Source organism: Plecotus auritus (assembly GCF_963455305.1).
Source record: "Plecotus auritus genome assembly, chromosome: 15".
Lineage (NCBI taxonomy): Eukaryota > Metazoa > Chordata > Mammalia > Chiroptera > Vespertilionidae > Plecotus > Plecotus auritus.
In genome coordinates this window covers 12,588,497-12,712,674 of record NC_137781.1, presented here as the reverse complement: position 1 = coordinate 12,712,674, position 124,178 = coordinate 12,588,497, and the positions used below count along the sequence as shown (strand labels likewise).

Below are 124,178 nucleotides of genomic sequence, written 5' to 3'. Positions count from 1 at the left end.
TGAACCTGGGACCCTTTGGTCCGCAGGCCGACGCTCTATCCACTGAGCCAAACTGGCTAGGGCAGATGTGTTGTTTTTAAATTACACATTTTATAATTTACACATGAATATGTGCTGGAAATAGTAAAAAAAAAAATCTAAGCAGAAATATATAAAGTGAGCAGAAGCAAAGGAAAGTTTCTCTTCCTTCCCCACTCCCTTCCTTTTGTGGAAGTAAACTATAGTTTGGACCATATGCTTCCAGACCTATTTCTATGTTAAACATATCACACACACACACACACTATTGCAATATCACAAACAGGCCTGCAGTCAACATCCTTGATTATACCTTTTTCTATAGGGTAGACTCCTAAAAGTTGAACTGCTTTGTCTAAAGGTATGTACTCCCCCACCCCTCCTCCCCCTCCCCCACCCCTGCTCCAGGAGGGGTGGGAGGAAATGAAAGAAAGCATAGAGAGCCTGGCTGAGGGGCTGAGACAAACGCCCTGGGCACCCCTCTGCCCCTGGATGAGGGGGACCTAACCAGCCGCAGATGCAAAGCCTCTGTTGATCATCTCCATATTCATGGGCCTCCTTATCTTTTTTTTTTTTTTTCCAGTTTTTAGTTTTTAGAAAAGGGATAAGTCTGCTGCTTGCAAACTTATTAGTCTTTCAACATTTTTAAAAATATATTTGTATCGCTTTCAGAGAGGAAGGAAGAGGGAGCAATAGAAACATCAATGAGAGAGAATCATCCATCAGCTGCCTCCTGCACACCCCCTGCTGGGGATTTCGCCTGCAACCCGGGCATGTGCCCTTGACCGGAATCGAACCCTGGACCCTTCAGTCCGCAGGCTGATGCTCTATCCACTGAGCCAAACTGGCTAGGGATCAACATTTTTAAAAATATATATTTTTAATTGATTTCAGAGAGAAAGGGGGAGGGTTAGGGATTTCACCCGCAACCCCGGCATGTGCCCTTGATCGGAATCGAACCCTCGACCCTTCAGTCCGCAGGCTGATGCTCTATCCACTGAGCCAAACTGGCTAGAGATGGACCTCCTTATCTTTATTTCTCTTGGTGCTCACAAGCCTTTAGCGAAGTGTGTTTGAATGTCCCCATCTTTCTCAGATACCGAGGGACTGGGTGATCCCCCTTAGGCCAGAACTGTAAGGAGAGAGCAGCGCCCCCTAGAGGCCAGAACGGCGGCGGAGTAAGCAAGCCCCTGCGACCGCGACCAGAATTCAGGTGTGCCCTGCTTTTCTCTCCTCTCTTTGGCTCCAGACCTTGGTACTGTGGTTCACCTAGAGCCTGGGATTGACAACCCGTGCGGACTCCCTTCCTCAAAACCACCGTATTAACACCTGTAACCTCAGGCTCCTCCCCTTCCCACCAAGCGCTGAGATCACCTCGCTGGATGGGGCAGGGCCAGCACCCCGAGGCCCTCCAGCTCTTGGCCCTTCCCTCGGGCCTCATCGCAACCTATCTGCCCTCCGGACCGCTCAGCCTGTGGCTTTCAGCCAAAGGCCACCAGAAAAGAGCATCTGGCGTCTGGGGGGGCAGGGTCACTGCCGGTCACCCCTCCTTGAGCAGGGGAACAGGGAGCAACACGGGGTCTCCTGGTCTGGAGGACGACAGCAGTGTGTCAAGATGGCTCGGGGGTGGCAGCGATGACACCGGCCAGCCTGACTGTTGGGGTCTCTGCCACACACTTCATGTGTGTGAGCTCACTTGGTCCCCATAACAGTCCCTGAAGTGGGTCCTGTTATCCTCCATTCCTCCACTCCATTTTGCAGCTGAAGACACTGAGGTGTTTTGGAACCAGGGTTGATGCAGGGCTTTAATAAAACCCAATACCCATCCCTTATAAAGACTCGTTTAGAAACGGAAGGGTGCTTCGCCCTGCCGGCATGGCTCAGTGGTTGAGGGTCGACCTATGAACCAGGAGGTCAGGGTTTGATTCCCAGTCAGGGCACATGCCCAACATGCTGGCTTGATCCCCAGTGTGGGGCGTGCAGGAGGCAGCAATCAATGATCCTCTCTCATCATTGATGTTTCTAGCCCTCTCGCCCTCTCCCTTCCTCTCTGAAATCAATTTTTAAAAAATCTTTAAAAAAAAAAGAGCCCTAGCGTGTTTGGCTCAGTGGATAGAGCGTCGGCCTGCGGACTGAAGGGTCCCAGGTTCGATTCCGGTCAAGGGCATGTACCTTGGTTGCAGGCACATCCCCAGTGGGGAGTGTGCAGGAGGCAGCTGATCAATGTTTCTCTCTCATCGATGTTTCTAACTCTCTATTCCTCTCCCTTCCTCTCTGCAAGAAATCAATAAAATATGTTTTTTTAAAAAAAGAAAAATGTAAACAAAATAGAAAACAAACAAGAAATATTAAAAAAAATAGAAGGGCGCTTCTTTAATACAAGGAAGCATGTTTGTTTCCAGCTAAGAGCTTCCTAGAAATGTAATGGGGAAGCACTGGAACACAACCCAGGCCTGGGACCAAGCAGGGCCACTTCTAAGGAGTTCCCCACGACCAAGAGCACTTGACGGAGCATAACTCACGGAACCAGAGGTAAGACGTGGGGCAGCCCCGTCCCTGCTATTCCAGCGTTGTCTAGAGCAGCGGTTCCCAACCTTTTCCTGGCCGTGCCCCACCTGAGCATCTCTAACATCCTGATACCCGCCTCCACGGACACCTTTGAGTTTGACATGCTTGCCCTACACATCCTTCATCACACACACACACACACACACACACACACACACACACACGATATCTACATTGTCTCCAGGCCCCGAAGCCACACTGTTTGTACCCTATGTCTTACGTGGTTAATATCTGGGCAAGGAGTCCTTCCAGCCTCTGTACATAGCCTTTCTCTTGGGGACTCCGACTCACGCCCACCTCTGGGCAGAACTGAGAGAGTACACAGCCCTGCGGCTTCCCCATGCTCCTCCCCCACACAATGCACTCGTCTCTTCCGACTCCTTCCAAAGTTTAGGTGAAACGTGGAGCTCCCGCTACACAGAAACGTCCCCTTCTGACTCCTAAAGCCCTGTGAGGTTGGCATTATTACCCCCACTTTACTGGAGAGGAAGTGGAGGCTCAGAGAGGTTAAGCAACTTGCCCGACATCACACAGAAAGCAGAACCAGGTTGCAAACTGTGCCCTATCTCACAGCAAAGCCCAACTCATCTCTACTGTGCAAATGAGCGTTGGCAATGATGAGTTACATACGGAGTCAGGGAGGCCTGGGTGTCCTTACTCTATGACCTTGGGCCAGTCACCTTTGTCAAATAGGGGTGATGACTCACCTATCTCGGAGTATTGTTGTGAAGGCTCAAAAGAAAATTGTTAGAAAAGCTTTTGTCAGAAATAAATGAAAAGAAGCTTTCACGTGAAAAGAAGCTTTGGTGATAATGAGTTACATACGGGAAACCAAGGAGCCAAACTCCACTAGGGCTTGAGAAGCAGCAAGCGAAACATGATACACACCAGCGCCACTGAGGGCTGCTTCATTCCCAGGACCAATGTGGTGCCAAATGCAAAGTGGCACCCTGCTTACCGAAAGCATGCAGGGCTTTTTAAATGCCGGCTGCAGTGGTCATGAATCACTCCTCTTAAAGGGCTTAATCCAAAATCTTGCCCGCCCCGCCCGCCCCCCCCCCCCCCCCCCCAGTCATCACATCATCTCTGCCCAAAATTCTGGGTCGCAGGCCGCCCCTGGGAAAATTATCGCTCTTGTTCTCATTCTCTTCTCTGGGGAGTGTGTCCTGTGTAAGTGTCCCCAAGCCTGCTTGCCGGGGAAAAAGACGTTCAAGGAGGGAGGGGGGCGGGTAAATTCTGACCTAAGTGGCTGTGCAGCTGGAAAAGTCAGGGTCGCAGGCTGGGCCAGGTCATAACCAGGGCCCCAGAGTCATCCCTTCACGTCAGACTCTATTGAGTGGCTAGTATGTGTAGGCGCTGGGCTGGGCCCTGATGATGACAAAATTAGCCCCTGGAGCTCAGAACGTGGGGCGGGAGAGGCGTATAATTACAGGCTGATGAGTGCCGTGACGTACAAGGAGCGCCGAGCGTGTCAGTAGGAAATGACTTCATCTTGGACACAAGAGGGTGAGCACCAGGCGGTTGGGTCCTGACCTAAAACATGCGCCACAGCTGTTCGTCATGCCCAGCACCCGTTCACCCTTCTTATAACCACACCAGCCCTCCTCTGGGGAACCACAGACACCCCTCGCATCAGCTCCGATGATCTGGGCAGAACTGTACCCCTTCCCTGTTTAACAGACATTGATTGAGGGATGTGCACATGAACCAGCCCAGAGTTAATGAGTGGTTTTTTAAAAATATATTTTTATTGATTTCAGAGAGGAAGGGAGAGGGAGAGGGAAAGAGAGATAGAAATATCAATGATGAGAGAGAATCATGGATCGGCTGCCTCCTTCACGCCCCCTACTAGGGATTGAGCCCTCAACCTGGGTGTGTGCCCTGACTTGGAATCAAAACGTGACCTCCTGGTTCATAGGTTGACACTCAGCCACTGAGCCATGCCGGTGGAGTTAATGAGTGTTGATGGCACTGGCTGAGCCCGGATCAAGCCACACCTGAAGTAAGACTACGCTTGAACTCTTCAGCTTTAATAACAAATAACTTACTTTTGCTTAAGCCTCTTTGGTTCTAGTTTTCGGTTTCTTGCAACCAAAACTGTCCTGGCTGAACTGGGAGAATGAGTCAGAAGCAATGAGATGAGAAATATGGGACAGAACATTCATGCAGATGGAAGAGAAAGTGCAGAGAGCAAAGGCCCTGGAGTGACAGGATGGAGAATGGATGTGCAGGAATGGAGTCCTTTCTAAGCTGCTGGCCACTGTGCTAAAAGCTCTTTATAATAATTCTCTTTTTTAAAAAAGATTTTTTAGCCGAAACCGGTTTGGCTCAGTGGATAGAGCGTCGGCCTATGGACTGAAGGGTCCCAGGTTCGATTCCGGTTGAGGGCATGTACCTTGGTTGCGGGCACATCCCCAGTGGGGGGTGTGCAGGAGGCAGCTGATCGATGTTTCTCTCTCATCGATGTTTCTAGCTCTCTATCCCTCTCCCTTCCTCTCTGTAAAATATCAATAAAAAAATATATTTAAAAAAGATTTTTTATTTATTTTTAGAGAGGAAGGGAGATGGAGAGAGAGAGAGAGAGAGAGAGAGAGAGAGAGAGAGAGAGAGAGAGAGAGAGAGGAGAGAGAGAAACATTGCTGTAAGTGTGAAACATCAATTGCCTGCCTCCTGCACACCTCCCACCGGGGTTGAGCCGGAAACCTGGGCATGTACCCTGACCGGGAATTGAACCAACAACCTTCCAGGGCTCGGGACGATGCCCAACCAATGGAACCACACCAGCCAGGGCTATCTAATAATTTTCTTTTGAGCCTTCACAACAATACTCCGAGATAGGTGGGTTATCACTCCTGTTTTACAGATGCGGTAACTAAATCTCACACAAAGGTGACTGGCCCAAGGTCAGAGAGTAAGGACATAAACCCAGGCCTCTCTGATTCTGAAATCCGTGCTGTGAATCTTCATCTTGTGAGTTCTGTTCCACACAAGTCCTATTGGGGCCTCAGTCCCCCCCTTCCACCCGCTGCTCTAACCAGCTGGTTCCTAGAGCAGTGGTTCTCAACCTTCCTAATGCCGCGACCCTTTAATACAGTTCCTCATGTTGTGGTGACCCCCAACCATAACATTATTTTCGTTGCTGCTTCAGAACTGTAATTTTGCTACTGTTATAAATCGTAATGTAAATATCTGTGTTTTCCGATGGTCTTAGGTGACCCTGCTAGCGGTTCTCAACCCGTGGGTCGTGACCTGAGAACCGTTGCTGTAGAGCCTAAGACCATCGGAAAACACAGATATTTACATTACGATTCAGAACAGTAGCAAAATTACAGTTCTGAAGCAGCAACGAAAATAATGTTATGGTTGGGGGTCACCACAACATGAGGAACTGTATTAAAGGGTCGCGGCATTAGGAAGGTTGAGAACCACTGTCCTAGAGGGTCAGACGGGGAGGCACCTTAGAGACTAGAGGCTGGAGGAAGGGAAATGCCATTATGGCTCTGGCAGCATCCCTGGGGGCTATTGGCAGCAGTTTCACGGGTTGGGCATGGAAGGCAGCACCTCCAGCAGCTCAGCAATGAGGCACGTGGGCTCCTGGAGTGTACACGGCAGCGTCCTAATCGCTGGGTAACACAGGCGTACCTCGGGGGTGTTGTATGTTCAGGTCCAGACCACCACAAGAGGTGACGGTGCACAGCGGGAAGACGAACCCACACCACTGTTGTAATCACAGAACTGCTGAATTAACCCACTCCGGGACCACCCAATAGCTGAACTCCTTGTTATGTGGCGAATAAATTTCTGTTGTTTAAGCTCTTTTTATTTTTTTAAATATATTTCTTTTTATTTCAGAGAGGAAGGGAGAGGGAGAGAGAGAAACATCAATGATGAGAGAGAATCATTGATCAGCTGCCTCCTGCACGCCCCGCACTAGGGATCGAGCCCGCAACCCAGGCATGTGCCCTGACCGGGAATCAAACCATGACCTCCTGGTCCATAGGTTGATGCTCAATCACTGAGCCATGCTGGCCAGGCTAAGCTCTGTTTAGTTCGATCTTCTGTTATCTGCAGCCAAGAGCATTCTACCTTACATATGAAGCCACCTGCCCTTTACAGCTCTAATATTTTGTGACTCAACGTCTCTTTTCATAGAAGAAAACTGACGCTGGGCCGGAGAGGAATTGTCCAAGGTCACGCCATAGATGTGTGGCAGAGCCAGGCCCCCCACTCTGCTGTTGTCTTCTCTCCCTCTACACAAGGAAGGAGATCGGTGCTGAATGGCTCCCGTTTCTGATAAATGATGCATTGCTGCCCTAGCCAGTTTGGCTCAGTGGATAGAGCGTCGGCCTGTGGACCAAGAGGTCCTGGGTTCGATTCTGGTCATGGGCACATTCCTTGGTTGCAGGCTCCTCCCCGGCCCAGGCCCTGGTTGGGGAGCGTGCAGGAGGCAACCAATCAATGTATTTCTCTCACATCGATATTTCTCTCCGTTTTTCCCTCTCTCTTCCACTCTCTCTAAAAATCAATGGGAAAATATCCTCCGGGGAGGACTAAAAAAGAAGGAAGTGATTTCAGTGTTCCACTTACCTACACTTCTCCGGGTTGAAGGGGAGTCCGGGATTGGACGAAGGTGACCCTAGACCACTCCCCACCCTGCAGCCTGCCCCTCTGCATGTGTGCCCTTGGGGCCCAGCAGAATACAGAAGTCTGGGTGGGGGCAGGGCTCTTCCCTAGCACATAATTAGCATGCTGGGCTTGGGGCTGTGCCAGCTCCTGTGGGCACCCAGCTGCTGTGCTCCCAGCTACAGCTGAGCCAGAAGATCAGAAGGGGTGAGTTCAAAGGCTCCTCGTCCTTCTGAAATGTGAGAGGCCGCCAGTGCCCACATGAAGGCAGCAGAGCTCAGTGAGTCTGGGCTTCCTGGCCTACCTTTTTGTAAATAATATTTTTATTGATTTCAGAGAGGAAGGGAGAGGGAGAGAGATAGAAAATCGATGATGAGAGAGAATCACTGATTGTCTGCCTCTTGCACACCCACACTGGGGACCGAGTCCACAACACGGGCATGTGCCCTGACCGGGAATCCAACGGTGACCTCCTGGTTCATAAGATGATGCTCAGCCACTGAGCCACACTGGCTGGGCTGGCCTACCTTTGGGAGGAGAACAGTCTCATGTAAATTCAGTGTTGTCCCGGGCCCGGTGGAAACCTCAGAGATTCTCCTGGTTGTGGGCCATCCAAGGGACAGAGCCTGGGAATTTCTGCTGGAAAGAGTCCAATCCCAAAGCTCAGCAGGAAGTCTAGTCAGGAGAGAAAGAAGAAGAAGGGTTCAGTTCCTCCACGGAGAGTCGGCCACAGAGCTCGCTGGAGACACAGACAGAGCCAGTCATGTCATTACAGCAAGCCTTTCTCTTCCTCTGTTTTTATTTTTAACTCACCAGGCCTGCTGACGCTGGGTTCTCTCTCCTCTCCTGGGGCTTGCTCTCAGATCCTGGAAGGCCGGGTCAGACCCGGGCGGCTCAGAGTGACAGCCCAAGAGCCCACCCTCCCCTCTTCCCTAAACAAGGCCGACAGCCGAGGCCTACTCTGTGTATCAGCCAAGGGTTCCGGTTGTCAGTCAGAGAATCAACCCTGCCTACCTTAAGCCAAAAAGGAACTTGGGCCCTAGCTGGTTTGGCTCAGTGGATAGAGCATCGACTTGTAGACTCAAAGGTCCTGGTCAAGGGCACATGCCCAGGTTGTAGGCTTGATCCCCAGTAGGGGGCATGCAGGAGGCAGCTGATCAATGATTCTCTCTTATCACTGATGTTTCTATCTCATTCTCCCTCTCCCTTCCACTCTTAAATATATATATATATATTTTTTTTTTAAAAAAAAAGGAACTTGGGGGAAGAATTAAGGATGCTTTGGACTACAAATAATGCAATAGCAATAGGTAACACAATCCTATCTAATAAAAGGGCAATATGCAAATTAACCATCACTCCACCACAAAGATGGTGGGTGGTGCCCATAGCCACAAGATGGTGGCACCCAGTCCTCTCAGCCCCGCGGGGGTGGGGAGGACGTCTGTGCCCGGCCACGGAGAGCCTCTGGGCAGCGGGAGCAGAACGGTCAGGCTCCACAGAGAGCTACTGGCGCACGGATTCATGCGCAGGGTTACTAGTTATTATATAAGTCAGGTGACAGGTGTGGCAGGATTGGTTCACAGCTCAATGAAGTCATTTTGGTGCCAGCCTTGAAGATGGCCCCAAAGATCCCCACCTCCCGGTACTCATGCCCTGGGTCAGTCTCTCCATCAATAAGGGTGGCCTGGCCCTAGCCAGTTTGGCTCAGTGGATAAGAGTGTCAGCCTGTGGACTGAAGGGTCCCAGGTTTGATTCAGGTCAAAGGCACATGCCCGGGTTGTGGGCCCAATCCCCAGTAGGGGACCTGCAGGAGTCAGCTGATCCATGATTCTCTCTCATCACTGATGTTTCTATCTCTCTCTCCCTCTCCCTTCCTCTCTGAAATCAAATATATATATTCTTTTTAAAAATAGGGCTGGTCTGTATAATTATTAGGAAACTGCAGGAATGACCGTGTGTGACTTCGAGGCTAATCATAAAAGCCACCATGGCTTCCCCTGGCTCTCTCCCTGGGATCACTCACTCTGGACGGAGCAGCTGCCATGTGGGGAAGGCACGCACATAGCCCATAGCAGAGGCACTGAGGCCTCCTGCCCCCGCCTGTGGGTGTGCCATCCTGCAAGTGAATCCTCCAGCCCCACCAGGCCTTCCAAGGACTGCAGCCTTGACCGGCAGCTGGACCGCAACCTCATGGGCAAACTGGGCCGGAACCACCAGGGCGGACACACCAAAGGAGGCGTCGGACTGAGTGTACGCCACCCCCCCCACCCCCGCCAACACCTGTGAAGTCAGCTTTATTATTTCTCTATGCTATGGAACAGGAAGTGGCTGAGATGAGATACAACAAAGCCCTCTCTTTGAGGGTTGGGCTGGGAGACCTGGCCCAGCTCTGCTTACCTGTGTGTCCTTCAGAAACCCCCTATTCTAGGCCCGGCCAGTGTGGCTCAGTGGTTGAGCATCGACCGATGACTCAGAAGGTCACGGTTCAATTCCTGTTTGGGGCACATGCCCAGGTTGCAGGCTTGATCCCCCAGTGTGGGGCGTGCAGGAGGCAGCCGATCAATGATTCTCATCATTGAGGTTTCTATCTCTCTATCTCTTTCTCCCTCTCCTCTCTGAAATCACTAAAATATATATTAGAAAAAAAAAAAAGAAAGAAACCCCCTATTCTATGCCATTTGCCCTTGGTGCCTTGGCCCTGATATTCCTGTACAGGCCTCTGCTGCCACCTCCAAACCACCCAATAGTGGGCCAGAGGGAAACTGTGTCCGTACATCAAGCATGTCAAACTCGCAGTCCGCGGGCCGCATGCAGCCCACAAGGAATATTTTTGCGGCCCAGCCAATGTAACGGTATGTAAGAAATGTTTCTTTAGTTTTAAAAAATATTTTTATTGATTTCAGAGAGGAAAGGAGAGGAATAGACAGATAGAAATATCAATGATGACAGAGAATCATTGATCGGTTGCCTCCTGCACACCCCACACTGGGGATTGAGCCAGCAACCCAGGCATGTGCACTTGGCCGGAATTAAACCTGGGACCCTTCAGTCTGCAGGCCAACGCTCTATCCACTGAGTCAACCAGCTAGGGCTGTAAGAAACATTTTAATAAAAATTTTGTAACAATTTTTACAATATCCTGTTATACATAATTATTAATAACAAAGTACACTGTTCACTAATGACTGATTACTATAATCGTGTTGCATTCATTTCCCTTACACACCTTACGCGCAGGCACACCATTTCCCTCCACTAACACCAGCAGCGAATATATTAGCAGCCAATGGCCACGTCATTAGTCTTGGACTGACTTGTTTGGTGTGCGCAACAGGAAATATTTCGCCTTCGGAGAACAAGAAAAATAGGTTTATTTGCATTACGCTTATTAATTTGTGCAGTGATTCAGTGTCTGGTAAGTTAATGTTAAAAAATTAATTTTATCAAAATGTTCTATGATTTTATATTAACGATGACTCATTTATTTCAGCCCTTTGCATTCAGCATGTCTCTATCGAAATAAACCTATGTTTCTATGAAAATGGAAGCTTTTGTTTTCTTGCGGCCCACGTACACTTAAACCTTGTTTATTTGGCCCGTGTTAGCCTTTGAGCTTGACATGTTTGCTGTACATAAACCTGCCTGACAACCCACCCTCAGTCTAACTCACAAACCCAGACAGTTCCTGGGTTGCGCAGGTGTGGCTGAGGCCAGTATTTCCAGGAACAGCAATGCTTTGTTAGAAACAAGGCCAGTGGGGCCTGATGCAACACCCCTGGGAGTAGGTTTCCTTCCCACAGTGGCCCCTGGGGTGGGACCTGTGGCAGCAAGTCCCCCAGGACTGCTTGCCTGCGACACCGGCTGGTGCTAGCTCTCTCCTGAGGGCTTAGGCTTATGCAACTTTTAAAAATATACATATTTTTTATTTAAGAGAGGAAGGAAGAAGGAAAGAGAGATAGAAACATCAATGATGAGAGGGAATCATTGATCGGCTGCCTCCTGCACGCCCCACACTGGGGATCGAGCCTGCTACCCGGGCATGTGCCCTTGACTGGAACTGAACCCAGGACCCTTCAGTCTGCAAGCTGATGCTCTATTCACTGAGCCAAACCGGCTAGGGCTGCAACTTTTCCTAAGATTTAATCTTTTTCTTTGTGGCCTCCATGTTCATTAGCCGGTCTCTGTCTGGCTGGATTCTATGCAGTCCATAGGTGAGAGGGTGAGAAGTGGCTAAACAGCAGGGAAGGGAGGATCAGAGTAGGACAGCGGGTCAGGCTGTCACGGTTCCTTTAAGAAGCAGGGGCTTTCAAACTGCATCACTCGCAGCTTAATAAATGTCTAACCACTGAGCTGTACACCGGAAACTAATATACTATTAAATCCCAATTGTAATTGAAAAATAAAAGAGCCCTAGCTGGTTTGGCTTAGTGGATAGAGCGTCGGCCTGCAGACTGAAGGGTCCGGGGTTCAATTCTGGTCAAGGGCACATGCCAGGGTTGGGGGTTCGATCCCTAGTAGGGGGTGTGCAGGAGGCAGCCGATCGGTGATTCTCATCATTGATGTTTCTGTCTCTCTCTCCCTCTCATTTCCTTTCTGAAGTCAATAAAAATATATTTTAAAAAAATAATACTAAAATAAACCAGGAGAGTCTCAGGCAAACAAGGGCTTTCCCTCAGAAGAAGGACATGCAGCCTCCCCTAAGGACGCTCTTTGGAAGTCATGCAGGCTTTTCACTCAGCTTGACCTTTCCTTTCTGCTGGGGTTGTGGGGGAGGGGTGTGAGCTCTGTGTCTGGGAGCCCCCCCCCCCCTTGGGTATACCTGCAGCCACTCCACCCAAAGCCTTGTCACCTCCTGGACACTGCCTGGGGGCAGGGCCTGGGACCTTCCCACTCTTCCTGCCTCATTACTCTCCACCCCTTTGCCTCTGGAGTAGAGGTCTCTCCTTCCTCTTGCTGCTCTCCAAGATCCACCCTGTCCTCCTTCTCCCTCTAGACCAGTGGTCAGCAAACTCATTAGTCAACAGAGCCAAATATCAACAGTACAACAATTGAAATTTCTTTTGAGAGCCAAAAACCGACTTCTGTGCACGGGCCACAAAGTTTCAATCACACTTTACGTGCGCACCCGCACGTGGTATTTTGTGGAAGAGCCACACTCAAGGGGCCAAAGAGCCGCATGTGGCTCGTGAGCCGCAGTTTGCCAACCACTGCTCTAGACTGAAGGGGCTCCCATCATGGGGCGCGCAGAAGGATGCAGATCCCTGTCAGAATTTCCTTTTCAGGTCCTACCTTCCTTCAAGGCTGTGGCCTCCTCTGACCTCTTGGGGCTCTGCTCTCTGCAGCCTCGGAGCCAAGTGGAGCCGGGATCCAGCTGGGGCACCAGAGTCCCGCTCCCACCGGCTGAGGGGAACTGCGCAGACACAGCGGCCAGTGCATCCACCCCACCTGGTGGAGGAAGAGAGATTGCAGCCTGACGCTGTGTGTACTTTTTGCAATAGCTTCCCTGCTGGGAAGAATCACTACTTTTTGTGGGCCTGCGGACTGAAGAGTCCCAGGTTCTATTCAGGTAAAGGGCACATGCCCAGGTTTCAGGCTCGATCCCCAGTAGGGGGCGTGCAGGAGGCAGCTGATCAATGATTCTCTCTCATCATTGATGTTTCTATCTCCCTCTCCCTCTCCCTTTGTTCCTGAAATCAATACAAATATATATATTTTTAAAAAAGAATCACTACTTTTGCTACTTTATTGATATAAGACAATCTTCAGTCTCATCTCTCTCTTCTCCCAAGCGCTCCATGACCTGACATTTTTGGTGCCTACTCTGGAACTGTTCCAGGTATCAGATCCGGTGTAATAGTCCACCCCAAACCCAGTTGCATCAAACCACCACCAGATGGGCTGGGGTACCCGTGGGATGGCTTCTCTGTTCCGCGATGTCGGAGGCCTCAGCCGGGAAGACTAGCATGGCTGGGGCTGGAGCCCTCTGCAAGCTGCTTCACTCATACCTGGCATTTCGGCGGATGCCTTGGAGGCTGGTCTCAGCTGGGACTGTTGACCCAGTGCCTACCTGTTACCTTCCGTGGGGCTTAGGTTTCTTCACAACATGGCAGCCTCGGGGTGGTGAGATCTCGTACATTGCAGGTCAGGGTGCCAAGGGTGGGCATGCCGGTGAACGTGGCCACATTTGTCTGACCTTTTAAGCCCAGTGCTGTGGACTGAGTGCATGTGTCTCCCCAAAATCCATGTGTTGAAATCCTAATCTCCAATGAGATGATATTTGGAGGTGGGTCCTTTGGAAGGTAGTTGGGTTTGGATGAGGTCATGAGGTGAAGCCCCCGTGATGGAATTAGTACCCTTATAAGAAGAGAGACTAGGCCCAGCTGGTGTGGCTCAGTGGTTGAGCATCATCCCATGTACCAGCTCGACCTTTCCTGGTCACTGGTTCTATTCCTGGTCAGGGCACATGCCTGGGTTGCCAGCTCAATCCCCAGTAGGAGGCATGCAGGAGGCAGCCGAGATGTTTTTATCTCCCTCTCCCTTCCTCTCCCTGGAATCAATAAAAACATTAAAAAAAATATAGAAGAGAGCTCGCTCTCTCCCTGCCACATGAGGTGTCTCGCTGAAAACACGGAGGAGTGCCCTCACAGACACTGAGCCAGCTAGCACTTTGATCTTGGCCTTGTTGTTTTAGCAACCGAGTCCATGGTATTGTGTGACTCAGCCTCAAAAGTCACACGGCATCATTCCCACCAGACTCAATTGGTCAAAGTGGTCACAAGCCCACCCAGGCCAGAGGATGGGGACACAGACTGGCCTCTTGAAGTGCAGCCGTCTTTTATTTTATTTTATTTATTATCTTATTTATTTTAAACATTTTTCTTTTTTAATAGATTATTTTTTAAATTCTCACCCGAGGATATTTTTCCATTGACTTTTAGAGACAGTGGAAGAGAGAGGGAAAGACAGAGAGAAACATCAATGTGAGAAAAACACATCGATTGGTTGCCTCCTGCATGCAACCTGACCAGGGCCTGGACCAGGGAGGAGCCTGCAACCGAGGGATGTGCCCATGACCAGAATCGAACCCAGGACCTCTTGGTCCACAGGCCGATGCTCTATCCACTGAGCCAAACCAGCTAGGGCTTTATTTATTTATTTATTTAAATAATTCTTTATTGTTTAAAATATTACATTTTACATATGTCCCTTTTCCCCCCAGTCCCTCCTCCTCCCGCCCCTTGCCTTCATCACCCCATGTCTGTGTCCATGGGTTATGCATTATGCATACAAGGCTTGGCGGGTGGCAGTTGCTGGTTGAGGAGTGGGAAGTGTTCTTTAGTGCCACCTTCCTGCTCATGAGGATCTGATTGGTCTGAGTGCACGTTGTGGGCGGGGCCACTATAACAGGTTATGCATAGCCGATCAGCCTCTTCTCTATTTCCTGCTTCTGTGAGCTTGAGGCATGGAGCTGATAGGATAGGACCCTTCTTTCTTGCTCTCTCTGGTGTTCTCCTGTTGTTACCAGGAACCCCACCCCCACCCCCACACCCCCACCGCTGGACTCCGGCTGCCTGTCGCTGTGTCCAATAACGAATCATATAAGGCGTTTATTGAGAAGGCCAGCCAACCAAGAAGACAGGGCGCTTACAAGCATCCAAATCCTGTCTTACAGCAAGGTGCAGGGGACAGGACTATAAAGGGGAAGGGGCTAGGGTGAGGCTGGGAATGGAGTGCAGCTATGCGCAGCCCTGGGGGTCCGCAGATGGCAGCCATCAGGCGATGAGATGATGTTGATGGGATGATGCTTTGACTCCTGGTTGGGTCAGTCTGACCCTGCTTACTAGATCCGCTTGCTGGATTCACAGCTGAGTCACCTCCTTAACCACTTCGCCCAGGCCTTGAAAAAGAAACTTAAGAAAAACTTAACCCCCTATTCACATATAAGAAACTTAACTCCCTAGTCACATAAGTATGTGTGTTCTAAGATTTAAAATAACATGATTATTTTTTCAGATTAAGTCAGGTGCTCTGTTGGATTATAAGTCCCCCTATCACTGTCATGAAGCTAAATTGGAAACCTTTGCAGTTTGGCCCCCTGGCTCTCTCTCTCCTTGTCTCTTTACATGTGTATCAGGACTCCCCTCTCTTAGGTCTTGGTGGCCAGCGGGCGGTATGTTTTAGATGTGGACTTTGTCACATTTTAGGAGTGGCCCAGAGAGTCTCAGGGATGCCAGAGAGCCAGGTGATGGGCCCCTAACACCTCTTTTCCCATTTGTTCATCCGGAACCCCACAGGGAAGGGGTCAAGACTGGCTGTCTTGCTTTCCCTGTCCACCGGCAGGGTGTGTGCACCAGAGATCCCAAATCGGGTCATAAACAAGATCGACGTTGTTCCTCTCACACGAGGTCTGCCCTCTCATGGCAGCCTTGCTCCTTCTAACTTATGGCTGCCCCCTCCCCAGGGCGTTACCTTTGTCTTCATGGTCCAAGTGGGCTCACCTCCTCATTTGTATTCCAACTGGCATTGAGCAGAACTGTGAAATGGACCTGGGACATGGAGGGTGAGCCCCTTTGCCTGACTGCAGCCTGTGGGCTGGACACCTGTTTTTACAAACTAGTTTTATTGGAGCATAGCCACTCTCATTTGCTTAAGTATTGTGTGAGTAGTTGCAACAGAGATAACATAATATGGTTAACAAAAACCTAAAATATTTACTTCCTGGCCCTTTAAGAAAAAGTTTGCTGACACCTTCATTAAAGGCAAGATCCAGAGGCTGTTTACTTGATTTCTGCTCACACTCCATTGACTAGACCTTAGTCACATGGGCACACCTAGCTGCAAGGCAGGCTGGGAAGTGTAGTGTTTATGCTAGGTGGCCAGTGGCTCATCTATTCTATATGATCAGATATTTCTAAAAGGGGAAAAGGGAGAATGACTTTTTCAGGACAACCAGTTATCTTCCCTATGCTGGATCATATGTCCTTTGGCCAGACTTTGGTGCCTGTTATTTTATTTTTTTTTATTTATTTTTTATTGATTTCTTACAGAGAGGAAGGGAGAGGGATAGACAATTAGAAACATTGATGAGAGAGAAACATCGATCAGCCGCCTCCTGCACACCTCCTACTGGGGATGTGCCCACAACCAAGGTACATGCCCCTGGCCGGAATCGAACCTGGGACCTTTCAGTCTGAAGTGCGACACTCCATCCACTGAGCCAAACCGGTTAGGGCATGTTATTTTATTTTTTTAAATATATTTTGATTGATTTCAGAGAGGAAGGGAGAGGGAGAGAGAGATAGAAACATTAATGATGAGAGAGAATCATTGATTGGCTGCTTCCTGCAAGTCCCCTCCTGGGGATTGAGCCCGCAATCCGGACATGTGCCCTTGACCAGAATCGAACCCGGGACCCTTCAATCCACAAACCAACACTTGCAGCCACTGAGCCAAACCAGCTAGGGCAGTGCCTGTTATTTTAAAATTCTGAGCTTATAAATCAGGTTCCTATGTTCATTTACAGCATGTTGATTTCTTTTGTCACCTGCGCTTTCCTTTCCTCCTTGGGATATTTTGCCACATCAAAACCAGAGTTCCTCTCAAGAGCTGACTGACCCTCAGAGTCTCCTTCCTGAATGCCTTTGTCCGCAAGTGCAGAACAAGTGCCTGGCTGTGCCAGCCGCCCCGTCACTCCCAGGCACAGCCTCTGATGGTGTGATTACTCCGCTCCACGTCCCACATCTCTGTCTGGCCAGGGTCCAAAGCAGAAATCCCCTTCACCTCTGAGAATGGGAAGCAGCTCCCAGGCAAGTTAGGCACTTGTTGGCTCTGCATGGTGGGTAAGCAGGAGTCCGAGCACAAGTCCCAAAAGGTAAGGTCCCACCCACCCCTCTCGTGCCATATCCTACCTCTGGTCACCTTTGTGATCCGGGCCGGGACTTTCTCTCATTCTCTCCCTCAGTGACAATTCTTCCTCATGGTTCACCCTTAACATACAAGCCCTCAGCTCTGAGGCCTCCTGAAGCAGGCACGCAGCTTCTTAACACTCCTCCTTCCTCGTTGGTCTGCCTCTTTCAAATACCCTCCCGTGGCTATATTCAGTCTTCAGTCTCATCACAGCATCTCGGTTTACACACATGAGATCATACTCACCTCCCTGTGTTCTGGCTGAGTGCAGAACAACTGAGAATCAGATCTGGGGCAAAATTTGGAATTACTGTGGAATGTGTGAGAAACGAGAAAGGAACTGAGGGTTCCCAGCTCAGAGAGAAGCTGGATGGTCACCGTTCTTCAAACCTTGGAAGGGCTGTCATGTGGGAAAGGGATTAGAACACCTGGCAAGGTTTCGGTAAGATTTAAAAAAAAAAATATATATATATATATATATATATATATATATATATATATACACACACACACATATATATATATATATTTTAAAAGAGTTAAAAAAATATATTAAATATATTTTTATTGATTTCAGAGAGGAAGAGAGAGATAGAAACATCAATGATGAGAGAGAATCATTGGTTGGCTGGTTCCTGCATGCTCCCTACTGGGGATCAAGCACACAACCCGGCCATGTGCCCTTGACCGGAATCAACCCTGGGACCCTTCAGTCCGCAGGCTGAAGCTCTATCCACTGAGCCAAATCAGCTAGGGCTAAAATAAATTTTTATTGATTTCAGAGAGGAAGGGAGAGGAGAGAGAGAGAGAGAGAGAGAGAGAGAGAGAGAGAGAGAGAGAGAGAGAGAGAGAGAGAGAAACATTAATGATGAGAGAGAACCACTGATCGGCTGCTTCCTGCAGGCCCTCTACTTGGGATCAAGCTCGCAACGCAGGCATGTGCCCTTGACCGGAATCAAACCCAGACCCTTCCGTCTGCAGGTGGATGTTCTATCCACTGAGCCACACCAGCGAGGGTGGTTTCTGTAAGATTTGACTTTTTAAAAACTATAAGCAAGTATTACTTTGATAAATAAAAAATAGAACAATAAAGATAGACACACAAGATGGGACTTGTTCTGAAGGGCCCAGAATGGCAAAGCTGGGATGAAAAGGAACACTTCTTGATGCAAAATCAGAAAGAACCATCTAAGAAGCGGAGCTGTCCCATCTGAAATGGGTTGCGTGGCAAAGTGAGAGTCTTGTTTCCATGGTATTCAAGCAAAGGGTGAATGACCACAACCAGCTGACCCCAAGCGGATGGGAAGTTTGACAGAGTGGCTCTCCTAGCCCGTGTCCTTTCGGTTACAAAGTAAGAGTGAGCTTCTCACGGCAGCTCAGGTTAGGTGGGATTTCTGGAGAGAAGTCAGCTCTCACTGGACCCAAGGAAAACCCGAGCAACTTGGCTGCGGGAGGAGGGGGATGAGATCAGCTACAGGCCAGCCCCACTGTGGTGACTCAGCTCTCGGCTCTGATTCTGGTTTTTTAGTTCATATTCTTTCCCGAGAATCTGGAAGGCCATTGGCAAGACTTTGGATTTGGCTTCCTGAGTCAGGCGCTTGGTCCTGGTTCCGTCAGTGGTGGTCATGGGGGTGGAGTCTCGTGATTCAGACATAAGAGCATGGTGTCAGAGACAGCCATGCTGTGGGGGTGAAATTCTCAGAAAAGTTGGGAGGGCAGACACCGTCAAAATGATGGTCCTGTCCAAACTCATTCTGAGTCAAAAATAATTCCATGCAGATGATGTCCTTCATGGGGTTGTAAAGAGGTCAGGACTAATTCCTATTCAGCTGAAGGCGTCCGCTTGAATTAAAGTGAGGGGATGGGAGCCCCAGCTGGGTTGCTCAGTGGATAGAGCATTGGCCTGCGGACCAAAGGGTCCCGGGTTCCATTCTGGTCAAGGGCATGTACCTCGGTTGCAGGCTCCTCCCCAGCCCAGGTCCTGGTCAGGGCTTGTGCAGGAGGCAACCAATGGATGTGATTCCCTCTCATCAATGTTTATCTCTGTCTTTCCCTCTCTCTTCCACTCTCTCTAAAAATCAATGGAGAAATATCCTTGGATGAGGATTAAAAACAAATGAAGTGGGGGGACAGGAGAGGTGAGGGCAAGGCCGTGGGAAGAAATGGTGAGAAGGGAGCAGACGTAGCCCGCTGGGCAGCTCACAGGCCTTGGCAGGTTGCCTGCTGAGACACAGCGTCTGGGACAGAACCACCCCCTGGCTGGAATGCAAGTTACACTCCACCTGTGTCAGGGCAGATGTTTTCCGTGCGGTTTTAAAATTAACTTTTACATTTTAGAATAGTTTTACATTTACAATAGGCTGTGCAAATAATACAGTTTCTATGTAGCCCACACCCAGTTTCCCCGGTTGTTCATTCCTACATGACTACGGTATACTCTCACAACTAACAAACCAATATCAATATGTTATTAACTAAATGCCATACTTTATTTGGATTTCATCAGTTTTCCACTGATGTCAATGTTTTCCATTTCAGGATCCCATTCAAAGTACCCATATAAGTTTCCCGGGGCTGCCAGAACAAATTACCACAAACGTGGTGGCTTAAAACAATCAAGATTTATTCTCTCACAGTTCTGGAGGCCGGAAGCCCAAAACCTGTAGGGCGTCTCCATCTGAATCCTTCCACATCTCCTCCAGCTTCTGGTGGCTCCTGGCGTCCCACGTGCAGCTATGCCTCAGAGCTGATGACCACCGTCTCCGCTTCCATCTCTTCATGGCCTTCATTGTACGTCTCGGTGCCTGTCTCAAATCGCCCTCTCCCTTCTCTTAGAGATCGTTCCATTTAGGGCTCACCCTACATTCAGGATAATCTCATCCTGCAATACTTAGCTTAACTGCGCCTGGAAGACCCTATTTCCAGATGAGTTCACATTCACAGGTACCGAGGTTAGGACTTGGACATATTTTTGGGGGGACACAATTCGACCCCCTGTAACACCACATTACACTCCCTCTCCTACGATGGTGCATACGCTGATGGCTCTGAGAGAAGGTGCGATTCAATTCCACGAGCATTTACGCAGCACATTTCCTGGGCCCAGCACTGGGCTGGGTGCTGTGAGAGGTACTGGGTACCGGGTACTGAGTCCTCTCTTCCCGGGGCTTACAGTCTTCTGGGAATGACACCAGCCATGTACTGAGTGAGCAGGGAGTCCAGGGAAGGAGGGCAGGGGGCCCTTAGGCAGCTCATGACCCCACAGTCATGCAGGAAAGGGACCAGGGTCCAATGCTGGGAGACAGCTGTGCAATCCACATCAGCAGGATGTCCTGTGACAGCCTGACGGGAGTTGGGGATGGATGGGACAAAGTGGGGGACTGCAGAGAGCAAGGCAAGGATCTGGCCATGGGGTATGAGAAACAGGCCAAGACTCCACTATACAGAGCTAAGCAGAAGCACTTAGACCCTAAGGTCAGGGACCCCAAGCTAGCCTGTGGGGCTTGCAAGGAGCAAAGCCAGTGTTGTCCAGAAAACACCGACACTGAGGGAGCAGAAGCAGCACCTGGCTGACTGGGACTGAGCAGGTGAGTGCTGACCAGGCTCCAGGCCAGCACTGGCCACAACCGGGGACCCCAACCTGACAGAGCGGTGAGGAAACAGGGCTCAGTGACCACTGGGACAGGTCATCGCAAGTCACTATAGCCACAGCTACTGGGGAACTGAGAATTGAGATGGAGCAGCAGAGACAAAGGGGAGAAGGAGGGGACTGGTGCATGATGGGACTCCAGAGATAAAAGCTCAGGGCAGGGAAAACACATCAGAAGCCTGTCCAGAGGGGCAGAGTGGAGAGAAGAGGTGGGGTAAAAAGGTGAGGGCAGCCCTAGCTGGCTTGGCTCAGTGAATAGAGCGTTGGTTTGTGGACCGAAGGGTCCCAGGTTCGATTCCATCCAAGGGCACATGCCTAGGTTGTGGGCTTGATCCCTAGTAGGGGGCTTGCAGGAGGCAGCTACTCAGTGATTCTCTCTCATCATTGATGTTTCTATCTCTATCTCCCTCTCCCTTCCTCTCTGAAATCAATAAAAATATATTTTAAAAAAAGAAGGTGAGGGCAAGTATACAACAGAGTTCCTTGATTCCTAGCAGCCCAGCAAAGACATTAAATGTCACAGCTTGTGGAATGGGGTGGCCTGGGTTCAAATCCTGCCTCTTCCTCTCCCCAGCTGTGCCACTTGGGGCAAGTTACTTAACCTCTCTGGGCCTCACCTGGGGGTAATAACTGTCCCTGCCTTCCCAGGGTTGTTGTAAGGATTGCCTTAGAATGTATGAAGCACTGAGAGCAGGACCTGGCACATGGTGCTATGTAAACATTTGTGAGTAGTACACTTAGGTAATTTGCACATTAATCAATATTTCCCAAATTGTGTTCCATGGAATCCTCCACTAAGAAGTGTTTTTTCCATCAAAAAGATTCTTACAGTTAAATAAATTTGGAAAATGTCTTCTATCACATCCACAACAAGCTCTGACATGTCTGGAGTTAAAAAAAAAAAAAAGGCCCTGATCAGTTTTCTCAGTGGTTAGAGCATCGGCCCACCATGAATCAAAGGGTTCTGGGTTCGATTCACAGTCAAGGGCATGTATCTGTACCTCAGTTGCAGGTTCCCCAGCCCCAGTAGGGGTGTGTGCAGGAGGCAACCAATTGATGTATCTCTCTCACGTCAATGTTTTTTTTTTCTCTCTCTCTCTCTCTCCGCCCCCCACCTACTCTCTTCCTTCCACTCTCTAGAAATCAATGGAAAAAAATATCCTCGGGTGAGGATTAAAATAATAATAATAATAATAATAATAATAATAATAATAAATAAAAGTGTGTTTTTTTTAAAGAAAGAAAGAAAAAAAAACCCCACACCAAACCTGTCTAACTTTATTTAGCCTAGTGTTTCCCAAACGTAGTGGACCATGGACGCTCTGGACACCTTGTGGGAGTGTTCCACGGGACCACAGTTTGGGAAGTGCAATGCAGGAAGGCAGTGGGGAGTCTCTGGAAGAAGGGGAAGGGGCCTCCAGGAGAAACCATGGGCAGGGGTAAGCCACCGTAAGCCCCAAGTGCCAGAGAAGAGGGAAGGAGGGGGCCTAGATGCCAGGGGCTAGGGGCCATAAGAGAAGGAAAGGGTGCACGGGAGAGGCCCATGGTGGGAAGGGGACTGAAAAGACCAGGGTGCTGTTGGACGTGGAGGGGAGAACAGAGGAGGCTGATGTGATCCTGGGAATTCACATTTGGGAGGCGGGAAGTGAGGAGTGGGGAGCATCATCCACTTACACACCCTCTCAGCCTCCGCCCACTCACGCTACGGCTCCCTCCCAGTGGGCTCCCTGAGGACAGGCCTGGAGCGGGAAAGGTGGGGTCAGCTGCCTTCTGGGGAAGAACAGCCCCCGGAAGGCACATAGGCATGCTGCCCCACTATGCACAGATCGTGTGGTTGTAAAATCGACAGCAGTTGTCCAGGGCCTCTGGGCTGAACTCCGGGCTGGAGCTGAAAGTAAGCAAAGGCTGCAGTCTGACCTCCAGGACTGGCTCTGCTGGCCCCTAAAGGCTGTGCAACCCTGGGAAAGTTGCCCCATGTCTCTGGTCCATCTTTCCTCCCCAAGTTTGGTTCTCAAGCCCCACTTCCTCCTCCCCTGGCCACATCAACCACGGCCATGACCTTTCTATCCCTTGCCCAGGTGCCCACGCATCCCCTGGCCCTCACCTCTGGAAGGCCTTGCGGCAGCACTGGTACACCTCAAAGCTGCTGCTGCTGAGGGTCGTGTTCAGGAGGCTCGTACAGTTGACCTCGGCCCCCCAGGGCACATAGAGGATCCCTATGCAGGGAAAGCAGTTGGTGAGCAGGTCTATCCCCTCACTTCCCACCCGCAGGGACTTCCGAAGAGTCCAGAGCCCCAGAGCCCAGCCCAGCGCGAAATCAGGGCTCTGCCAGGCAGGGACTCACCTGCCACACAGGCGTTCACCAGGGATACACAGGCCCCTGTGCAGAGTGCCCGCAGCACAATCTGGGAGAAGTCGCTCTTCCGTTGGGGGGCCATGGAGGCTGCAAGGGGACAGGAATGCTCAGGGCCAGGACGCCGTGGGCCTCTCTGTGTATGCTCTGCACCGCTGGCTGCAGCTTCTGACTCTCCTTCCTCTTCTAGGTGGCCAGGGGATGGACACTGTCCTCCTGACACTGGCTGAGTTTGGGAGTCCTTGGCCTGACTTGGGCCACTAGGTAGCACCCCACACCTCTCCACACACATCACCAGAGGCAGATAGATGTAGGAAGAGAACCTGAGTCTGGAGCCAGGAAGACCTGGGATTAAATACAGGCCTAGCCATTGGCTAGCTGTGTGACTTAGGCCATCACTTCACTTCTCCATGAATCAGTGTCCTCTCTGTAAAATGGGGTGGTTACAAGCCCAGGCAGGGGACTGCGAAGAGTGGAAGTGGTTTCTGCAGAGAGCGGAGAGCTGGGCCGAGCCGCCTCCCTGGGTGCCCCAGGCCTGCTGGTCCACTGGGAGTGGGACATGGCAAGCCAGGGTCTCGGGAGAGACCAGCACTGTGCTTCCGGTCCCTCCCCAGATCCCAGAGCCAGGCTCGGCCTGGGCCGCTCCCAGAAGCCAGGAAATCATGGAATTCCCGGGCTGGGAGGAACCTCCATGGCCATCTCGCCCAGGCCTCGCCTTAGACAAAGCGGGGAGCTGAGGCCTACAGGTCCCCAGGAAGTTGTTTCATAGCCAGGACTAGAGCCCAGGTCCCCGACAGTCCAGGACGCCCGGGATGCCCCCGCAAGACTCACTCAGGCCTCCCAGCATGATGCCAATGGAGCTGAGGTTGGCAAATCCACAGAGGGCGTATGTCGTGAGGATTTCTGCTCGGACCTGGAATTACAGAGGATGAGTGAGGAGGGGCTCCCTCAGATGGGACGGGAGCACCCTACACCACCCGGCTCCCTGGCCTTCACATCACCCACTAGCTCTGTGTGTTTTTTTAAAATATATTTTTATTGGTTTCAAAGAGGAAGGGAGACGGGGAGATATAAACATCAATGGTGAGAGAGAATCATTGATCGGCTGCCTCCTGCACACCCTACACTGGGGATCGAGCCCATAACCCTGGCATGTGCCCCTACCAGGAATGGAACCTTGACCTCCTAGTTCCGTGGTCGGCAAACTGCGGCTTGCGAGCCACATGCGGCTCTTTGGCCTCTTGAGTGTGGCTCTTCCACAAAATACCATGGCCTGGGCGAGTCTATTTTGAAGAAGTGGTGTTAGAAGAAGTTTAAGTTTAACAAATTTGGCTCTCAAAAGAAATTTCAATCGTTGTACTGTTGATATTTGGCTCTGTTGACTAATGAGTTTGCCGACCACTGGCTTAGCTTAATCACCAGCCCTTCTGGGTGTGATTCAGGCTGGCTCAGTCCTACCAAGCTCTGCACCCAGGGGGCACTTGGGTGACTGGCCCCTTCCCAACACTCTACAGTCTTGCACTCCTGTCTCCTATGGACTCTCCACTGAGAGCTCTGAGGGTGGAGGGATTGTGGCCTAGTGCAGAGAGTGAGGGACATGGAACCCAACAAACTGGGGTTCCAGGCCTGTCCCCAGGTATGATCAGGTTGAGCAAGTCAATAGCCTCTTTATGTTTTTTTTTTTTTTTTTTTTTTTTTTAAATATGTTTTATTGATATTTTACAGAGAGGAAGGGAGAGGGATAGAGAGCTAGAAACACCCATCAGCTGCCTCCTGCACACCTCCCACTGGGGATGTGCCCGCAACCAAGGTACATGCCCTTGACCGGAACCGAACCCTGGACCCTTCAGTCCGCAGGCCGACGCTCTATCCACTGAGCCAAACCGGTTTCGGCCTCTTTATGTTTTTGTTTCTCCATCTGGAACGTGGGGAAGACAGTACCAGCCTGGAAGGGCTATTGCAAGGATCGTCCCATGTATGGGAAATACCAGGCACATAGTACAAGTTTAAGCAAAGTAATTCTTCTTCTCTTTTGCTCTGCACGGTTACCCAATTTTCTGGAAAGATGTGTTTCGAGCTAAAATGCAACAATTTGAGACGAGGGGGGTGAGGGATTGGCTTAGATCCATATTTCATATCATATAAAAAAATCAATTCTAGATCATTGAAGCAGATAAATATTGATATTTTAAACAGCAAATAATACAAAATATAGGATAATTATTATAGTTACAATGTAGTGTTATCACTCCCATTTTGGAGAGGGGAAAGCTGAGGCTCAGAGTGGTTAGGTAACTGAGGAAGTTCACACAGCAAGAATGCGGCTGTGTCAGATTTTGAACTCAGTTCTGCCTTCAAAGCTCATGCTTTTAACAACACCATAATGTTCCAGAAATGTAACACTTAGCAGATTTCTGGAATGGAGATAACTGTCTAAGTTTAGAAATACTAGAAGAAATCCCAAAGGAAAAGATTTGGTGTAAAATGTGTGGTAAAAGAAAAATAACTGGGAGAAATCAAGATGGCAGCATAGGTAAATACCTAAACTGCTGCCTCGCACAACAATATCAAAACTACAACTAAAAGACAAAATGGACACCATCGAGAACCACAGGAAAGCTGGCTGAGTGGAAATTCTACAATTAGAAGGAAAGAGAAAGCACACTGAGACTCGGGAGCTGCAGAAGGCAGAGGTCCGGAGGTGCGCACACAGAGAGGACTGACTGCTGAATGCATGGGAGGCTGAGTGCGCGGCTGGCTTTCTAAAGCAGGAGGGAGACAGAAGCTCCCGACTGCACTGAACTCCAGTTCCAGGCAAGTTTCTGGGAACCCCGACTCATTTGGGGAGAAACTGGACTGTTTGGCAGTGGGTGAAACTCGAGGGCAGCTTTCTCTCAGAGGTGCTTGCAGTGATTACCGAGGGACACTGAGACCCAGGGGCCTCATAGGGCAGGGCTGACAGGAAACCAAGGCTGTCTGCTCCGCCCTGAAACTCCGCCCCATCCAAGCTGAGCACAGAGGCTTTTGCAATTTTGCAAGTCTTGTCTCAGCACAGAAGTGTTCCCAGCGTAGACACAGCTGATCCTCACAGCCAATTGGCTGGAGGTCAATTCCTCCCAGTGATATAAACAACAATCAATACTTAACTACAACAAGGCTGAGCACACAGTCCACAAAGGGGTGCACCAAGAGTGTCCACCTCAGGTAACTGGGGAGGCTGAGCCACTGGGGCCTAGAGGACACCTACCACACAAAGCTACTCTACCAACTCAGGGAAGCAGCAAAAAATGCAGAGACAAAGAAACAGATCACAAACGAAAGAAATGGAGGAAAGTAAATGACTAGATATAGAGTTCAAAACCACGGTTATAAGGTTTTTCAAGAATTTCCTAGAAAAGGCCGATAAATTTAGTGAGACCCTCGAGGATATGAAAAAAGGACCAACTAGAAATTAAACATACACTGACTGAAATAAAAAATATTATACAGAGACCTAACAGCAGACTAGAGGACCGCAAGAATCAAGTCAAAGAGTTGAAATACAAAGAAGCAAAAAACACTCAGCTGGAAAAGCAAAAAGTAAAAAGAATCCAAAAATTTGAAGATAGTGTAAGGAGCCTCTGGGACAACCTCAAGCGTACCAACATCAAAATTATGGGGGTGCCAGAAGAAGAGAGAGAGCAAGATACTGAAAACCTATTTGAAGAAATAATGACAGAAAACTTCCCCCATCTGGTGAAAGAAATAGACTTACAAGTCCAGGAAGCACACAGAACCCCAAACAAAAGGAATCCAAAGAGGACCACACCAAGACACATCATAATTAAAATGCCAAGAGCAAAAGACCAAGAGAGAATATTAAAAGCAGCAAGAGAAAAACAGTTAATTACCTACAAGGGAGCACCCATATGATTGTCAGCTGATTTCTCAGCAGAAACTATGCAGGCCAGAAGAGAGTGGCAAGAAATATTCAAAGTGATGAATAGCAAGAAACTATAACCCAGATTACTCTACCCAGAAAAGCTATCATTCAGAATTGAAGGTCAGGTAAAGAGCTTCACAGATAAGAAAAAGCTAAAGGAGTTCATCACCCCCAAACCAGTATTATATGAAATGCTGAAAGGTATTCTTTAAGAAGAGGAAGAAGAAGAAAAAGGTAAAGATAAAAATTATGAACAACAAATACATGTCTATCAACAAGTGAATCTAAAAATCAAGTGAATAAAAAATCTGATGAACAGAATAAACTGGTGAATATAATAGAATCAGGGGCATAGAAAGGGAGTGGACTGACAATTCTCGGGGGGAAAGGGGTGTGGGAGGTGCGGGAAGAGACTGGACAAAAATTGTACACCTATGGATGAGGACAGTGGCAGGGGGGTAAGGGCAGAGGGTGGCGTGGGAACCGGGTGGAGGGGAGCTATGGGGGTGGGGGGAAGAAGAACAATTGTAATAATCTGAACAATAAAGATTAAATTAAAAAAAAAAGAAAGAAAAATAACTGAATACAAAATAAAGGGAAAAATAAAAGACCAGAAAAATATATGTAGACAATGTAACAGAAAACGGTTAATGTTTTTATACAATAAAGAGTATATTAAAATTGATATAAAAAATGTAGCCCTAGTTGTTTGACTCAGTGGATAGAGTGTCGGCCTGCAGACTGAAAGGTTTGATTCCCGTCAAGGGCACATGCCCAGGTTGCAGGCTCGATCCCCAGTAGGGGGCGTGCAGGAGGCAGCTGATCAATGATTTTCTTTCATCATTGATGTTTCTATCTCTCTCTCCCTCTCTGAAATAAATAAATATATATATTCACATATATATTTTTTAAAACAGACTTAAAAAATAATAAATATTAACTATAGTCACCCTCCATATAGCAGCCCAAGTAATCTTAAAATGTAAAATGTCAAATCTTCAGTAATATCCTACAGCTCCTTGGCCTGTGCCACCGTCTTTTATGATTACCACCTTCTCTACCTGCACTCTCTCCTCTCAGTTCTCTAAACAAGTGCTTTTCAACATCAGGGCCTTTGCACATACCTCTTTGCCTAGAATGCTCTGCCCATCTTCTCCTGGCTCCTTCTCCTCCCTCCAAGTCTTGGTCTAAATGCCATACTGCAGAGAGTCCTTTCCTAGCAGCCCAGCCAATAAAGACATCCCCCCTCCCCCATTTCTTCCCGGTGTCTCCTTCATAAAACCACGAATTGTAGTCATTTTATTTTTTATTCCTTTGCTTTCTTTTGTTTTACCTATGTCCTTCACTAGATCTAAGTTCCATGACACCGGGATCTGTCTAATTCCCTTTTCTATTCCTGGTACCTCACAGAATGCATGGCACCTCAGAAGTCTCAACAAATACTTGCTGAAGTAATGAAGTTCATTAAAAAAGACCCTGCTCTGGCTGGGTGGCTTAGTTGGTTGGAGCATCGTCCTATACACCAAAAGGTTGTTTGATTCCCGATCAGGGTACATACCTAGGTTGCAGGTTCGATCCCTGGTCAGGGAGAGTATAGGGAGGGTAACAGATCAATGTTTCTCTCTCACATTGATGTTTCTCTCCCTCCCTTTCTCTCTATAAAAATCAATAAACATATCCTCGGGTAAGGATTTTAAAAAATGGTCCTGTACCATCCACTATCTCTAGAGAAGAGGCAGAGAGGAGCTGAGGATGAGGAGTGAGGGGGAATCTGTGCTTTTTACTCCATATAAACCTTTTTTTTTAAAGAGTACATTCCTTTACAATTAAAAGACAAAAAGACTATTTCATGTTAAAAGTTCCTAGTTACCCAAGAAACATAAATGAACACAATGCGCCATTATTTGCCCATTCAACTAGCACAACTTCTTTTTTTAAGAGGCTACTCAGTGCTGTCCAGTGTGTGGTGAAGTCACTGCTCACAGGCACAGCTGGGGGTGATTTCAGTTGCTACAACCCTTTGGGAAAGTTACTGGCAGCAACCACAGGAGGACTCGCCCTGCGATTGAGTCATCCCACATCTGGGAAAGCTCCTGAGGAAATGATCCGAGAGCAGGAAAAAGTTCTGTAAACAAACCTATCCCCTTCTGCATTGTATATAATCACCAAATAACGGAATTAACCTGAATTGATGATAAATCAATATAATTTTTGATATATGTAATGTGTGAGGCTAGAGATATCAAAAATGAGGCTTAGCCCTAGCTGGTTTGGCTCAGTGGATAGAGCGTCAACCTGTGAACTGAAGGGTCCCTGGCTCAGTTCCAGTCAAGGGCACATGCCCAGTTTGCAGGCTAGATCACCAGTGGGGGGTGTGCAGGAGGCAGCTACTCAGTGATTCTCTCTCATCATTGATGTTTCTATTTCTCTCTCCCTCTCCCTTCCTCTCTGAAATCAATAAAAAAATAAATGAAGCTTAGCCTAGTCGGTGTGGCTCAGTGGTTGAGTGTCAACCTATGAACCAGGAGGTCATGGTTCGATTCCTGGTCAGGGCACATGCCCAGGTTGTAGGCTCAATCCCCAGTAGGGGGCGTGCAGGAGGCAGCCAATCAATGATTCTCTCTCATCATTGATGTTTCTATCTCTCTCTCTCTCCCTTCCTCTCTGAAATCAATATATATATATTGATTTGGTACTGTAGCCCCAAGCACATATATATATATATATGCTTTTTAAATGATGCTTATGTCATAATAGTAGGTGAGAAAAGCTGGCTACAATAGTTTGAATACCAAAATGAAAACTATACAAATTCTCTTTAAAAGAATAGAAGAAAATGTATACAACAATAGCTATTATTTTAGGATGGTGAGATTGGTAACTTTTTCACTCCTGATGATGTTACATAGAGCTTGAATTCTTTTACAAAGGTTCATTTTATAGCTTTTATAGTTTTTAAAATAAATTTTAACAGAAAGAGCCCACCCCTGAACTGAATGCATTGTACTGACAGTGACTATAGTGGTGAGGTCTCCCTGCTTCGCCCTCGGGGCTCACTGGAGGCTCACACCTATTCCTTCGGGGTAGATTAGCAGGTGTTACAGCAGTTTTTCTAGAGAGGCAAGGAGCAGTGGCTGGCCCAAGGCCACACAGGATGGTAGCCCCTCTACAGCCAGATCCCCCACATCTCCAACAGGCTCCTTCCCACACCTCAGCCTCCTGAGGTCCCAAGGTGATGGCTGTGCAGCCCAAAGGCATCTTGGGCCCAGGCCAGTAGGATGTGGGAGGTGGAACGCAGGGCCCAGGGAGCAGGAAGAGCAGCTGGGTCATGCTCCTGCCTCAGGGAGGGGACCGCACACTCACGGAGATCCACTGCTTCTTGGCACCGATCCACTCCTCAACCCCAGCAAGGCGGCGCTGCTTGTACTGGGAGAGCTCCTGATAGGCCACAAACTCGTTCAGAAACAGCTTGATCCCCAGCAGCTCGGCCACCACCGGGCAGTCCTCCCAGGCAACGCCCATCAAGAAAGCCACTGGCCGCAGGATGTAGGAGCAGATGAGCTGAGTGAGATACAAGGCAAGGGGAGCTGCTGGGACCTGGGCTGGCCTGGGCTCTGCTGGCTGTCCACCACCACCCAGGCCCGGGACCGCCCCCTCCACAGGCCGGGCGGGCCGGCTGGAGCTGTACCTGGAAGCTGAGCCCCTGGATGTCCACCATGTCCCCCAGCCAGGAGAAGGCAGCGTTGATGAAGGCCAGCACGGCCAGGAAGGCGATCAGGTTGGCTGCGATGTTGGCAACGACCTTCACGGAGACGGCGGCCCCGTTGCTAGCGGCTTCTAAGATATTCTGAGCACCTCTGTTGTTGGGATCAAGAGCCATCTTACTGCCCTGTCCCCACAAACAGCAGGGCCTCTCCTCCTACGGGGTCAGAGAAGAACCCTGGACAATGTAGTTCAGAGCCGAAGGTCCTTGTCTTCCCTTTGACACCCAGAGAGAAGGGCTAGTCCCAGCGCTGGGACGAGACCCAGGACTTCCAGGGCAGAGCTGCCCACGACAGGAGCCACGAGCCACATGTGGCTTCGGAGCACTTGAAAGGAGACTGCTCAGAACTGAGGTATGTTGTAAGTAGAAATCACACACCAGTTTTAAAGATTTAGTACCAAAAAAATCAATATAAAAACAAATCATTGTATATAAATGTTGAGAAGATAATATTTTGGATATACTGGGTTAATAAAGTATTTTATTAAAATTTCCTGCTTCTTTTTTTTTTTAAATATATTTTATTGATATTTTACAGAGAGGAAGGGAGAGGGATAGAGAGTTAGAAACATCGATGAGAGAGAAACATCAATCAGCTGCCTCCTGCACACCCCCAACTGGGGATGTGCCCGCAACCAAGGTACATGCCCTTGACCGGAATCGAACCTGGGACCCTTGAGTCCCCAGGCCGACGCTCTATCCACTGAGCCAAACCGGTTAGGGCAAAATTTCCTGCTTCTTTTTATTTTTTTAAAGACAGCGACTAGAAAATTTTAAATCATATTTCTATAGGGCAGCGCTGCTCTGGACCTTCAGGGGGTTGTGAGGTTGGGGCTGGGTACTATAGCCCCAAGCACATTTGTCAAAAGTGATATCTTTTCAAGATTTTTATTTCTTTTTTTTTTAATATATTTTATTGATTTTTTACAGAGAGGAAGAGAGAGGGATAGAAAGTTAGAAACATCGATGAGAGAGAGACATTGATCAGCTGCCTCCTGCACGCCCCCTACTGGGGATGTGCCCGCAACCCAGGTACATGCCCTTGACCGGAATCGAACCTGGGACCCTTTAGTCCGCAGGCCGACGCTCTATCCACTGAGCCAAACCAGCCAGGGCAAGATTTTTATTTCTTTTTAAAATATATTTTTGTTGATTTCAAAGAAGAAGGGAGAGGGAGAGAGAGATGTAAACATCAATGATGAGAGAGAATCATTGATTGGCTGCCTCCTGCATGCCCCCCACTGGGGATCGAGCCCACAACCCGGGCATGTGTCCTTGACTGGAATAGAACTCAGGACCCTTCAGTCTGCAGGCTGACATTCTATCCACTGTGCCAAACTGGCTAGGACCCTTTTCAACATTTTTAAAGGATAGATGTTACTCGGGGGCTGTTAAGACCATGATGAAGAGATGTTAGGAGGTGAGTGAGATCCGGGACAGCGCTCAATAAGTGAATATATGACTGACACACTGGTGATCAGAGCTCAAGGTTTGTGGAGAAGGTGGTAAGACCCTCCTCACCACACAAGACCCAGGCCACTCTCCCATGCCTTGACCAGCTCATTGTTTCCTGCTGGTCCAAGATGGACATTAAGATGCAAGAACTGGAGTTCGTGTTTTTCTAAGCGTAGCCACAAAGAGGGCAGTTTAAGGCAAGAGGTGAGCCTGGGCTTGGTGGAAGGGCAGAGAACATGGGACCCACTGCTGTCCCCTGCCTGTGTCCCCACCTCCCCACCAGCATGAGTCCTGCTGTGCTCACCCGGAGCTCAGCTTCACTGCTTCCTCGCTCCTGAACTTGGACTCCTCCACCTCTGGGTAGACCAGCTTGGAGAGGGCCAGCGCGCAAGGGGCAGCCATCACAGAGGCGGCAATCAAAGAGGCGGCGTCGATCTGCAAGAGTGAGATGGGGTTACAGGAGGACGTGGGGGCCGAGCAGTGCAGCCCAGGGCAGCAGGGGCCACGGCACTCAGCCCCACTGGGATGTCATTATTGTCAGAACTGCTGCCACCGTTGTCAATTATAATTCCTTGTATGTGCAGCGGGTCCCAGGCTATAGAACAGAGCTCATATTTCCCCCAGTACGTCTGTAAGTCAGGCGGATGGGTACAGTTGGCCCTTGAGAAAGCAGGGGTCAGGGACACCGAACACCAGCATGGTCAAAAATCTGCATATAACTTTTGGCTCCTCCAAAAGTAAACTACTAATAACTTGCTGTTGACCAGAAGCCTTACCAATACCAGACAATTAATACATATTTTGTATGTTGTATCCTTATAATAGAGAAAAGAAAATCATAAAAAAGGGAAAATACAGTACTTATGAATAATATCCCTGTAAAAGTGGGTCCAGACAGTTCAAACTCATGCTGTTCAAGGGAAAACTGTAGTATTACCTCATTTTATGGAGAAGGAAACTGAGTCCCCAAAGGATTAAGTCTGACTTGCCCAATATAGAGGAAGAATAAGAATTAGAACCCACCATGTCTTTTGGCTCAAAGTTCAAAGTTCATCCTTCTCTTCTGGGCTGTCTCCCTTTGACCATTAATACAAGGGCTCGTTGGCCACTGGTGGAGGGGGTTTGTGATGGTTTCAGACAAAGTTCACAGAACTTGAGAGTTGAAATGGATCCAAGAGGTGACCTAATTCAACCTCGGACTGTAGGAATGTCCCTCCTATATAAGATCGCTTCTTAATATATTTTTATTGATTTCAGAGAGGAAAGGAGAGGGAGAGAGAGATACGTAGAAACATCAATGATGAGAGAGAATCATTGATTGGCTGCCTCCTGCACGTCCCCTACTGGGGATTGAGCCCAAAACCTGGGCATGTACCTTTGACCGGAATCGAACCTGGGACCCTTCAGTCTGCTCTATCCACTGAGCCAAACTGGCTAAGGCAAGATCACTTCTTGAATACTCACCTCTTCAAGGCAGCACATCACACCCACTCCTGGGTTGGAAAGCTCTTCTCAGGAAATCTACCTCCCATCACAGCCACCCTTTGGCCCTGGGTCCTGATGTCCCCAGGAGCCATGCTTAGAAACCCTTCCCAGCAAGATGGCAGAGCCACCTGAGCCCCAGGAATGTCCCTTCCTGGATTTCTCTCCTCACGGTGGCCCCAACCCCTCTGCTTCCCGGTTCTCTTCCACTGTGTTCTTTACCAAATGGGGAAATTAGAGCCAAGCCAAACACATAACCATGGGGAGTGGCCAAGCGTTGTCAAGCTGCCATGGAAAACAATGGTTACCAAAGCTTCACAATCACAGGGGAAACGACCACAAAATTGCATATAGAGCGTAACCACATGATGGGGGGAGGTAAACTCCGAAGCTATGCATACGACGAAGACCAGAAGGAAATACACCACAATGTCAACCAGTTTTCGTCTGTCCCTGGAAAGTCAGGGTGATTTTCTTTCTGCTTTTTTGTGTATTTTGAAATGTTCACAAGGATATATATTGCTTTTATAAACAGAAAAGTAAAATAAGACTTCTTTTTAAATTTTATAGTAAGTCAACTGCAGTTCTTAAATTGTATTTTATTTTATTGTTTTTTTTTAGAGAGTGGAAGGAAGGGGGAGAGACAGAGAGAGGGAAACAGCGACATGAAAGAGACACATCAGTTGGTTGCCTAACACCGGAACCTGCAGCCGAGGTACGTGCCCTTAATCGGAATCGAACCTGGGACCCTTAAGTCGGCAGGCGATGCTCTATCTGCTGAGCCAAACCGGCTAGGGCTGCAGTTCTTACATTTTAAATAAAACGGACAAGAAGGAGGGGAGGTAAATTTAAACCACAATGCTGTGAGGCAGTCGTGGCCACAGCCTCAAATGCCCCAGCTGGACATGTCCTGCTCATCGTGAAAAGGGGTGAGTCCTGTGCAGGCCAGGCTCCCTGGGCCATGGGGTCAGCCCATACACGCCCCCCACCCCCAGGCCAGCTGCTCCTCAGGGCCATGACATCCCAGATACCTGGTCAGGAATGCCTTCTGTTCCAGCCCCCCAAGGCCCAGGTTAGAGAGGGATACAGGGCATGAGTTCTCCATTTGAATTTTCAAAAAGATCTTTACTGAGGCCCTGGCTCAGTGACATCAGCCGGGGAACTGAAGGGTCCCGGGTTCAATTCCGGCCAAGGGCACATGCCCGGGTTGCAGGCTTGACCCTCAGTAGGGGGTGTGCAGGAGGCAGCCAATAAATGATTCTCTCTCATCATCGATGTTTCTATCTCTCTCTCCCTCCCCCTTCCTCTCTGGAATCAATAATTTTTTTTTTTTTTTTTAAGAAAAATCTTTACTGCCCTAACCGGTTTGGCTCAGTGGATAGAGCGTCGGCCTGCGGACTAAAGGGTTCCGGGTTCGATTCCGGTCAAGGGCATGTACCTTGGTTGCGGGCACATCCCCAGTGGGGGGTGTGCAGGAGGCAGCCGATCGATGTCTCTCTCTCATCGATGTTTCTAACTGTCTATCCCTCTCCCTTCCTCTCTGTAAAAAAATCAATAAAATATATTTTTTTTAAAAAGAAAAATCTTTACTGAGAAAGAAAATACATCCAGACAACTACAGAGCATGAAACGGGCCTGTTTCAGGAGGAGGGATTTCTGACCCTAATATGTCAGAGGAATAACTACCACGTCTTCAATACCATGCAAAGTGCTTCCTGTCCGTCATTGCATTTAATTCTTCAGCTACGGTGCGGTGGGCAGTGATCTCGCCCAGTTTGCAGATGCTGAAACTAAGTAGTGGATGTTCAGTTGGCCTCACTCAGGACCGCTGACCTGTGCCAGGGGCCCCCCTCTTGCACAACTGACTAAGGAGCATCAGTGGCACTGCCCGCTCCTCAGTGTCACCCTGCCTGGCCGTGTCCACAGCTCCAGGCACACATCTTAATCTCCTCTCACGGTGGCTCCTGAACCAGAGGGGTGGGTAGAGAGACCAGTTTCCAGGATTAGCGAAGACAGCGGGTGCCTGCGTTAGAGCTTTTGGGAAATATGGTGAAGAGGGAGATGTATGTGCAGGCCACCATGAAAGAATTCAGTCAAGTGACCCTGGGGTCTCAGACCAGAGAGAAGGTCTAGATCAGCATTGTCCAAGGCAAATACAATGAGAACCACATCTTTGATTTTAAAGTTTCTAGTAGCCAATTAAAAGAAAAGGTAAAATTAATTTTAATAATACATTTTATTTAACCCAATCTATGCCAAATATTATCTTTCCACCCATGTCCTCAATACTAAACTTATTAATAAGACATATGGAGTTTTTCCATTCTAAGTCTCATAGCAGATCTCATTTCAGACCAGCCCCACTTCAAGTGCTCCACAGCCAGCATGTGTGGCTTCGTGGCTACTGGGTTGGACAACGCGGGTCTAGAAATAACCAGATATTAAGCAATAGGAGGGTGCAGGGCAAAGGGAGCCAGAAGCTGAGCAACAATGAGAAAGGAGGAGAGAATAAGAGGGATCTTCATGTAAGTCGGAGGCTGGGGGCTGAGCCAGGATACAGTGAGGAAGTGCCTTGAGGAGGGACTGAAAGGAGAGGGTTTCGGGTGGGAAGAAGGCAGGGCTGTGGGAGAAGGTCCGAGGCTGCTGCAGTGGCGGCCAAGAGCCAGGTGGGGGCAGAAGAGAGCTTCTCTGATACCAGACTTCCCTAGTAGGTGCTTTTCACCTGGGCCAGCTGGGCGGTAGCCTGGGGGCTGCCAGATACAGGCTGTGAATGGAGACCCTGGTCATTGGCTGGTCCTGGCAGCCTCTGCACATTCTGTAGAGCTACAGGGAAGTGGGCACCCAGGCCCCTACTGCCTGGGGCTGCCCTGGACTTCTGCCCGAGAAGGGGAAGGAGAGCAGGATGAGTTGTAAGGCAGGTTGTGAAAAAGGGACAGAGTTCTTCCAGGGTTTTAGTCTGAAGTAACGGCAGCCAACTCATACAGCAGAAAGAAGACCATTTTTTAACTGGCTGTGAGCCCTAGAACCAGGTTAAGACAGTCAAAGGCCCTAAGTCCGGAAAATATTATGGCATTCCCTCTCCTAATACACCACCATGAAAAAAAGCTTCGCGAACAGTTTTGAGTTTCCAGTTTTTAAATACCAGACACCTTCCTAAATCAACTGGAGGCGGAGTGGGCGGCGGGTGCACCAGCTCCGATGGGCCTTTCCTAAGCCTCAGTGTGAAGCAGGTGACCTCGAAAATTCTAGATGGGAGGGCGCCAGGCCGGAAGACAAAGACAAGAGAACTTGCTGAAGTCACAGAGCCGCTCTCTGCCCAGGCAGCTCATGGGGTGTGGAGCTGCGCTGACTAGTGCAGCCCCATGTCCTGAGGGAGGAAGTGCTGAGGGGCAGCCTGGCTTGTCCTCAAGCCTACCCCTCGGCCACCTCCAAGGACAGAGGTGAGAGGTGGAATTTGGGAGCACAGAAGAGGACAGTGGGGGTCATTCTGTCATCCCCCGACCCATACACACACAGCATCGGGGACAGTGAAAGGCAGACCGCGGCCCACCTCACTCCAGGGGCTTAGCAGCACGGCATCGCATGGATAAATTTACCCAACTCAGCCCCTCACTGCTTGACATTTAGGTCGTTCCTTGCTTTGTTTTGTTCTTCTATTGCAAATAATAATGGAATTTTGCATATTTGACCACTTGTGGAAATATTTCTGTATCCCAATATTCCTAAGCGGATCAAAGGAAAGTCTTTTAAAACTGACTGATAGATGTTCTCCGGAAGGTTTACAGCAAATTACACTCCCAGCAGGAGTGTGTTCATACCCCAAAGGAGATGTAGGCGCCCAGCAGGGAGCCGGCAATGGTGGCATACCCTCCGGTCATGACAACGTGGATTTCAGAGAGCGTCATGTCCCCCAAGTAGGGCCGGATCAGCAGAGGGGCCTCAGTCTGCAAGCAGAAAAGATGTCAAACAGAACTGGCCGGGCCAGCACAGGTGCCGGGGCGTCCCCTCCCCACCGGAGTGGGCAGCTCCCAGTGAGTGCTGGGGTCCCAGGGGAAGAGACAGCAGGTGGGTGGAGACTGTGGCCTGTACTTGACTGAACCGCTCTGAGCATCAGCGTCAGCCTGGCTCTGTACAAGGACCCCAGCCCTGCCACTTGGCCTGATAATGCTCCTGTGACAAGCAACTGCCACGCCCAAGCACCTCACAGTTATTACTCACAACCTTCTGAGAAAGAAGACATCATGCCCATTTTCCAGGAGAGCAAATAGAGGATAAGAGAGGTTCAAAGAATGACCTCTTTTCATGCAATGGGCCAGGAGCAGAGGTAACTCGGGCCTGGATTTTTTGTTTTTTTAAAATATATTTTTATTGATTTCAGAGAGAAAGGGAGAGGGAGAGAGGGAGAGAGAGAGAGAGAAAGAAACATCAATGATGAGAGAGTATCATTGACCAGCTGCCTCTTGCACGTCCCACACTGGGGTTTGAGCCCATAACCTGGGCATGTGCCCTGACTGGGAATTGAAATGTGACCTCCTGGTTCATAGGTCGATGCTTAAACCACTGAGCCATGCCAACCAGGCCTGAGCTTTTAATGAAGACTGGGGGTTGCCAGAAAGGCAAGTGTGTCTTTTGGTGACAGATGGGCCTGGATCCTGGAATGGTCTGCAGAGACTCACCCTCAGGAGGGTCAGGCCTTCTGAAAGGGACTCAGGACTAACAGTGCCTTCAGAGTCACACTTACTATGAAAATACATTTTCAGAAAGAGGAAGGGGAAAAGAAAGACAAAATGATGTAGTAGAAAGAACCCCAGTCAGGAACTAAAAAAATGGGATTCTAAGTCCTGGCTTATCTTGTTGGATCTTAGCCAGTCATTCCTACCCTTGAGCCTCGGTTTCCTCGTGTACAAAAGGAGAAAGTTCGATTCCATCTCTAGGATTTGTGGGTCTCTAAGCTGATGAAGGCAGCCTAGGCCCAGAGCAGTAGGAGGTGCCAGATACCACCCTCCCTAGCATAACCCAGATGTGCATCCCTGGGGCAGCCGCCTTTGGTGACCCTGGAAAAGGTTCAATGGCTCTTCTACTGACTAAACCAGAGCTCGAGGGACGCAGGGCAGCTGGTCTCCATGGGGAGGCTGCTGACGGGCATGAGGGCAGGAGGCTGCAGGACCCACCTGGCTCACAAAGATGTTTCCGGCCACACTCAGGGTCTCAGTGGCGGTGGTGCCCATGGTGACCTGCATCAGCCAGGCAATCTGGAAGCAAGCAGGGCTGGCATCAGCAAGTCCCAGAGGCAGAGAGAGTCAGGAATTACCTCACAAGGCTTCCTTCCAACTCCCAACCCATGCAGGAGCCCCCTCACCCACATTTCCTCCAAAAGGTCCATTCATCTTCCCCTTCAACCTCCGCTGATGGGGACTTACCATCCATGAAGAAAGGATTCCTTGGTCAAATATATTTGAGAATTACTGTACACACACACACACACACACACACACACACACACACACAACCCTTGGAGATAACTACTACATATTAGTTCATCAAAGGCTCTGAGAAGTCCCGCACAAGACTTGTTTAAATTTGTTAGCATCAAAAAACCACTTGACTGTGGGATCCCTTTACCAAGTAGCATTTATTAAGCTGCTATGGAACCAGAGTTTCATGAAAAAGGTTTTGGAAACGCTATGTTAGAAAGCTCTTCCTTTCAATCAGGATGAAATCTGTTTCCCTAGAATTTCTCCTCACTGTGGGTACCGCCTAGGCTGCCCCTTCCCTACATGTTTGGAGACAGCTATCCTATCCATAACCTCCTCCACCCTGGCCTTCCCTTTCCCATGCCCGTCATCCCTACCCCCTCCAGCCAGTCTGTGGAGTGTATGTTCGGCCCCGCACTCTCCCCCTGATGGTTCAGTTTGTCATAGTCCCTTGGTTAAACACGTTCTCCAGATTGAGGCGTCTTTGCCTCCCTCATGCCACACTCTGTGAACTCTTAACCTCAGGCAGTTTCTGCATTCCCGGCAGTCACCTGATGGTATGGATTTATTCTGAGCTCAATCAGCTAAAAACTCAAAACCTTTTGCCCGGTGCAATGCTGTCTCCTGCATCCTGGTTTTCTGTGGCAGATTTTATGATAATAAGCACAGGATTTGGCATTTACACCAGCTAAATCTGGCCAATGTGGCCCCCTGCTCCAGTCTCGCAAGATTTTTTGGTATGAATTATTTTTTCCTCTAACATTTCTTCTCAATGCACCCTCAGTTCTACAAACTTCCCTCCCACAAAGATTACCCTGGATTGTAGTGCCATTTCTACCTAGTATCATGACAACAGACTTGTGAAAAGATGTTTGGTTAGCAGTAGATTTGAGAAAGCGTAGGGGGTTGGGGAAGGGTTTGAGCCATGGGAGCAAGGCATTCTGGGAGAGGGTGAGCCCCAGGGTCAGGTGTCTCTGGCCCAGGCCACGGCATTGGGACTCACCTTCAGGATCAGCCACTGCATGAGGCCCACGTGGTAGAGAATCGACATGACACAGCTGAAGAAGACAATGATGGGCAGAACCTGCAGGAAGAGCAGAGGCCCCGGTGAGAGGCAGGCAGGTGGCAGGGGCCAGGCAGGGCCTCAGAGATACCAGGCAGCCTCTCCATCCAGGCCTTGCCACTCAAGGCCTGACAGGGTCAGGGAAGCAGCTCTGAATTCAGTGCATGGGATCGCATAGGTGGCCTCTCCAGGGGGCACGTCTGTCCCCTCTAAATGTTGACCATCTACCCAGCCATCCCACTTCCTCCCCTCACCACAGACGAGGCCTGTAAAATGGGGATAAGATGTCTTTCTCTCGCTCTTTTTTTTTTTTTTAATCCTCACCTGAGGATATTTTTTCCATTGATTTTCAGAGAGAATGGAAGGGAGAGTGAAAGGCAGAGAGAAATACTGATGTGAGAGAAACACATCGATGGGTTGCCTCCCGCACGAGCCCTGACCAGGGACTGGGCCGGGGAAGAGCCTGCAACCGAGGTACATGCCCTTGACCGGAATCACACCCAGGACCCTTCGGTCCGCAGGGCAACGCTCTATCCACTGAGCCAAACCAGCTAGTGCTCCTTCTCTCTCTTTGCACACTGTCTGTCCTTGGCTGTGAGCTCACTCCCTGGCCCATGACTCTGGCCTCAACCTCCTTCCTGTGCTTTGGGCCTGAGTTAGGGGCCCCTCATCTGGCTCACAATGAGACTCCCCATGGACCTGCAGCCAGCGTTTCCTCCTATCACCTTGTTCCCTATTACATAGCTTACCACTTCTCTTCTCTCACTCCGAGCCTCAACAATTCTTCCTTCAAAATTTCTCTCCCTCCATTGCCCCGTCTCCTGGCCAGGGCCCCACCCCAGGGCTGCCTCACCGCAGGCTGATTTCCAATCACCAGGACAGGCAACAATGCAAATGTGTCTCAGGGGAGGGTGGGTTTAACAACCTGGTGTACGGCCACACAGTGGAGCACTAAGGTTGGGAAGCAAGAACGAGGCAGCTCTCCCAGGAATGATTTCCAAGATAGTCGTTAAATACGAAAGGGAAGGTGTCGAAGAGGGTGCTGTTCTAAGTGTAGAAAAGGGTGGGTGGCATTGTGTGTGCTCCTGTGTGGGCACGCAATATCACTAGAAGGATCTGCGAGTGCCTGGGATGGCAGCTGCCTTGGAGAGGGAACTGGGTGACTTGGGGGCAGGGGGAGGGGTGGGAGGGAGACCCACTTTTTACTATATCCCCTTTTGTTCTGTTGGAATGTGTGATCTGTTCCAAACAGGTTTAAAATAATAAGTCGGGCAGAGTTGGTAACAACATGGGAGCATTCTTATGCTAAATGCTAAGTGGGAGAGTTGGGATATCACCACCATTGAAAGAGCATTAACACCAGTTCACCAGAACAGGTGGAGGAGCAGCTTCTGTGTGCTGGGACTGTGGGCGTTCTGTTTTCTTCTTTATCTATGTCCAATTTCTCATCTGCTCCTCCAATTTTCTTTCTTTCTTTGTTAATCCTCACCTGAGGATATTTTTCCACTGATTTTTTTCTTTTTCTTTTTTTTAATATATTTTTATTGATATTTTACAGAGAGGAAGGGAGAGGGATAGAGAGTTAGAAACATCGATGAGAGAGAAACATCGATCAGCTGCCTCCTGCACACCTCCCACTGGGGATGTGCCCGCAACCAAGGTACATGTCCTTGACCGGAATCGAACCCGGGACCCTTCAGTCCGCAAGCCGACGCTCTATCCACTGAGCCAAACCGGTTTCGGCTCCACTGAGTTTTTAGAGAGAGTGAAAGGGACCGGGAGAGACAGAGAGAAACATCAGTGTGAGAGACACACATGGATTGGTTGCCTCCTGCGCGTGCCCGATCAGGGCCTGGGCCGGGGAGGAGTCTGCAACTGAGGTATATGCCCTTGACCGGAATGGAACCCAGACCCTTTCGTCTACAGGTCGACGCTCTGCCCACTGAGTCAAACCGGCCAGGGCTACTCCTCCGGTTTTCTATACCAGGTGGACATTCTCAGGGGAGGGAGCATGGGCAGAGGAGAGGTCTGGGGAAAGCTCATCAGTTCAGGTTTGAATGCTGGGTTTGAGATGCCTACAGAACATCCAAGTGGGATAAGAGGTCAGCAGAGGTCTGAGCCAGGCCTCGATGTGGGTGAGGCTCGCCTGCACAGAAATACAGGGGGGCCTAGGGGCAGATGTAATTCAGAGGAAACTGCCCTGAGTGAGAAGAGATGGGACTAAGGCCAGGGCCCTGGGGTCATCGTCATGAAAGGGTGACAGGGTAAGGAGTGGTGCATGGAGGAGACAGAAGAAATAGAGACGTTGGAGGAAGTCCAGGAGGTAAGGACAGCTTTTCCAGAAGGCACGGGCCGTCAGCTGTGCCAGACGCACCAGAGAACTCTAGGAAAATAAGGACTGAGATGGGCCCTTGGCACAGCGATTCAGTGGTCCCTGGTGCCTAGGTGAGAGAGTGTCAGACCAGGGGCGGGGACAGAGGCCAGACATCAGGGAACCACGGAGCAGCGGGACAGGAAGAAGTAGAAACAGCTCTAGCCGGTTTGGCTCAGTGGATAGAGCGTCAGCCTGCGGACTGAAGGGTCCCGGGTTTGATTCTGATCAAGGGCGCGTACCTCAGTTGCAGGCTCCTCCCCGGCCCAATTTAATGTGTTTCTCTCACGTCGCTATTTCTGTCTTTCCCTCTCTTTTCCATTCTCTCTGAAAATCAATGGAAAATATCCTCGGGTGAGGATTAAAAAAAAAAAAGAAGAAGTAGAAACAGCAAGGGTAAAAGCTCTGTGGAGAAGCTTGCTATGTGGGAAGGAAGAGGGGCTGGAGTAGAGAGGGTGGAGGAGGGGTTGTTGTTGTTTTTCAGAAGAGAGAATCTTGAGCAATCAGAATTAGGCTCTAGTGCAAAATGCATGGGGGTGACAGAATGGCCCTGTGAGAACAGAGACTGCCCCCGGCAGCTCCCACGGAGCCGAGACCAGATGAGAGGGGTTTTCCTTGGCTTTCCTTCCCAAGGAGGCTGTGGGATTTATCTGGACCTGCTCCACTTGGCATCTGTCACCCATGTCACTGCCGTGGGGGATGTCGCCTGACAGGGAACACGGGCACTGTCTGGATAAACCCTTTCCTGTCCCGTGACTCCTTGTGACTGCCTGGTGCTGGACACACCCCCAGCACGAGGGGTGCTGACATCACTCTGCTGTACCCTTGGAGGAAAACGCACAGAGGATCACGTACTGTCTAGACAGCTTGTCCAATTTATCATGCGAGGCGACTGCTCTGCAGGTTGGCAGGGCTGCGGAGAAGGCTGGAGCCAGGAAGGACGGTGCCCCGGGCGCTGGACCCAACTGCAGAATGACTTGCTCGGGGCAGCAACCAGAGACATTTTCTCTCTGTGAGATGGGGATCGATGGTGGGAGGGAGGCTGTGCTTTGGATTAAATGGTGACTGTCTAGGGAGGGAAGATGCATGGGAGAGAAGAGAGATGGACCTGATCTTTCTAAGGTGGGACATTTAATCCTAAACAAGGTCCCTGAGGCCAATAGGACCTCCCAGCCAGGAAACTTCACTCCACAAGTGGGGACACTGAGGCTGTGAGATGCGGGGTACCTGCCCAAGGTCACACACCTGCCAAGAAACAGAGTACCCCCTGCTCACCAAGCAGCTTGCCAAGACCCTGCGTGACCCTGAGGAGCTCTGCTCGCTGCCAGCCCAGGGGCCTCGTTTCTCTGTTTCAGGGCAGCACCCATCCCCTCCACGGGTGGCCTGAGCCCAGGGAGTAGCTGCCCAGTAAGTCCTGACCACCGCTTTGTGGATACTCAGAGCGGGATGTGCCTGCTAGTACCAATGTTCACCCATAACTCAAGGTCTAATTAGCATATTACGCTTTTATTATTATAGATGGGACCAGTGAGTTGATTCTATGTTGTACGAGGCTGTTACTGTTACTCGGCAAGTGGTTCTCAAAGTGTGGTCCCTGGGCCAGCAGCACCACCTGAGAATTCATTAGAAATGCAATTTCTGAGGATCCTCCCCTCACCCCGGTCCGAGGGGGGCCTCTGCAGACACTGCTGGTGCTGTTGATCTGGACACCGCCCTCTGAGAACCACACCTCTGAGCAGATGTCCTGTCCTCACCAGGAAGCAGATTCCAAAGGCAGGACTAAACCCATTTGGACAGAGCCCTGCTGCTTCCTCTCCTTGGAGGGAGCTGAGCAAACCTTACACCCCTAGCCCCAAGGCCCAAGCACTGCAGCCCCAGGCAACAAGGAACCACAATGACCCAAAGTGAGAAGATGCCTCCGACTGATTGCTGCAACACCACCAACTCACAGGAAAGCGGATAAACTGGACATGCCTCCTGACTTCCTGCTGCCCTCACCACCCACTCCTACGCCTGTCCCTGCCTGTCCGAGTCCGCTCCAGAGGCCTCTGCAGATGCCACACTCTCACAGAGCTCTCCTGGCTCAGATGTCCCAACTCCCTCCTTTGCATCCCAACTTGGTCTCCATTTATTTCCCAGTCCCTCCCCTGAAAATGGCAATTACTAAATCCAATGGTACTTTTTTAAAAAACATGCTTTTAAAAATTTACTTTAGAGAGAGAGAGGAAGGAAGAGGCATAGAGAGATAGAATCATCAACAAGAGAGAAACATCATCAATCAGCTGCCTCTTGCATGCCCCCTACTGGGATAGACCCCACAACCTGGGTACCTGCCCTAACAGGGAATTGAACATGACTTCTTGGTTCCTAGTTTGACGCTCAACCACTGAGCCACAGCGGTCAGGCAATGCAATGGTACCTTTCAGTCCTTATTTTATTTGGGGTGTTTTGTCCTTGTCTTACTTACAATATATATATATATATATATATATATATATATATATATATATATTCAAAATGTGGCACTGTTGACCATTGGGGGTTGCAGAGGCTGCCTGAGGCAGACACCCTGAAACCCCTGGGAGGTGAGAACACTTCCTTCTCCCTAGGGCTTCCTCAGAAAGACCATGTGAGCAGCAGCTGAGCAAGCGGGTGCACGGTCCAGAGGCCGGAGTGTTAGCGAAGGGATGAGCAAACGTGTGCTCCAGCTCAGCCAGACCCAGGAAGGATGCAGGAGCCTGGGGGAGGCCATCATGTGGGTGGAAAGTTACCAGAAGGGAGATAGAGCCAAGGTGGAATGACTAATCAAAATGATCCAGCCAGGCTGCCACCTCAACTGTGCTGGACTCCAGGCCAGGGGCGGTGGGGACTGAAGGAGCCTCCCGCAGGGGCTCACTTCCTGGAGGAGTGATGGGCTGGACTGTGGCCCAGCTGGAAGCAGCTCTGATTCTGAAAATCTGAACGAGCCCAGAGAAGACTTCCCCGGGCTGGCATGGGCCAAGGGCCTTGGACTAGGTCCACATGATTCATGGAAAGAACCAGAAGAAAGCTTCTGAGTCTTCTATTCGACTCAGCAACAAAGCCACTCCTACACTGAGGATAAGTCCCAAGCCTGGCAAGTGTGTGTGTGTGTGTGTGTGTGTGTGTGTGTGTGTGTGTGTGTGTGTGCGCGCGTGCGCGTGTGCATGTATGCATGTGTGTGTTTATGTGGACGTGTGCATAATGCAGGGAGGAGGGAAATTTGTGACTCATAAATATTGTAAGAGAGGGAATTCTGTGGCCAGGGAGCATTTGTCTGAAGTCCTCCCTCGCCTGACCCATCTTTGCTCAGAAAGCCCTGGCCAATCCACTGACAGTCTGTCCACAGGACAGGGCCTCGCAGTGGCCAGGAAACAGTTAGTGTTTGACAGGGAAATGCTGAGGCTGGTTAATGATAAGCCTCTCTCCCTCCCTTGTTTTTTCTCTCTTTACAGAACATCCAATCTCAAAATCTTTAGTAACCATTAATATGATTTAAATGTATTACTACTGCGATTAGACATGCTCTTTGGAAGGGAGGCATGACGTCACTGACTTCTACTTAGCGCAGGAGGAGGAAACATCACTTGACTGGAAGTCCAACGACCCAGCTCTCGGCCTGGCTCTGCCCTAACTCGCTGGGCCGCTGTGGCCAGGTCACTGCTCCTCTCGGTGTGACCCCCTGTAACATAAAGGGAGGCCCAAGATCGCTGAGCATCCTCGTAGCCTGACGGGCTATGAATTCATGGTCTGAAGGGTGCTTGGGGGGAGATGCAAGTTGCAGGTGTGTGCACATTCTTCCAGAAAGGGAGAAAAGATGAAGGATGCAGCTAATAGAACTGAAAGCAAACCGCTAAGCCAGGGGTGGGCAAACTTTTTGACTCGAGGGCCACAATGGGTTCTTTAACTGGACCGGAGGGCCAGAACAAAAGCATGGATGGAGTGTTTGTGTGAACTAATATAAATTCAAAGTAAAGGAGCGGAGGGGAGAGCAAGAGAACCCTCCGCTCTTTTGGCTCCGCGGGCCGGATAGTACAGCCGAACGGGCCGGATCCGGCCCGCGGGCTATAGTTTGCCCACGGCTGCGCTAAGCCAAGCCATCCCCCTGCCAGGACCCCTCCCAGGACCCAAGGCTTAACTCCAATAGCTTCTAGAACCCCCGCCCAGGCCTGGCCCACACAGCTGGCTCGGGCTCCCCACTAGCTGGAGGTGCCTGGAAGAAGCTGCTAAAGGCCTTGTGGGCCAACACTCAGCTGACCTGAAAGGCAAAGACATCCTTGACCAGAGCTTCCCCAAACACGAAGCTGGAGCCGGCCTCGGTGTAGCTCAGGAAGATCTGAAAGGAGAAAACAAAACAAAATGAAATCCAGAGTGAGCCCATGAAGGAGGGAGGGAGGAAGGGAACAGGGCAGGCTGGTCCAAGGAGGCCTTGGCCTTGCAGGGGCTGGGCACCACGTGGCAGTGTGCGTCGTTAAAGCCACGTTCATGGCCACTCTCTCCAGAAGATACACCTTTTCAGTAAATTTTAAAGCAATGTTCTGAGATGAGAGTTATTTAGAAAATAAAAACAACAACAAAGGGAGCCAGACAGTGAGAGGTGAGACGGCTGTCAAGGGCTGCCTCACGTGCCTGCCTGCTCCCCGCTCCCTCCTGACCAAGGGCGCAGCCCCCATCTGTCCCTGTCCCAGGCTCGTGGCTTTGGTGTTTGAATCTGGTCACACTTCCACAGAAGACCGGATTTAGGTCCAGAACTTGCCCTGTGGCTGCAGGGACAAGTCACTTCTATCCGGGCCTCAGCGTCCCCATCTACAAAATGGGGGACATGGCTGGAGTAGCAGCTCTGTCTCCTCCGCTCCACACCCACACGGAGCCGGAGCCCAGGCACGCAGGGCTTTCTCCTCCAGGGCACGTGGAAATGCGTGTGTCAGGGCTGAGGACAGGATTAACCTTTTGTCTTCCGTAATTCATATTTTACCAAGTAAGTCATGATGATTGCACAACAATGTGAATAAACTCATGACATTTAAAAATGCTTAAAATGGGCCCTAGTTGGTTTGGCTCAGTGTATAGAGCAGCTGTGGGCAAACTACGGCCCGTGGGCCGGATCAGGCTGTTCTATCCGGTTCTCTTGGTCTCCCCTCCGCTCCTTTACTTTGAATTTATATTAGTTCACACAAACACTCCATCCATGCTTTTGTTCCGGCCCTCCGGTCCAGTTTAAGAACCCATGGTGGCCCTCGAGTCAAAAAGTTTGCCCATCCCTGGAGAGCGTCAGCCTGTAGACTGAAGGGTCCCAGGTTCAATTCCGGTCAAGGCACATGCCCAGGTGCGGGCTCAGTCCTCAGTAGGAGGCAGCCAATTAATGATTCTCTCTCATCATTGATGTTTCTATCTCTCTTTCCCTCTTCCTTCATTTCTGAAGTAAATAAAAAATATTTAAAAATAAAAATGGTTAAATTGGTAACTTAGGTTATGTGTATTTACTACAATAAAAAAATGAAATTTAAAAAGTATAACTTCAATAAACTAAACATTGTCTTTAAACACACGCATACACAAAGTAAATCATTTGCAATTTTTTAAGCACTCCCATTATAAATTCCACATCACTGATGACTGCCAAGGACCGCATGCCTCTCTCCCGTATCAGACCCAGCCTGAGTCTGTCTGGGGCACCAGGACTGAGGGGAGTACCAGCTGCACAGCCTAGCCCCCAGCTGCCCGCTTGGTCTGGGGCCCACTACACACCAACCATCCTGGTCCCAATCCCTCTCTGAGGCCTCACCTCCCACTGTCCCCAACAGAATGGCGTCTCCTCCATTCCCTGGCACCCAAGATGCCCCGGGAAGCTGGGCTCCACGTACACACCTGGATCTGGTTGCCCAGCCACTGGAACGCAATAAATCCAGGTTCTGTTCTGATGACAAGGAGGCCAAGTACAAACTGTAGCCCAAGACCCCAGGACACGGCCCGCCAAGACACCTGCCGTCGATACAGAAAGGACCTGATGAGCTCAGCTCCCCGGGGGCGATCCACTGGGGACAGGGTGGGGTGAGAGCAGAGGCCAGGGGCTGCTCTGAGGGGCTTTGGCCTGCCTGTAGGACAGGGCTGGACCTAGCCAGAGGTTGGACCTATTGCCAGTGGTCACATCCTCCCTGGAGTTCACAACAGGCCACACCCTTGGCGGCAGTGAGACTAGGGCAGCAGGCAGGAGTGGGCAGGTCTAACCGAGGACCCATGTAAGCCTTGACCAGCATTGGGCATGCCATGGCACTTGGTCCCGGGTCATCGTTGGGTGGGTGGAGTTGTGGCCTCGGAGTCTGGCCTCAGTGTAACCTCCGTCTGCCTGGACCCTCCCCCCACTCCTCCTCCATAGGCAGGGCCCCTGCTACCCTAATCCCCCTCTGTCAAAGCCCTCACTCCAGCAGCAGGGAGCTGGATGCCTCTCAGCATTTAATGATTCCTTAGTGGTGACCCCCAAACCCAGGTGTGCATCAGGATCTCTGGGAGGCTTGGCTGGGGCCGGGGGTGGGAGTGGGGGGTCGGGAGGAGGTGAGGTGTTAGCCACACTGTGAAACCAGGAGGGGTCCTGATATTGGGGTGGTTGCATCGCCAAGGAGGCAGAGGGAGGGAAAGGGCTGAGCCCCACTCACGCCTGACAACTAAGCACTCACTGCGCGGTGATGCTTTGAGCAGGCAAAGAGGATGCCGATGAACACACAGATTCCTGCAAAGGACACCAGCTGCTCAGGCCGCCGGGAGGTGTCCAGAGCCAGCCACAGGACCAGGCCCAGGAAAGCAGCGAGGGCTAGACCCCTGCAGGGGAAAGGCAGAAAGACATCACCCTCAGCATCTTCCCCAACCCCACACAGTAGACCACCTGGGCTCCACAGAAAGCACACTCAGGGCTGGTGGGAGGAGAGAGAGCTGTGTGACTTCAGGAAAACCACCTAGCCTCTTTGAGTCTAATTTCCTCGCTGGGAAAAGGAGGCCAAAGGCTCCCCATTTCTCAGGGTTGGGAGAGGACTAAATACTAAATACAGTGAAATCAGATCCCACCATTATATACTCTGTATGTGTTGTTAGGCCCAGCCAGCGTGGCTCAGTGGTTGAGTGCTGACCTATGAACCAGGAGGTCAGGGTTTGATTCCTGGTCAGGGCACATGCCCAGATTGCGAGCCCAATCCCCAGTAGAGGGCGTGCAGGAGGCAGGTGGTCAATGATTCTCATCATTGATGTTTCTCTCTCCCTCTCCCTTCCTCTCTGAAATCAATAAAAATATACTTTAAAAAAATTCCCTGTTGCCCTAACCAGTTTTTCTCAGTGGATAGAGCATCAGCCTGCGGACTGAAGGGTCCCAGGTTCGATTCTGGTCAAGGGCATGTACCTTGGTTGCGGGCACATCCCCAGTAGGGGGTGTACAGGAGGCAGTTGATTGATGTGTCTCTCTCATTGATGTTTCTAACTCTCTATCCCTCTCTTCCCCTCTATAAAAAACCAATAAAAATATTTTTTAAAAAAATTCCCTGTTGCCCTGGCCGGTGTGGCTCATGAGTTAGAGCATCGGCCTGTGGACTGAAGGGTCTCAGGTTCAATTCATAATCAAGGGCACCTACATGGGTTGCAGGTTTGATCCCTGGTCCCAGTCAGGAGGCAACCAATCAGTGTGTCTCTCTCACATCGATGTCTCTTTCTCTCTCTTTCCCTTTCCTTTGCCCTCTCCCTTTCCCTCCTTTCCTCCCTTCTAGTTTCTGAAAATCAATGGGAAAAATATCTTTGGGTGAGGATTAACAACAACAACGACAACAAAATCCCCTGGGGGCTACCTAACAGTAATGACACCTGGACCCTAGCCCAGCCTGCTGATTCAGACTCCAGAGTGGTCACCCCGCAGCTACATGTCTCACACATGTCCCCGGTGATCTGAGAGGAGGCAATGATATGGGCCCGCCCTGCCGGCATGAGCTGGGATATCTTACTTTAGGAAACTGTTGAGTCCTGTTCTCTGCTGTCAGTCAGCTGTTGTAACTGGGGCAGAGAACCAGCCAGGAACTGGCAAATCTCCACCAAGATTGCTGCCACCTTTGAAGCCACCCAGCAACGCTTGCCCTGGGGCTTCCAAAAGGCAAGCAGGGTGGAGTACACTCCCCATGGCACAGGAACTGGCTGGTGGGATGGACCGAGGCCCTGCTCACCCAGCCCTGGCTGTGCCCCCAGAGCTGACTCAGAGGCCCTCAGCCTATGTGCCCCACTCCTTCTCACCCCGCCCCACCTGGGGGCTGTGAGCTCACTCACCTCTTAAACCAGAGGCTCAGACGGGAATGCCCCAGAGGCGTGGCACACCTCAGCAGTTTTGGTCCCAGCAGCCTCTTCAACAGGCCGTGGGCCAAGAAGGCCAGGACCACACAGGTGAGGACAAACAGGGCCAGGGCCCTCTGGAAATTCAGGAGGCAAGCAATCAGCAGGAAGGCCGCAAACGCTGGGAGTGGGAGGGGAAAGTACGAGAAGGGGGTCAATGATGACATGGGTCCCTGCAGGTCCCTAAAGGTCTGCCCTCTGGCTCCAACTACCCCATCCAGAACCTGGAAGGCAGGAATTTCACCCAACCCCTCTGAGCCTCAGTTCCTCACCTGGAAGTGAGAACCATCATCCCTCCTGGGTTGAGGATTGTTAGAGTTAACTGACAGAGTGTGTATAAGGGCTCTGCAAGCTGTAAAGTGCTGACCCAACGTGAGCGAGGAGATGTGTTTGGAAGAAGCTAGACAGCATGGCTTATTCTGGCATCAAAAGAGTGCCTGCTATGCTCCAGAGCTCACTGGGTTCCACAGAGGACAGAGGTAAATAAGTCAGGTATTCCAGGAAGGACCCCAGTCTGAAGTATTAATCAGTGACATTTTCTTCCTGGAATCTCTTTTTCCCCTTTTGCCCTCCTCCCCCTTGAGGAGCTAAACCAGTTTGTGCTATGCCTCCAGAAAGGAATATGAGCCCGGCCGGTGTGGTTCAGTGGTTGAGCGTCGACCTGTGAAACAGGAGGTCACAGTTTGATTCCTAGTCAGGACACACGCCTGGGTTGTGGGCTCGATCCCCAGTGGGGTACGTGCAGGAGGCAGCCGATCCATGATTCTCTCTCATCATTGATGTTTCTATCTTTCTCTTCCTCTCCCTTCCTCTATGAAATCAATAAAAAATTTGTTTAAAGAAAGGAAAAGATAGTAGATAGCAGAGGGGAAATACCTCTCCCTGGCTTCTGAGTTTCCAAAGCCAGGGCTCTTGAAGAATGAGGAGCTACGCGCAGCCTTTCCGTTGGATAGAAGATGTGGGGTGAAGCACTGGAAGTGTAAGCTCTACCCCACCCCTCTGCTGCCAGACCAGTTGGAGGGTATTAGCTGTAGGGTCTGCACTTGGCTTTCTCCCACGTTTAGGTAATCGTCCTTTCGTTCCCTCCTTAATCTCAAGTGCATAAAAGAAACTGCAAACTGATAGTCTCAGAAGTATTTTTCTGTCTGTTGAGATCTTGCTTGCAGGCATATCCTCTGTTTGGCTCAAATAAAGTATCATAAAAACTCTCTACAGGTTTGGATGTTCTTACATCAACACAATATCAGCCCTTTCTCATCTGTCCAGTCTCATCCTCTGGCTCCTTGTCCAGAACATTACCCTCTAGCCACGCTAGACTGTTGATCAGCTCCCTGTCCACACCCTGTCCCTTTTCACTTTTGCTCCTGGGGTTCCTCTGCATGGAGTGCCTCTCACTCCTTATTGTCCTTCCCCTCCACCTGGCCAACTCCTGCTCAACCTGTGAGAGTCAGATGCCACCTCCTCCTGGAAGTCCTCCCCGATCACCCCCATCCTTCCTTGGTGCTCCCAGATGGCACGCTGCACTGTGTGGACATAGTTGTTGCCCTCTCCCTTACTGATCAGAGTGCCTTGGGAACAAGATCTGGTCTGCCTTAATTCTGCTGACCCTGCTTCCGGCATGGGAGCGGGCCCTGAGCTGGCGCTCAACAAAGCTCTGTTGAATTATTGGGTAAGTGAACGACCCTGCCCTGAGACATGGATGGCTGGGGTGCAGAGGGCTGAAATGGGTGGTCGGGGTGGGAGGGGCTGGGCCCAGGCTCACCAGTACAGAGCAGGCCTGTGCAGATCCATCGAAACAGTTGTGTGTGCTCCCTGCAGAAGCGCCTCACTCTCAGGGCTGGCTGCAGGCTCCTCCTAGGGAGAAGACCAGAGCGTCCACAAGTGGCCCCCAGACTCCCGTCCCCGTGGGGATCCTCAACACCTCCAGGTGGAAGCCGCTCCAATGAAAGGGTGACATGGGGTGAGCCAGGCACTGGCCCGGACATCCCACAGAGCCGAAGAGCAACCCCAGCCCAGAGCAAACCGAGGAAAGGCTCCGGGTACCCGGCACCACCCCAGTGATAACCCTGCCTGCAGGGCTGGAGGGGAATTACCTGCCAATTCTTTGCAGGAAGAACTTACCAGCAAACAGCTACCAAACAACATGCACAGATCATGCCGGCTGCCTCCCTCCCGTCCCATGGAGCAAGGTGGAGAGGCTCCCACCTCTGCTTTTACTCCCTAGGGACCCGGGACACTCCCCGCTGAGTCAGCAGCTCCCCTCGGAGATATGGGAACAGCCCACTTTATGCCAGCAGCTGTGGCCCCACTGCCTCCCGGGCCCAGTGCAATGCCAGTTCTTTCCTGGTCATTTGGTCACTGGCCTATCCCTGCAGTAGAGGCTGGAATCGGAATAGCCTCTGGGGTCTCACAGGCTGCACACTCAGACCTCGTTAGGCATCAGCTGCTGCTTTAAGGACCCTCTCTTCCCTCTCTCTGTCCCATCTCCCACCTCCTCGGTGCATCTTCCCCAATCCTGCTCTAAGACAGACAGACGGAACCCCCGCCTCCTGTTCTCCTCAACTCGGGACTGGCCGGTGAGGACCCCAGTGGGCCTAGGTATTGGGGGGCCTAGTTCTAGGCTCCTACCTGCCGCCTGTGAGACCTGGGCCCATCCCTCTCCTTCTCTGGGCTTCAGCCTTCCCGTGTGGAAAGAGGGGCCTGGCCAAGTCCAGGGCTTTTCAAACTAAGCCTCGAGGTCCCCCAAGGTGCCCAGAGACTGGATAATTAAGAGGGGGGCCAGTCTGGTTTGCGGGTCCCATCCAAGTTAACCCATATGTTGGGGTTTCCAATGGGATTTCACTCTGGCTGCTTCAAAGCAGGTTGGGAGCCTCGGGCCTGAGGCAGAGGCCAGCAGAGCACATTCATTGGCTAAATCGTGTTTTCTCCTTCCTTCAACAAAGATACAGGGAGTTGCCTTTCTGCCTGGCAGAGAGCACGCTCCCACCCCTGCTCCCCGTGGTGGCTTCCTCCCCTATCCAGCCCGCGTCCCCTCCTGGAGACCACCTACCTTCCTGAGAAGGGCTCCTGGCTGGTTTTGCTCGAACTGTTCCTGCCCTCTGCAGGGCTCAAGTCGCTGCCCGGGGTCTGGCCTTCCTCCTAAAGCCACCAGAGAGTGACCACAGTGTCTCCGACACCCCAAGTGAGAATTAGAGCTGGGGTCCAGAATGGGAGAGGCCCTGGCTGCCACCAGTGTGCCCACAGGCACCTCGGGAGTGGGCCGGGGTGGGGGCTGGGCTTTTGCACAGGAAGTAATTGGAGGGCAACTTAAATTCTGCAGAGCATGCATTGAGCACCTACTGTGTGCTGGGCTCTGTGCTAGGGAGGGACACTCAGCTGTGCCTGAGCTGTGGCTGGTGGGGAGTCCCAGGCAGGGCCACCTGGTCGCGCAGCCCCAAGACACCAATAACCTCACAGTCTGTGGAGTTGGGTTCTGACATGTAGGGGGGTTACTCTTGCAAATTACAATGTGAAAGGTGCACCCTGAGTTGTACCGTGCGGTGAAGGGGAGGGGAATTGGGGAGGGAAGAGGGTGTCATTTTAGGCTCCAGAGTTCTGGGTGGTGGGGCCCGACCTGGCCATTCCAGAGCAAGGACAAGCCTGCCAGCTCCTCAAAGGCTGAGACTTCCTCAGGGACCTCCACCCCCACGCCACCCCGACCCCCACGTGCTTTCTCCTTCTCATCCTTTAAATCGCAGCCCGATGGCTCCTCCTTGGTGAGACCTTCCTGACCTTTCGGACTAGGGCAGGCCCTCCTGGCACATGGTGGGCACACAGTGTTTAAGAAGTGAAATAAGGGGCTGCTCTGCGCTGAGGAGGCCAGCACCCTGGGGGTGGGGAAGGAAGATGGTGAACAAAGGCCCTTCCCACCAGGGGACCAAGATGGGGCTGGGGAAGGGGACAGACCAGGCTTTCCACGAGCTCAGCCCCCATGTTGTCCAGACCGTTGGCCACGGATGCGAGAGAGAGGGACTCTTTGGGTCTCGGTGTGTTGTTCTCCATGTGCCAGACCTTCCAGCTGAAAAACAGAGGGACGGCCCAAAGCTGAAAGGGGACGGCCAGGGAGGGGCCTGAGGGAGGAAGGTGGATGGGAAGGGAGAGGGCTGGCAGGGGGGACCAGACACCTAGCACAGCTCCTACCATCCCAGAACTCAACCCTCATCATGGCTGGGGGCATGGCCATGACTCCCCAGGGACAGAGGAAGGCATCCCTTCCTGTGCTCACTTCTGAACCAGTGAGAGGCAAGTTCTCAGAAACCCACGAGGCCAGGCAGAGACAGGGAAAGTCTGCCCACTGCACAGGGAGGAGAAGGAAGGAATTCTGTGTAACACGTATGTGTACTTGATGTAGGTATTTTTGTGAAGAGAGGCCCTAGCTTTCAACGCTCCCCACAATATGTTAAAACCATTGCCATTGTGTGGTTCAGTGGTTGAGCATCGACCTGTGAACAAGAAGGTCGCAGTTCGATTCCCGGTCAGGGCACATGCCCAGGTTGTGGGCTCAGTCCCCAGTGTGGGAAGTGCAGGAGGCAGCCAGTCAATGATTCTCTCTCATCATTGATATTTCCATCTCTCTCTCTCCCTCTCCTTCTCCCTTCCTCTCTGAAATCAATAAAAAATACATTATATAAAAAAAAACCACTCACCATTGCCATTAAGTGATATTTTCATTGTATTGTACTGTCCCACCTCTGAAAGGTGGAGACACAATGTCCTGAAGACTTCATTCTAGTCCCTGTACCCAATTGTACCTGAAATCAGCCCCACCCCTGGACTTTTCAACTACAAGAGCCAATACAGTCCTCTTTCTTTCTCTCCTTTTTTTTTTTAACTGAAGCTCAGTTCATAGACTTAAACTCACCTGTAACTAGAGCCCTGAGACCCCATGTCTCCCCACTTCTGTTCTCTCTCTTTTTCTTTCCCTTGGGTGGCCACCTACACTATCCAAATAGCAGCCGGGTTAAGCTCACAGACCCAGAGGGGTGCCCACAAGAGCAGGAACAGCTGTGGAAGTGCACCCACAGGTGGAGCCTGGGAAAGCCCACCTACCCATGCACACACACACACAGACACACACACACACACACACACACACACAGCCGCACAGAGGGAGGCAGGGCCCTCTTCCTACTCACATATTTGTGGTGAACAAGCCACTCTCGGGGACAGGCGGCAGCGTGTATTTCTGTGAGGACAGGCCGGGTGCAACCTGCTTGAACCTTGGCCTGTGTTCTCATTTTAGTGGGAATTCTTGGGCAGAGTTCAGATTTGGCGTAGGTTGGACTTCCCACCCAGCTCTGCCACAGCAAAGGCAGGGACCCCAACCTCTTTCAGGGAAAAGGGGAACAGGGCAAGTGGGCCCCACACTAGGCCTGACCCACTGAGTTCTGCCCTCTTACTTAATTTGTCTTCCTCCTCTGAGATGCCCTCCTCTCCACTCTTCTCTGCTCCCAAACACTCCCACCTCTTCCAGGAAGCCCACCCTGATTATTCTCATCCTTCCCACGGCCCCTCCTGTGGCCTCCTTGTCCCCCTGCCCTCAGGGCTACTCAGTTTCTCAGACCATGCACCTTACCTTTCATTTTACCTCTTCTCCAGTCTCCCTTCCTCACTCAATCAGTAATTATAACAGCAATCTGTGTTCCCGAGCTTGAAGAGAACCGACCGCAGTGTAGCTGTCACAGACAGTGAAAGTGTTTCAGGTCTAAACATCCTACACACAAAACAAAATCACACAATTTGCCCTTTTGTTCCATTTTTCTCTTTGACACCTAAGCAACCATGTGCAAAGTCAAGGGACAAACCCTTCAGTGTTTCAGTCCTCAAACTAAACATTAAACTTACCTGGCAGGATTTACATCTCTTTAATAATTAAACACACACACTCAGGACAAAATCTTTTATGATGCGGAAACACTACCTAGTAGCACGGAGTGCAGCTCCTGCACATGCTGGTTGTTCTGAAAAAAACTGGAGATTGATGGAAGGAGGGCAGGGTGCCTCCTCTTTTTAAAAACTTTTTGTTGCCTGGCCGGCATGGCTCAGAGGTTGAACATCAACCTATGAACCAGGAGTTCACAGTTCGATTCCTAGTCAGGGCACATGCCCAGTGTGGGGCATGCAGAAAGCAGCTGATCAGTGATTCCCTGTCATCATTGATGTTTCTATCTCCTTCTCTCTCTTCCTTCCTCTCTGAAATCAATTTATATATATATTTAAAGAAAAAAGAAAAAAAACTTTGTCTGTCATTCTGATTACCAAAACATTACATGAGCATTGTTAAACATTTAACCGTTATAGAAATATACAAAACAAAGGAAGTTAAAATTCCTCTAATGTGAAACCTCCAGAGATGACCACCACAGAGTTTGTGGCATTTTTGGCCAGACTTTTTTCTTAAGTGAATACTATTAAATGTTATTCATTTTACAAAAGGGGCTCAGACTATACCAGCTTTTTTGCAACTTGCTTTCCTGGGCAGAAAGCCACATTTTGTCCTACCCGCTCTGCGGGGGAGCCAATGTGCTGCCTGATTCTGTAAAAAGTAATAAACAGAAACCTCATTGAAAATGAAGTTGGGAGGCCAGAAGGGAGAGCTCTAAGGTGTTTGGTCCCTTAGCCCAGCAGGAAGAAGTCTTTGTTTATCTTAGCTTTCCGGAATTCCTCTTCTACAAAAGAATTTCCTCTCTTTTGTCGGAACTTCGAATGGTTTGCTATTAGGCTGCCTGTCCTGAATTGCAATTCTTTGTTGTTTCCAAATAAACCCATTTTGCTGGAGAAATATCTGGCTATTTATTTTAGGTCAACAATTGTAAACTCAGTGCCCATGACGTCATCTGGTGTATCCTGAGCAGGACACCTGCCTCTGTGTGCAGCCTCCACAAGGGTGGGCGGAGCTGCCCTCACAGGGGGCCTCATCAAGTCAGTCAGTCAAGGCAGAGGGGACTGAACCTGCTTCTCTGCCTTGGTCCCCTTCTAACCTCTCCCTGCTTCTAACCTCTCCCCCTTCCCCCCCTTCCTCCCTGCCCTCTCCCCTCCTCTCTCAGTGTCCAGACAGACGAAAGCCTGGAAGCACAACACATCCAGAAGCAGCCAAGCTTGTTTCAAAGCATTCCCTATATTGCAGCTTACGACCTTGATCTCTTTTTTAAAAGTATTTTTTTACTGATTTTAGAGAGGAAGAGAGAGGGAGAGAGAGATAGAAACATCAATGATGAGAGAGAATAATTGATCCACTGCCTCCTGCACATCCCACCCTGGGGATCCAGCCCACAACCCAAAAACGTGCCCTGGCCTGGAATCAAACTATGATTTCCTGGTTCATAGGTTGATGCTCAACCACTTAGCCACACCTGCCAGGCATCTTGACCTCTTCATGTGCCCTAATCTCCAAAGCAAGGACTTAATAGGCTGTGTGTCGTGAGATAAAACCCTGAGCTTGGAGCTTAAAGGCCTGGATTCATTCCTGTCTCTCCAAGTCAGCCTGTTTCCTCATCTGTAACACAGTGGGGGTGGGTAATAGTACCTGCCTCTTAAATATTCATGAGGATTAAGTAAGCTAATTCTGGTGGGTGTTTGGCAGACAGCCTGGCACCCTCAGGCGGGCAGGTGTCATCACTGCCACAGTCCCATCTCAGAGATGTCTTGGCATATTCTCCTCCCCCAGGCCAGGAGACCCTGTGCTTCTCCTCTGCTGCCCCCACTCAAGGAGGAGTGACCAGTAGTGACCCTGGCCTCCAGAAGCCAGGTGCTTTTTTATATTTTTTTAAACATATTTTTATTGATTTCAGAAAGGGAGAGGGAGAGATAGAAACATCAATGATGAGAGAGAATCATTGATCAGCTGCCTTCTGCACGGCCCCTACTAGGGATTGAGGCCGCAACCCTGGCATGTGCCCTGACCAGGAATTGAACTGTGACCTCCTGGTTCATAGGTTGACGCTCAACCACTGAGCCACACTGGCCAGGCGCCAGATCTCTTTTCAGGTGGTATTCGGCTGAAAGCCACAGGCTGGGCAGTCAGGAGGCTGGGTGGGTTGAGTTGAGGACACCAGGGAAAGACCAAGAGCTGGAGGACCGCAGGGGTCCTGGCTCTGCCCCATCCAGCTATGTGACCTCAGCACTCAGTGCATCACTTGACCCCCTGTGGCCTGTTTCCTGAGGAGGCTTTTCCTGAGATGTTTAGCTCTGAGGCCTATCCCACCCACCAGATGGTAGAGTGAGGCCTGGGTCTGAGCCAGGCAGAGGAAGACAAGGAATAAATATACATATCCACTGAGTGGCCAGATTATTATGATCTCTGAACGTATAATAATCTGGCCACTCAGTTGGTGTTTGTGTGTGTGTGTGTGTGTGTGTGTGTGTGTGTGTGTGTGTATTAGAGGCCTGGTGCATGAATTTGTGCATGGGTGGGGTCCAGCCAGCCTGGCCAGGGGGAGGGGACATGGGCAGTTGGCTGGCCTGCCTGCTGGTCAAACTCCTGGTCGAGGGAACAATTTGCATATTAGCCTTTTATTATATAGGATATACACTGAGTGGCCAGATGATTATGCGTTCAGAGATCATAATAATCTGGCCCCTCAGTGTATATTTCCTTTCCAATCAAAACAAAATAGCACTTGGATTAACAATGAAGAGGCTGCTCCACCTCTCCCATGCCTGTCCCACCTCTCCTATGCCTGTCCCACTCTTTAGAGGCAACCACTTACCTGTTTCTGGGTTTAGTTCTTTGGGGCCACCTCCTGTTTCCGGGGAATTCTTGGCCAAGGCCTGGGAAAGAAACCCTTCTCCTTGCCAGGCTTTGATACAATAAAGAGGATATTTTTATAAGTGGTGAGGGAAACATTCAGGGCTCTAAGAGGCATCGGAAGGGTGTTCAACAATCTATTTTCTTCTGCCCTGACCGGTTTGGCTCAGTGGATAGAGCGTCGGCCTGCGGACTGAGGGGTCCCGGGTTCGATTCCGGTCAAGGGCATGTGCCTTGGTTGCGGGCACATCCCCAGTAGGAGGTGTGCAGGAGGCGGCTGATGGATGTTTCTCTCTCATCCATGTTTCTAGCTCTCTATCCCTCTCCCTTCCTCTCTGTAAAAAATCAATAAAATATATTTAAAAAAAAAAAAAACCAATCTATTTTCTTCTCACAATCTTGCCCGCACTCATGTCTTGGCTCTTCACAGGTGAGGTCTCTTTCATTGCATTGATTCATGTGTCCAAGCACTGGACAAAAAGTTGCAGGAATATGACCTTGTCATTCTCTCCAATACCCAAAAGGTCGAACACCCCTGCAATGGCTGCTTGGCATGACTATCCAAGTGTCCCCTGATATAGTCCCACCCCTTGACTCTGTTCACGGAGAACAGATGGGCACAAATGGCCATTATCTAACACAAAATGAAAGAATGGGTCTGGGGCTCATCTCGATCTCAGCCAACAAGAAAGGGCTGGTGCCCAGCCAGCATGACTCAGTGGTTGAGCGTTGACCTATGAACCAGGAGTCATGGTTTGATTCCTGGTCAGGGCATATGCCCAGATGTGGGCTTAATCCCAGTGTGGGGCATGCAGGAGGCAGTCAATCAATGAGTCTCTCTTATCATTGATGTTTCTATCTCTCTCTTCCTCTCCATTGTGAAAGAAAGAAAGAAAGAAAGAAAGAAAGAAAGAAAAGAAAGAAAGAAAGAAAGAAAGAAAAAAGAAAGAAAGAAAAGAAGGAAGGAAGGAAGGAAGGAAGGGGGAGGGAAGGAAGGAAGGAAGGAAGGGAGGGAGGGGGAGGGAAGGAAGGAAGGAAGGAAGGAAGGAGGGGGGAGGGAAGGAAGGAAGGAAGGAAGGGAGGGGGAGGGAAGGAAGGAAGGAAAGAAGCAAGCAAGCAAGGAAGGAAGGAAGAAAGGAAGGGAGGGGGAGGGAAGGAAGGAAGGAGGGAAGGGAGGGGAGGGAAGGAAGGAAGGAGGAAGGAAGGAAGGAAGGAAGGAAAGGAGGGGGAGGGAAGGAAGGAAGGAAGAAGGGAGGGGGAGGGAAGGGAAGGAAGGAAGGGAGGGGGGAGGGGAAGGAAGGAGGAAGGAAGGAAGGGAGGGGGAGGGAAGAAAGGACGGAAGGAAGAAAGGAAGGAAGGAAAGAAAGGAGGGGGAGGGAAGGAAGGAAGGAGGGAGGGAAAGGGAAGGAGGAGGGAAGGAGGAAGGAAGGAAGTAAGGGAGGGGGAGGGAAGGAAGGAAGGAAGGAAGGAAGGAAGGAAGGTAGGGGAGGGAGGAAGGAAGGAAGGAAGGAAGGGAGGGAGGGAGGGGGAGGAAAGGAAGGAAGGAAGGAAGGGGGAGGGAAGAAGGAAGGAAGGAAGGAAGGGAGGGGGAAGGAAGGAAGGAAGGGAGGGGGGAGGAAGGAAGAGGAAGGAAGGAAGGAAGGAAGGAAGGAAGGAAGGAAGGGAGGGGGAGGGAAGGAAGGAAGGAAGGATGGAAGGGAGGGAGGGAGGGGGAGGGAAGGAAGGAGGGAGGAAGGGGGAGGGAAGGAAGGAAGGAAGGAAGGAAGGAAGGAAGGAAGGGAGGGGGAAGGAAGGAAGGAAGGAGGGGGAGGGAAGGAAAGAAAGAAAAGAAAGGGCTGGTGACATAAGGACACCTGGTCCCACATCCAAGAGGGCCCAAGGCCACCGGGCAGGGGGAGTTTTCCCAAGCAGGTAGGAGATCACCGTTTCAAAATATTTAACCATTTTGTGAAGAATATTCCCTTTGTTATTTCACTTTCTATCCTTCTTTCTTCTCCATTTCATTAGCTTTTGATATAATGAGAGATTGAGATGTTTCATTTTCAGTTGGATCCAGGTTAGGATGTTCTACAAACAAAGTAGTTCTTAATGCACATCATCCCTTTGGGTTCAAATATATCATTTATGGCTTTTGAGCCATATCCCCCATCTGAGGTGCACCATTTTCCTCCAGCTTCTGGGAAGGGTTGTAGGGCTATTAATTTGGATTTCCATTGCTTTGTTGGCTCAGAGCCTGACATTGAGTCCCAGCTGATAAGCTGGTTATTTATACAGGCAAAAATAATTCCTTGATTGCTCCGTCTTCTCTCCCTGTCAGAGAAGTGGTCTGGTGTGGCACCCACTGAGCCTTACAGCAAAGCCAGAAATTTTTTACCAAAGTTTGCATGAAGAGGACGTAAGGCCTCCCTGGGAGGAGCTGGTAAAATAAATCTACCACAGACCAGAAGTGTCCATAAGGAAGGTGCTGACAAGTGAGGCATCACAAATTAAACACAATTGTTAGGAAGAATAAAAACGGACACCTCCGAGCGTCACATCTAGACATTGAAACTTTCCAGGCATATCTTGGCTCCCTCCACACAGGTGGAATTCCACTGATAACACTGTGCCAAAGACCGAAAGGCCTGGCCTCATCGCTGACTAGTGCCAAGTGTCTCTCCTGTGTGGACCTGGAAATCATACACCATGACTCATTCGGAACCACTCCTTTCCATTGAACCACTCCTTTCCATTGAACCACTCCTTTCCATTTCGCTATGCCTGTAGAAGCCAGTGTCACTATTCCAAAGGTTGTATCCAATTCCCTTCAGCTCCATGACAGAGGCGGTTCGTGGAGAACATGACCCAGCACGGGAGCTAAACACTGCCTAGCGTGTGGGCCAGGAGGCAGTGCTATTTCCCACAGGATGAGACCATTGCCAGGGATGAAGTAGAGATGCCGGTTAGCCACCTCATCTGAGCGAAGGCACAAGCCCCAGGATGTCCCCGCTTGGAAGAGCAGTGTGTGAGTGGGCCCAGAGATGGAGCCTGTGGTTCCAGAAGATGGTGACAACTACGGCACCAGGGGACAGCTTCACGCCTGAGAGCTTGGTATGTGCCAGGCTGTGCTAAGAGCTTTCGCCCTATCTGGTTTGGCTCAGTGGATAGAGCGTTGGTCTGTGGACTGAAGGGTCCCAGGTTCGATTCCCGGTCAAGGGCATGTACCTTGGTTGCGGGCACATCCCCAGTAGGAAGTGTGCAGGAGGCAGCTGATAGATGTTTCTAACGCTCTCTCTCCCTTCCTCTCTGTAAAAACAAACAAACAAACAACTCAATAAAATATATATATTTTTAAAAAAGAGCTTTTTTTCTGCAGTATCTCAATTAACCCTCATAACAATCAGTGAGGTAGGTACTGGTCACCATGTCCCCCACCTGTCCTCCATGGAGGTGTGTAAGGGGGAGCCAGCATCATAAATGGAGGAACTATTGAGAAGTTGAACAGGCTGAGGTAGACTGTAGGCGACTGTCACCTGATGTGTCCACCCCGTGTTTCCACTTCACCTGCTGCTTGGCAAACAGGATAGATTCTGAGCCCACACTTAGACCCGGTGGCTGTGAATTGTGTTCTCTGGTCAGACTCCATGACATCATGGATACAAGGTCCCTAAGTTACTTCCTGAGTAAGACCCAGCACAAATTCTGCAGGGGCTGATTTACTGGGCAATCAGCCACAAAACCTAATTTGTCCAAGAACATCCATTCTGCCCTGATAAAAGAAGAGACCCTGTGAAATTTCTGCCCAGTGACAGTCTCCACAGCAGGGTGCCTGATGCATCTTAGGCAGATTCCTTAGTCAGAGATGAGGATTTTTGTTCAAGTGATTTACTTGAGAACCCATCGGGCACTGTCCTGTGACCTCAGAACTGACGTGGCTCAGAGATGGCTCTTTCCTATTATTTCCAAAGGGCAGTGAGGGGAGAAGGGAAGCAGCATAGGATGGGGGTAAGAAGTGAGAGCATTGTCTTAGGAAGAGCGTAGCTTCAGTCTGGAACACAAACTCTTGTACAGATTAGTCCCTCCCCGAGGCGAGGCCAGGCCAGGTCAGTCAGTCGTGAGCCAAGGACTAGGGAAGGGACTGGGAGGGGGCGTTGCCTCCCAGGTAAAGTGGCTTCCATTCAACTCAGGACAATTCTTCAGACAAGGTGCGCAGTGCCCTAACTAACACAGCACCTGGGAGATGGGTGCCCGTGGTAAAGGGAATCTGCAGGGCGCCAGCAGCATCCACTACAGGTGAAAACTGATTGTTCTGTTGGCACCCCTCACTCCCAGGCTGCTGGGGGTTCCCCCAGGCAGGAGCCAGGCCAAAGCATCTCCTTCCCATAGGCACTCTGCCTATCTCAGGGGAGTCTGAGAGAGAACCCTGGGTTTGTCCACGGCCTTGTTCCCATGAGAATTCTCATGGAGGTTTGGTGAAACCAAAGAGGCTTAATGTGAAACCGGGTGTTTAATTTGATCAGAAATGTCAGTCGGGGATGCATAGGTGGCTGGGGTACTAGGGCCTTTTGTTTGGAGCAGCTGAGGGGCAGAGGCCCCCTCCCCCCACTGGGCCAGATGTGAAGGCCAGCAGCCTTCCCCAGCTTGGCGTGGCCCTGGCTACTCCTTTGGGGGTTGTAGGGCCACCCCCTGGGCCAGCCTCGCCTCAGGCACCACTGCCCCACCCTAGGCCCATCCTCCTCCTCCTCAAAGGGCCCAACCACCCCTGGAGTCACCACACCCTCTGTGCACTGAACCCCAGGCTGCCCCTTGTCCCTCGGGCCTTGCCATGAAGATCAAAGATGTAAAAAACAAAAACAAAAAACCCTTTCCCATGGTTTTGCATGGACATTGGGGGAACTCTAATAAAGCTCTCATATTTTGAACCTATTGATATCCCAGCAGAGGAAGAACAAGAAGCTGAGAGCTTGGAAAGTATCCGGAAACATTGGACTTCTAATGTAGCACATGGATCCACTGGTATTCAGGATGTACAGCTTAAACTGAAGGATTTAACACTTTTTGCCCAGAAGGGAGCCTGCACTTTATCTATTCCCTAACCAGGAGCTGTCTACTTTTATCCAAATTGGAGGGGGAGAGGGGACTTCTCAACATTACACCTGGTGCAATGTGCTGCAGGAGGTGGTGATCATGCCTGCACAGACTGGATGAACTTGACTGTCTTGTAAAGGGCCTGCTGTGTACGGATTCTGTTAGAAGTGCCATACACAATAATATTGCAGGCACTGTACAGATAGCAGCAGAGTGCTCTTACTGTGCTAATGCCTCCGAACCTGAGCGATGCCAAAAGGTGCCTTAGTGGACACTGGCTCAGTGTTTTAGCAGTCCATTCCAAAGACAACTATAAACGAGGCACTGGGACACGCCTTGGAGGGGGTACCTTTCTGGGCTTATGCGGTTTATTGGCTGGCTGAGAACGCTTTAAAGAGGCTCGTGAAAGGGCATCCAAAGGTGACAGCACCCAAGCTGACAGCTGACAAGCTGAGATATGCAGGAGACTGTGGAAGATTTGGCCTGCCGGGCTGGGCTGTAGCATCTAGTTTTGGCAATATGATTGGCAATATGATTTATAAGGGGAAGCAAGGATCTGTTAGTAAAGATCTAGCAAGAGCTACTTTAGTTACTATCACCAGTGACATTTGTTGTGTGGCAGGAATGTGTGCTGTTAATGAGAAAATAGAGCTGTCACTGTTGGAAACTTTTTATGAGTCAATACTCTCTCGATGAAACCTGGCATATCCACTGGATCACTGGTCAGAAGGTCAGCTGAAAGCATTGTTTCTAGCGCGTGGGGTGCTTTGGAGCAGTTGTGTACCTTCTTGAGCTGCCAAATTCCAGCTAAAGCATCAGGTTTCTCTCTGCTCATAAACGTCATTCAAGAGGAACCAAAAACCACAGGCCTTGTTATTGCGTTATTTGTCACTGGGAACCGAAGGGTAGAGAGTAGCACTATGCCTGCTGATTTTTAAATGTCAAAATAGTAAGATGCTAAATGTTGCTATATTAACAGCAAGAACTTGGTAACAGGTGAAATATTTCTAACTGAAATGCTGTCCCTTTTGTATACAGCCAGTGTTAAATCCTTAAATGCAAAACAGCCTCTGATTGCTGAGCTTTCTCACACACACAAAAAGGAAAAAGAAATGTCAGCTTTAATCCACAGGGACATGTCCCATATTGGGCCTGGATGTGCTATTCAAATAATCAAAAACCAGTGGCCAGCCCCAGCTGTTTTGGCTCAGTGGATAGAGCATTGGCCTGCGGACTGAAGGGTCCCAGGTTCAATTCTGGTCAAGGGCACATGCCTGGGGTTGTGGGCTCAATCCCCATTAGGGGGCATGCAGGAGGCAGCTGATCAATGATTCTCTCTCATCATTGGTGTTTCTCTCTCTCCCTTTCCCTTTCTCTCTGAAATCAATTTAAAAAGAAAAAGTGGCCAAAGGAGTTGACGACCATTTCCTCAGCCCAGGAATCCATATAACCATGTCCTGTTATAACTCTACCATCCAGGTATGTGCTGCAAGTGCCAGGGTCATCCTCGTGAGTGGTGTGTCCCCTGAGGCTGAATGTCTGGTAGCTTCTGTCCCTTGAAGCCCTTTGGAAATAACAGGAAGGAGCCATCTCTGAACCACATCAGTTCTGAGGTCAGAGGACAGTGCCTCCTGGGTTCTAGGACCTTTGGGTGTCAGTAGGTGCCCCCTACCCAGGCAAGCTCCATCCATATAAACACCACCTCCTGATGACAGACACTCCTGTCTAGTTGAGTTCCATCAATATTGTATTTGCCTTTGCAATTTAACAATGAAGCTCAAATTTGCCTGAATAGCATACAATCCAATCTCTGACAGGAGTTTCTGAAGCCAAAGGAGGTGGGTCTCTCTGGAGCACTTTGTTTCAAGTAAAATCCAAATGAGTGACCGGCAATGGAAGCTCATCGCTGGGCAGTCTCTGGAGTACCAGAGAGGAGAAAGCCAGAGACCAGTCCCATCTCCCTAACCCCCACCCCAGACAACTACAAACAAGCTGTTCTTGTTTTTCATTTCTGGTAGTAAGCTCTATAAATAAATAGATGAAAGATAGATAGATAGATAGATAGATAGATAGATAGATAGATAGATAGATAGATGATAGGGTAGATGGATGGATGGATGGACAAACAGACAGCTGATACATAAATATAAATATAGATACTATTTTTATTTATCTATAGACATTATCTGTTGACTCTATACAAATGAAAATTTAGTTGTCTGATGTTTGACAACTATATCATTATTTTAGTTCTTCTACTCATGACGTTGCACTTGGGATCAATCATTTCTCTTGCTTAGTTGACGGGAGAGAGCAGAGAGGAGCCTTGGTCCCAAAGACATTCTACAGCCGCTATGCCCACCCCAGATGGATCATGTCCAGTTCTCCTGTTGCCTACAGACTTCTTTCTACAGAAGAAACAACTTTCTCTTGCTTAAGATCACTGTCATTTGAGGGCTTCTCTATTATTTCCACTTGTAGCTGATCCTAACTGATGCATCCCCGCTCTTAGGGATCAATGAAAATTGAGCCTGGCCCTGCCCCTCTCTGACTGAACCTCCCACTGCAATACCACAGTCCTCTTGTTTACCACACACTATCCACCCAAGCTTCCATTCTGTCCTGTACTATTGTACAGATCGTTTCCTCTATCCTTAGAGGAGCTTCTAAGAGCCCCAGTCTAATGCAGGTCCAACCCTCTGCTGGTATTCTCTCCCATTTTTCCTCTTTGTAGCACTTAATACTGTATTTGCCATTTTACAAGTATTGGTGTGTTTGTTTCACCTAGACTGTAAGCTCCATGAAGGAGGAGCATATGTCTGTTTTGTTCCTATTATGTACCCAGGAATACTAATTCCAATTCCAACTTGTCTGAGAACATACAGAACATAGGATAGATTGTATTAGTGAAATGATATTTTTAAAATGAGGGCCTGGCTCAGAGGTTGAGCATCGACCCAAGAACCAGGGGGTCACGGTTCGATTCCCGGTCAGGGCACATGCCTGGATTGCAAACTTGATGCCCAGTAGGAGACATGCAGGAGGCAGCCGATCAATGATTCTCTCTCATCATTGATGTTTCCATCTCCCCTTCTCCCTTCTTCTTTCTGAAATCAATTTAAATATATATATATATATATATATATATATATATATATATATATATTTTTTTTTTTTTAAAGAGGCATCTCCATGGCCCATGGCCACAGACAATGGGGCGATAAAGGACTGGGGTGGGGGTGGGAAGGGCTAGAGAGGGTCAATGGGGGGAAGGGGGGGCATATTTAATACTTTCAATAAAGAATTATTTAAAAAAATAAATAAAAAAGAGGCATCTCGGTTCAGAGAGGTTAAGCAACAAGTTCAAGTTCACATGGCTAGTAAAGCTGGATTTGAACTGAGGTTTGTCTGATTTGTTCTAAGCTCATCAAACAACTTTCGCATAATGCGGCTTCCCTTAAACTTTCCCTCTCAGAAGAAGGGAAGAATTTACTTGTCAGGTAAACACTAGTGTCAGCTTCCTGGATGGTTAAAATTTCTCATTAAAAATTAGCAAGGTGGTGGGTTTTGGGTGTACAATTTCCATTTTCTTGTACGTTAGTCAATGAGACAGCCTCCCTGAGTTTGATCAGCTCAGGGGTACCTACAGCATGAGTTGCAAAATGGAGACCTGCCCCACGCTATACTGTTGATCTGCTAGTAACCAGAATCCACACTCAACATAGCCCAGGGGATGTGAGGCAGAATTAGAGCAGGAAAAGAAGAGTTAGACCCAGAAGAAACTGTACGAACTAGATACATTGTCAGATAATAAAGGAAAACTTTATGGGAACTCCTTTAAGGCTATTTGACCAAGATAGCAGAACATAATTTTGGTGCAGGTTATATTTTGTATTTGTTTATATGTTCACTCACCAGAGATTCTACATTCAAAGCAGAAGCTCAGTCAGTCAGGTATATTGCTTACCAGATTTTTTGGGGTGGTGGGGGTAGTTAAATACTACAAATCTGAACCAAATGTTGACCATGCAAAATTAAATGAAAAGACCAAAAATCCAAGAAAGGCAGGAACTCACAGATTTCAGGAGACAAGAATGCTTTATTGGGTCCTTGGCATGCATCCAGTCCTTCCCCCTCTCACTAGCCTCTGGCAGGACCCGCGGTCTCGCTCCTTGCCATGAGAAATTAACTGGCGAGGCTCTGCTGGCTTTCCTCTCCAGGCCTGGGAGCTGCTGTGAAAATGAGCTCCCTGGTCTCAGCAGCAGAGACAGGGAGAAGGAACAAAGTAGGGAGTCATCATAAGGCACACAGGCATGAAAAGCAGACCTCTGGCTGTGGCTAATCAATCACTGGGTCCCAGGAATGAAAAAGACCAGGCATCCCCTAAGATAATACCTACTTATTGCCATGACTGAGAACTTCTGAGTGGGAAACAAGGTAAAGTCAAAATCTTCTATTTAATTCCCAGACCTTCAATGGAGAGGAAGTCAAGTATCTTTGAAGAGAAATCTTATTTCAGCACTTAGGTAAATATTGTAAACCTTCCTTGTAGCCTTCCCAAAGGGATCTGTTTGGGCATTTATCTGGGGACTATAGAAGGAAAGGGCAAACACCCAAACCTGGGGAGAGGGGTGTCCTCTGTAGGACACTGGCTCCAAGCTAAGTCCAGTTTCTGGGAACAATAGAAAAGCATGTGGTCTGCCAATCAATGAGGATCATTCATAGATCAAATTTTATGCTATAGTGAAATCCCAAAGCCACCCAGGGGTTGAGTGTATAGTTGAAATGGATGTACCAGTATTATAGGTATAAACCTCACAATGGCTCTCTGGTTTGTGGGGTAAGAGTTTCTATAGTAGGACAAGAGCAAGCCATTAGAATTTGCCCTCTCTAGCAAAAGGTAAATCAAAAGTAATACCATATTCCTGGGGAAACTGTAAACAGTAGTGTTACTACCGAAGTCTTGAAAGTGAAGTCACAGTGATTCCTACCACAGTTCAGCTTCGCCAGTGTTAGACACCAGGAGGTCTTTGGACTGCTATAAACTTTCAAAAGCGATGACTCCAATTGCAGATGTTGTTTCAGAGTGGTCTTGCTAAAGCAAATCCATCCAGCTCCTGGCATTCGGTATAAATCCTCTGATCTAGTGAATTCATTTTTTTTCTCTATTCTGAACAGAGAACATCAGAAGCATGCCATCTTCATCTGGCAGGGAAGCAGTACTCTGTTGCTGTCCTGGCTTCGACATATAGAATGTCTTAGCTGTCTAGCACTGTGCCACCACCTGGCTCACAGGGACCTTGACCCCATCACTACTAAGTTCCATCACACTGACAGCATCTCCAGTTTCCCTAAATGCCTTGTAAGGCATTTGTGAGTCTGAGGTGGGAGATAAACCAGATTAAAATGCAAAGGCCTAACCCCCTGATAAGTCCCTGGGGGCCAAGGTCAGAATATTCTTCCATAATGTGGAACAAATTATTTTACTTTGAATACCTTACCACTGAGACCCAATTCTAGTAAAAAAAAAAAAAAAAGTCACTCTGGGGCATCTTGCTCCAACCCGCTTACTGATTGATCTAGAAAGGCTACCAGCTTTGGGTTGGGCCTAGAGCAAATGAAGGCTCTCCAGCTGGGAAAGCCGTTAGTAGAAAGGGTTCTGCCCCCAGTGGCAGATTCCATGATGTATGAGGTGTGTCTGAAGCATGCTGGGGAGCCACTTAGAGCCTGAGACAGAGCAGAATGCTATATGAAGCTTGTGGCAAGTATTGACTAGAAAAATATAGCAGAGGAACCCAGGGTTTGGAACCAAGTGGTGCTCTAACCAAAAATGATCACCTTTTTGAGACATGGCCCTCTGGTTTGCCACTGGGAGAGCCTAAATGCTTGGCTACAGCATCCAGGTGGCTAGGCTACCCCTGTGAATTGGGGTCATCTGATTCACCCAGCCAGAATGAGGCATGGCTAGCTAGCAGCACCACATCATAGGGTGGGCACTCCAAAATAGGTCTCTGAAGGCACTGGATAGCCATGCATATGGATTGCTCACTCCATCTCCCACAATGCCTCCTCCTGCCCTATTGTTGAGCTCCCCTCAATCTACACCCAATGGCTTTAAGAGGGTAGGAATTTTTTTTTTGCCTGTGATGGACCCTTCTGAGTTTAGATTTGCTTTCCTTACCCATCACGCCTCTTCCACCATCAATATCCAGGGAATTATGAAATGCTGTAAACATCACCAGAGAATGCACTTTGCAACACAACTAAAGTACAGTAATGGGTTGATGCCTATGGCAGTTACTCATCTTGTCAGGATCCCCATAGTCCAGAAGCAATTGGCTTGATAGTATAATGAAATGGTTTATTGAAAACGCAGCTATAGCCCCAGCTGAGAAACAATGCCTTGCAAGATTGGGTCAGGCCTGCAGCTTATAGCATAAGCTCTGAACTGGCAACCAATTCATGATGCTATTTCTTCTACAGGCTACAAAGTTGAGAGGAGAGGGGTCTGTTATCACTACATCTCAATACTTTTTTCAGATGTGAGGTTTGGGACCAGGCTGGTGTAGAGGTTTTAGTCCCCAAGGAAATATCTCCTCAAAAAGTAATGATTTTAGTGAATTGGAAGCTGAGGTATCTGGCCACTTTGGGCTCCTATACCTCTGAGCAACACACAACAGGTTGTGGTAGTAGCTAGTATGATTAACTCTATTAAGGGAAAGTATGCTTGCTACTACGAAAAAGGGGCACAGATGGACATGGGGATTCCTAGAGCCTTCCTAGTACTGCCACATCCAGTGGTTAATGCCTGCGACCCGGCGGGACCACTAAGGTGCTGGATTTCAGAGCTGAAGACCTGGATCACTCCGACAGGCAAAAATCCCTAGTCACGAACACTAGTTCCCATGACCCGGTAGAGAAATGGATGGTAGCCTTTACCCATACTTAGTTTCTTGCTAGGTTATATTATTTTGGTTGAAAATGGTTAATTTTACCAGTTAATCCACAGGTTGCAGGATTTCAAAATGGGATTGAGATAAAAGACGGTGGAGTAGTATTAGTGACACTGGACTTTGGAGAATGGTAGCTTAGTCATTACCCGTGGATTCAGTCATTGGATGTGACCCTGAATGGTCTCCCTAAGCAGGGAGAAATCTGCGTTTGGTTGTATGTGGAAGAGTCGTAATCAGATGGGAAGAACAGTGTGTGTGCGTTGGGGTATCATTTGTCGTCGCCCACCAAGCCTTTTCTACCCTCCCACTCTCCACCATTCTTCTGGTGAGAATCCCCATCCTTTGGAAACTGCACTCCTCCCATTCCATGAGCCCCACGCTAGGAATGTGAACCTTGGAGGGAGACCCACTGGCACCAATGGCTGGGTGGTGTCCACCTGACAACAGCAATAGCTCCTGGGAGGCAAGCTCTGGAGCTACCTGGCTCCCCCCTTCTCAAGGCTAATTGTCCAGCTATTCCTCTGTGAGCTACCCCAACACTCTTCTCATGAACCCTTTCTTCTTTAAGTTGGTGCAAGTCCATTTCTGTTGCTCAAAAGCCCAAGAAACCTAATGGAAAGGGTCTCTTTTGAGACTACATCATGCATCTTTGATCCCCAACAACTGTTAATTCAGAGTCTGGCATAAAGTAGGGAGGTGCTCACTATATGTCTGCTGAATGAATGAATAAATAAATGAATGGAAAATATTCCAGCTCTAGTTCACCAGGGCAATCTGGATAGGCAGGTGGGAGAGTTGGGGCACAATGGGGCAAGTGGGGAAAGTCACAAGAGGAGAGAGAATTCAGAAATATCAGCATGGAGAGGGCAAACTTCAGGCAAGGAAAATCCCAGACCACAGAGGGAAGGGGATGGGTTGGGAATGAGAAGACTTCCTGCTGCTTGCGAGGCAGGAAGTGGTCCGTGAGTGGCTGGGAGGCAGACACTGGCTGTCCCGAGCTGGTCTGGCTGCAGTGGAAGAAGCCAGAGACGGTGTGTTTCCGCAGAGCCCCCAGCTCTGCTTCACCCTCTTGGGTTCCTTCTTCGTGTTCCTCTCCCAAGTGAATAAGCAATTCCAATCTGCCCCCAAGTTCATAGACACCCTGCTAAGGGGCACAAGCCACCAGCCCACTTGTATAAGAAGCATGGACTGTCTAGCTGTGGCCACAGAAGGCTGAGACTAAATGTCAATCCAAGAGCTAAAACATGGATTCATTTCCCCAGTCGGCCCAGGGAGAACCTGCCTGGGGAGAGGGGACCCTGAGCCCATACACCTACAACCACACCGGATGAGGGAGAGCAGGAAACAGCGTTGCTGCTTTTATTGCATTCCAAGGGGAGCAGGCCAGCTCCAGACCCGCCCCATCGGGGGTTTCCAGGTTAGGCGCTCAGGAAGGACACAGGGTGCTGGGCTGAGCACAGCAATTCCTTGGGAGCCCATAAATGAGGTCCAGGAGCTGAAGCTTCAGGATTAAGAGCTAATGGTTGGGGATAGGGGTCCTAAGTCCCAGGCTCAGAGACAGCCCTCACAGCAGGTAGATGGTTTATATCCTTCCTAAAACTCCCATGCCATTTCCCCATGGAGAAGAGTCCCAGCTCTCCATCCCCTGCCAAGAGGGGATGTGAAATTCACATCTCCTTCAATATGGAGCACAAGGCCCTCAAAGTCCACTTTCCCTCTGGCCACAGCTGCTGACAAAACCCTTGTACCAGGTTCTTACCTCATAGGCAGAGGGCCTGGGGAAAGTAGGGGAGGAGTAGACTGGGGTATATCAGAGGCCAGAGGGTCTGCTCACTACCTGGGTCCTGGTGGGTAGGGGGGTAGGTCAGGCTAGAAAAGCCATCAGGCAAGAGGACAAGCAGAGTCAGTGAAGCGCAGGCAGCAGGCTGCAACTGCGCTCAAAGCCAGGTATGGCGGATGGGATGCAAGAAAGCAAGGGAAGCAGGCAAGTGAGTGCCTGAGTGAAGGGGGAAAAAGCAAGAACACGTGCCACCAAAGACGACCGTAGAAGGACTGAACAGGCCCAAGATGGGGCACAGGAACAGGTTAGTTGCAGGGTAAGCTGGGATGAATGAGGCAAAGTAGTCTGAAAGAGAAGACACCCTGAGAGTCACACAGCAGAGAAAGCCCAGAGCCCTGAGGTCAGGGAGAGATCAGGGTCGAGCAAAGGGCAGAGGATAAGTGCTGGCCTGCATGGCAGGGTCTGGCTGGGGTAAGGGGTCAGGGTGCAGAACTCATGCAGACGACTCAGGGAGCCTCCAGCAGTGGCCAGTGTAAACTTCAAGGAGGGCCTCAGCCCCTGGGAAACATGGAGGTGGGGCCTGGGAGCCCTGGTGACATGGCACCAGGAGAGGCCACTGGGCTGTGTGCCATGCACCAAAGCCGTCTGATGCGGAGCTGACTGAGGAGAGGCTGCGCAGAGAGGCCCCCACGTGGTGCCTGCTCAGTGCACCTTCTCCGCTTTGTCTGTATTGGGAAAGTCTCCATCGGTTCAAGCTGCTTCCTTGTTGGTCTGCTGCTGGGTGGAGGCCCCCAGCCTCCTGTAGGGCTACCGCGTGCCCTGGGCCTTGGAGCCCCCCTCTTGGATGGGAGGCTGTCCCAATAACTGAGTGGCGACTGCCCCTGAGGCCTGAGAAGTGGCTTTGGAGCTTGGGGTGCTCTTCCGGGAGCCCTGGGGACTGGGGAGGCCTTTCTTCTGGGGCTGAGGACTCAGTTGGGGGCCCTTCCTGCCGGCAGATGGACTCTTGGAGCCTTTGGCCTTGGCTTGGGAGTGGGCAGCCTCGGGGACCTTGAGGGGTTTCAGCCCCAGCATCTCACAGAAGGTGTTGCACTGGTGGGAGGAAGCAAACTGGTCCAGCAGGGCAGGGAAACAGCTCTCCTTGAGGCCTTGGTATCTGTAGCCAAACAGTAAGAGCTGAGTGCGAGTCCCACCCAGACGGAGGGTCCTTGAGGGGCTGGCTTTGGGCTGGCCATGGCCAGGGTATTGTGGCCAGTACTGGGGAGTCTACCTGGTACTACCTCAGGTGGCAGGATCTAAAACCTCAACTCTAAACTGAGATCTCATTATGCCCTGGCATGGAATTCATCATGTGGGACACTAAATGGTGTGAAGACGATCTGCCTTTTTAATATAAATTAGAGCAGTCTCCAGGGCATCACTCTGCTCATGGGCCCTTGCTTATCTGTGTCGTGATGAGCTTTCTCAAGTGAGAAGGAAGAGGAGCAGGTACAGTCAGAGGCCAGAATTGCAGGTGACCCTGTGTGTGGGCGTCACTAGCTGCTGGTCCTGATCTGGGGCAGGGGCACAGCATGTGGGGACCAGTAACCCCTGGGGTGTTACTACATGGCCATGGGTGCAACTAGGACCATGTGGCCATAGGCCTAGCACCTCAGGGATGAAGAACCAGGAGAACTTTGACATGTTAGACTCTAAGAAGACTCTCAGAAGGCTTCTGTCCTTGAGAAGTACTCACCCTCGCAGCTTGGTGGCAATCTGCACATCAGTCATCTTCCAGTCAACCCCTGAAAAGAAAGTTGGGAGCTGAGTTGATGGCAGCCAGGGCTGGTTCTAGGCCCCCATGTCTCCAAGATGGAAACTTGCCAGGTTTCAGGGCATATCTTTAGGCATCCTGTCAGTAGGTCATCACCACTGGCCTATCTCAATGGGTATTTCTGTATTAGTAGTAGTAATAACATTCCCATTTTTACAGGTGAGGAGCTAGGCTCAGAGTTAAGTGACTCAAGCAAAGTCTCATTCATTCATTCATTCATTCAGTAATGGAGCATCTTCAAACAGTCTGACAGTATTCTTCTTGAAACCTGCCTCTCACTAACAAGGCTGAGTACCATAGTCAGTATAAATGTGGGCTTGAGAGTCAAGACGGACCTGGATTTACATTTCAGCTCTGTCATTTGAGTTGTTTGAATGTGGCAAGTCACTCACTATTTCCATGTAGATAGGGTAATACTGCCTAATTCTGTGATGTCTCTTTCAGCATTTACCACATTCCATTTTGCATTACAATAATGATGCTCCCTTACACCTGCACAGAATTTTAGTTTGCAGGCTTTCACAAATATGGTCTCAGTTAATTATAACAAATCTTAGAGCCAGGCAGGGACAATATTATTATTCCTAGAGAGAGAAAGGAAACTGCAGCTCAGAGAGATTAAAGACCAAACTTGTCTGAGCTTCAGTTCTCTTCTCTGTAAAACATAGACCCAGCTAGAAAACAATGAGGTCTAGACTTAAATCTATTTCTTTAACTCTCAAGTCTTTCTACTATATCATGTTACTCATTATAGAAATTGTTATACTGATCACAGCTTCTTAAGGACAATGGCCATTCCTAATTCACCTTTTACCTTTCCAATACTTGGTAAAGTTAAATGGATGGATGGATGGAAGGAAAGAAGGAAGGATCAATTCCGAATTTACAAATACAGTGAATGACAATGGCTAAATGTGTTACTAGCCTCCCCTCCCCTAAATATATGGAGTTATAAAAACAATATTTATTATACAGTTTAACCTCCCTGAAAAGCACATTTGAGCCAGTTTTCTCTCTGGCCTTTAGTTTCCTCACTTATTTACACCAGGGGCTATATGTAATAATGTGTGATATTCCCAGCATTCCTCTCCAACCACTGCAGAGAGAGTTTTATCTTTTCCTATTTCCTGCCCAGTTGTGTAAAGAGAGCAGGCCTGGAGAGGATGGTCAGAGAAGGAGGGAGGTTTCATGCTTGCTGGCCTTCCTTTGCTGGGGAAGAATCTGAGTAATGGGAGAAACAGGAAGAAGCCAGATAGATTATGTTGGTTACACTAAAAAAAAAGCTAACAAGGATGGAGGAGGAGGAAAGGGAAGCAGGGGACAGTAAAGCTCCGCAGCTGGGGTGGAAGAGAGTTTGGGTAGTATGGAGAGTGAAAGTCCAGAGCAAAGCTGCAGGGAAGGGAGGAAGGGAGATTTTGAAAAGATGGTTGTGGGTTTTGAATTAGATCCCATGTAATGTTTTTTAAACAAATTCCTTTAAAATTTTAAGTGGAGCTTGGAGTGCATGCCTTTAAATACAACCGTGATTACAGACGAGGCTACAGGAGGCCCTGGTATGTATTAGGCTTGCATACAAAACGGTGCCTGTCCAATTTACTTCACAAGGTTATTGCCAACAGCAAAGGAAAGTGAGAAAGTGGGTTGTAGACTAGTACACAAGCACCCTCCTCTGACCCTGGGCCTGCTCTCACACACGTGCACTTGTACCTTCGCACCCTCATACCTGCCAGATCTGTGACCAGGAAGCTGCCATTCGTCCACAGATACAGCCAGTGCTGGAAGGCCTGGCATTTCTGTACGGCCTCCGAGCTGCCTGATGCTGGTGCAGCAGCACAGCCCCATTCCCGGGAACAGTAAGGCTCCAGGGGCTTGCCCAGGTCCTCCTCCAGCGTAGCATATGGGATACTGTTTGCAGGCCGGTAGATCAGATACAGTGGAATGATCCTAAACACAATTTCACCCTGCAGTGAGCAGAAGTAGGGTGGCAGAAAGCTCCCACTTCCATCTCAACTGGATCTAAAAGGAGGACCCTTCCAAGAAAGAAGTCCCAGCTCTGAACCTGGAGGTCAACAAGGGAGGGGAGCTCTGTCCTGAGTTCAGAAAAGGAAATGGAGGCACTGACTTCAGAATCCTGTCTATTCTCTGAGGTCAGAGGGAGTAGAATTGGACCACGCTATGGCCACAGGACTCTGTGCGTAAGGGAGGAACTGAGACGAGCATGTGTCAAACAAAAAGGAACCCCTCTAGAAAAGATTCAACCAGACTGTGGCTCAATGTCAGCTAGACCCCAATATTTAAGAGTAGGCGTTCAGGTGTCAAAGTGAAAATGATTACTTTTTAGAGCTGACTCCTACAAACCCACACAACTCTGCTGGCTACCAAAGAAGAGTCCTGACCAGTGTGCCTACCACTTTCAGAGAGGCCCAGAACCTGCTGGGTTCAAATTCTGCAATTAGCAGAAACTGGACGACAGGATAGGGAATTGAGGTGGCTAAGAGAAGACTGAAACAGGCAGGGAATCCTGGGGTCTTTGTTTCTAGATTTTGTAGGACCATCAAGCTGAGCACAGGGTTGGTTGTAGGCTCATCTGCACGTGGCCATCTCAGGACGCCCCTGAAAGGCTGTGAAATCACTACACGCCCCCTCCTTGTGCACTTACTCAGGCACCTCCCCAAAGCCAGGTGCAGCCCGGGCTTCAGCTGCAAAGATTTTGCAGTACTCCCGACTCATGTTCTGGATCTTGCACCCCTGTGGATTACAGAGAACCCATCCTGATCAGCAAGAAAGCTCCCTGTCTTCTCATGCCCAGCTCCACATGGGAAGGCCATCTGCCAGAGGATGCCAGGGGGCCCTGGTGACAAGTGCCAGTGCCCCAGGGCCACGCTGTGGACAGCAAGGAGGCCGCTGAATGGGCACAACACAGACCACTCACCCAGGCACCCCCTTCTCTCTCATATAAGGCGGGGGCAGTGGGAAAGGTTTCTGCTGCAAAAATCCGGTTTGAAAACTAAGGCCCCCAAAGATGTAACCTGAGCTACGCCTCAGGCTCTCAAAGATCATCCCAGGACCCTCACAGGTTGAGGCTGAGATGGCTTCTGCCTCTGTACTGGGCTTCCCCACAGGACCCAGGCTGAGAAAAGGGAGGAGGGGAGAGAATGCAGGATGGCAGTGGGAATGGGACACAGTACCTGAATGGTGACATCATAGTTTCTGCCCAGGAGGGAAGTCTCACTGCTGGGCCCAAACACCAGCGGGCTGGACACCTTGATGACACACGTGCGGCCTGACTCGAAGATAGGCTCCAGCCCGTAGATGACCTTGGCCTGGGAGGCCTTTCGAAGACTGTACCTATGTCCACCCCCTCGTAGATCCTCGCTCACCAGGCGCCCAAAGAGCTTGTCTCCCCAGCAGCCAGAGTCAGCCAGACCCTTAGCAAACACCATGGGAGTCATTTCAATCTCTTCTCCAACTGAAGGGAAACAGGAAAAACGTGGAAAACTACAAGCTCCTGCCTCATAGATGTGGGGTCTATAGGGCAGGAAAAGGCTGGAATGGTCTCCCACCCGCCACCCGGTGTGTTCACTCTCTGTCCGTTATTGCTCTTTGGTGTACACCGTGGATCCCCTACCAGACTGTGAGCTCCTGAGGGCAGGAACTATATCTGATACACGCCTGTCATGTAAGTGCTCAAGAGTGCCCATCACATAGTAAGAACGTGGTTAGTGGTGTGGAAGGCAGGGGTTTTCTGTGGAAGTGGCAATCTATAATAATAAAAGGGTGATATGCTAATTAGACCGGATGTCCTTCTGGAGGAAGCCAGGATTATGAGGGAAGCCCGGGTCCCAGGTGCCAGAGGGAAGCCAGTGCCAGCAGTCAGGGGAAGGAAGGCCTACTCATACACGAATTTTGTGCATTGGGCCTCTAGTCAATACAGAAAACCAGAATTACTTTGTTTTAGAATTAGGTGTTTTGATCAAATGAATAATTGATTCCATCTCAAGCAACGTCTTAGACTCAAACAAAAAGTTTGCAGGACCAATCCAGTAGCAGGGTACCCACCTCGTGCTCAGATTGTATCCACTAAATACCATTTCCCACTAAAAGGAACCAGAGCTCCCTGAAGAAATGGTTGATTCCAGGCCTAGGGCAGAACGTCTACTGGATGGACCTGAATCATCTTGTCAGATCAGAAAAGAAAGAAGCTATTGAAAATGACTGGAGCCTGGCCAGAGTGGCTCAGTGGTTAAGCATCAACCTATGAACCAGGAGGTCATGGTTCAATTCCCGGTCAAGGGCACGTGCCCACGTTGTGGGCTCAATCCCCAGTGTGGGGCATGCAGGAGGCAGCCAATCAATGATTCTCTCTTATCATTGATATTTCTATCACTCTCTCCCTCTCCCTTCCTCTCTGGAATCAATAAAAATATTTAAATAAATAAATAAATAAATAGCAAGGAGGGAAAACAAATGAGGGTGAAAGAACTTATATATCAGAGAGACTTATGAGATATGTCAGCTCAATGGAATGAGTGGTTTCTAAATCAAATAACCCAGGAAAAAAACCAAGATGGCGGCACAGGTAAACACCTAAACTGCTGCCTCGCACAACAATTTCAAAACTACAACTAAAAGACAAAATGTCTATCACCCAGAACCACGGGAAAGCTGTCTGAGTGGAAGTTCTACAACTAGAAGGAAAGAGAAAAGAGCATTGAGACGTGCACAAGTGCTGAAAAGCTGAGGTACGGGGGCACGCGAATCGGGCTGGCGGCGGGCGACTGGGTGCGCTGCTTTTTTCAACCCGAAGGGAGACAAGCTCCTGATTACTCTGAACTCCAGTTTCTGGGGAGACGCTGGGGACCCAAACTCCTACGAGGAGAAGCTGGACTGTCTGCCATTGGGTCGGAAAGTGAGTGTGGCTTTCTTGCACAGGTGCACGCAGCAATTATTGTTTACTGCGCTGGGGCGTGGGACGCAGGGACTTGGAAACGCGGAGACGCAGAGACGCAGAGATGGCCAACTTGCAGCCATCGCTGTCTGCCACACCCTAGCCTAGTGACTCCCTGAGACCCCACCCCGCACAATCTACAAACCCACCCAAGCTCCACGCAGTGGCTTTTGCATATAAATGGCCTGCCCAATCGCAGCTTAACCTAATAAACTGCAGCTCTGTTCAGACAGCTCCAAAACCTCCAAACCCCAAGCAAAGAGGAGAAAACTGTAGTTCTCGGTGTAGCTCCTGCTGGGTGGCCTCAGACAGTAACTGACCTGCACGCCATTGGAGATCCAGAAGCCAGTGTATCTAGTGGCCAGTGTGAGACGACACCAGATTTCAACTACTCACATCCATAAGTGACACATTCAAGAGGCAGACTCAGTGAGCACCAAAGCCCCACTGAAGCAAGTCCTGCCCCATAAGCGTGTCTCCAGCACAGCAATTCTTCCATTATAGACACAGCGGGTCCTCACAGCCAATTGGCTTGGAGGTCAATTCCTCCCAGTGTACCAACAGTAATAAAGGCTTAACTACACCACGACTTTGCACTCAGCCCACAAAGGGGTGCACCAAGAGTGTCCACCTCAGGTGATAGGGGAGGCTGAACGACTGGGTGCTATATGTCACCTACCACAGAAAACCACTCCATCAACACAGGGAAGCAGCAAAATGCAGAGACAAAGAAACATGTCACGAATGAAAGAAATGGAGGTAAGCAAACTACTGGACATAGAGTTCAAAACCACATTTATAAGGTTACTCAAGAATCTTCTAAAAACCACCGAGAAACTTGATGAGACCTCCGAGGAGCTTAGGGAGACCTTCAAGGACCTTAATGAGAATGCCAAAAAAATGGAAAAGGACCAGTCAGAATTTAAGCATACACTGTCTGAAATAAAGAATATACAGAAATTCAACTGTAGATCAAAGGACCCCAAGAATCAAACCAAAGATCTGAAATATGAGGAAATAAAAAACACCCAACCAGAAAAACAAAAAGAAAAAAGAATCCAAAAATATGAAGATAGTGTAAGAAACCTCTGGGACAACTTTAAGCGTACCAACATCCGAATTATTGGGGTGCCAGAAGAAGAGAGAGAGCAAAATATTGAAAACCTATTAGAAGAAATAATGACAGAAAACTTTCCCTACCTGGTGAAAGAAATAGACTTAGAAGTCCAGGAAATGCAGAGAACCCCAAACAAGAGGAATCCAAAGAGGACCACACCAAGACACATCATAATTAAAATGCCAAGGGCAAAAGACAAAGAGAGAATCTTGAGAGCAGCAAGAGAAAAACAGTTATTTACCTACAAGGGAGCACCCATACGATTGTCAGCTGATTTCTCAACAGAAACTATGCAGGCCAGAAGGGAGTGGCAAGAAATATTCAAAGTGATGAATAGCAAGAACCTACAACCAAGATTACTCTACCCAGCAAAGCTATCATTCAGAATTGAAGGTCAGATAAAGAGCTTCACAGATAAGAAAAAGCTAAAGGAGTTCATCACCACCAAACCAGGATTATATGAAATGCTGAAGGGTATTCTTTAAGAAGAGGAAGAAGAAGAAAAAAGTAAAGATAAAAATTATGAACAACAAAATGATAACAAATACATACCTACCAACAAGGGAATCTAAAAATCAAGTGAATGGAAAATCTGATGAACAGAATGGACTGATGAATATAACAGAATCAGGGACTTAGAAAGGGAGTGGACTGACAATTCTCAGGGGGAAGGGGGTGTGAGGGGTGCAGGAAGAGATTGGACAAAAATCTTACACCTATGGATGAAGACAGTGGCGGGGTGTAAGGGCATGGGGTGGGGTGGGGAATCAGGTGGAGGGGAGCTATGGGGGGGGAAAAAAAGAGGAACACCTGTAATAATCTGAACAATAAAGATTTTAAAAAAATAAATCAACCCAAAACTTGTGAGACAATCAGGAAAATAGGATTGGATATTTGATGATATTAAAGAATTACTACAGGCATACCTCAGAGATACTGCAAGTTTGACTCTAGACCACCACGATAAAGCAAATATTGCAATAAAGGAGTAATAATATTTTTGCTGGTAAAGGGTCTTGCCTTCAAATTGTAAAAAACACAACATCTTTGGAGCACAATAAAGGAAGGTATGCCTGTACTGAGTTTTTAGGTGTGAGGTTAGATTTGATATTATATTTTATTTCATAACTCAACAAAAGCCACTGATTGAATCAATGAGTGAATGAATGAAGGAATTAATGCTTTAATTGGCTAATGAAGCTCTAGGAATCTTTCCATCACCAGCTACCTTCACAGTCTAATCCTTAACATGTCTCTTGCGTGAGCAACAGACTCTTCCTCTCATGTTTGGACCTTTAAAATGCTTATCAAAGGCTGGGGTATATCACAGTCACCAGGGCACCTACTGGAAATGCAATTTTCCTAGGTCTTCCCCAGAAACGGTGATTCAGGAGATCTGCAGCGGGACCTAAGAAACTGCGTTTTCAGCAGGCTCCCCATGTGAATCTAATGCACAGACCACTGTGAGAAATCCTGGGAAGGGTGCTGGGCAGGGTAAGATGTGTCCTGGAGGCCTGTCCTGCCCTTCATCAAGCACTCTGACAAAGGCAAAGGGCACAAAGCTGAATTAACTCCTTGTGGAATGGGCCCTCTTAGCCCCCTCTGCCCCCACCATCTTCTGAAATAGCCATCCTCTTCCATTCTCCTCCTCAAGCATCTCCTGAACTAGGAGGCAAAGAGTAGCTGTCTGTGAAGGCAAACAAAGCATTTGGAACAGATTCCAAGTCCTTGGAGAAGGTTCCCCTACAGATGGCAGGGCAGGGATGAAGGCCACCCACTCCCCCAAGGGGCTCCATACCTTCACCTTCTTCTCTGGAGATGAATCCTGACAACACTGTGTGGAGCAAAAGAAGAGAAAGCAGCTGTCCTCAGACTGGTCTGCCGAGGGAGAGCACCATCTCTGCAGATGACTGCTGCCCTCCCTCAGGAGCAAGGCCAGGCAGAGACCCAGGGGCACACTCACCCTCGGAGCTGAGGCAGAAGTCAGTAGAGGCCGAGCCATGCTCATTGTGGATGGTGCATCGGTACATGCCACAGTCCACGGGGGACGCCTGCACGATGGCCAAGGCCGCCGGCCCCTCGTCCCCTGCACTGCAGAGAGTGGAGACCCTTCCTGTGAGAGCCATCACCACGGCACAGCCAGGGCCAGAAGGAGGTCCTGGGGCTCCTCAGACCCAGCTCTCAGGCTGCTGGGAGCCCTGGGACAGGCAGCAAGGTACTGTGGTTAAGATCACACAGGTCTGGTTTGCGGTCCTGACACTCATTAGTTGTGGGACTTCGGGCAAGTGACTCAATACCTCTGAGCCTCTATTTTCCTCCTCTCTACTATGAGAATGCTAGATCTCCCTCGTACAGTTACTGTGAGGGTTAAGTGAGTGACAGACCTAATGAGGACAATGCCCAACATTATGATTTTATGATTGCTATAATTAGGGAGCCAGTCAGGGGAGCTAGCCTCCAGACAGCTTACCTCCTGCCCACTTCGCCCACTGGGTGCAGATCCTTGGCCCATGTCAAGACTGAGTCACTAAGAATGTTGAAAAACTGGCACCAGAGCTTCAGGCTCCCCGAGGCATCAGGAAACTGCTCCACTCGAATCTTTCGAATTACCTGTGGGGCTGGGAGCAGGGGACCAGGGAAGAAGACTGAGCTCCTCCCCTCCATCTTGTGTCCTCTCTGGCCCTGCCCCTGCTTCCCTGGGTGTCCCTGCTGGAACAGGCTGAGAGAAAACAGGATTCAAGTCTCCACACAAGCCCACTCCTTCACAACCCCCAGCTGCACCCCACCTATATCTCTGAAGCATCTTCCCTGACCCCAAAAACATACATCCTAGCTAGAAAGAACCCACTATAAAACCCCTTTCACAAGCCAGGGAGAGCCTTCCAGCTGAGGATACAGACAACAGTCAAAAGAGAAACTTCTGGCCCTGGCCGGTGTAGCTCAGTAGAGAGAGCATTGGCTGGTGCACCAAAGAAAGTGTTGGCCGGTCAAGGGCACATACCTGAGTTGCAGGTTCTGCAGCCCCAGTTGGGGTTCGTGTGGGAGGCAACCAATGGATGTGTCTCTCTCTCTCACATCGATGTTTGCCTCCCTCTCCTTCTCTATCTCTCTTTTCCTCCCTCTTTCCCTCCCTTTCACTCACTCTAAAAAGCAATGGGGAAAAATATACTCGGGTGAGGATTAAAAAAAAAAAAAAGAGGAACTTCCATTTGCATTCCAGGCTCCTAACTCTAGGAACTTGCATTTGAACCCTGTCCCTATCACTCTATACCCATGGGACAAGTCTGGAAGAGGGGATTATGGTGATGATGATGACAGCGGTAGGATGCCGTGGATGACAATCTCTGTGCTAAGTACTTGATTTATTCTATTTTATTTAACCCCTTGCAATGTTACAAAGTTGCTACTATTACCATCTCCAAGTGGCAAAGCCAGGAGGAGAGAAGCAGGCCTTCCTGATTGCAAAACCTGTGGGATTATGACGCAAGAATATCGTTAGGCGGTCTCTGTATCTCCCTAGCAGGCATGTGCCACCCCAGCAGCTGCAGCAATGTCCTCGGCTGGGCAGCCCTCTCTGTGGAGCCACACCCCAGTCCCCACCATTGCTCACCTTTTAGCAGGTCCTTGGCTTTCCTCGGCTTGCCCGGGGTTTCCTGCTTGTCTTCATCTAGGGTCGCCTCTGCATCCGGCCCACTGGGCTTGGGGCTGGAGCCCAGGTCTCCTGCTGCCTGCTCCTCCTCTGCCCTTGGCACCTCCAGCAGGCCTGCCTTTCGGCCCTGGGTAGGAGAGCGCTTCTCCCGCCCTAGAGTCCCTGGGGACCCAGGTGAAAGGCCCTTTCTGGGTCCCCGGGGGGAAACTGTGGGGCTCTCCCTCTCTTCGGGCTTGGTGGCCTCCCCATCCCCTGCTGCTCTGGCCTTTGGGAGAAACCTCTTCCTCCGGGCCCCCAGAGCCAGTTCCTCAGGGGTGGCTGCAGGGAGACCTGTTGGCGCCTCCTGTGGGAACTCCTCCTCTCGGGAGGGTTCCTGGGCTCTGCTCTCTCCTGAGAGGGGTTCCTGACTGGAGGCTGCCTGCCCACCTGTCTCCCCCAGCAGACCCCCCACACTGCTCTCCTGAGAGGTTCCCAGACCAGGCTTCTCAAGGGGAACCTCTCCCTCACCCTTACTGGATTCTTCTGAGGTCAGCCCAGGGTCCTCCTCCTCGCCTACCACGATGGCAGGCACAGAGAGGGGGCTGGAGCCAGGGCTCCGGGCAGCAGCCAGGGCCTGCTGGCCAGCCTGCACCTCACGGTCCAGGAGGCCAGTGATGCGGCGGGAGGTACAGGGGCTGAGCAGGAGCGTCTGTGCACTCTGCACCAGATGGTCATTTTCCACACGCTCCAGGATGCGCCGTGACGTCTGCGGACTCAGACCAGCCACTTCCAGAGTGGGGGCCAGCGTGGTTGAGGGTGCCAAACCCCTGGGGGCAGCTCCTTCCTGGGATTTTGTGCCCCCTCCACTCGTCTCTGTGCTGGATAGCTTTAGCAGGAGAAGCAAGTAATTCTTCAGGGAATCTATGAGGCCAGGGTCACAGCTCTGGGTGCCTGTGGGCCTCCCTTCCACATCTGACATCTTGGCGCAGGCTCCCTCATTGCTGGCTGCTATGGTTTCTGGTGGGTGATTCTGGGTGGGGGTCCTAGGCCCCAAGTGCACTGAGGGTACAGAACTCAGCAAGGCCTGGTCCTCAGAGGGCAAGAAGGCAGCTGCACTCATGTGCTGAGAAGTGGGGGTGCTGGGCAGCCCCTGGTGTGAGCTGTCGGTCAGGCCCGTGCCAGCAGGAGAAGGCAGAGTAGGCACATTTGGGCTCAGGCCTGCGGGAGGAGAGCCTCCCAGATCCACAGACAGCACTTCCCCCGGCTGCTCCTCCTTGGGGCACTGGAACAGGCTATCCTCTGGCTTGTCCTTGACTGGGCCTGACCACTCCGGCCCCCAACATCTCCCCGCTCCCGTCTGCTCCAAGCTACCCTCAGGAAGCAGCTGTGCTGGGAGCCTGAGGCCCCCTGACAGGGAACCAAGCACCGTCTCCTCTTGGTTACCAGAGGCCGTTTCTGCTGCCTCCCCAGACCTGAGCACGAAGCCAGGTTTTTCTGGGACAGAGGACCTTTCTGGGCTCTGCTCAAAACATGCGTTAATTTGAGAACTGGGACCCTCTGAGCGTGAGAGTTCAGGGGCTCTGGACTGTGGGCTGAGGTTGGTCACTGACTTCTCTGACTGAACTTTACTGGCTATGGGTACACTCCCCTCTGACTGTGTCCCCCTGTCTTCCTGTGTCTTCTCACCTGCCTGTGTCTGTCTGTCTTCCTGTGTCCGTTCCACCTGTGTCCCTGTCCTTCCCTGTACTACCACATCCTTCTGGGCACTCCTGTCTGACTCTGTCCTCTCACTTTCTTGTGCCACAATGTCCATCTGTGTCTTCCTGTCTGCCTGTGTCCTCCCGTCCACCTGCATCTTCCCATCCGCCTCTGTATTCTTCATGCCTCCATGTCTCCAGTCAGCATATGTTCTACTCTCCTGAGTTTCTGTTTCCATGGGCTCAATGACGCCCTGACTTCTGGGGGTGCTGCCACCAGCTGAGGTTATACCAGTGCTGCTGGTGGCCGATACAGTAGGAGCCATGGCCGCGTGGGACTCCGGGACCTGAGAATACATGGACAAAAGCAAGAACTTAACTCATGGCCTCAGGATCTCCAATCTGGCATCCCAGCCTCCTCTGACCTTATCCAAACTGCCTTGATGGGAATCCTGTCACCTGGTTTCTGGGGCCCACAGGGGTTGGGAGGCAAAGGCTATATGACCAAGTGCCAAAGCTGCCCACCCCAACCCCTGATCCCAGAATCTAGACCAGGGAATCCCCACCATCCAGGTCCAGCCTGGCCCTTCTCCCCTCTCCCTGAAGAAATCCTGCCTTTCCTGAAAGACCCTGCTCGTGAGTATCCCACCCGCCGCTGGCATTTGGAGGTGAGTTGTCCCTCAGGGCTTCTGAGCAATCCTTCTGTCCCTCATTGCCCTGGATTGAATTATTATGGGTGAAGAGAGGATATATATCACCTCACTCTTCACAACAATATGAGATAGTTTTGTGATAATCTTTCCGATATGAAAACACTGACGGTCTGATTTGTCCGTTATCAGATAGTAAGCGGCAGAGTTTAGTTTAGAAGGCAGGTGTGTCTAGCTCCAAATCCCATGTTCTTTGCTGTTATACCATAATGCCACCCACTTAAATTCTAATTAAAGGACTTATTATTTAAACATAAACATAGTAGTATAAGATAGTAATCTGCATCTTTCCTCCTGGATGTCATCAAAACCAACAAAGTAAACAAGAAAACAAACAAACTCTACTGTTATGAAACTGGAGGCAAATAAAACTCAGTCTAAAAAAAATGGGCCAGGGTTGTCAAAAGCAGACAGATTCAACACCGGGGGGCTGAGCTGGAACAAAAGCTGTATGGAGGAAATAATCAGTGAAACAGCTCAGCAGGTGAATAGTGACACAGTTCAGCAGGTCTCAGAATGTGGCAGCAAAACAGTTATTGTACATAAAGGACTCATCCTAGGGTAATAAGCCCCAAAACTCCACCTATAAGAGCTATAGGATCCTGGAGGGCTGGGTGGAAATCAAGCAGAAAACCTATAAGGGAGGTGTCCAATTAAACAGGGAAAGGGATGTGGCAGCAGATCTCAAAAAACACCATCAAAAGTACACTACTGGCCCAGCCGGTGTGGCTCAGTGGTTGAACACTGGCCTATGAACCAGGAGGTCACGGTTCAACTCCTGGTCAGGGCACATGCCCGGGTTGTGGGCTTGGTCCCCAGTGGGGGACCTGTGGGAGGTGGCCAGTCAGTGATTCTCTCTCATCATTGATTCTCTCTCCCTTCCTTGCTGAAATCAATAAAAATAAAAATTTAAAAAGTACACTACTGAAGAATCCTCCTGAAAATTGCTAAGCTAAGAAAATTATTTTTGAACATACAAGGAGTTAAGGAATATTGTTCCCATGTGCCCTGCTTGAGGAAACTTCTAGAGAACAAACTTCAGTCAACTAAAGGTGACTAGAGAAACCACAGCCAAAGAACGGACGATAAGCATTAAATATGTAACTGTAGAACCAAGACTAAAATCATAGGAGCTTGGAGTGGCAGATCATAATGTCAATGTTTTATGCCCTGACAATACAGAAACTATTTAACTAGCACAAAAGGGGAAGGGGGAAGAGGTAACGAGTAAATATCTGACATATACAAGCCAGGAACCAAAGACATTACTCAAAGCTGAAAAGCCAGGTAATATAGAAATAGAAGATATTTAACTAATACAAAGAAAATCACTTAGAAATAAAAACTTAGACTAATAGGAGATGGAAAATAAAAGGGGAAAATGGTGGGAAGGAAGTGGAAAATATCCTTGCCCACTATAAAAAATTTAAAAAGACACTGACAGAAAAGATAAAGTAATTAATGATATATATAAAATTTAAATTACAGCCTTGGCCAGTGTTTTCAGTGGTTATAGCATCAGCCCAAAAACCAAAGGGTTGTAGGTTTGATTCCCCATCAAGGGCATGTATCTGGGTTGTAGGTTTGATCCTGGGACCCAGTCAGGGCTTGTGCAGCAGGCATCCAGTCAATGTGTCTCTCTCACAGTGATGTTTCCCTCTCTCTCTCTCTCTCTCTCTCTCTCTCTCTCTCTCTCTCTCTGTCTACCCTTCTCCCTCCATCCCTTCTACTAAAAAAAATTAATGTAAAAAATATCCTTGGGTGAGGATTAACAACAAAATTTTAATTATAAACTACTATACACAAACACTTCTAAGTATCAGAAGAGCCACACAAAAAAAACAAAGCAAACAGATCATATAATGATTTTTTAAATATATAATGAAAATATAAATTAATTGGGAAATTTACAGTTACTTTACTGAATATAGAATTTGGAATGAATGATATGAGTAGAGAAAAATAGAAGAGTTTGGTAAATATCAGGAGCCGTCAAATATTAAGTCTGACTGAGCAAAGAATTTTAATAAAAACACTCCTCCAACTTCTCTTATAATCAGTAAGGTATTAACAGACAAAAATACATTGGAGCCAACAAACAGCAATTAGTAATATATTAGAAACTTCTTTTAATTTCTGATATTCTAGGATTAGGAAATATTAATATGGACATGAAATCTATAATTTACAAAGAAAATTCTGACTTTGCAACAAGGCTCATGAAAAGAGAACTTCTGGCTAAAGCTATCTTCACTTCTCTCACCCCAGCTGATCAGTCCCTGAGTGCAACTGAACCCACTTCCTCAGTTTCTCAATGTCTGTTCCCTCTCTGTCTCCACTGCCAATATTCATTGCAGTGCAGTTTATAATAGCCAAAGATTAGAAATTACCTAAATTCCATCAACATAGGACTGATCCAATGAATTATGGTACAACCCCATTCCAAATAAATAAAAAAAACATACAAATAAAAAAGAAGCAAGGTTCGGCCCGGCCAGCATGGCTCAGTGATTGAGCATCGACCTATGAACCAGGAGGTCACGGTTCAATTCCCTGTCAGGGCACAAGCCAGGGTTGTGGGCTTGATCCCCAGTAGGGGGTGTGCAGGAGGCAGCCAATCAATGATTCTCTCCTATTAATGTTTCTCCCCCCACCCCCCGCTTCCTTCCTCTCTGAAATCAATTAAAAAAAATTTTTAAAGCAAGGTATGAGCTAGAAAGTATCATATACCACCTTTATGTGGAAAATACACAGACACACACACATATATGTAAATGCACAGAAAACAGCTCTGGACAGATGCTCAAGATACCAGTAATGGAGACTGACTTCAGGAAGAGGAACTGGGTGGTGGGGATAGGGAAGGAAGATTTAATATTCTCTAATACCTTTTATACTTTTTGAGTTTTATACCACATGCATGACACACTCAATGAAATTAAATTAAAATGAAAATAAATAAATGAACCTTTCCATGATCATCGAGGCCTTTCCATCAGTAAGGGTCCCAGCAGGTCTATCTCTCTAAGTTCACCTCCTGGGTCCCTCCAGCCAACACTAACTTACTGTACCAACTGCAGTAAGTTGGTGCTATTTTATAACCGCTTTGGTTTTTCCTCTATTGGACATTCTCACCCTTTTCCTTGCTCACCTGGAGGACTTCTTCACTTCCTTGAAGACCTCAAGTTTTTTCTTCTCTGAAGACTTATGAGTTTACTCCTCTACTCCTGTTCCAACCCCCACCCCCCCACACCCCCGCAAAATCAGTGGCTACCCCATGTACCCATGGCAAATGTACTTGGTTGTGTTCAGGATGCAAGTTCCTTTCAGCCTCTGAGGTAGTAGTTGCAATGCAAGTTCTGTTTTCAAAGCCTCTGCTGTGCTGTCCTCTCTGTGTGCCATCCAGTGGCCAGTCTGGGATTTGAATGATGGTCTCTTAATTCCAGTCTCAACATTGTTTTTTTTAATTTAAAATGTTTTATTTTTATTTTAATTTTAATAAAACTTTATTGTTCAGATTATTACAATTGTTCCTTTTTCCCCCATAGCTCCCCTCCAGCTGGTTCCCACCCCACCCTCGGCCCTTACCCCCCCGCACTGTCCTCATCCATAGGTGTATGATTTTTGTCCAGTCTCTTCCCACACCCCCCACACCTCTTCCCCGCTGAGAATTGTCAGTCCACTCCCTTTCTATGCCCCTGATTCTATTATATTCACGAGTTTATTCTGTTCATCAGATTTTTTATTCACTTGATTTTTAGATTCACTTGTTGATAGATATGTATTTGTTGTTCATAATTTTTATCTTTACCTTTTTCTTCTTCTTCCTCTTCTTAAAGAATACCTTTCAGCATTTCATATAGTACTGGTTTGGTGGTGATGAACTCCTTTAGCTTTTTCTTATCTGTGAAGTTCTTTATCTGCCCTTCAGTTCTGAATGATAGCTTTGCTGGGTAGAGTAATCTTGGTTGTAGGTTCTTGCTATTCATCACTTTGAATATTTCTTGCCACTCCCTTCTGGCCTGCATAGTTTCTGTTGAGAAATCAGCTGACAATCGTATGGGTGCTCCCTTGTAGGTAAATAACTGTTTTTCTCTTGCTGCTTTTAATATTCTCTCTTTGTTTTTTGCTCTTGGCATTTTAATTATGATGTGTCTTGTTGTGGTCTTCTTTGGATTCCTTTTGTTTGGGGTTCTCTGCGCTTCCTGGACTTGTAAGTCTATTTCTTTCACCAGATGGGGGAAGTTTTCTGTCATTATTTCTTCAAATAGGTTTTCAGTATCTTGCTCTCTCTCTTCTTCTGGCACCCCCATAATTTTAATGTTGGTACACTTGAAGTTGTCCCAGAGGCTCCTTAAAGTATCTTCATATTTTTGGATTCTTTTTTCTTTTTGCTTTTCTGGCTGAGTGTTTTTTGCTTCTTTGTAATTCAAATCTTTGACTTGATTCTTGTGATCCTCTAGTCTGCTCTTAGATCTCTGTATAATATTTATTTCAGTCAGTGTATGCTTAATTTCTAGTTGGTCCTTTTTCATATCCTCAAGGGTCTCGCTAAATTTATCGGCCTTTTCTAGGATATTCTTGAAAAACCTTATAACAGTGGTTTTGAACTCTATATCCAGTCGTTTGCTTTCATCCATTTCTTTCATTTGTGATCTGTTTCTTTGTCTCCGCATTTTGGTTGCTTCCCTGAGTTGATAGAATGGCTTTGTGTGCTAGGTGTCCTATAGGGCCCAGTGGCTCAGCCTCCCCAGTTACCTGAGGTGGACACTCTTGGTGCACCCCTTTGTGGGCTTGTTAGTTAAGCCTTGATTGTTGTTGGTATCACTGGGAGGAATTGACCTCCAGGCCAATTGGCTGTGAGGATCAGCTGCGTCTACGCTGGGAGAACTTACGTGCTGGAGACACCCTTATGGGAGAAGACTTGCAAAAGCCTCTGTGCTCAGCTTGAATGGGGCGGAGTCTCAGGGCGGAGCAGACAGCCTTGGTTTCCCGTAAGCCCTGCCCTAATAGCCCCCTGTGTCTCAGTGTCCCATGGTAATCGCTGCAAACACCTCTGAGAGAAAGCCGCCCTCGAGTTTCGCCCACTGCCAGACAGTCCAGTTTCTCCCCAAATGAGTCTGGGTCCCCAGAGTCTCGCCCAGAATTGAAGGTCAGTGGAGTCGGGAGCTTTTGTCTCCCTCCCGCTTGAGAAAGCCAGCTGCGTACTCAGTTGCCCACCCTCGCTGCACACGCACCTCGGTACCTCTGCTTTCTGCAGTTCCTCTGAGTCTCAGTGTGTTTTTCTCTTTCATGACAGTCCAGTTTCACCCTGTATGAGTCTGGGTCCCCAGAGTCTCTCCTGGAACTGGAGTTCAGCGCAGTCGGGAGCTTTTGTCTCCCTGCCGCTTGAGAAAGCCAGCCGCGCACTCAGTTGCCAGTCCTCTCCGCGTGCGTGTCTCAGTACCTCTGCCTCCTGCAGCTCCTCTGAGTCTCAGTGTGCTTTTCTCTTTCCTTCTAATTGTAGAATTTCCACTCAGCCAGCCTTCCTGTGGTTCTGGATGATGTCCGTTTTGTCTTTTAGTTGTACTTTTGAAATTGTTGTGCAAGGCAGCAGTTTAGGTGTTTACCTATGCCACCATCTTGGTTTCTCCCCCAGTCTCAACATTTTTGATATGCTTTTCAGAACCAGATCCATGCGTGAACAGCTTGGGAATAAGTCCAGGGCTTTATAAACAGCTTATGAAGTCACTTTCCCAAACTTCGCCCTCTCCAGAATCTCCCCTGTACTTTCTGGGTCCTTCTGGTCATATAACGGGGTCTTCATTTACCCCTCTCTGTCACATAATTTCTTACATGAGCCTGATTCCTGGGCCAAGGAAGAGACCCAGGAGTAAAAACAAACAAAAAACAAAAACAGGGGTTCATCCCACCCTCTTGGGACCAGAGCTCCTCTGAAGGAGGGGAAATATTGCCTCTCTTAAAACTTAGACACCTATGGCCTCTGCTGCCACTACTACCACTACCAGGAGATCCCTTTCCTAGTCCTCAAGCCTGATCTAGAGCAGCCGTTGCCAACCGGTGGTCGGCGGACGACTGGTGGTCCGGGAGGTCCGAAAGATTGGCGACCACTGTTTTAAGGAAACCTTTGGAGCAGCAGTCGCCAACTGGTGGCCCGCGGACTACTGGTGCTTACTTCTAAATTTTTAATTACATTAAGACCAGGCCAGGAAATACTAGATTAAAAAAAAAAAAGTTAAGCACTGCTCTGGCCAGTGTGGCTCAGTTGGTTGGGCATCATCCCATGCACCAAAAGGTTGCTGGTTCAATTCCCAGGCAGGGTACATGCCCGAGTTACAGGCTTAAATCCCAGGTAGGGGGCATGCAGGTGGCAGCTGATAGGTGTTTTTCTCTCACATTGATGTTTCTCTCTCTCTCTCCCCCTCTCCCTTCCTCTATCTCTAAAAATCAATTTAAAAAATAAAAATAAAAACAGCATGCATTGCTAGTTCAGTAGTACTTTGAATTCTGGTCTTCTTCCCCAATATGTGTGTTGCCATTTGCTTATCCAAGTTATCAAATAATTAAACCATGCATTTTGCCCATATCCTCTGCACTTAGATCTGGTATAAGTCTAGTCCCCTTGATTGGATAATTCCTTAAGGCAAGAATCATGTCTCTCCTCAACCTCCACTCCCTTCAATGCTCTCAGAAAATACTTACATTCACGTATTTTCTAAAAACTAAAGAGCCCTTATTATGGGAGGGGAATGTCCACATTTTGGGATCATTATCCTCAGGACTTATAGGGTTTTCAAGAGACACTCTCGCCTGGCTGGTAGGGCTCAGTGATGGAGTGTTGACCTATGAACCAGGAAGTCACGGCCTGAGTTGCAGGCTCCATCCCCAGTAGAGGTGCAGGAGGCAGCCGATTGATAATTCTGTCTCATTATTAATGCTTCTATCTCTTTCTCTCCCTTCCTCTCTGAAATCAATAATATATATATATATATATATATATATATATATATATATATATATATATATTTTAAAGGAGACACTCTAGCTCTGGCTGGGTAGCTCAGTTGTTTAGAGCATTGCCCTGATATGCCAAGGTTGTGGGTTCGATCCCTGATCTGGGCACGTACAAGAATCAACCAATGAATGCATAAATAAGTGGAATAATAAATCAGTGTTTCTATCGCTCTCTCTGTAAAAATCAACAATTTTTAAAAAAAATTAAAATAGCCCTAACCGATTTGGCTCAGTGGATAGAGCGTTGGCCTATGGACTGAAGGGTCTCGGGTTCGATTCCGGTCAAGGGCATGTACCTTGGTTGTGGGCACATCCCCAGTAGGGGGTGTGCAGGAGGCAGCTGATCCATGTTTCTCTCTCATCGATGTTTTTAACTCTCTATCCCTCTCCCTTCCTCTCTGTAAAAAAAATCAATAAAATATATTTAAAAAAATTAGAATAAAAAAGAGACACTGGTATGGTGCCAGGTGGATATGGTGCTAGGTGAGTAATTGAATTATTGGGGGATCACTTCATAAATTATATAACTGTCTAACCATTATGCTGTTTACCTGAAACTAGGACAAAATAATATTGAATGTCAACTGTAACTGAGAATAATTTTTTTTTAAAGAAGAAACACTCAGGTCTCAAGGCTTTCAGCAGAGCTATACTATCCCTCTGAGGTAAGATGTCTCCACACTGCTATACCTCAGCTCCAGAGAACTGAGGCAGTCTCAGAGAAGGTATCATGCTAGTGCACTAAAAAGCAGCCTTATAGAACACTAATGGCCAGTTCCCATTCACCAAATACCTGTAGGCAAGGTTCCTTCTGCTCAGAGAGAGAGCTGTCTGAACAGCATGGCTGGGCTGGAGGGAGGGTCTCTGGACAGTCTTAACAACTCAAGAGCCCTCTGTTCTGGCATCTGCTCCTCATCCATATCCAAGATGGAAGCCTAACTTGAGTTGCCAGAGATAACCCTTATTTTCAGGAAAGGAAGTCAAGACAGACTGCAGTAGGAAGGAGCGGTGGCATCATATTCCAGAAGCAGAGACCCTTAAAGTACTTAACCCTAGCAAGAGACATGCTGGACCCATATGAAGTAGACAACAGAGCTTTAAAAGATATAAGAAGGTTTGAATAATTGAAATAAATACCATGCTCCCAAATGAGGAAGATAAATATTAAGATATAGATTTTTTCCAAATTAATTCTTATATTTAATGCAATCCCAATCAAAATGCCAAGAGACAGAAAGCAGATAAATTGGTGCCTGGGTCTGGGAGTGGGAACAAGGATTAACAGCAAAAAGGAAAAGGGATCTTTTTATAATGATGGAAATGTTCTAAAACTGGATTGTGGCAATGGCTGCACAACTCTGAATTGTATACACTGAATTATATACTTTGAAGAGGTAAATGCTATGGTATATAAATTATACCTCAATAAAACTGTTTAAAAATATATTATTTAGCAAGTTTTACTAAGAGACCATCCAAAATGCAAATCTGACTTCAGTTTTCCAGGAAAGTATTTAATAGGCTTTTGACCTCGTTAAAAATAATCCATCACTTTTTTTTTCCTTTTCATAGACTTACTTTTCTTAGAGCGATTCATCACTTTTTAAAAAAATATGTTGTTTTAAAATGGTGAATATAAAGATACAAGGTAAAAATAAACAAAAAATGATATATGGAGAATTTGGACAATTCCAAACAACCATTCTAAAGTTTTTCTAGAGGGATAAACAAAAGAGAAGAGCTAAGAAAAAAATTTTTTAAAAGTATAAGCGGGTTGCTCTGCCAGAAATTGAAACTATAATAATTAAAACAAGATCATTCTGTTGTAAGAATCAACAAACAGAATGGCTTATGACTGATGTGTATATATAGGCTTTAGTGTTTTTAAAAGTTATTATATAAAGAATCACAAACTAATAGGTAAGGGTTGAATATTAACAAATGATAATTGGGGAAATTACCCACTTAACCAAAAATTGATCTAGAGACTGATGCTTTACTATACACGCAAATCAATTCCAGATTAATTTAAAAATCAAATGAAGTAATTCAAGCAATAAAATTTTTCTTAATAAAGATTAATATTTAACTAACCTTCAAATAGGGGAGGAAAGCATAAACACTATGGAGGAAATGATTAAAATATGCATACTGTGGCATTGTATACAACCATTAAATATGAAGTTTTTTCAACTAATTTTTAGGAACCATGAGAAAATGCTCACGAAATAATGAGAAGTAGAGTGCCATGCCCAGAATAACCGCACAAATTAAATTTAAAAACTAATAAACTACATACGCAAAAAGACTGGTAGATATACCAAGATATGTCTGTATGGTAGAATTATAGGTGAATTTTTAGGGCTTTGCCCCATATTTTCTACTATGATCATGTGTTTCTTTCATAATCCGAAAAATAATGTGTTTTTAAAAAAGATTTGGTACTGTGAAAATATGAAAAACCAGTCAAATTCAGCCACTAAAAAGCAACAGCTTCAAAATATACACAGATGTTAAATGCATTTTTCACTTTTTTTTTTTTTTTAAGTATAAAAAACTAAAAGCCACACACACTTTTTGCAGGAACAGCAGAACCACTGCAGCCAGCCTCTCCCGTGCCCACATGGCCTGAGCCCTCTCCTCTCACCTTAGAGAGGCAAGGAGGACCCTGCCAGGATCCTGGCTATGGTGCTCCCCACCCCTGTGGGTGGAGGAGCCAGATTCATTCCGAGACCTGGCTGCCAGCCTGGTCACTTCCCAAATGAAATCCCTAGGGCCCCATGAGGGCCATCCCTACAGGAAAGCCCTGCTGTCCAGCCTGTGGGCTGTCAAGTACATGAGGCAGCCCCATCTGGGCCATTAGAACTCACCAAACCAGCTGCTAAAATCTCCTGAGACCAAGCATGAGGGTCATAAACAGATTCTAAACAGACTGGTTTGAGGTTCACTATACTCTAGCGCCCTCTGAACAACTGTCCACACAGACTAACCTCAGCATTCACTGAAATAAAACCATTTCCCCTGTTCACCCTTGAAACTGATCTCTCCCTCCTTCCCCCATAAAAGTTCTCTCCGTGGGAAAGGCAGCCCCTCGCTGCTTTCCATGAAGCACCCCTTTCCCCTTGCCCTCCCTGAGGTGCTGTAGCAGCTTGTCCCTCACGTGATTCCCTCCCAGTTCCAAGAAGCCATCTGTCCTCTGCCCGACCCCTGTAAGCACTGCTTCCAGATGCTCCTCCTGTTTCCTGAGGCCCAGGCTCTGCTCCCTCAATCCCAAGCAAGTCTTATCTTAGTTCCCGCCAAAATGCTGTTTCCACTTAAGGTTGCCAGATTTAGCAAAAAGAAACACAAGACACCAGGTTAAATTTGTATTTCAGATAAACCACCAATAATTTCTCAGTATCAGTGTATCCTATATCTCTTATCCACACTACTCCTACTCTTGAAACACCTTTTTTTCCTGCCACTTATAAGAAATACTGCCTTCTTTCTGCCCCACTATAAAACACTGTCTTCCTAAACTCCTGTGAAATACTGCCTGCCCTCTGCCCCCTGAAACATGAAGCAGTGATCACACAGGACAAACTCCCTTCTGTCCATCCTCTCAATCCCAGCCCTCCCACCCTCTTTCCCCACCCCCATCAAACTCCTTAATGTTGTCCCACCCCCATCAAGTGCCTTAATGTTGTCGTTCATCTGCCCATCTCCACACAAAACATCACCTTTTCTCTGTTGGCTACCTGATCCCCAGAAAACGACGACACTCCTGTTCCCAGGTAAAACCGTCTACCTCTGTCTTCCATCAGAGTACTATCTTATACCTCCTGCCATTGACTTAGTTCTTAATATGTACCAAGCCCTGTGCTAAGCACTCTAATTCTTGCAACAGCCCTATGAAGTAGGTCTTGTTATTATGATGATGTTACAACTTGCCCAAGATCACACAATGTTAAGGACAGTCAAAGTTGTACACAGATAAAAACCCACATTAAACCAGAATTTCCTGGACACCTGATATTTTTTAAATCTTCTAATGAGCATCCAGATTGAGACCCCACTGCATACTACAGCACACTCCTGCTCCTGTCTCCCCCAGGAAACTGTTGTCTAAGGAAAAGCCCACAGAAAACTCTCCACTGACATTTTCCTCAACAAAAAATATCGTCTTCCTCCGCCTCCCTCTGGGGCACAGGCCTCTTGGCTGTGAACTCCCACACTGTCAGAGAGGGTCACAGTCAGTCTGAGTTGCCCACATGCCTGGCATCTGGAGACTGGCTGGGGTAAGGGCCCCTGCTCCAGGCTGGCACTCCATCTCTACTCCACCCCACCCCTTCTATAAATATCCCACTGCTCACTGGCTGCCGAGCTGTTGTAGCAAGAGTTTCCATGAAGTCAGCTTCCCAGAGCGACCCCCAGGCACCCAGCACCCACACTTACCTCTCCTAGAATCCTACGTCCTGCTTGCCCCTGCAAGGGGCTGTCCCTTGTGCTGTGTCTCCGCCGGGCAGGAGGTGTAGGCACCTGGGCAGAAGCCTGAGGTGGAGCCTTTCCTAAGCTCTGGGCTCCGGGTTCTGGAACTTGATTCAGGGAAGAATCAGGCTTGCTGTTGGTGGTGGGCTCTCCTTTGGGCTTCGGAGGGGCAAATCTCTTCCTGTTGAAAGGCCTTGTTGGCTGAGGGGCTGAAGGTATCGGCTGGCCAGGGGCGGGAGGCCCCTTCTCACTTTTTGCCTCACTGGGCACCTTCCCTGAGGGCATCTCTCTAGATTCCCTGCCACTTTGTGTGTTGTACCCTTCTTCCCCCTGAGGCCTGACTGCCTGGGTGCTCTCCAGATACATGTCCTTCAGGGAGAAATATACTTCCTGGTCTGGACCTAGGACAGGGGCTGGGACATTCTGGGCCTGGTCTGGAGAGCCCATGGCAGAGGCTGGCTTCCTGGTGCTTTCTACTCCTGAGGACCCAGGCCCCCGTGCAGCCCTGCCTCTGGACCAGGTCTGGATTTGCTCCGCGTCCATGGGCCCCTGTGTCCCACAGGCGTCAGGCTTGTCTGAACTAGGGACGCAGTTTTCAGAACGGTGACCTCGAGCTGCCTTCTCTAACTCTGGCTTCCGCAGGCCTGGCTTAGGTTCCTCATCTTTCTTTTTCTTCTTGGCCCCAGACTCCTTTTGGGGGGCTCTCTGAGGCCCCAGCTCCATGGCCTCACAGATGTATGTCAATAGGCCATGATCCCCGTCCTCCCCATTCTCAGGGACAGCATCTCCATTGGTGGTCACCTCTCCGGGGGCAAAACTGTTGATCAGGCTCAAACCTGGGTGCTGACCAGGCTCAGTCTCCCCCTCCTGCCAAGCTGCTGAGGTCCTGTCCTCAGCCTCCCTGGTGGGGGCTGAGGGGACTGGCATCTCAGCCCCACTCAGCCGCCGCTTTCGCTGGAAGCGGTCGGGGCTGAGCTTGCGCAGAGTATCGGCCTCTCCCACCACCTCCTTCCCGTGCTTCCAGCTCTGCTCAATCTCACGCATCTTTGCCTCGGCCTTGCACTTCAGCTTGGCGAACCAGCGCTGGTGGATCTTGTACTCGGTCATGGTGCCCACCTCCAGAACCCCCGAACAGGACACGATGCCCTTGGTGTTCCGGGCAGAGGCCTGGTAGATGGCAGCATCTTCTTCTTGACACCTGGAGGCAGGAACATTAGATGCCAACTCTTCCCTCCGGGATGTGAGAGGCCCCCACTCCCCACAGCCAGAGCCTCTCAGGGTTAAGCAAGCTACCCCAGTCCCTAAAAGTCCTGCTCTGAGTGCCACGCCCATCACTCTTCAGTATAGTGGAGGAAACTAAGGCCAGCAAGAGGATGGAAGCTGATCAAGATCATGCTGTTCCAGGGGGGATTAGACTTGGGGCACAGGAGAGTTCCCTTCAGAAGCAGGTGACCCACACGGCCCCTTGTGAAGGATGACACAGGAGCTTTTTTTGGCCGCAGACCTCATGGAAAATGTTTCCATGGGTCAGGACCTCCTCTTGTTGCACTCAGCTCTTTGGCTGTCACAAATACTCCCACCCTGGCCTTAGGAGATTCCAGGCACAGCTCACCAGGTGGTTCAACTCAACAACATAACCCCAGCCTTCAGGCTGACAGCCTGCCGGGACATCTTCATCCCGCTGACTATTGCTGAGGGCAGGCTTGGGCCACAGCACCCTCAGCAGTCAGAGCAAGCCCTGCTCCCTTACCTGTAGAGCTGCAGTGTGTGGCGTTTGCCCTGATGCGTGATCTCATATTTTGGCAAGCCACAGTAGCGGTCCAGCTCTGTGTCATCCTTGTACCAGGTCACCTCTGGCTCTGGATATCCTAAGAAGGAAACAGGAGATTGGGCTGCAGGAAAACCAATTTCAAAGGAGATGAGAGAATAGGATGTCATGGCTCCCCCAAACCACCTGAAGAGACTGGACTGGCACACTTGCCCCAGGCTTGCTGGCAGAACAGGGCTATCATATGGTTCAGCTTATTTTTAGAATCTAGGCCCTGTCAAAGATGAAAACTGCTCCTCTTCAGCATCTGAAAGGCAAATACAGAGGAGAAACTTCCTCGCTTCCTGGTAAGAAGAGAAGGAAGAAGTTTCTAGAAAGCCTTGGCTAGTAGTAATAAGCTTCCTTTCTTCAGTGGCCTGTTCACATCCTCAACTGTAATGACAGCTCTATCCTCAGAAATCTCCCCCAACACCTCAACACCAACACCACTGCCAAGAGCCCTCCTTCTTGCATTCCAGGTTCCTGAGCAATTATTTGATGACATGGCTAAAACATCCATCTGTTCACCCATCCACCCACCAAACCATCCACACCTACCTACCCTACTGCTGTGAGGCTGGCTGAAGTGTCTTCCCAGCCCCTCCTCTCTGGGGACTTCCAGCTCTACCCACAAGGAGAGATTCTAACTACTAGAGTCACATAGCTGACTGGTCCAGTAATAGACACCCAATCCGCTAATCTAATCCAAATCACTGACCTAGGATTTGGGAGTTAGGACCAAGAGACAGTCTTCCCTTGTTGTCTGGAAATATAACTTCGAAGGGGTACAACCATGCTCTGCCACATGGGCTGAGAAGCAGACAAAACTGGTCTGTAGCGAGATGGAAAAATGAATTCAATGTGCAGGACAGAATAAGAGCTCAGAGCCAGAGAGAGTTCTAACATCTTTCCAAACACTGGCTCCATACCTTGCCTGGGCATGGCCACCCTCCAATTTCATAAGAAAACCTGGCTAGCCTTACCAAAGGCTAACTACAATTGATTTGCAGTACTTATTAGAAAACTAAGACTCCTAACGTACATCCTCCTCAAATATATATATTATGTGCTGACTGCCAAGTGAGTGTTACGAAGATAGAGAAGCTTGACGGACAGGATATCTGCTCTCAGGGAACCTATTGCACAGCAAAACAAGACAAGACAGGTCCTTACACACCTGCTCTCCCTTCCCTGCTGTCTATGGGTAAATTGCCCATACTGGATCCCACCTCCTCTTGTCTCCTCAGGGACATATCTCCAACAATTGTTCTGTTCTCTCCTGTATCACCAAACTTTTCCTCTCTATTATATTATTGCCATCAGCACACAGCCTGCTGCACTGTCTCCCTTCTTAAAAAGAACTTCATTTGACCCCAATCCTCTTCTCCTGCCCCCATTTCTCTGTTCTCTCCTTTACAGAAAAAAAAACACTTAGAAAGACTTGTCTGTACATGATCATCCGTTCTCTCCTCCAATCTGGCTTTTGTACCCACCACTGCACCAGAATTGCTCTTGTCCAGGTCACCTGTGACTCAAACAGTGCCAAATCCACTGCTAATTCTTATGCCTTATCTACCCAATCTATCAGCTATGCCTTATCTACCCAATCTATCAGCATTGACCGCCTTCCCCCACACACACACTTCCTGAAACCTTCTCCTCACTTGGTCCTTCTGAGGGTTCTTCCTGCTTCACTGGCCGATTTTCCTAATCTCTTTCATCCTCACCACCTAGGCCTATAAATGTGAGATGTTCTAGGGCTCAGGCCTCAGAACCATTTTCCACTCTTTCTCCATATAATTTAGGGGATCTAATCCCATCCTGTGGCCTTTAAACATCTATATGCTCATGACTCCCATATTTATTTGTGTAGCCCAGACCTCTCCCCTGAACTCCTGGTTCTTGTTTCTCACCTGGTATCCAAGCTCCTTATTCTCTCTCCCAAGCCAGTTCCCACATAGCTCAGTAAATGGCTACTTTACGCTACTACTTTGGCTCAGGCCAAAGCCTAGAGGTAATCCTTTATTCCTTCCTTTTCTCATGTCCACTCCATCAGACAAACCTAAGGTACATCCCTTCAGAATAACCAGAATTGATCACTTCTTGCCATTCTCACCATCGATCTGGTCAATCAACATCTTCTCACACCTCAATTTCTGCAATAACCTCCTCTCTGGTCTCCCTACTCCCACCTGTGTCTCTTCAATCCATTCTCAGCACAGCAACCAGAGGGAGCCTTTTTAAATAGAGTCAGGCCCTAAATGGTTTGGCTCAGTGGATAGAGCATCAGCCTGTGCACTGAAGGGTCCCGGGTTCGATTCCGGTCAAGGGCACATTCCCGGGTTGCAGGTTCGATCCCCAGAAGGGAGCATTGCAGGAGGCAGCCAGTCAATAATTCTCTTTCATCATTGATGTTTTTTTCTCTCTCTCTTTCTCCCTTCCTCTCTCTGAAATCAGTAAAAATATATTAAATAAAGTCAGGCCATGACGCTCCTCTGCTCAAAACACCCCAATAGCTCCTATTTCATTAAGGCCTCCTGATCTGGGGCCCATTAGCACACTGACCTCATCTCCTACCATTTGGCCTTGCCCAGTGCACTCCAGCCCACGATCCTGCAGGCTCCCTTCTCACACACCATGTGAACATCACACAGCAAGTCCTTGTCTGTCCTCAGAGAAGCCTCTCCCTGCACTTCTTAATCCTCTTACCCTGTTTAATCTTTCTTCACAGAATGCATGGCTACCTGACATATTATACACTATGACTTTGTTAGTTTACGTCCATCTTCTCCAAGGTGCCCATGGAAATATCAGCTGCATGACTTACGTTATTCACTGTTGTGTCACCAGTTTCTAGAATAGTGCCAGGTATGGAATCGCTCATTAAATATTTATAGATGAATGAATGAAGCAAAGCACTAAGTGTTCAGGGTGCAGAGAAGGGAGCAAGCACTCCTGGCTGGGGAATCAGGAACAGCTTTATGGTAGGAGTGGCTTTTGAACTAGTGTTGAAGGGCGACCAGAAAATGTGGGCCGCCCACACTGGATCCCACCTCCTCTTCACTTCCCCTTCACAGCACTGTAATTGACTATTTCCGTGTCTGCCTCCCCTCCTTGACTTTGCCCCATGCGGGCAGGAATCATATCTTCCTTACTGCTACTAGCATATCCCCTCCAACTAAGACAGTGCCTGGTACACAGCAGTCACTTCATAAAACCTGCTGGATAACTGGGTATATGAGTAAGTAAGAGAATGAGTGAACAAACAAATCGGAGGTGACAGGAAGGGCATGCCTGACAAAGGAACACAACAGTAGAGTGGTGGTGCGAGGGGGAGTGGGGGGAGCAGAGTGGTGGAAGCACAGGGCACCCTGGGAACTGTGTATAGAAGCTGGGAACAAGAGAGGCAAGGCTGCAGCCAGGTCGGCCAGGAACAAACTCTGGGCAGCCCTGACTGTAAAGTGAACCCCATGTTTCCACTGTGAGCTAAAGCCCCTGGTTACATCACTATGCATATGGCCAGGACCAGCACGGTGCCCTCACCATCCTGTGGGATGATCTCATCCCTACAAGGGCCCGGCTCAGAGCCTCCCTGCCCCATGACCTGACCAGTAGGGCCTCGGCCTCAGGGCATCTGAGTCCAGCCAGGCGGGAGCGAGGGGGCAGGGATGGGGAAAGAAGGTGGACACTGATTGAACTCCACAGACTCGAGGCTGGGGCCAAAGCCTCCATGACACCACTGTGCCTCTTCACAAAGTGGGACCAACCTGACAGCTTAGGGCTCCATGGCAACAATGAGTTTTGGAAACAACTTTAACTGGGGAGAAAACATGTCTTGTCCCCTGTATAATATGAACTGTATTCTAAAACAGACAAAAGCAGGAGAGATCCTTCATCCCCTGCTGCACACACGTGCATGCCGAAGTATGTGCCCAGAGTGGACTTCCCTTTTCCTGTCACACCCTGTGACCTCTGCTTCACAGCCAGCAGACCTGAGTCTGGAACCCAGCTTGGAACTTGCAGACTCCTCCCAACCATTCCCAGTTTGGAGAAGCTCAGATTCAAGAGTCATAATGAATGTAAATCTCAAGTTTTCAAAGAGCTTTCAAGTATAGAGTTTCATTTGGCCCTCAGGACAATCCTGTGAAAACAATTGCTAATGTTTACTGATGACTTACTTTGAGTCAAGCACTGAGCTGAACACTTTTCATGTATTATCTCATCTAATCCTCACAAAAATCCTGTGAAGAATGTTATTAATTCCCAATTTGAGGAAGAGAAAATCAAGGCCCATGAAATGAAGGCTCCTACCCAAATTCATCCAGCTGCTAAGTGGTCATTCTTCACCAGCAGTCATTAGTTAGACTTATGTCTCTAGTAAGGTTTCCTCAGGAACTTGGTTCTGTCTAAAGGCTCAGTCCCTTGATCCATCTGGCCTGCCGCTAGTATTTCCTCTTCCTCCTGCCCTAACATATGTGCACACACATTCACACACACCCCAACACTGAATCTACAACAGTATTGAGGAGAGTGGGGAAGGAGGCCACTATGCTAGACAGCAATGGGCTAGATAGCCTCAAGGAAGATAGTAGCATTATGGCTTGAGGGGCTCCTGGGGGAGATAGGAGGCAGAAGGACCAGTCAAAGTCCACTATCCTCCTACGTGTCAACTCTGACAGAGAAGAATCTCAGGGTAAAACATTTCCTCTCTGAGCCTCCAAAGGGCATCCCTCACAGCTCAGCCCACATGGAACCAGCACAGCTGCCTCTCCCTCACCTGGACTAGGTTCTGACCCACCAGGAAAGCATCACCTGCTCCTGGCAGGGGCTGACTCATCACAGCCTAGTACAAAAAGTGCTACCAGCAGGGTGGAGAAAGAGAGGCAACTGTGATTACTGTCTCCATGGAAACGAGCCAGGATTAACATGCCAGTCTCACACACAGACCAATCTCAGCCATCCACCACCACCCACCTTTCCAATATGTGGAGAGCCAATATTTTTAATTGAATTTATTGAGGTGACAGAGATTAATAAAATTATATAGGATTCAGGTATACAATTCTATATATCATCTGTATATTGTAGTGTGTGTTCACTACCCCAAGTCAAGTTTCCTTCCATCACCATGTATCCCCCCTTGACCCACTTCTATCTCTCCGCTTGGAAAGCTGATTTCTAACCCTGTTTCTTTTGTTCTCTGATCTTTCTGCATCACCCTTCCCCCTCTCCTACAGTCTACGTTTTCTCTTTTCTCATTGCTAATTGGAAATGGCTTATTTACAGTTTTACTATGGTGATCACAGAGAATTCTTTCCTAATCTGCTGCATAAAACCCAGGTAACCTGAGATAGTTTGTATGTGTGGAGGTGAGGAGGGGGAAGAGGGAGGTGGGTAATACAATGGACAAGGGTATGGAGGTTAGAGATACAGAACCCTGGAAATCTTACAACCTTGTTGATAGTGTAGATCTCAGCACGGTAGGGGCTCCTGCACAGAAAACCCTAGCCGGTCTCAGGAGACATGGGTATCATGGCAACTGAGGGGAGACAAGTTTGCCCCTTTGGGTTGGGCTTGAAGCAGGGAAAAGCTTACTCCCTTGATGACATTGGAAGTGTTCAATAAAACGTCCTAAGATTCTGTAAGTCAGACTCATGTTGGGATCTCTACGTTGCTCTCAGAGTCCATGGCTACAAAGGACAGAAGGACCAAAGGAGAGAAGTGGCCAGAGGCCCCCACAGCAGGTGCTGTTGCCAAGGCACCGAAGCTGCAGCTGAAATAAATGTACAGGCAACATGGAAAGTGGAAAAGATACAGATATGTTCACAGCATGGTCACTGGGCAAATATATACTGAGCACCTTTTTTGTGCCTGCTCCCAAGAGGCACAATGTGTCAGGTGTGTGCTCTAACCTCACAGATCTCACAGTCTTGTTGGAGAGAGAGATGTATAAACAAACTGTGCCATTGAGGAGAGAGCAAGAGCTCTAAATGCAAATACTAAAGATGACCCCCTGGAGATGAGCCATTTGAGCTGGGCCTTAAAAGATGAGAAGGAGCCAAAACCGGTTTGGCTCAGTGGATAGAGTGTCGGCCTGCGGACTGAGGGGTCCCGGGTTCGATTCCGGTCAAGGGCATGTGCCTGGGTTGCGGGCACGTCCCCAGTGGGGGGTGTGCAGGAGGCAGCTGATCGATGTTTCTCTCTCATCGATGTTTCTAGCTCTCTATCCCTCTCCCTTCCTCTCTGTAAAATATCAATAAAATGTTAAAAAAAAAAAAAAAAAAAAGATGAGAAGGAGCCCTAGCTGGTTTGGCTCAGTGGATAGAGCGTTGGCCTGCGGACTGAGGGGTCCCAGGTTCGATTCCAGCCAAGGGCACATGCCTGGGCTACGGGCTCAATCCTCAGTGGGGGACGTGCTGGAGGCAGCTGATCAATGGTTCTCATCATTGATGTTTCTCTCTCTCCCTCTCCCTTTCTCTCTGAAATCAATAAATAAATATATTAAAAAAAAAAAAAAAAAAAGATGAGAAGGAATTTGCCAGACAAAGAAGTAGTAGGCTTTTAGGTAAAAAAGCCAAATAAGCAGACCATCTATTTTCACTCTCTCTCCCAAACCACTAAGACTACACTAAAGAGATTTTTTTCTTAAAGATATAAAACCACAAGTAATGGAGAACAGGCAAGGAGAGCAAAAGGAGCAACAACACTGAAAGTTGGAAAGCAGATGGACAAGTATAAACTGCTTAGCAGACCCAAGACCGCCTGACCCTACCCCAGCATGAGGAAAACTGACAACCACCCTTCCTACACTAGAAAACCCCCAAAGGGCATAAGAACTGGCCACAGGTGCGTTTAAGACTGGGGCTATCGAAGGAGCTGGAAAGGTAAAAAGTTATTTGAAAAACAATCAGATCTCTGGGTCCCTTTATCCACTCTGTACCCCTGGGTGACAGCTTCTTCCCCACCATGGCCAAAGGTGAGATTTATAACTAGAAAGATAAAACTTAGCCCTGAGGATAAGCCACAGAGGGCATGACTATTGTGTGGAAAACGGAAAAAATGTAATAACCATACATATAAAATAAATGCTTTATACAGAAAGCCCACCCAACCCTTTAATCTGTGTGTTTCCCATAAAACCTTTACCCTCTAGACAAGATACTGGAGACTACACACTGAGGAATCTTTCTGGTCCAAGAGGGAAGAACTAAAGACGCAGTGGCAGTTCCCAACAGTGGCCCCCAAATCACCCTACAGAGAAGACCCAAGTTTTCAGGCCCCTCCTACTTGCAAAGAACTTCCAATCAGCTTTTTAGTCTCCCACTCTTAATCATTACCAGCCAGTCATCTCCTAGATATCTAAGGAAAGCCTGTAAATAGATGATTATGGACCAAAACTAACTTTTAAAAAGCCAACTGGAAGAACCACAAGCTATACATGGAGAAGGAAACTCTTAGAAAAGTATCATTAGTAGTCTCAGAGAATAAAGAGAAGATATTTCATTCATGAAAAGAACAGGAAGCTATAGAAAAGGATTTAAGCCCTGGAGAGCTGAAATGGTTAGTGGCTAGAACAATGGCCTGTGCACTGAAGGGTCTTGGGTTCGATTCCCAGTCAAGGGCACGTACCTGAGTTGTGGGTTCACTCCCCGCCACCAGTTGGGGCCCATGCAGGAAACTACCAGTCAATATGTCTCTCTCATACTGATGTTTCTCTCTCTCTCTCTTTCTCTCTCTCTCCCCTTTCCTCCCTCCCTTCTGCTTTCTCTAAAAAAGCAATGGAAAAAATATCCTCTTGTGAAGATTAACAAAACAAAACAACAACAAAAGGATTTACAAAGATATTTTAGAAATTAAAAATTTTTAGAAGAGTTGAAAGATAACACTGGGGAAACGTCCCAGAAAGTAGAGCAGAAAGATAACCAGATGGAAAGGGAAAAAGGGACCAAAAAAGAAGAGAATGAGTCCTTGGGAGCAGATGTCCACATGACAGGAGGAAGAATCAACATCAAAATAATCTCAAGTTTCTCAGAACTGAAGGCATTCAGTTTCCAGGTTGAAAGTGCCCAAGCATGCCCCAGGATGAAAAGAGACCCATATCAAGATACATCATTATGAAATAGCAGAACATTCTTACAAGATTCCATAAGGGGGTAGGAGTTGGCGGGGGGGTGGGAAATGGTCTCATGCAAAGAATTAGGAACCAAACTTTCCTCCTGCTCCAAAGAGCAACATTAGGAGCAAGAAGGCAATGGAACGATCTTGTCAAAATTCTAAAGGGAAATTATTTTCAATTTCAACTTCTATACCCAGCCAATCTCTCTATCGAGAGTAAAGTAACTAAAAAGACATTTTCAAACATAAGTTGTATAAAATCTACTTCCCATATACTCCTCCTAGGAAGCTACCAAAACAAAAATGTAAATCAAGAAAGAAAAACCTGGAATACAAAACACAGGAAATCCATTACAGGAGAGAAATAAAGGGAATCTACAGGATGACAGTGAAGTGTGATCCTAGGATGTCAATCATGCACTAGACACAGAAAGCAACTAAATCATATTGGTGCAGAATGAATCACAGGAAAGACAGGTTGAGATCTGGTCATCACAATGCCTCCTGCTATTGTACCATCTTTAGGACCTGCTGAAACTACTGAAGGATGTTGTTCAATAAAGCCATACAATAAACCAAAAAAAAAGGGAAGATGTGAGACCTAGGAAACTGAGTCAACCCAGGAGAAAGTCAAAGGGAAGACCCAGGAGAATAGCTGTGGACCAGGCCTAATAGGCCACCAGTGGATCAGACCTAAGAGGCCACCAGTTCAGACAGAATAGAGATCTGCAAGAGAGATGTCTCCAAGGAAGTAACTGACAGAGTACTGAGGGCAATGACTTAGCAGAAAATTGTATTAAGAGGCTATTAGGGCCTCGCTGGGTTGCTAGTTAGTTGGAGCATTGTCCCATGTACTGGACAGTTGCCGGTTCAATTTCCAGTCAGGACAAATACCTAGGTTATGGGTTCAATCCCCAGTTGGGGCACATGCGGGAGGCAAGCGATCCACATCAATGTCTGTCTGTCTGTCTCTCTCTCTCTCCCTCCCTCCTACACTCTCTAAAATCAATTTTTTAAAGGCTATTAGAAAGTGTAAAAAAAATTAGTAATAGGTACCCAAAACTAATTAAATGAAAAACTAAAGAAAGTACTAACTTTAAGAAAAATAAGAAATACAATCATAGTATACTACAATGTCAATTATGAATAATATTGCATAGGCATAATAAGGTAAACAGTAAATATTGATTTAAACAAAAATTATGATATAACTATATTGAGAAAATAAGTAAGGGGGAGCAGAGAAAATTATGGTAATTATGGTAAAGAGAGATAATTCCCCATCTACCATAAAAGGAAGATGAGATAGCATCTAAACTTGAAGACTCAGGGAGGAAACCAAGATGGCAGCATAGATAAACACCAGAACTTGCTGCCTCACACAACCACTTCAAACTACAACTAAAAGACAAAACGAACATCATCCAGAACCACAGGAAGGCTGACTGAATGGAAATTCTACAACTAGAAGGGAACAGAAAAGCACACTGAGACTCAGAGGAGGTGCGGAAGTAAAGTGCGGAGATACGGAGGCACGCGCACAGAAAGGGCTGGCAACTGAGAACGCGGTTGTCTTTTTCATTCGAGAGGGAGACACAAGCTCCCGACTGCTCTGAACTCCAGTTCCGGGAGAGACTCTGGGGACCCAAACTCATACAGGGAGAAATTGGACTGTCTGGCATCGGGCCGGAACATGAGGGTGGCTTTTTCTCAGAGGTGCTTGCAGCGATTACCGCGGGACACTGAGACCCGGGGGCCTCTTAGGGCAGTGCTGAAGGTCAGCCATTGCTGTTTGCTCCACCCTGTTTATTCCCTGAGACCCCCACCCCAGCTGTGTGCAGAGGCTTTTGCATATGAATGGCCTGGCCCTTTGCAATCTAAAATTACCTAACAAACTGCAGCTGGGTCAGAGAGCCCCAGAACTTCCAAAAGAAGGCCCAAGGCTCCAGAGCAGCTTGCATTGCTTCACAGCTGGGCCTCATCTGGGCATCTCCAAACCCCAAACAAAGAAGAGGAATCTGAAGATCTCTCCGTAGCTACTGCTGGGTGGCCTCAGGCAGAGCTAAATTTGCACCTCCTTGGAGATCCAAGAGCCAGTGTACCCAGTGGTCAGAGTGGGACCATCCAGATTACAACTCCTCAGATCCATAAGGGACACACTCAGGGGGCAGACTCAGTGAGCACCAAAGCCCCACTGAAGCAAGTCCTGCCCCATAAGCGTGTCCCTAGCACAGAAGTTCTCCCAGTGTAGACACAACTGATCCTCACAGCCAATTGGCCTGGAGGTCAATTCCTCCCAGTGATACCAACAACAATCAAGGCTTAACTACAAGAAGACTGTGCACACAGCCCACAAAGGGGTGCACCAAGAGTGTCCACCTCAGGTAACTGGGGAGGCTGAGACACTGGGCCCTATAGGACACCTAGCACACAAAGCCACTCTATCAACACAGGGAAGCAGCCAAAATGCGGAGACAAAGAAACAGGTCACAAATGACAGAAATGGAGGAAAATAAACTAATGGATATAGAGTTCAAAACCACAGTTATAAGGTTTTTCAACAATTTTCTAGAAACTGCCGATAAATTTAGTGAGTCCCTCGAGGATATGAAAATGGACCAACTAGAAATTAAGCATACACTGACTGAAATAAAGAATAATATACAGAGATCTAACAGCAGACTAGAGGATTGCAAGAATCAAGTCAAAGATTTGAAATACGAAGAAGCAAAAAACACCCAACCGGAAAAGAAAAAAGAATCCAAAAATATGAAGATAGTGTAAGAAACCTCTGGGACAACTTCAAGCGTACCAACATCTGAATTATGGGGATGCCAGAAGAAGAGAGAGAGCAAGATATTGAAAACCTATTTGAAGAAATAATGACAGAAAACTTCCCCTACCTGGTGAAAGAAATAGACTTACAAGTCCAGGAAGCACAGAGAACCCCAAACAAAAGGAATCCAAAGAGGACCACACCAAAACATCATAATTAAAATGCCAAGAGCAAAAGACCAAGAGAGAATATTAAAAGCAGCAAGAGAAAAACAGTTATTTACCTACAAGGGAGCACCCATACGATTGTCAGCTGATTTCTCAACAGAAACTATGCAGGACAGAAGGGAGTGGCAAGAAATATTCAAAGTGATGAATAGCAAGAACCTACAACCAAGATTACTCTACCCAGCAAAGCTATCATTCAGAATTGAAGGTCAGCCGAAACCGGTTTGGCTCAGTGGATAGAGCGTCGGCCTGTGGACTGAGGGGTCCCAGGTTCGATTCCGGTCAAGGGCACGTACCTTGATTGCGGGCACATCCCCAGTAGGAGGTGTGCAGGAGGCAGCTGATTGATGTTTCTCTCTCATCGATGTTTCTAACTCTCTATCCCTCTCCCTTCCTCTCTGTAAAATATCAATAAAATATATTTTAAAAAAAAACAAAAACAGAATTGAAGGTCAGATAAAGAGCTTCACAGATAAGAAAAAGCTAAAGGAGTTCATCACCGCCAAACCAGTATTATATGAAATGCTGAAGGGTATTCTTTAAGAAGAGGAAGAAGAAGAAAAAGGTAAAGTTAAAAATTATGAACAACAAATACATATCTATCAACAAGTGAATCTAAAAATCGAGTGAATAAAAAATCTGATGAACAGAATAAACTGGTGAATATAATAGAATCAGGGGCATAGAAAGGGAGTGGACTGACAATTCTCAGGGGGAAGGGGTGTGGGGGTGTGGGAAGAGACTGGACAAAAATTGTACACCTATGGATGAGGACAGTTGTGGGGAGGTAAGGGCAGAGGGTGGGGTGAGAACCGGGTGGAGGGGAGCTATGGGGGGGGGCGGGGAAGAGGAACAACTGTAATAATCTGAACAATAAAGATTTATTTTAAAAATAAATAAACTTGAAGACTCAGAAGTTAGCAGTGTTCACATATTACTTAATCTTATGGAAATGTATGCACACCAGAAGAAGCAGCTTAAAGCTGAAAACAGTTGCTTCTAAGAAGGTAAGTTTGGTGGGAGGGGTGAACTACTATATTTTGATAATATGCCTGTTAGTATAATTTGAAGTATTAAACAATGTGCATGTGTTAAGTTTTTGTTTTGGTAAAGTAAAATTTAATTTTCTTCAAAAAGAAGGATTAAGGATTTTCTATATAGGGAAAATATCATATGCAAAAGCCTGGAGTTGTGAGAGAGCCACATTTAACAGTTAGTGCCACAGTAAGGTAGGAGAAGCAGGCATAAGCAAACAGCATCAGAAGCTGCAGAGCAAAAGCTGTATCTCCTCCTTACCAGCTTTGTAGGCTCTGGCAAATCACCTAAACTATTCTAGTTTCCTTCTGTGTAAAATAATAGCACTTACTTCACTGGGTTTTGTAAGAATTCAATGACGATGGAAACAGATAAATGTTGCAAAATGTGTTATGCTGTACAAAGGTAAGGGAGCAGGCACATCTCTGTGTCCTCTGGAATAGACAGTGTTCTCAAACTGGAGCTCAGAGGGTTCTGGGTAAGGGTGAAAACTGCCCAGGGGAACCCAATCCCAGAGAAGTAGTTTAGCTGGCTGGAGCAGACAAGTCCCCCAGAATCAGGACATATCACAGCTGGAAACCACCAATGCCCTTGATATAAAATATGTGCTTGTCCTATAAAAAAGAAGGCTCTCTTACCCTTTGAGAAAGCATGGAGGAACCTGGAGAGTATATTATGCTAAGTGAAATAAGCCAGTCAGAAAAAGACAAGTATCACATGATTGCACTCATATGTGCAACCTAATGAACAAAATAAACTGCTGAACAAAATAGATCCAGAGACATAGAAGGAAATATAACATCTGAAAACGTTTCTTGCTGTTCTTGTACTAACAGCAATTTCTGACTTTGGGGAATACTAAATCCCAACCAACAGTTTCTAGAGGAAACTGCCATGCCAAAACAGACTATAGAATCTCAGAGGGAAGACAAAGGTTGGTGGAAAAAGGTCAGCCAAAGAACTTGTATGCATATGGGCATAACCCATGGACACAGACAATAGGGGGATAAAAGCCTGGGGCGGGAAGTGGGGACAGGCTATAAGGAGTCAATGGGAGAAAAAAAACGGGACATATGTAATACTTTCAACAATAAAAATTTTAAAAATTAAATAATAATAAAACAAAATATGTGCTTGTGGAGGGAACCTTGACCTAGAACCCTTGAATTACTGGCTGCACAGCTGGGAGGGGTAGGCACCTATTGGTGAGTCCTGCAGGACCTGAAGTGGGTCAGGTTGGTACAGTGGGAGACTGTTGAGAGGTTTGAGGGAGGGGCAATGCCTGGTCCAGCTTTCCAGTACTCTCACTCCTCTGCCCTGCCCTTCTAAGGAACATCACTTTGCTTCCTATTTGACCAACCTGTTGCTTCAGATTCTACCAGGGAGCTCAGTGAAATGCAAATAATAATGGCCTTCTATTCTAATACTTACATGACACTTACTGTATGTCTGATACTATTCCAAATGCTTTGCAGGTATTGATGCATTTAGTTTCATAATAACACTATAAAGTTCATATTATTAACATTCCCCAGTTTGCAGATGAGGCACTAAGAGGTTATGTAACCTACTCAGTATCACATAACTGAAAAGGGGGAAAGCCAGCATTCCAAGCCAGACAGTCTGCCTCCAAGGTCTGCAGTCAGAATCACTGTACATTAGTCTCTAGGCTTTGGACTCCCAAGCTTCAAACTACTCAACTGTAAAAAAGGGATTTGGGGGAGAGATGGTTTCAAAAACTTCTTTCAACTGAATTGCCTCTTCCCTTAGAACTAAGATTCATCAGTCGTGTATGTATATGCTTGAAGGTGAGGAACCTTTATTGAAGATGGGTTTTGAAGAAGGGCAGAGTGTATATATGGCTCCAGAATGGGAGGTGAAAGGGATCCCAGCTGACATAGGGTGATTAAACTGGAGAGAAAACTAAGAAAACAAATGTCAACGTGCATAATTTTGTGCATACGGCCAATGCCCCTCCACGTCCATCCCACAGCCCCCTTGGACTCTGCCTGTGGATGGCCTCATTACCTGTGATGATGCAGGTGAACCTGACGTCACTGTCCTTGGACACAGCTTGGGACTTGAGTGTGGTCTCGAATACTGGCTGGGTCTCCTCTGTTAGCTGAGCAATGATGGAGCAGAAGGTGCTCCTAGGAAAGGCAAAGAACTATTCAGAGCAGCCTCCCCACAATATACCACAGCCTGGTGTTGTCCAAGGCAGCTGAAATCTTACCATTTCCATATGTCATCCTGGGGCCATGGCCAGCACTTAACTAAGTCTTCCTTCAAGGAAACCGAGGCCTCTTAGTCAGGTGGAGACAGCCATGGTACCAAGGGCTAAAGGGAATCCTGACCCAGACCCATTATAATAGGAAGCCTTCTGACCACAGGCCAGACTCCTGAGCATGCCAGACACCAGCCTGGCATCCCACCCCATCCTTATTAGGGGCCTTGCTTCACCCTCCACCTTTCGCCTCCATGAAAGCTCGTGCATGTAAAGACCCAGCCTCAGAGAGGAAGACCCCAGCATAGCAGAGCCTCCACTCATGCCAGAGAGGGAAAAGCTGGCCAACTCTTAAGGATACATAGGTCCTAGGAGCTCAGGAGCCTATTCTAAAGCTTGGGCTCAGGGGAAAAAAAAAAGCCTGAATTTGCAAGCACAGACCCATAGCAGGCAAAGAATAAGCCAGCCAATGCCAGGGGTCTAGACCCAAGTTCCTAGGGGTATTGAAAGAGAGACTTATATGAATTTGGAGCCTAAACTGAGCTATGGACTTGTCGTGGGAAGCCAGCCATGGCCCCCTGCTCCATCCCTGGAGACCACGTGCTCAAGTGAACACATGGCTGGCAGCTCCAAGACCAACCAGCAGGACTGCCAAACTACAAACAGGACTTTTAGTTCCCTGTGACAGTCCAACTCCCAGAATTCAGAGGCATTTGTGGGCTCATTGAGTCCAGCACAGACTCACCAACACTGTTCAGCATTTACAGTCCTCTCCTTCCTGGGCACAGGAAGCAAACCACCATGCCAGACCTTTTCATGGGCCAGCAGAGACTCAATGCGTCCCTAGGCGTGAAGCGTAACCACATAGCCAGGTTGTATGGTGCACAAGCTGTGCCCAGCCTTTCTCCCCCTCCAAATTCACACACCCTATTATGAGCAGCAGGGAGGACTGTGAGGGGTAAAGTGAAGAGAAGCAGTAAGCACTGTGATGAAAAAGATAAATCATTCAAAGCTGCCTTTCTCTGTGCCTCAGAGGAGGGGGTGGCCACCCACAGGCAGTGTGTGTCTCCCCATGATCTCTCTACCAGGAGCAGGCAGGGTGAGAGTCTGTGGGAACAAGCAAACAAGAACTACAACCCTATACCTTTCACATTCAACTTGTCATTTCCGTGGAGATCATTCTGGACTTGAGTTTGAGGAGAAAGGATGCATCCCAAGAAGAGTATCTAAAATCAAGTAAGACTTATAGACTGATGTGTGCAGCCATGGCGTCTCTACAGGAATGCAGATGCCCAAACCTTCGGGGAGGACAGGAGTCCTCCCCCACAAAGACTACCTAGAAAGGGGATCCTGACCTCTCAATAACTGAACACTTGAGTGAGGTCACAGTTAGACACTCCCTGCAACATTCTCACCTACAACTCCTCTGTCCAGTAAGTGTCTTTTTCTTTCCCTTTAATCCACTCAGAAACAGAGGGTCCATCAGGACCTACACTATCAACTCCCTGACACTCAGGAAATATAACATCTGAAAACATTTCTTGCTGTTCTTGTACTAACAGCAATTTCTGACTTTGGGGAATACTAAATCCCAACCAACAGTTTCTAGAGGAAACTGCCATGCCAAAAGCAATCAGATTTCTATGATTTTGCAACTAATTCAAAGCATTCCTAATTATGTCCTCCCTACTTAGTTTGAATCCTACCTTACTCATGAACATGAGCCTGGATGTAATATTCAGCTTAGGCTCTTAGGATGAAGCTTCTTGAGCAAGTCTAAGAAAATAATTTCAACTATTGGGTAAGAAAGAAAACATGGAAATCAAGCTTCAAGAAAATTTGCAGAGACAAGCACTCATGCTAGATACTCAACAACAGGTAGTCATTTTGTGTTATTACTTTTTTTGAAGGGGAAAAAACACATCTCCCCAAACTTTCCACACTAGGTCCTAAGCCAGGTGTCCTCAAACTACGGCCCGCGGGCCACATGCGGCCCGCCGAGGACATTTATCCGGCCTGCCGGGTGCCGCTGCCTGTCCTGCTTAGCAGCCGACTCGTCCCGGGCCCGCGGTGCGCATAGGAATTTGTTCATAGTTTTTTTTTTAAACTATAGTCCGGCCCTCCAACGGTCTGAGGGACAGTGAACTGGCCCCCTCTTTAAAAAGTTTGAGGACCCCTGTCTAAGCTATATTATAAAAAATATGTTTAAATTGGAAAATCATAGGAACTGCTGAAGGGCATGCCTGGATGAGGCCCTCCAGGGGAGTGGGTCTGGATGCATGTCAGGGGACAATAACTGCAGACACTGTCATGTTCCACTGAAGGTCACATGCTTTCTGTCCCCATCTTCCTAACCACTCTGACATGGGATGGAGTCAGTGTGCTTCCAGTCCCCTAGAAAGCCAGGAAGTCCACACACCTGGAAGTGGTCTTTTCCCACCCTGACACCTATAAGTCCTTCCAACTCTGTGACTTCATACGGCTATCACAGCCTAATCATGTGTTCTCTAGAGCAGCAGTCACCAATATTTCAGACCTCACGAACCACTAGTGGTCCGTGGACCACCGGTTGGCGACTGCTGTTCTAGAGAACCAGAATCAGTGGTTTACATAATGTTCAAAGGAACCTAACTTTGACCTTAGGTGTGGTTATTTTACCATGCTTTAAATGAACGTCCATGATGGTCTCTTTCAGCAGTGACCATGCTCCACTTTGAACTAGTTGTAATACCCTTTCTTCCATCCAGAACCAGGTTCCTCACTGTCCTCCCCATCAAAGGAAACCTACATGGTAGGTACCAATCACCTCTGTAGACATTATTAGCTATTGAGACCAGTTAGCTACTTAGAAATCCTTCTCTGTTTAAATAAATTATAGCAAACTCCCCAAATCTACCAGTCTGGGAAGAGGTCCAAGTGGTGGGAATAGCCAGGAAATGCTCCCAACTCTGTTTATAATAGTCAGGGGTAAAGAGCTGTTCCCAGCTCAGGAGGCAGTCATTCAATGGGCAAACCCCATCTATGGCCTGCTCAGGCCCTGCCCTGGCTCTGCAGCAGATTCAGAGAACAAGCTAATGCAGGAATACACTAACATGGTGTCCCCTGACCTCACAGAATTCATAGTCTGCAGGGGTATAGAGGAGCTAAAGGAAAGGGAAATTCAGAATGAGAGGTGGTAGGAGGACTTAAGTGACTGAAGAAAAAAAATGTAAGGCAATAGCCATGGTTAGAAGATAGACAATGACGTGTCAAACCTAGATATGTGGTTACAAAAACCATGAAAACCAAGGATGAAGAAGTGGGTCACGTGACTGGTGGCTCCCTGTTCTGGTTCCATGATGCCTCTCCCAAGTGCACAGAGATCTAGTGCAGGCATCTCAGAACCCATGTCTACTTCTGGGTCCCTGCATCCCTTTCAAATGGTCCATGCAAGCATCATGTGTGGCCCCTGTGAAACCCATGCTCACGCGAGTATCTCTCACATCCTCCACCACCCACCCTCCACCCCTCCCCTCATTCCATGCAGCCTGGTTAGTAGTGCACAAGCAGTCACCCAAGGGCCCCTCAGTGTCCATACCCAAGAAAAAAAGGCAGTCAGAGAAATGTAATGCAAAGTGCATTTACCTTCCAGAGCTGGGGAGAGATAACCGGCTGCTTGATAAGCTAAGCAAAAACAGCAAATGGAATCATTAGGCCAAAAAAGCAAGGAGGGGAGGAGGCGAAATCAACAGTCTGCAAAGTATTAACCAGCCATCAGGGCCCAGAGGCCTTTCTATTAAAAGGGACCAGCTGTCTTAGTTGGCCTGTTCCGGTTAGCAAGTGGCCTCACCACCAGACACCAGTCTATCTGAAATCAAGAGCTCATTAAATGCAGCAGAGTCCGGGGAAATGGTTAGCCAGAAAAGAAGCCCATTAGGGCTGCGCTTTGAGAAAGTTGTGTCCCAGGCACTTCAGTCACTGCCCCCAAGAAAAGGCTTAGAGCTGCCTGGCATGGTTCTCCACCCGCAGCATAGCATCATTGGGGCAGCTCCTGCTTCAACCCTCAGCCTTTTGAGGGAAAAGAGCCCTCATTCCTAGAAATCCCCTAATAGGCTGGGAAGGATTCAGGTGGCTTGGAGAACACCCATTAATGTGTTAAAGTTCCGTTAAAGAGGCCACACAAGGCAAATCAGCTGGGACAGTGATGAGGAAAGAAACAAAGCAGTTAATTCAGCAGGAACCAGGAGGCACCCAGTTCAGTCAGACCAGCACAAGGGCCGTTATGCCTAGAGCCTTGATCATCCCTCTGCCACGGAGCAGCTGAGAGTGGGCACTAGCTAGGGGCTGTGTAGGCCACTGGCTGGGGAGGAGGACCCACCTCGGGCTGCCCCATAGTGGAGATCCAGCCCACTAGATATGAGCCAACTTTTACCTCTCCCTCCTCCTTCCTAACACAAATATCTCCAGTGAAGTCTAGGACCACCATCTCCCACAGCTCTTTGGGAGATCTCAGGGGCCACCCCATCCACACTCACTCCTTGCAGCTGTCCCTACCATGGGAATAGCTCTCCCTTCATTGTCAGCAGCCCAGCCTGCTCAATGGCACTCAAGGTGTACATCTTTCACCACAAGAAAGCTCCACTGACAGCCTATCTCTTTATAACCAAAATACCAAACTCATCCTCTCTATCCAAAAAACCTGGCTTCCACTCCAGTGGGTTTGTGGATACCACCAGCACTCACTCAAACTCAGGAGCTCTAACTCAGGCCATTCTGGACTCCTCTCTCCCCTTCAACCACCAGGTTCAGTCAATCAACACTTCTTGGCCCTTCTTTCTCACCTTTCTCTCTACTTCAGCTATTGTGTTCTGACCTAGACCCTCATGACTCTATATCTGATGACCACCTCAACCCCCTTCTCCTTCACCCCTCATACCACACCCCTCCTCTGAAAAAACAAAAAAACAAACTACAGTCCCCCCACCATATATCATACTGAGTCTCTACTCCTTGGCTGGGCACATAAGGCCCTCCCTGATCTGCTCACACCCCCATTCTAGCCATGGTTCTCTGATTTCCAACACTTAGTCAGGTCCTACTGTAACCAGGCCTGTTCCTAACTGGCATGACACATCCATTACTGGACTCCCAGCCCTCACTTTTTGTCCTCCACGCTTGGAAAGCCCTTCTTCTTTCCTTCTGCTCAACTAAATCCTGCCCACCCAGCCTTCAAACCTAGACCTTTTTGTGGTTTCTACAGCCCCTAGCACAGTGCTAGGCATACGGTGGGTATTCAACAACTGTTGAATGGAATCAAGAAACAGAAAAAGGGAAGAGGAGGGAAGGAAAGAAGGGAAGTGCATCTTTCAAACAGGAAAGGTCCTGCCTCCCAGAAGGAACTGCTGCTCCAGAAAAGATGGGAAGAAGAAAGCAAGAATGCAGCTGTCTTTGCTCAGAGCTTTAAAAATCCTCTCGAGACAGCGTGGGAGGAATCTCCCATGGTTCCAAGGCACTGGCCAACTCCATCATTTCCTGACCATGAACTTCCTTTGCCTTTCTCCTCAGAATCGAGAGATTTCTCCTTTGTTGGGTCTGGATTTCTTCCCTGAGAAGTAGAGGGAGAGAATCATCTAAATTACAGAGAAAAATTACAGGTTCCACAGCTTCCACCTGCAAGTGGGCAAGGCACTCAGCTGGGAGAGTGACCCTCCCCAGTTCTCTCTCCAGGGCTGGTTGGGAGTTTCTGCTCCCTCACCCCATTGTCCTGCTTTCTCTAGGGCCCACCCATAGATGTCAGCCAGATCAGGAGGAATCCTGGGCGATGGAGGCACCAGGTCTTCAGAAGGTGGAAGATGTGACTATGCCCTGCTGAGGCTCAGGGCTCCACAAGCAGGGAACTCCTTGTTTACTGGCTCTGAGGGGTCAGAATCAGAGATGTCAAGCATTGGGGCAGAAAGGCCTAAAAGAGTTCTTAATGTCACTTTAACTTTAAAGAATGGAAACTCAGAGCTCAGGAAGGAAATGTCTCTTCATCAAAATAGAATTGGGCCTGGAGAGAACCAGGACTGGCCATGGAAGCTGGAAGCCTCCCATCCTTCTGGCTTTCAGATATTTGGGGCCATAAAGGGCCCTTGGAAAGTCCTGACCAGTGGTCGGCAAACTCGTTAGCCAACAGAGCCAAATATCAACAGTACAACGATTAAAATTTCTTTTGAGCCGAAAACCGACTTCTGCGCATGGGCCACGAAGTTTCAATCGCACTATACGTGCGCGCCCGCATGAGCCCCACTCAAGGGGCCAAAGAGCCGCATGTGGTTCATGAGCCGCAGTTTGCCTACCACTGCCCTAGACAACCTGCCTGACATAAGCAAAACAGGTGTTACAAAGTCATCTGTAGCAAACATCATAGGTTCTGCTGCTCCTCTGAGCTCACTTGGTTGGACCAGGGCCTCCAAGAAATGAGGGGGCAAGGACTTCTGGGACTTCTGAGTATCCCTCAGAAATGAGGTAGCTGTAATTGCATCCATCCCACTGTAGTTTCTTAACCTACCCTAGGCTAACCTGCCTATAGGGCTGAAGTTCTAGAGCAGCCGTGGGCAAACTACGGCCCACGGGCCGGATCCGGCCCATTTGGCTGTTCTATCCGGCCCGTGGAGCTGAAAGAGCGGAGGGTTCTCTTGCTCTCCCCTCTGCTCCTTTACTTTGAATTTATATTAGTTCACACAAACATTCCATCCATGCTTTTGTTCCGGCCCTCCAGTCCAGTTTAAGAACCCATTGTGGCCCTCGAGTCAAAAAGTTTGCCCACCCCTGCTCTAGAGGCTGGACTCCCTAGGAGGCTGGGCCTACAGTTTGGTGGGACTATTTATATGTTGGATCTCTGACCCCAGGGGACATTAGAAATACCCTTGAGCTGACCATGGACTAGAAACCTCTCCAGGGCCAGGGGTTGCAGGGTGGGGAGGTGTGTACTGGGAGACAAGTTCTAGACCTGAGCCAAGACTCCTGCTCGGCCCGGCAGCTGGATAGTGAGCATGACTGCACTCTCCAGGCCTTTCCCTAACAACCCAGACCCCTGCCCCCGCCCCCCATTCTGCCTGGTTTTGAAACCACCCTTTTCCCCCCTCCCTCCAGTGCTGCTGTCTCCAAGAAAGACCCTGCTTCTCTCTCCTACTTGTTCCATGGGTATTGACAAAGGCCAGACATGGGAGGCAAAGCTCAGATAAGTCACTGTGACAAATGTGAGACAAGTGTGAGGTTTCCACAAGGCAGTCGGCTTCCCCACAGGCTGGAATGCCAGTTTTTTCGTAGAGCCGGGAGTTAGGAGCAAGGGGCATTCTTTCCTGGCAGCCAGGGGCCGTGTCCAGTCTGACTCAGTCACTAACACAAGCCCTCAGCCCTGCCCCAGACATGTGATACCATTTGACGAGTTTTATGCAGAAACAGGTTCCGGTTACATTTGAACTTTTCCAACTCCAAGGTCAACAGAACTCAGCCAATTCACGAGGAAGTGCCTGGGACTTTTCCTAAATGTCCTTGGTGCCTATTTTGGTGTTGTTTCGGGAACTGAGAACAAAGAGAGGTGTCCAGGCAGCTTCTCCGAATGGCTGTTTTCTGCACGACCACAAGCCAAGTTCTGGGGCCAACCTTCACAATTGCCTCTGGAAAATATGCTCCGGAGTGGGAGGGAAACTGAGCTGCCCAGAGGGGTCAGGAAGGGTCATCTCCATGGCAATGCACGTGTCCCTGTGTGTCTGCGTGCCTCTGAGTGCCTGCCTGCGTCTCTATACCTGGGATAACACAGGTCCTAAAACAAAGCACCCACACCTCTGTGACTCCTGGAAAGGAGTAAAGGGCACATCAGTTCGGCCCCTCCCTTAGCATCCCGTTCCCCCAAACTGGGCAGGGCAATCTTCAGACAGGGCCAACCAGCATCCCAGCTCACCCTCTCACCTCACTAGGCCGCCCCGCCAACAAAGATCCCGGGGAGACTAGAATCCTGGGCCCACAGGAAGAACCTCACTGGCTTTGGTTTATTTCCTTCGGGTGACCCCCGCCCCAGCCAAGAGCCCCCACTCCCGACCTCCCACCTGGTGTCCGCTCCCCTCCCTCCAGCCCGAGGAATTTCAGGCGCTCGGGCTTCCTTATCTCTCACTGTGGAATCCGAGGCCAGAGCAGCCAGTGTGGGGCCCGGGGGCCACGGGCGGGAGTCAGGCCCGGCGATAAGGACGCCTTGGGGCCCCTGTGAAATCACCCCAAGAAAGCCCTTTCTCCTCTGGAGCCTCGAGTAGCGTGAGGCCTGGGATCCACGGGCTGTGAGGGGCCGTGAGGAGCCTGAGGGGACCTGAAGGCCACTGAGGCCCGGCCCCGCTCCCAGGCTCAGGCCTCCGGGGGCCGGGGACCCACCCAGGGCCTTGCCGAGGCCTCCGTGCCCCCCACCTTACCCCTCCCGCACCGCCCGCCGACCCGCAGGGCGCCGCTCACCTGGTCTCTGGCCGCACACCCAGCAGGTAACTGCGGCTGGTGGGGCTGGGAGTCCACACGGGGCCGTCGTCCTCGCGGTCGCCCCGGGCCCAGGCCCGTCCACCCGCGCCCCAGGCCCGGCTGGGGGCCCTCCGCGAGCCCATGCTGCTGCCCCACTGCCGCCGCCCGCCTGGCCCCGCGCGCCCTCCGGCCCAGCGCCGCCCGATCCGCCTGCGGCTGACGCGCGCCCCTATTTATAGCCCCGGCGGCCGTCACCTGCCGCTGTCCCTCCCCCGGCGGCCCTGAGGCGCGGGGGCGCGGGCCCGGCCTGAGGGGCCACTGCGGCTGCTCCCTCGGCAACGCCCGACGTCCACCGCGGGGTCGTCCAGCGTTGGGCAGGGGCGCGCCCTGGAGACCCCGACGGCTGCTGCCTCAGCAACGCCCGACGTCCACCGCGGGGTCGCCCGGCGTGGGGGCAGGGGCGCGCTCTGGAGACCCCGGCGGCCGCCCCCTTCCCGCCCCGCAGGCGTGGAGCCTCGCAGACGCAGAC

General features: G+C 48.9%; 2 protein-coding genes and 1 pseudogene across 6 annotated transcripts; 1 reads left to right on the top strand and 2 right to left on the bottom strand.

The window, feature by feature from the left end:
- Positions 1–22,020: 22,020 nt before the first annotated feature.
- SLC28A1 (solute carrier family 28 member 1) lies at positions 22,021–56,778 on the bottom strand. Its single transcript, XM_080651419.1, has 18 exons — positions 56,641–56,778; positions 54,972–55,083; positions 54,076–54,164; positions 52,789–52,880; positions 50,964–51,147; positions 49,343–49,484; positions 48,537–48,650; positions 46,927–47,004; positions 40,220–40,300; positions 38,914–38,994; positions 37,561–37,686; positions 32,565–32,695; positions 30,731–30,899; positions 30,406–30,603; positions 23,952–24,033; positions 23,112–23,210; positions 22,872–22,983; positions 22,021–22,655 (listed from the first exon to the last, which is right to left on the bottom strand). Exons 2-18 carry the CDS (start codon positions 55,065–55,067, stop codon positions 22,583–22,585), a joined length of 1,947 nt encoding a protein of 648 aa, XP_080507545.1. The 5' UTR covers positions 55,068–55,083; positions 56,641–56,778; the 3' UTR covers positions 22,021–22,582.
- ALPK3 (alpha kinase 3) lies at positions 55,895–123,809 on the bottom strand. Of its 4 annotated transcripts, XR_013959660.1 has the most exons (15): positions 123,650–123,804; positions 118,811–118,849; positions 114,991–115,112; positions 100,753–100,870; positions 98,970–100,200; positions 85,097–87,158; positions 83,957–84,104; positions 83,450–83,577; positions 83,285–83,320; positions 78,610–78,890; positions 78,081–78,169; positions 77,145–77,365; positions 75,344–75,392; positions 68,955–69,127; positions 55,895–56,778 (listed from the first exon to the last, which is right to left on the bottom strand). XR_013959660.1 is itself a non-coding variant. In XM_080651417.1 (14 exons), exons 1-14 carry the CDS (start codon positions 123,790–123,792, stop codon positions 56,682–56,684), a joined length of 4,764 nt encoding a protein of 1,587 aa, XP_080507543.1. In that variant the 5' UTR covers positions 123,793–123,804; the 3' UTR covers positions 55,895–56,681. The 4 variants fall into 4 exon arrangements, 3 of the variants coding, with proteins under 3 accessions (XP_080507543.1, XP_080507541.1, XP_080507542.1); XM_080651417.1 differs by lacking the exon at positions 68,955–69,127; XM_080651415.1 differs by lacking the exons at positions 55,895–56,778; positions 68,955–69,127 and adding an exon at positions 71,230–74,764.
- On the top strand, positions 64,616–65,689 carry LOC308239085 (pantothenate kinase 3-like; annotated as a pseudogene). Its single transcript has one exon. The product of its transcript is annotated as a pantothenate kinase 3-like (transcript).
- Positions 123,810–124,178: the final 369 nt, after the last annotated feature.

Bases quoted from the DNA above. Each gene is read 5' to 3' on its own strand.
- SLC28A1 (XM_080651419.1), bottom strand. From the start codon at position 55,067: ATGGAGAACAACACACCGAGACCCAAAGAGTCCCTCTCTCTCGCATCC. The intron at 54,165-54,971 runs GTCTGTCCCCTT...TGGTGGCTTTAG, and splicing joins CTGAGCTCGTGGAAAGCCTG to GAGGAAGGCCAGACCCCGGG. The intron at 47,005-48,536 runs GTGTGTACGTGG...TTCTCCTTTCAG, and splicing joins GGCTGGGCAACCAGATCCAG to ATCTTCCTGAGCTACACCGA.
- ALPK3 (XM_080651415.1), bottom strand. From the start codon at position 123,792: ATGGGCTCGCGGAGGGCCCCCAGCCGGGCCTGGGGCGCGGGTGGACGG. The intron at 87,159-98,969 runs GTAAGTGTGGGT...ATGTATTCTCAG, and splicing joins GACGTAGGATTCTAGGAGAG to GTCCCGGAGTCCCACGCGGC. The intron at 74,765-75,343 runs GTGAGTACTTCT...GTTTGGCTACAG, and splicing joins ATTGCCACCAAGCTGCGAGG to ATACCAAGGCCTCAAGGAGA.